At 39.6% G+C, this 144,179-nt stretch overlaps 1 protein-coding gene and 1 long non-coding RNA gene across 4 annotated transcripts; both read left to right on the top strand.

Annotated features, from left to right (window-relative positions):
• The first annotated feature begins 27,746 nt into the window (after nucleotides 1-27,746).
• RNF38 (ring finger protein 38) lies at nucleotides 27,747-133,017 on the top strand. 3 transcript variants are annotated; one of them, XM_079330832.1, is made up of 13 exons: nucleotides 28,185-28,290; nucleotides 41,723-41,807; nucleotides 82,355-82,425; nucleotides 107,284-107,477; nucleotides 112,398-112,611; nucleotides 115,382-115,549; nucleotides 119,262-119,432; nucleotides 121,052-121,213; nucleotides 124,006-124,112; nucleotides 125,626-125,710; nucleotides 127,160-127,281; nucleotides 127,604-127,703; nucleotides 132,706-133,017. In XM_079330832.1, the coding sequence occupies exons 2-13, from the start codon at nucleotides 41,759-41,761 to the stop codon at nucleotides 132,766-132,768; spliced, it is 1,506 nt and encodes a 501-aa protein (XP_079186958.1). In that variant the 5' UTR covers nucleotides 28,185-28,290; nucleotides 41,723-41,758; the 3' UTR covers nucleotides 132,769-133,017. The 3 variants fall into 3 exon arrangements, with proteins under 3 accessions (XP_079186957.1, XP_079186958.1, XP_079186959.1); XM_079330831.1 differs by lacking the exon at nucleotides 41,723-41,807 and having other exon boundaries at nucleotides 27,747-28,290; XM_079330833.1 differs by lacking the exons at nucleotides 28,185-28,290; nucleotides 41,723-41,807; nucleotides 82,355-82,425 and adding an exon at nucleotides 87,650-87,793.
• LOC306814632 lies at nucleotides 127,724-129,104 on the top strand. The gene is made up of 2 exons (XR_013777217.1): nucleotides 127,724-128,187; nucleotides 128,222-129,104. It is a non-coding gene; the product is annotated as an uncharacterized lncRNA (long non-coding RNA).
• Nucleotides 133,018-144,179: the final 11,162 nt, after the last annotated feature.

Raw genomic sequence — 144,179 nt, 5'->3', positions numbered from 1 at the left:
GGTGCATGTGCTGCTGCATATTGGACAAATGCAATATGATCTGTCATGCAGTTAACAATAATGCAAGAGAAAAGCATGACAGTTCAGATAGCTTGAGTATGGTATAAATCAGATCAGTGGAGGTAATGCATTATTCTACAGAACTAAAAATACTTTCTCCTGGAAGTGATGCCTGCCCTATTAAAAGCCTTGCAAATCTGAAAAACTCCTAAAATACTCTGCGTCCCAATACACATGGAAACACCTTGCCAAATTTACATTATTGCAATTTCATCAAACCCCATTGCACTGCTGGAACTGCAGAGGCAGCTGAAGAGAAAGCTGCTGAAGAAGGTGAGTATATAGCTTCTATCCATCCAGTCCTTTCATGCCCTGTTGTGAGGGAGAAAGGGTATGTGGATCTGCCTAATTACTGCATGATTTTACAGGGAAAGTCCACTTCATCTAGGCTTTTCTGCAAGTGTTATGGATATCACTCAACTCTTTTAGCAGGAGAAGACAGCACACGCATAATTACCCCTTCCAGAGAGCAATCACAGTGCAGGGGACGCCGCTCCCAATTTGTTACAGTTTTGCAGTAGAACCGCCATTGACAGCAAAATGCATTCATGCTGTCATCAAGAGGGGGCAGCCGTTGTTAACTGCATCTCTGCTCCGGGCAGCACAGTCTGGGTCTGCCTTTTTGGGGTGTGTTTTCATGCTCAGCTCTGGCCACATGGCCTTCTGGCCTGTTTGCCAAGCCGTTGGTTTTTGTCAAAGCCGTCCAGGACAGAGCATATTCTGAGCTGAGCTGGACCAGCACTGCCCATGTGAGCACCCCAAGTAACAGTGATGGGCTTGGTGGCAATTGAGAGTTACCTAACTAGTAGAGTTTGTAATCAGGCCTGCTTCGATCACATGGAAACCAGGACACTGATACCAGTAAAAACCAGATCTCCAATAGGAGTTGTCATAAACTTTGGTTTTCTTCAGTTAGATTAAATTAATTCCAACTAGGTAAAAATCTTCCATCTGATGGTCTCACAGAAATGTTTCAGATCACACTGACAGGTCTAGATAAGCAGTAAAAACTGGACTGTTATAAGGCCAGATATCACCTTTAACCATTCAAGATTGTTTTGCTTCAATTGTACATAATAGTTATCTCCTTTTTTTTTCATATTAGAATACAGATCTTGTATTTTTAAGGCTTGAATTTCAGATTTCAGTGAGAATCCAGATGCAAAGGGCACAAATAAAAACTTCATCCAAGAATTTACAAAATATGTTTAAAAGTTTTATTGCCTTTCCAAGGGTCTGGATCACGATCAAATAGATACAAGATAAAGCTCATCTCCATGAAGTGCAAAGATTATCTCGAGCTTATTAGTGATCAGTGTGGGTTCACCAACATTTCCACAGAGCTCACATTCTCAAGTAAGAATGGGTGAGAAAAGAATCAAGGAACTTTTGATGAAAACAAATGGGGAAGTATCTTGGCACTAAATTTAACCAGAAATCTGTGTCTCTTTGGGATTTTCAACTCAAGAAGAGCAAAGAATGAGGAAAAATGTATCATCAGATGCAATGGATCTTTAGGCAACTATTCTAAGAAATTATACACAACTGCCACCCTTAGAGCTCTGCAAAGAATGATAAAATTTTTTACCCCTATAAAGGATTATACAGATACCCTGAAATTAGAAACCTAACATCTTAAGAAAACATAGAAATTGCATAGCCAGATGACAGTGAACAGATCCAAGTGTTTGCAACAATTATGATTGTACTCAGTCATAATCCACAATCTCAGGTTTGCAATTTAACACATTCTTTCTCCCAGTTCAGTGCTATTGTTGGAAAACATTTTCAGTGAATTATCCATACTAACTCTAACATGAAATAAGGCACACAGCAGTCATTTCAACATGCACTAACTAGTGCCTGACAAGCATGTTTGTTTGTTGTTGTCATTATTATTATTTTTAGTGACAAAAAATGCAATGCAACATCTTGGATAGGTGAAGGAAAGCTCCGAGATATTTTTAATTTCTTGACAATAGCTGAGTCTGGTCTGCTATGTCTCTTCAACGAAAAGCAACGTTGAAACTGTATTTCTGCATAAGTTGTCTTACTTAGATTATGTAATTTTCATCTTTTTTCATCATATCTGTCATATCATGCAGCCAGTCTAATTGGCTGTAAAACAAGCACTAGAGGAGCAAGTGCATGTGCCCATGTTTTTACTGAGGAAAGATATTTCTTCATCTGGATGAGATCCAGAATATTATTACAAAATTGAGAGTAATATTCCCAAAACCACTGGAGGTCAAATGGTCATATTCTCTGAAATGCATGAAAGCTGTGAAAGAAATTATCCACCAGGTAAAATTAGTCATACTATTATAATTGATTCAATACTTCTGTCAACTATTTCATATTCATGCCCCTCTGCTCCCCCCAGAGGCTAGCTGTGAGAGAAGGCTTCAGGAAGCACAAGCACACAATAGCAAGAATAGCATTTTCACGTCTTCTAGCAATAGCATGAAAGCCTTGGTCACAGAGTGTTTCCAAAAAGAGTTATCCTCTGAATCTCAGACTATGAACCACACACAGCATCATTAGGGCAGTAAGAGGCAGGAGAAACAAAGGGTGATAATAGAATCACCACCACTGACCCAGCACCTGCTTCTGCTCAGAACAGCTTCAGCGCCGCTTTTTGGTTTCTTTCCTAGGGTGGCTTTGGCACAGATTAAAGATGAGCCTTAGTATGTGGGTAGAATTTAAACAATGATTATTAATTTTGCAGAACTGGGACATGGAGATGAGATCCAAAGAAGAGTAAGTTATTAAATTAGCTTTTTTTTCTTTTTTCTTTTTTTTTTTTTTATCATTGGAAAAATTGTTGAGGAATTCCATGCAACTGCTCATGCCATATATCCTGTCACCCAGATACGAGTGGGGAGGAATTTATCCTCTACACTGGCTGAAAAGGATCTCATTTAGCATTAAAAGTTCTCTGGATGCTTTTGATTAAATATTTGAAATAATATGACATGTTCTAGAGATAAATGTTTATACTCCAGTAATGACTGAGTGGATACTTTTATATGCATTTTAATGGATTACTAGTACTAATTGTTACATTCTTGGATTATTTGCCTTTCTTCCCCCCAGATATTCCAGTTTCTTGTGTTTTGGGGCTTTTTTTCAGTATTTCTAGAAGTCAGAGTTTACACTGCAAATATTCTTACAAATTTTGAACAGATGAATGTGCTTATAATTTATCTAAACCTACTTACAGTATTTCAGAATACCTGTTTCATTTTGCCTTGTTACAGTCAAAGGAACCCCTTTTCCAAGTGCATTTTCTGCAAGCTTCTGGCTCTGTCTGCCTACAGTACTGTTGGTTCACTGATGAACCAACACCACATTCTGCAGTGTGCATGGGATATTTCTGTGATTAAATAATTTCAGTTAAGCAGGTGCATCCTATGTCAACTCATTGTAATAAGTTAACCCCAGATGGCAACTCAGTACCAAGCAGCTGTTTACTCACACCCCTCCCCATGGTGGGACGAGAATAAGAATTAATTGGAAGAAAGAGGCAAAATTTGTGGATTGAGATAAGAACAGTTTAATAACTGAAACAGAGTAAAGGTAACAACAACAATAGTAGTAGCAACAACATCAACAACAAAAACAACACAAGCAACAACAGTAAAAAACAGGAGAGAAAAAAGAACACCATTGAAGAAAAACAAGTCATGTGCAATGCAATTGATCACCACCTGCTGGTTGGTGCCCGGCATGCATGTCCCTGAGTAGTGACAGGAGACATCTGGCCAGCTCCCCTCTGTTTACACACTGAACATGACATTCTGTGATGGAAAATCCCTTTGTCCCGTTTGCATCAGCTGTCCTGTCTGTGTCCCTTCCCAGTTTCTTGTGCACCTGCTCATGTGGCAGAGCATGGGTAACTGAAAAGTCTGATTTAGAACTACTAAGAATTACTAAGCAAAAACTGAAATACCAGTGTGTTACCAACATTATTCTCTTATTCTTCTACTGAATCTAAAACATATTACCAACTACTAAGACAAAAATTAACTCCATCCCAGCAAAAACAGGCAAGGATCCATGTCATATCCCATACTCATGCCAGTTCCCATGCTCCCCAGCACCCCACCACCCTTCTTATCTTTTGATTGATATACCCACTGCTGTCATTCCCTAAGTCTGTGGAGCTTAAAGGAGTCTGTTGAATTCATTCAGTCCATGGCCCTGGACTGTCATGACAATCAGGCAGGAAAGTTGGTGTGAGGTGTGCGATCGTTGCATGTTGTAGACAATTCTGATTCCATCACTATTATGCTCATTGAGTTCCATCAAAGTCCATTCTTTATTAATGTGGTGATTAAGAGTCTGGAGTAGTGGAGATGGATACTGTGAAGTGTGATGAAGGGTGGACAGTAGTCATAGAAATTATAATATACAGTATGTATACATAAAGCAAATAACATACCATTTAATTCGCTGGCTATTCTCACCCAAAATGAAACCCCCTTGAGGGTTCTGCATTACCAACCATGTGCACCTAGTGTCTTAAGAAAAGCATCCCACAGATGGGTTTACCTGTGCCTAAGGCAGGGAAAACCTAAACTGTTACATTATCTCTTTTTAGGTCTGTATGTATGGCATGGCCCACAGATGTGTAAAATCCCTGGGCCACAGCATAAACTCAGCCAGTTCCATGTAATACTGGCCGGCTCATCCCACTTGGAAGTAGCAATTGCAACTCCTGTGTTTAAAGCAGAAAGATGCTTTCAAGTGAACTTCATTACAGTTTTGACTGTAGAAATAAATTATAATAGTGCTGTTCTTTGCTAGGCAAACATGTAATTGCTTGAAAGTCCAAAAAGGGATTGTGTCAGCAGTGGGCCATTGCTGCATGCCATGCTGCATGTTGGAGGCTGTTCTTGAGAGCAAGAGATTTGCAAAGTGAACAGCCACAAAACTGAAAGTTATCTCATAAGTCATGTGACCAATATCAATAAATAATTACCAAGTTACATGAAAATCAGAATAATTTATATTTTATTGAAACAAAGACTTCAGTGACATTTGGAGCTCAGTGAAGGATATTTTATCAGCTGGAGTCCCCAGAGATTAATTTATGCTCTCAGGTTATTTTCCATTTATATAACCTGTTCTGCACATTCACTTAAAGATTGCATGTTTTTCTCTTCAGGTGATTTCTTGAACACAAGAATCTTTGCTGTCTTCTAAGTTCAAAACTCTCAGCCAGACAAGAAGCATCATGGCCAGCATGGAACCAGGCCAACTTCAGAGAGGAAAGTGAAAACAGTGAAAACAGGATTTTCCGCTCACTAACCCTATCACATGATCAAGTTCTTACACTACTCAGTGCTTATGATTAGAATTTTGCTTTCAATAGAACTCAAATTATGTTTACCATGCCTACTTAACTTTTTTTCATCATATGAACACTCAGACCTTAGCACTGTAGATCTGGCCATGGAACTCTCTTTCATCATTCTGAGGAAGAAAAGAATGAAGGGAAGAGTCAGTTTGCAGTGTCTAATATAAGAAAAGTTCAAGTAGACATGATTTTTTTAAAATCAGCTTAGCAGGAGAATCTTATGCCTTGGGCTGTACCTTCACTACAGGCTGCCAAAATCAGTGAGGATGTAATGGATGTAGAGTTCTAGGCAGAAAAAGTTGAAGTGCAGAAGTCAAACCAATTAAGGGCTAAAGGCCAAGACATCTACTCTGCACTGGGCAGCATAGCACTGTCCAGGATCTGCTCAGGGTAGTTGTTTAGTGGATCATTAGCTCTGAACAATAATCTTCTGTTCCAAGTCACTACTGAATATTTCGTATTTCCATAATCCTGAATATGTCTTGAGTTTATCTAAGCACACAGCTGTAGAATAGGGTCTGAGCTTTAGGGTAGAATCAGGAATGTGAACACAGTAATTAGACATCATTGATATTTACTCATTTACCCCTTTAGTTTTTAATCTAAATTTCTACCTGCTGTTATCACTTGTTTCTTGGATGCCTAGTCAAACTCCAGAATGTTGCTGTGCTTTATAAAACAAACAAACAAAAATATAAATATACATACATATATATATAATTCTTACTTTTGTAGTCTAATGAAACAGGACTGGACAACATAGTGAAAAACCTATCTATGGAACAAAAAAATACAGAAGGTAAAAGTTAGTATGGCAACATAACCTTGTGAATATCTGACAAAGCCCAGTAACTGTTGTTCATCCTGAAGCAACATAAAAAAAACCAGGAAACAAGTCAAAGAGAATGAGTTTCACCAGAGCAAATTCCATGTGAAAACTCTTAGTTCAGCTCCTGCATTTCTATTCTCAAGTTTCCACTAATTTAATGGCATTTTATGTTCCAGTTTTCCTAGGAAAGCAAAAAACCTGGCACAACCTTAACAAAAGCACCAGAGCCAATCAACACTTGTGCGAGCTATTTACTGTCTTCATGCCATGGAGAAGCAGGAGAACCAGCTGGACAGGTTGAAGCACTGCCTGTTGTGGTGGTGGTCCTCCCTACCAACCTTTGCCTTTGCTACAAACATGAACCTGACTTTGCATAATGCAATCAGAAGACTTAAGTAGGAGCTATGTTACAGAAAAGTTCAAGTGAAACTCCACTCCATGACAGTATCAAAAGAGCAAGTTCCCTTCATGGTACACCTCATTTGTGGTGAAATTTTCTTATTGCCTCCTGGCCCCTTTATAGCAGTCTGAATGACCAGCTCAGTGGGCAAACTTTCCAGCAGAGGCATGCACTATAGCATTTCCTGGATCACAAAAGTTTTGGGATAATTTAGTGGATATATTTGCAGGGCCAGGGAATCAGCGCCGAGGGATTCTCAAAGAGTTCTCAGTTTTACAGAGCTGAACTCAGACCATAGTTTTTAACTCAGAACCTAGCGGTTCCCACTCAAATCAATGGAGATTATTTCTTCCTCCCCTGTTCTCAGGAGAAAATGTGATACTATAATAGCCAGGACTTTTAAAATCTGGCTGTCAATGTATCTCTGGGTTATTGTTTATATTGCAATTGCATGAGTAAGTGTTTCACAAAACAAGATGTACTGAGGAATGGAAGATCTGTAATACCAGGGAATTAATACTACAGTGATAAATTGTTTTATTAGGTTTTGTCTTATTTTCATTCTGTTTATTCCCTGTCCAGACTGCACAAAGGATACAACCAGAGATTATTCATATGAATAAAGTTATTGGCCAATATATCAGGCTATTAGTACAAAATACCTGTCCAGGTATGAAGCAGTGTAATTTAGTTTTTCTGTCTACTTTCAGATCAGCTAATCTGTAGGTCATTGAAATTCACCATATAAAAAAAAACTTCTAGCACATATGGTGGTACGTTCCTGCTGTCTCCTAAACTGCTCTCGGACCTCAGGAATTCTTGTTAGGCTTTGTCCTTGATAAATTGCTCTTGGGTGATGAATCTCCCCTTGAACTTCTCAAAATCATCTTATCCTGGTCCATAGCAGGAAATTCTGTTGCCTAACCAGGGAAAGGGACAAGAGATAATCCTAAAAGCCTTGGAACTTAACTTGCCTGAATCATAGCCTAAATGGAATAATATTATTGTTACTGAAATTTTAAGGAAAATTACTGGTCTGGATTGAGGCCAGGGTGGAGACTGACTGATGGCTAAAGCCAAGCAACTTTCAACCCTATGAACAGCAGTCCCAAGTGAGGCCCTTTGAGCTCCCCTGGGCTGCAGTGGCTGGCACCAGTGTCTTGCACAAGGTCTCTCAGAGCTCACCAATTTACAGAATTCTGAGAACACAGAACAGAAATTGAAAGCTGAAAACAGGGCCTGTGCTGGTACCCACCTTGTTGAGGCTCAACCCTTCACCCTCAGAGATGCAAAAGCATTTGGTGTCAATCCTAACAAGAACCTCTTACATATATATCCATATACACATCTGTTTTGGTGTGTGTCTGAATTCATTCAAATACCCTCTATGAAGTATAGTATGAGTTTGCCATCTTGAGTTATCAAGTCACATCAATTCTGCTGCTTCTCTTTCTAAATGTTAAATTTGTCAGTGATCATGCACTGCCAAATCTTTTAGACATAAACCATTGACCAAGGGGCTGGGACTAAAACTGTGCTCAGCTGCACTAGGCTTTATCATGCGTTCAGAAAGCAAGGGGGTCCTCTTTGAATTCCATGGGTCAGTGGGGAGGTCTCCCCTTCCCTTTTGCATCCTTATCATTTTGCATCCTCAGACTACATTCTAATCATTCTAAACCAATTCTAGCCCAATTGTTTTAAGAATGCTTCATAGTGCAATTTTAATGTTTGCTTTATCTATACACTAGGTCATAGAGTGAAGCTTGCCACCAAACATTGTTGTCACACTTTCGCCTATTTGTATTCAACATCCTTTTACCAATACCCTCAATGGTGATTCTTTAAATTACCTAAATGACTTATTTGTGACATTGAAAGAAGCCAGCTTGAGATATAACTGCTTCTTCATGCCACTCACAGACCCAGAGTATCCTGGATACTGAAATATGAGATTAGAGACAAAAATTCAGTGGAGGAAGAAGCAGTTACAAAATTGAAAGAAAGCGTGAGACTCAGAAACCTCTACTTTCAGGCTGAAGATAACCTGGTCTCAAACAATTCCTAATACCTCCTGTACTGCACAGTGCTACTGTCAGGGTTCTGGGCAGACTTACAGATTTTCTGAAAGAAGACAAAGTCAGCATGGTTGTTTCTCCCAGTTAAGAGAAAGCTTGAAGGCATTTGATTACTTTCTGAAAAATATCAAATTACTAAATGCTGTGTTGGGTAAGGAGATTTTTGAGTTAAAACCTCATGTTTGCCTAAGAACAAATAAGTACAGACCTGCTATCAATAAGTTTAGAACAGACTTTTGGGAAGGTCACTGGAGCAGGGAGATTCCAGCAATGCCCCCAGGACTGATGGAGAGAGGCTGCCAGTCTAGCTTTTGACAGAAGCATAGCTGTATTTTTCAGAGGGCAGTTTGATGAGGTGCCAGAAGGAATGAGGCCTCCTAAACCAGGAACCAGTGCCAGTCTGGGCTGTTTACCTCAAAGCTTATCAGCAAAGGCATCTCTGGACTATAAATCATTTGCTTGGCACTCCAATATATGGCAATTCCTATATCCAGAACACATCACTTAAACTGGAGATGAGGCACTATTTCCTTGTCATAGTTTGAGCATTTGAAGTAACAGGTTTATTTTCCAGGAATTATTAACTGGAAAAGACACATACAAGAGATTTTCACACATGGTTTATCCTAGGTTGTATTGTTAATAGCAGCCTGAAATGCAGACCTCTGATCACATTTACTGCCTGTAGTCTGTCCAGCTACTGTGATCAGCCATGAGGCAATGATGGCAGCCTACACTAGTAAAGGTCAAGCAGTGAATATATTTTCTGACACAGACATGTGCTTATTCTTGTGTCTTCACAGTTATTTTGCAAATCCTCTGTCAGAGTAGCTACAGAATTAACACTACCAATCTGTAAGGGAAAACAAACAGAAGAAGCGTAACAGGATTTCCCTGATGTAAGCTTTGAAATCTCTCTGGGTAAAAGACCTACATTTCTTTCAACACTGTGAGTGGAGAAGTGTTTGTTATGCCTCTGTGAGCATGGCACAAGTCAGTATTTTTGGTATTAAAAAAGAAAATGACACTGATTACTGTGTAGCCAAAGTCTGCCTCTCTTTTCTGCAGCAATGTGAGCACAACAAGGTACAGCTCATCTCACACTCCCTTTCATGGTGCAGGTTTCTCATCACATTTTAAAAGAGAGTTTTCCACAAAAAACTTTGCCTTTAAAAACTTTTTCTCACAGGTGATGTGCAAGGTCTGCAGGTCCTCAGGATGAATCTTAGAGGAAAACTGTGTCCTTAGAGTAGGTGGGCTAGGCGGCCCCACTCAGGAATTTTGCTTACCTCAGGGAGGCACCAGATGCTGGGTCCTTAGGGTGTGCTAGCTGAAGGTTTGGTCTTGGAGAAACAGCAGTTTAGAAACTGCTTGGAGAAGCTCCAAGTTTCTTTTCTTGGTCGGACTGCTTGTGGCCTCAACACTTTTCACTTCCTCAGGCATTGTGCTCTTTCTGCCAGCCCTGGCTGAGTAATCATAGTTATTTTCTCTTCTCGAAAAATAAAAGGGGAAATGTTCATTTTCTACTTACAAACTAGCTCTCCTTAACTTGCTCTTCCTAGCAGACCTGTAATGTGTAATAAGAAATTTACTGGCTAAGAAGACTCACATTGGAAAATTCCTTCCTCATATTCACTCATGAGTGTGTCTGCATGAACCAGGCTAGCAGGACAGATGAAGGAAGACTTTTATGCAAGAAGTTTCTAATTTAATCTCACACTTAGAACCAAAATCTCCAGATTTCCAGATCAAAGTGACCACTACCAGACATTTCCATCCCCAGCAGAAGTAATGCCACTAGAATGTGCAGGGCAAAGGCTGACACCAAGGAATTGCTCACATTTTTTCCTCTTTAATTTTTGGCAGCCCTGAAGCAATCAAGTTTCTCCCACCGTCTGAAATGAAGGAAAAAAAAAATTAAACTATTTCCAAAATCAAATAACAGCAATAGTCCTTAGGTGGTCCTTTCAGATTTATGCTGATTTCCATGGCAGTAATTGGTAAATATCCTCTTGACTAGATCAGCAAGCACACATATAATTTCTCAATTGTAAAATTATTCTGTTTGAATATTTCAAGACAGAACCAGCAGATTATAATTAAGAGGAAGAAAAAAAATAGTGAAGTTACAATTTTCCTTTTCCAGGGAAAGGACGCAAGAAGTACTGAAATAGGAAATTTTCACCACTTACCTGAGACTAGGATGCTACCTTACCAAGGACTTTCCAAATGTGAAAGTGAGGGATTTGATACATGAAAACAGTGGTATTTTCATTCAGAAGATGAAGTACAAAAGTTGTAACTTCTTACTGCTCCATGTTATCTACAACAGCAGTATTTGACTGGTCATGTTGACTGTAACAAAAGGTTTTTACAAAAGTAGTAGGAAAAAAATATATTGTTCATATCGATAAAGAAAAAGAAATCCCACTTGGAACGTATGTAGCATTTAATAGCCAATGGTCTAGAAGGAGGAACAAAATTTTAATATTCTTGGGAGAACATTCTATTTTTCTAGATGAAATGTGTAAGAGGTTCTATGTAAAATGACAATCATCTGAGGAAGGCTGGAATACTGCTGTGGAATCAGAGGTTTTGTTTTACACTTAGCATGGCTGTGTTAAAACAGAGCAATATTGCAAAATTGACTCGGCTTATAATTTTCAATGGCATTCACATTAAAAAAGGAACTGTAATGCAGGTTTTTGCCAGACTATGGGTGGTTTAAACAACATGTATTTCTCATTCCTAAGTGACTCATACTTTTTCCTATTTTCTCTAAAAGACTATGCAGCTTGCAGGTCTATCCTAAGTATCAATATGGAAAACCACAGATATTGTGCCATTTTCTGTCCAGCATTTTTTCTTTAACTAGAGAGAGAATCTAAATTTTTATTCAAAGTTGGAACATGAGCGCCTGAGCATAAAAGGAGATCCAGTACCACAGGCAAGCAAACAGCTACCAAACCTCACTCAACTTACTACTTCTTTTGTTGCCCATTGCCAGAAAGTGGTATCTGTATGCAAAGAGATGTTTCTAATCTGCCTCAGTCTGTCTCATTTGCTACCTGTAATTTTCAGTCTCTAATACCACACTCATTTCTATGCAAGTGTAACTGGAAGAACAAGATTCATGAATGACTGCCAGGGTATCTTTTCCTCCTTTTGTATTTTGGACAAAAGTACTGATAGTCCTCAATCAGGCTATAAAGCCACTTCTTCTGCAAGTAGTGAGCAGACCAATCAGATTTATTCAGAGCAAGAGAAAACACTAACTCCTGGTGTAGGCAAGTTGACTAACAGTGCTGTGTTTTGCTGCAATTGGATAATTACGTAAATTCATGCAAAAATGAGAAGGAGCTATTTTGGCCAAACTCTGAATTTTGGGGAATATTTCTGTGTTGCTCTTCACACACATAGATCTAGTACAAGAGTTTCTTCAAGACTGAACAGGTAAAGCTACTTACGTGCACTATACGTTTCACTATACATTTCAGGTTTTTCTTTAGCTGCTATGATATGGCAGAAGGGTCTCTGACTGACTTGTACTCAAGGAGGAAAAGCCCAGGTATAAAAATAATCTGAAGGGGTAAACAGAATGACATAACAAAATGAAAATGACAAATCAATTTTTTTTTTTGTTGACATACTGAAATAATGTCCTAATGAAAATTATGCCAGCTGAAAGACATATCCTGGAGAAAAAACAGCCTGAAGCATCCATAAAAAAGGACTCTGCCTTGTTGATACAAATTGAGATATAGATGGTCACTAACTCAGGAAAGACCAAATTTAAAAACAAATACCAACGTGACTCTTGATCATCATTACTCTCTGAAGACAGCCTGCTCCTGCATGCCAAAAATTCCCACAAGAATGCCAACACACAAAATTCTCCAATTTCTTGAAATCCAGTCTAACACCTAACACTTCTTGGGTATCTAAACCGTACTCTTCCAAAAACTGTAATGTCCAAGGAAAAGTTCAAACCAGCACTACAATCATAAAGGATTATCTTGCAGTTTTTTTCAGGCTTTCTTCCTCTGAAAGAGAGGCATTCAAATAGGTGATGACATTTGTGTTTTTAAGAGGCAGATAAGGAAGCAGTTTGCAAAGAGTACCATCTCTTCTATGAAGCACAGGCTTTATACAAGTAGTGAGTGAAAATATCTGCAAATTACTCAGTTTCCTAAAAACTCAGGTCTTTAACAATGAATCCTTGGTCTGAAACTATGTGTTGTCTAAGAACTTGTTATTTGCAAAGTCTAAAATATACCTGATCTCCTTAACTTTTCTTGCTGGATGAATAATCATCTTAGTGATGTGGCCTACAGAAATACAGTGGTGCAAATAATGAATCCATGACTGAAAGATAAGCCCTGGAGCTGTTTCCCAGCTGATTTCCTACAAGATCTGACTGTGGAGTCAAATTTATGGTTCTGAGCTATTGAGCAGAAGAACACAGGTCAGTTCAGCCAGCAGCAAACTGCCAGACAGCTATTAGACTCATGCAACACAACACCCCCAACACAAGAAAGAATCAGGCCTGTTGCAATGAGACCAGCAGAGGCTCAAAGATTATCAGAAGGACAGGGCACTTTCTCTATGAAAACAGGCTGAGAGGGTTGCATTTCTTAGGCCTGGAGAAGTCTCCATGGAGATCTTACAGAATTTTCCAGTACCTAAAAGGGCCCAATAGGAAAGCTGGAGAGGGACTTTTTACAACAGCATGCAGTGGCAGGACAAAGGAGAATGGCTTCAAATTTAGGGACAGCAAGTTCAGATTAGATAGGAGGAAGAAATTCTTTACCATGAGGGTGGTGAGGGACTGGAACAGGTTGCCCAAAGATGATGTGGATGCTCCATTTCAAGGCAAAATTGGATGAAGCTTTGAGACACCTGGGAGGTATTCCTGTACATGCCAGGGTGTTGGAACTAGGCAATCTTTAAGGTATTTCCAACTCAAATTATTCTATGATTTTTTTTTTTTAATCCTGAGAGTCCAGGGCCCCATGAAAAAGAAATTAGGTCCACTTTGAAAAATCAGGCACAGTTTTGAGAAACACGACATTCAGATCCCAAGAAGTCCAAGAACTGATAGGGAAGCTGGAAGCCTCTGCACTGTGTGGAGTCAGTTACCAGTCCAGTGCTCAGGGCAGTCTGCATCACTTCTTGCCAAGTCTCCACTGCCAGTACTTGACAGTACCTGCTCCAAGGGGAGCAGATACCAGTCCTGATGCACTGTCCTGTGGTACTGGACCTACCCAGAGGTATTTGTAACACACATTTTGTCTATGCCTGGTTTTAAACTCATGGTTTCCAGGCTTTAGTTGTCTCCCATTTATGGAGCACAGCACAGCTGCTGCCTGAAGAAGGTGTTTTGCATCTCCTCTTCTGTACAGCAAGTTAGGAATGTGGTCTAGCAAGGTGCTAAGCCCCCAGGTTGGGAGCAAAAAATATCAAACCATTATTATTCTGTCAAGGCAAATACCAGTCATGAGAGTGAAAACTGATAACTTTCAAATTAGTAGAGTTGGCAGATGCCTTACCAAGATCTATTATACTGTAGATTTTTTATCTTTTTAAAAAGGGACCAGACTTTCAGTCACATCCACCTGACTGCTGTGTTCACATCTAATGTTAAACTGCATATTGGTAGTGGGAATACAAGAACAGTGGCAATTAGTTCATATTAACAGCTACTCTTTTTCACACTTTCTTCGCTTTAAGAATCTCAGGATGCAGAGAATCATACTATGTTGAACCTGCATTTTCAATGATTTAGGAGTGCTGCATGCCTGGTTTGTGCAAGAATTTGTTGCAGTTTTCTCTTATGCTGAGACATTTCTGTGAAAATACTGCCACACAGCTACTGACAGAGAAATACTCTAATATACTAACAAAATTACCAGCTTTTAAAAATTTGAGCCAAATATCCCATTTCCCCCCTGAATGCTGTTAGTAGAATAAATGTAGATATTATTAGAATGAAGAATCTATCTTGTAGTCAGTGTTGGGCACAGGTAAAATACTGGTCCACCAGTAAGCTCCTGTCCTCTCTTTGCAACTTACTGTTATATTCTGTGGTACTACATCCAACACACAGACCAGTTTTGGAAATATATCTCCTAAGAACTGATCTCTTGTCTAACACTGCGGCTCACAACTATTTGTTGCTTGAAGCAAATTTTCAGCTTACCAAACACAGCTTGTAAAAAAATTTGTGGTTTATTCTAGTCTTTGATTTGCTGATTGGTTGTGTTTATCATAAACCACAAGGGGTTGTGAACTGCCATGCACTGAAGACCTTCATTTCTATTACTACAGCATCCAAACAACGGGGTAGCTTCAAAAGCATCTTGTAAGGTGTAATCCACAGTCTAAGGTATTTCTACTCTATTGCTGAAGAAAATGCAGCCATAAAAGTTTAATGGGTTTAGAAAAGTCTGACTGCTGCAAAGGACAGTATACAATAGCTTTATATATTTCTATATGTAGGTGTGTTCATGCTCCATAACATTTCTGGTGCAGCCTCCCATTCAGTATTGCTGCATTAATTGATTTCTGTACTCCCATGTAAGGTAAAGTACAGCTCCACCAAAGGCACTCAAAAGAGTTTTCTTTATGCTGAAGGCCCACACAATGTTGTTCTGTGATCAACACCAGGTATTAAAAAAAAAAAAAATCAGAATCCAGAAACAGAGAGAAACCAGGAAAAGGCGGTAACTAGTACCAAGGGAAATCGGATCTGCATAATCAACACTCATCTTTAGAAAGGAGTGTGTAGGTGATGGAGAAGAAATGCAAAATGTTTTGCACAGCTTCCAGTGCCAGCTGAGCAGCTACATATAAATGTCACTACATTTTTTTACCTCAAATATACTCTCTGTTCAGTGAAAATGCAAAAGTATCTCTGCCGATCAGGACAATGCAGAACTGTGTAATTAATATTTTTAACCGGATAATTGAGGCTTGTATAACAATGGTAAAAACTGACAAACATGCTGTCATAAGCTTTTTTTTCAAAGGGTAGGGGGGTGGGGAAACCACTATTCACATCCAGAGCAGGTCCATCATATAAGATGAAGAAGGTTAATGGTCTGTGAGGAAAAACCTCATCTCCTATGACAGACAGGGATGCAATGTACTTCTGTAGAGGGCCAAAGGAAAGGTCAGGGGTGGGCAGACCACACTTCCAATGGCAACTTACACAGGCAGTGATAGGACAAGGGGAAATGGCTTGAAACTCTAAAGATATTTAAAAAGAAAAAAAAAATCTTGTGTGTGTGTAAGTTTAGATTAGGTGGAAGGAAGGAATTATTTATTCAGAGGGTAGTGTACTGGAACAGATTGCCCAGAAAAGTTGTGGATGCCCCACGCCAAGGCCAGGTTGGATGTGGCCCTGAGCACCACAATCTAGTGGATGGCATGGCTGCCCATAGTGGACAGGTTTGGAACTAGATGATCTTTAAGGCTCCTTCCAATGCATGCCACTCTACGATTCCATGATAATGCGTAAAATTCCCAAATTTTAGCACTTCTAATTTTTGCAGGATTTTGTCATTAAGAGTTTAAACATGTCTTGAATTTCCAACCTGTTTAAAGACATTAAATGTTTCATTAACATTAATAATTCCATTTATTACAGCTCCTTAAAGCATGATTTCTGAAGATGGTAAACATTTAAGTGTGTTTTGCTGAATGGATATTCTATATAGATTTAAAAAATACTTATAATAGATAACCGTGAAAGCAAGCAGTAGAAAATTATTTATTTTTTATTTTGAAAATGCCAGTTTCACAAAGTTATGTGAGATTTCTCAAGTGCATAATTTTAATGCTGTGCATTCATCTAGCCAATGTGATGAACTCCTGCTAGACACAATCACTGCTCAAATCTCAGCTTGGCACATGACAGCCACTGAAGATCTGGACCTTAACGTCTCTGAACAGGACTTCGATGCCTGAGTCATGCAGGCATTTAAGCACTTCCAGCTAAATCTTTTACTTTTTATAAAGGCAGGCAGGCCTATAAAGTTCCCTCTTGGTCAATCCTGAGTAAGTAATCTCACAAGGTATATGAGATTTCCTGTGGAATTATTTCATTAACACTCACACTGAGTCTCAATGCTCAACAGATCATTGTGCCACAAGTGCTAGATTTCAGGTTGCTCTGCACATGTGAAGGAATTGAACTAATAATACTGATGAAAAAGATATGAGAGTATGTGCCATTGTTCTCCAGGAGAAGAAAGAGAAGATGCTACTTTGTGGTCTGGACCTGTGTATTTACCCAGGAAAACACCTTTGAAGTTGCTTGAAGAATCTGGAACCAGTGATTTGCCAGAATGTCACCACAACTCCACAAGTGTCAGCAGACAACAGCCACAGTTTCTGCTCAGAAATTACAGGGCTGTATTAAAAGTTTAAATTAGCAACATCTGGAAAAAAGAGCACATATCCATGTCTTATGGCTCTTCTGATTTGTTTGAAACTTCCCCACCTCAGAAACCACGACAGGAGCTTACTTTTGGCAGATTATGATGGACTAACCCCAGCAGGCAGCTAAACCACACATGACCACTCCCATCCAGTGGGATGGGGAAGACACAGAAGGCTTAAAGGCAGAAAAATCATGTAATGAAAACAGTTTAATTGGTAAAGCAAACTCTGCACAGGCAAGCAAAGAAAATTGAAGTATTCATTCATCACTTCACTTTAGCAGAGTCCAGGAAAACAGGGCTCCATCATGCATCTTTCACCTATAATCATCACCAAGACACAAAACATAAATTAAAATTTCCTTCATAAATCTTTTCCAGTTGTCTGGACTTCTTTACTCCTGTAATGTTTAATCTGCTAAAATGCAATCCTGCTTCTGATGTTTGGAAGACTAATAAATAAACTTGTCATGTGAGGAGGGTTGTCCAACAACTTCCAGTTTCTCATCAGTAAATCAGAATTTGATCTTGCTTGGCCTGTATGGAGGACAGCAGAAGGAGGGGGAGTATGCAGCTTCCACTGCAATAATCAGCCCACATCTGCAAAATGAAGACTGTAACATAGTCACTTACATGGTGGATGCTCTTGTATGTGCTGAAAGCATGACAAACATTAGAATTCCTAGCATTAAGCTATAGCCAGCAGTTTAGGTTTGGAATTTGCATTTTGCAGAGAGCAGCACTCATCTGTTTGGGCCATTCTTAGTGATGAGCTAAGAAGCAGCAATAAGCAGAGTGGGATCTTATATCCCAGTCAGCAGTGATCATGACTACTTATTGGCAAAAGCACTCTTGGATTTTTTTAACAAAAAAGGGCTGACATCCTATTTACAGAGGTTTCAGAGATTGTGAAGTTCCTAAAAAATCCTTTGTTTCATCCTCTTATGCTTCTGGGTGTATTTATGTACACATGTACGTGTAAATGCCTATATATATATTTCTATATCTGTGTGTACACACAACAGGAATATATCCTGTTATTGCTGGGATTGCTGGAATTGCTGTGCAGTTCTTTCAAGAAAAGGGCCAGGAGTTCCTGTGGTCATATGCATAACTCTAGAAAGCTCTGCAGGTTTGATGAGAGAAGCAAATACAGAGGAGCAAATGCCTACAACAGTCCCCCAGCTACTGCTTGTCAACACTATATATTAACCTCCATTACAACACAATAAATTAACCTCCATTAGTTAGTGAACACACTGCAAATTTCCAGACTAGAGGTGGTCACTTTATACCTCAGTTCTGCCTTCATCTTTGGATTCCAAATACGTCAATATTGGACCTTTAGTGCTTGTATTACAATTTTCTCAGGAAAACAATCTCATCTGATTTTGGAGTCTTCAAAAGAAACCATTAGATCTTTTTGAAGCTAGTTCAAAAACTGAGTATCACCTGTTAAAAGTGTGATAGTTCATTCTTTGTGCCATCTAGCACTGACATTTCTTGCCTCTTTTTCAGTTTTTCTGCTGCAAATCAAATAATTCACCAGTACTTCCCGCAACCCAGAGGAAATCCCTATAGATTTTTAAGTTGCTTCAGAGACCTCCACTTGGTAAACCTGCATGGGTCCCTTTGTTTTTGTTTGGTTTGTGCAGGAATGTTGTACCACAATACCTCAGGGCTTCATAGTCCTCCATGACACAAATCTTCCTGAACTAGGAGGGAAGAACAGGGCTGGAGAGTGGATACACACAGCTGGTACACAACACGAAGTCTCATAGTTTCATCACCTGCAGAAGACATGGCCAACACAGCAGCAGTTCCAGAGTACAGCTTGTTTAATTCAGCTGAAGAGGATTTCCCAAAATTTTTCTTCCTCCAGCACTGTTGGATTCTGGATCTTGTTCCAATATCAAGCGCCTGACATTTGCATCTTGTCCACAGGCAGTGAAGTACAGTGAAGCTTGTAGAATGGAAGATGTTACCACGTATATGTTATGTTGGATTTGGATCTTAGCTCTGCCTCATAGCTGGGCTAAAGGATTCTTATGCCATCTTGGGCACCATCATCCTGACCTTCCAGCCAGAATCCTTGCACATATCTATGATCAGAGGGAGTTTTAGGACCTTGTTCTTCCCAGACTCAGTCAAGATTTTTCAGCTGTTATGTCAGACACAGCGAATTAAATACTGGTGCTCCTGACCCCATTTAATGTGGTGCTAGATTTTCACCTAAGTTTCAAACACGGCAATCATAGTGGTGATCCCGAGCCTGGCAAGACTGTGGCTCAGACACTCACCAGTCCTTGCTCTGCCTTCTTGCTTGCCCATGTTTCAGCTCAGTGGAAAACCCCCATGAGGGTTTGTGCACCTCATGGGTCCCGTGGTGCTCCTATGAAATGCCCATTACAAATGACTACGGTTCTCTGGTTACAGTTAGGTAAGGACTGATTTAAAAGACAGGCCTATCTTCAGGAATCTTTTGGCTATATGTTACAATCAAATCAAATGGCCAGAATCATATCTATGGCTGACCTCATCCTTTCTTCCACCTCCTCTCACTGCACACTGGGATGATCTGTCTCTCTGTCCTCTCTATTGCTCTACACATCCCCATGACCCTTCTCTCTGTAGACAGCTGCTCTAAGACCTACTTGGAGCCCAAAGTGAGGTAATCTGCACTAATGCATTGGGATGACTTGGCCAGGCAGGTGTTATAGGATGAGCACTTTTCTGCAGGAATTCTAATTGATTCAAGCACCAACACTTTCCCAACCCAGTTAATTCAGAACCACAACAGTTGAATTTTCTGTCTCCTGGACATGATGATGTGAGAGACAGACACTATAGCAAACACCAAGTAAGTCTGACACTGTTCTTGGCAGGACAAATGTTGAGTACCAGCTGAACTCTCCTCCCCACATCAATCCTCACAGACACCTCTCAATGCCTCTGATTTCAGCAAGGTTCTTTAATCTCTGTGAAAAATATGCTTGATGCAGTGATTCTGGTCTCTTCTGTGATATCCTACTGACCACTGAAACAGGAAATTGATCTTTGGAGACCCTTGAAGATTTGTATTCTGAATTGATGCACAAGTGAAATCTTGGGAGTATTTGCTGCTCTCTGGATATACTGTGTGTTCTGTCACAATACCCTCTCAGAAACTTGCATGCTCCCACTTCTGCTGCATGCAGACTCGATCTGTCTGTTATCTGCTATCTGTTACAGCAGTACCTTGCCCTGCACTATCAGTCACTCCGGGCTGCTGCAAATCAAACACCAGCAAACATCTTCTAACAAACACTGGAGGGGTGTGAGCTGTTCAATCTGCTTCAGCACCAGCCACTATCATATTGTGTTACTCGTAAGACATGCTGATAAAGACACAAACGACATTTTGTTTTAGGTACTAATCAAGGAGTTGTGGTCCTCCAGAGTGTCTCTTTCCTCTGGTTAGCAGAGTGGCTTTGAAAGGACTCAGTAGAAGAGCAGACCAGTAGCATGCTGACAGTAATTTCAGCTGCCTCAGGCAAAAAGGCATTTGTTTGGTCAAACTCATCCAGAAAACCTACTATTGTGAAATATGACAGGGTTGTACTGATCAGGAGGAAAAGGCATCTTAGTCAAAGCAAAATTAAAATAATCATTATATCTCAAGCATGCTATCCAGTGAAGGAGTCTCCTTTTAGAGCCTTGTCCTTAATCAAGCTATAGGTAGCACCTTGCTCTGGAGATGATTTTACAGAAGAAACAGAGCTGTCCACAGAGAGAACCATTAAAAAGTTGGGTAAGACACAGCACATTTAAGCTGTTGTACACTTCACTTCTTAAGTCTCTCCACATGCACCTGAGGGGTCTTTCTGTCTCATCCCTCCAAAAGACAAAGACTAAACAAGCAACATCAATCTTTGCCACCTCCTCCTAGATTTGCTTCTCAGTATGCATGGACATTCACATGGAAATGCTAATTCACTTGTTGGAGTCTAACTGCAGAAAAGAAGGAAACTCAGTACTGATTCTCCATTAACAAAGATGTTCTGCTCTGTTGGCAGAATTCTTTCTTTTCACTGATGTGATGCGGCATGTCAAAGAAAAAAAAAAAACAAACCATGTGCATCAATGAAATATATAGCTCTGTCAAGTAAGGAGATAAATATCACAGTGTAATCAGTGCCTCTGTAGGTGTGTTCTCTGGTTTTGGTGGATTTCTCTACTACTTGCTAAATATGCCTAAGAGTGAAATGCAGCCTCCAGAGGCACTGAGCGCCAGAGCCTGTCAATTCCAAATGTAGACATCTTGTAAATTCTCTTGTGCCTCAGAGACACACAGTCACTAATGATGGTTTCTGTCATTCAAACCTATTTTTTAAATTTCTGGTTTTATTTCTCCAGAAAACTTCAGCCTGGGATAGGAGAAATTACATCAGAGTGTGTATGATGGAAGGTGCACACAAAGCCTGTGAAACATTAAACAAGGCAGACAATAAATTCTGTTACCTAAACAAAAGCACCAGTTCTAATGTTCTGTCAATGTTCTAGCTGAAGGTGTATTACTCTAGCCTGCCCTCTTCTCACTCTGTAACTAAACTCCAGCCACTATAATTGATTACATCTTTGCTCTGAATCAAATGGCTATTTGTTCCTTTCTCCTTTCTTGTACCTTTTAACTTCTTAGGAAAGGTACAATGATATTTAAAGGCATTTTGTGGGGAAAAAAAAATCTGAAATCTGGCCACAGTTCAAGACTGCATACTGGTTATTTCTTTTAACTAGGCTCTGAAGCTCTGTTAGTAAATAAGCAAATGTAAACCTAGCTTTCAGAGTAGTCCTTGCAGGTCTGCTGTTGATTGTACAAACATTTTTTATACATTACAATGCAACATCTAGAAGGAGATAGTATTATCACTGGTAGGTGATCATTTAACAATTGATGTGTTAAATGTGATATATTTTTGACACGGAGAGAAAAGCAATATGCAAATATACCAGCATAAGAATTTAAAAAAAAAAAAGCTAATAGAACACAGTAATACAGTGATCATAGCACATAAGATGGTGTGAATCCCGTAAAAACATCACATGAATTATGTCCAGCACTTTGTTCAATTTCTGTTGTGATTCAAAAAATTCCAGCAGGCATCATGGTTGATTGCAGTTGTCACTTGTTTTTGTTATATAATAGCCTTTTCATATCTGATTTTGCAGGTTTCCTTCAATTTGAGAGTATGTTGTGCTCCATACTGGTTCTAAGTTTACATGACAAGTTGAAGTCCAGAATTCTGCCAGCATTGCTATGAGATTTTTGATATTTGGACCTCATTGTCCAAGTTACTGCAGAGTTTGTCAAGTTTTGTGGATTTACAATATAGAATGTCAAATTTCTCAACGCAAGGGTTAGCATTTTCTGACACATGAGCTTCCTATCTTTTCATATGTTGCCAACATTGTCTCCAGTTGTAACACCTCATCATCATTGCATTAATAAAGTTCCAAGGAATACTCAGTATACTTTCTGTAGAATGCAGGTTGAAAGACAGCTTTCACTTACTCATTTACCAGCTCCTAGTGGAGGAGAAAGAAGACTTAAATATCCAAGCCTCAGTAATGGCTAGTTTCATTCTCACAGTTTCCCTTGTTCCTTTCCCTTGAAAGTCCAGCAAAGTGACTCTGTTTTTTGAGTGATAGGTGTTGAATCCTCTCCTGATTTCCTGAATACCACACCAAGATAAAGTATACTGCTGATGTTGCTCAGTACATGCTTCTTATTCATTAAGAATATTAACTATATCACTTTTCTTGGGAACAGCTGCAGTGAGTGGTTCAGGAACACTGTTCAAGGCTCTGTGATTTACTGGCAGTTACCACATGCTATGAGATTTTTTTTATTGGCAGGGAGAATGAGAACAATTCTCCACTCCTCTATTTTTTTTGTCCATTATCATAATATTAATATATCAGTTCTTATACCAATATAAATTCAAAATCATATCAATTCAATTATCTAATTCTTTCATCAATCTACAGGATGAATAGCATTAGAAGTTAACTTGAAATGTGAAATGTCAACTAGATTGCTATGGGATAAAGCAGCAGCTGTTCACAATAGATTGACAGACAGGGATGCACTTCCATGAGGCAAACTGTGAGCTAAAGGGTGTGGTGCACCCTTTCCCACTTTCCCTATTGAGACCACCCATGACTGTCCCTTGAATACATGCTAGCTAAAAGCTAATCAGAAGATGAGTGAATGCAGTACAGGTTAGCTTTTAAATCTGCAATAGCAGGTCTACTTTACTTCAGTTTGATGTCCCGCTCAGTCTGGCTACACTCTTCTACTCTCATTTGGGATCTATAACAATAATGCAACTTTATATATGGTTTAAGTGTTAGCCATATGTCTAATAGCCATTTGAAAAAGCTGGTCCATGTTTCTGCTACTGCTTGTTCAGAAACAGAGGGATGCATGCATGAGAATTAGGGATGCATGCATGAGAAACAGAGATGCATGCTTGAGAAACAGAGCGATGTATGCATGATATTTTACAGCGAGGGATAAAGCTGCATTATCTAGTACAATGTCATATTCTCCACTGTAACATGGAAGAGCTTCACAACATCCCACTTTGATGGGCTTGTATTTTAATATATCTGAAGACTACAGTTTAAGAAATCTAAAATGACCAAAACTGTTTTACCTGGATTTCTTGTGGAAAATCTGTGCCACCACAGGGCAAAAATCTAGTAAACTACATAAAGCCTGACTATCAGGCTTAATCCAGAGCAGCTACTGAAAGGATGAGAAACATCCTGCTGCTGATAAAGTAAAATGCATAATGAAACCACCTATTCTTTTGCCTGCACTGTTCCTTCCACATTGTATTTCTCATACTCATCTGAACTGCATATTTTTTCTGTATAAATAAAAGCTTATTGGATAAGGGTTCCTCTAAACTGAAGAAGCATTAATTTAGATTAGGTACAAGGGGCTTGAGAAATGTGGGTAGAGTTTTCAGTGGTAAACTGAGGTAAAAAAAAAAATTATTGAGTGCCTCAGTCTTTTCTGTATTAGACCAGTTATCCTGTCTTATTTAGTAGGGACTTACATCTTCTTTGGTCTTCTTTTCTGACCACATACTTGCAGAAGTCCTTCTCATTATTCTCATTATTGTGGTAAAGTTTCTCCTCTGGTTGGATTGTCTATCACCTGGATTAAGATCTCAATGCACCAGGAGTCTCCTGGCTGCTTACAGCTCTCTGTGCTGCTTTCCCAGCAGATGCCAGAGTGGTTGAAGCCCCCCATCCAGATCAGAGCCTGGAGTGTGAATCTTCCTGTAGCTGAAGTAAAAACATGTGATTAACACCCTCCCCCCTAGACCTGGTGGCCTGTAGTGAACATGAACCATGAGGTTTCCCTCGTTGGCCTGACCCCAATTTTACCTGTATTTTTTTACCCATTTTTCCTGTTCATTGCTGGTTTTCCATGGCAGCTCTCTGCAGTTCATCCACTTTTCACACAGAGGGTAACATCACCCCCACTGCTGCCCGCTCCTCCTTCCTTCCTGTCCCTTCTGAGCAGTTTACAGCCACTGGTGCTGTGCTCCAGCCATGCAACTTGTCCCTCCACATCTCAGTGGCAGTATTAGACCAAGGGCTCCAGCTGCACAGTGGTTTCCAGCTGCTGTTACCCATGTGTGGGCACTGCTGCATGGGCACCTTCCTGGGTTACAGATTGTCTCACCTCTTTAGAGGAATACTCCCCACTGCCTTTGAGGCATTCCACAGGTAAATTATCATATCAATTTTCCAGGTCCATGATAAGTTTTTTCCATCTTGCCAGCCTTAATTTGTGTTAATTTTTTTCCTAATCATCAGGGACTTCAGCAGCACCAATAGAAACAAAACAGAGATAATGAAAGATTAATGGTAGAAATCATCCCATTGCAAAGTCTAGCTTATGTGAAGCCTTAAACACTTCAGAGGCTAGCAGCTTTGAAGACTGGCTCCAGCACAGTGGATGTTTAACTTTTCAATTTTTTTGTGAAACAATATCTAATCCCATAGTTTTCAACATTGTATCACAGTAAGAACCCTGAAAATCACACAAGTAACTGATCTTTCCAGACCACTGGGAGAGGTATGGAAACCTCAACTCCAATTTTGTACTGTTTTTCAGGCAGTATTACAAATTTGTAAACTTTAAAGCAAAAATCACAACAAAGGAGGAATAAAAAGCTTTTTATAACTTTCCTCTGGATCTGTTTGATACAAACTACCAAGGAATGTAATTCTGGACAGCCATCAGTATGTTTCTGTTCAGAAAAATGAGTTAATAGCTGTTTTAAACCTTAGACAAAACCTTGCCTTTAAGTACCTGAAGACCTTAAGCAGATCTGAAGGCTTTTTGTACACTGCTAAAAGCTTGCCCCTTTTCCAAATATGGCACTTACCCTAACAGTGTATTAGACTAGAGGTAGTATATCTTACCGTACTTTTCACTTGAGTAAAATGACCCCAGGAAAAAATAAAATCTGGATCTAGCTTTCGCAATGATGTTATTTTGCAAAGGCTTTATTTAAACTCAGAACTAACAGGAAAATGGAAACCAAAGCTCTACAAGCAAATGAAGTGCAGTGCACCACAACTGTCAGGTTATGTCTGCAAGACCTCTGCCTTAAATTGCACAGAAACAGCCTTCCCAAACTTCCAGCCAGCCTGTAGTCTGGAATGTGTGTTAGACTAACAGTTGAAGTAACTCCATAATACAAAAGTATATTTTCGTTGCTTATTTCTGAAAGACAATCTATATACAGAAAGATTAGGAAGATTGTCTTAGCTGAACGACTGGTACTATTTTCACACCTTTTCCTGCAGTGTATAATTAGTATTCAAATTTGCCATTTTTGGAGGGCTTACAAAAAAGGAAGTCTGCCCCACAACACACTTTTAGGTATTACCTTCAGCATGGGAGTAGTTTAAAAGCAACTTCTCCCAAGGAAGTGAGTGAAAAATGAATCATCACAAAAGCAATAGTTGCACTGATCATCACTTTCTGCCAGCTGTGAACTGGCAAGGGCTTCATGCTGTACGTGCATGCCAGAGAGCAGATATCAGAAAAAAAGTGCAGACACCTCAGAAAGGTGAAATGGAAGATGTGACAGGAAAGTACTTCAGACCCTCATGTTTCACAGCATCAAGAGACAGGAGCTGTTGAGAGTGTTTCTGATTTCAGGGCTGGAGACCTGAAACACTCCATGAAGCTTAAGCAAACAAATCAAGAAAGGCTTTGAATGACCTTACAAAATTGTTGGGGCACAAGAATCACACCAGTAGTCTGCTACAAACCCCAGAGTTGTTAATCCTGCTCACCTGCTCCCACACTGGATGAAAACATCAACCAAATTACATGGAGTCAGGGTAAAGACTGGCACAGTGAGGGAATGCTGGCTGATGCAGGATTTGTGGAAACATTTCCCACTCACAGCATTGCACAGGAGAAGGCAGCTCCTGTGATGTGCAAAATGAAACAAAGTCTCTGTTTGCACATTTAGAGCTCAGAGAATTACTGTTGTTCCACGGAGGACAGCAAGTGCACCCCTCTAGATAGTAAATTTCGCTGTGAATTTTCTTAGTAAATGCATATGTCATTTTTCCCACTATTCCACTCTTCCCGAGAACCAAACCCGCTGGCTCGCTCCGCACACGCGGCTGTTTCTCCTCATCGCAGAGATGCATGGACACAGGCACAGAGGCATTTTCCTCACTTTCACAGAAACTCTTAGCTACATTCCTGGTGTCTTCTCACGCCAACGGATGTTATTCACCTGACAATGAAACCGGCGTCACCGTGACAGCTTTAGGATATCCCTGCCCTTAACCTATCCCTTTACCGCCATCCTTGACTTTTTTGCATGCACCGGGAGGCGCGGCGTGTCCCTGTGAGTGACCGGCACTCGCCGCCCCCGCTGACGCCTGGATGGGGCGGTCCCCGCTCCCTACACGTGCCTGTGGGGGCCGGCTCGCCCGTCGATGGCGACCTTTGCCCCCCGCCTCCGGGCCGTCGCCCCCATCCCCGGAGCGCCGTGCCGACTCGGGGGCGCGCAGCCGGACCGCGAGGGCGAAGGGCCCGCGGCGGTGCCCTTGCCCGGGGGGAGGAACGCGGGACAGGACGAAGATGGTTCCGGGGCCGCTCGGCGAGGGCTGCGGCCCGCCGGGGGTGCCGGCACGGACCCCGCTCCCGCTGTCCCGAGGGGGCATCGCCGCAGTGCGGGGCGGCACGCCCTGCGGCAGCGCTGCTGCGGGCGGCGAGAGCCCTTAGGGAGGCGCCGGACTGCCGGCGGGCCGCTGGGGCTAGAGGCAGGGAGGGAAGGAGGGAGGCAGGGAGGGAGGAAGCAGGCGGGGAGACTTCCTCCTCCTCCTCGGCGGCCGCAGTAAGCGGCGGCACGGCTGGGCACCGGCCCCCCCGCCCGGCGGCGGGCTGCGCCCCGGCCGGAGGCTCCCCACGCCGCCCATGCCGCCCACGCGTCCCCGCTGGCGCTGACCGCTCCGCCGTCCCCGCGCTGGGGCTGCTCCCGCCGGCCGGCCGGAGCGGGCAGCGATGCCGGCGACGGCCTGCTCGGCGGCCCCCGGGGCGCAGCCCGACGCCGGGTTCCTTGGCCCTGCCCGCCAGCGGGACCGCAGCGCCGCTCCGCACGGCGAGGAGAGCGGCGGCGAGCGGCACCTCCGCCAGGCCGGCGAGGCGGGCCGGCGCGGCAGATGGGTGGCTTCTTCCGCCGCCCCCTTCCTGCCTGCCTTCTCCTCCTCCCCTCCGCCGCCCCCCGCCTCCTCCGTTGCCTCCTCCCCCGCTGGTGGGGCCGCCGTCGCCGCCTCCACCTCCCCCTCGCCTGCCTCCCTTCTCCCGGCACTCCCCCAGACCCGCGCCCGTGTCCGCTCGTTCTCCGGCTTCCCGGGACTCGCCATGAGCGGCGGTTCCGGTCGCTTACCGCCGTCCGCCGCCCTCTGCCCGCCGCCGCCCCTCCACGGGCCGAGCTTGCCGGAGGCGGGAGCGCGGAGCCAGGGCCGGGGCAGCCCCGCTGGGCACGGCGCACCCCGCGGCGCCCCGGGCGCCAGAGCCCCGCCACCAGGTGAGCGGGAGAGGGGCCCCGGGGGACTGGGAGCGGGTCCGGGCGTCCCACCCCCGGCTGGCAGCGCAGCCGGCCCGCAGGGCCGCGGAGTTGCCCCCCGCAGCGCCCGGGGACCGTCCCCGGGTGAGGGCCACGGGCGGGACGGGACGGGAGGGAGGGCAAACTCTCGCTGTTCTGAGCGCGGCGAGGCGAGTCGCGGCGGCGGCTGGCGGCAGGCCATGTGTCCCCCGGGCGGCAGCGGAGTGCTCGGGGCCGCCTTTGAGCCGGTGCCCGGCGCGGCGGCGGCTCTTTCCCCGACGGTCGGTCGGGATGCGGCGGGCGAAGCGCGGGCGGCCCGCAGCGCTGGCGCTCGGCGGGCGCCTCCGGCTGTGGCGCCGCTGCCGCCGGGGCAGCCGCAGGGGCTGCGCTGTGCGGCGCTCTGTGCGCTCGCCCTCTCGCCTGCGTCTCGTCACACTTCGATGTGCCCCGGGCAGCGCCGGGGCCTGGCCGATCTGCCGCCCTAACTCCCTCCTTGCGCAGCGGCCGCCGGCCTTCTGCAGCTGCCGGCTGCGCCCCGCTCCTGGAAGGATTTTTGTGTGTGTGTGAGTGTGTGTGAGAGAGAGAGAGGGGGCGATGTGTCCGTATCCGTGCCCGGAGCCAGGCTCCGCCCCTCGCAGCACGCTGCCGGTAACTGCGGGAATTCACGGGGCGCAGTGACCGGTCGTACCAAGTTCCTGCGTGGTGCTCCGACATGCTGATTGCAGTTCAGGGTTTTGCCTTGTGAGACCCCCGGTGAGTGCCTTCGGGGCTCTCATAGCCAGTTCTACAGACGTGTTTTTGGATTTCCTCTTAGAAACCGCCCCATAGCAGGGTGTCTCTGAGGAGCTGGTTTTGGACATGTGGTTAGTTCATCCTGAAGCTTCGATGTTTTCAGGACTGTGGTCCCAACATATGGGTTGATGTGCTTGTTTACAGTCAAACACAAGAGCCGCTTCCAAGGCTGTGCTGGAGTTTCCCACATGCTTATATTTAAACGCGTGTCTATGTGGTTTTGGGATCAGGGCCTTAAATGTTTTCCTAAGCTGTTCTTTGTGAATAGCAGCCAGAATAAAGTTGTTTATGCGTATATGCAGTTACTAATTAGGAAGTGGTATGGGAGAAGGTCAGAAAACAAGACATCATTCTTTGGGCCTGGAGGGTGAAGAAACGAGGTGTTTAATTAAGTCTTTTCTTGGAGTGTATTTCTAGTGGTGCTTATGTTTTGGGCATTTAGTTGGGTGATTTACCAGAGTATGTGGTATGGGTGTTTATTACTGATAAAAATCTTGCTCTGAAATGAAGTAGGTTTTACAGCTGCTCTTGAAATTCGTGATTGACAACATAGTAAAGAATTACAATGCAGAAAGTTGAGGGAGAACTTGAATTTTTACCTTTGCGTTGTATTGTATTGTTCATAAGCAGCTTTTGCTATGTCCTGAGATCACAGAGTACATGGAGCAGATTAGTCTCTCCCAGGCCTTCCAAATAAAATATATAGGAGAAAAATATTTTTTCAGTATAGTTTATTTGGAAATTGAGGTTTTATCTGATGAAGCTCAGTTTCAACTTTTGGTTTTAAAATTGCATGGACATTCCTGGTGTAGATGATAACCTTATCTTAAAGCCTGATCTCAAAACCTCTCCTAATCTTCTTAAGCTCTTAGCAATCCTGTAGACAAATTGACCTAGTATGCTGCTGTTGGGAGATAAAAGCTTTTGTATTTTCCATCGTTTGGAAAATCATGATGAAGAAAAGAATTATAACCTCTACCATATAATAAATTCATGACAGGCTTAGTGTTTGAAGACCTTAGTGCAGGATTTGGGAGTACTGAACTTTTTATTCTCCAGAAATGGACTTTTTTAGGGTTTTTTTCTGAAGTTTTGGTATTTGCTAGCACAGATTCTGTGTTTAAAAGCCCTTTAGAGTCCTGTGTTTTAATGATAATTGCAATAGTCAGAATTGTTTTGCTCAAAAGAGCTCATGCAGACACCCAGATTGGAAGGTTGTTTTACAGTATACTTATGTCACGGTAGCAGATGAATGCTTGTTGCTAGTCATTGTCTAAAAAATGCATAAAACATTTTCAGATAATATGATATGTGATTCATCTTCTAATTTAGAAATAGTGTCATAATTTACTGACAAATTCAGGAGATTTCTAGATAGGGCATGAGGACTGTTTGTTTCTTTGCTTGCTCTTACCCAAAGGGAGAGACTCTTCATGAAGGTCTGTCTTTTTCAGTCAAATATTTGTCACCAGAGGGAAGAATTATGAATTAAACTCAGGCATCAGGGCTGAACTGGGATTGTTTTGCTGAACATCCTCTTAGTTATACTTTTGATCCTAATGCATTAACTTTTGGTAAAAACCTGTATTGTGATCTAATCTTCAAATGTTGAGGGGCATTGAAATTGCTGTACTTTACTTGCAAGGTTAAGAGAATGTTTGATATGTCTTTTCTTCCAGCAGAAAAATGTTCAGTGATAGTTGGTTCTCTTTTGGTGCTGTTTCTTTTGTTTTTCTTCCAGCATGTGTCAACAGAATGCAAAGTCTCCATTCATGGCTGTCAAATGTGGAAGGATACTGGACTAGAAATGCTGCTGGTACTTTACTTCATTTAGAAAATTGATCCAGATCTTAGAGGGCATTTCCCTGTCCATAAAATATTTTGCCTCCACTGGTGTACCTGCATCTCCTGGTGAAAAAGAGTAACTCACCTAGAGGAAGTGTTGTCAGCTAGGAAAAGTGTGTCTGTACTGGAAATTCTTAGAGTGGTGGTTTTTTGGTTTGGTTTTGTTTTGGTTTGTTTGTTTGTTTGTTTGTTTCTAAGTCTGTATTGACATTCTCAGGTATTGCAATATCTGGAAAGATTACTTTTGAAAGTTGTTCTGTATTTAAGACGTGGTGTTATGTCCATAACTGGGGAAAACAGCTTTTCTCTTAAACATCTTCGTTACTCATATCAGCTCTTTGGATGTCATCTGATGAGCTTTGCTGAATCTACTTAATATCACTTTTTCTCATTCTGTTGCTAAGTCTTTAGTTAGTTTAGTTGTTTTTTAAGGTGCATACAAGGTCAAGTCCTATATTAAGAGGGGTAATGGAAGATGCTTGTTTTGGCAGCTAACTGCATTTGCCAAGCCTTTCAGCATGGGGAGGCTGAAATTTCTGCTGAAAGGATTAGTGCCAATTTTCAAGCCTAGTTGATTGTAGAAAGTGAGGAGTTTGACTTCTTGTGAAGATAATATGAGGCATCAAGGTGTCCATTAAGTGCAGTAGAAAGCTGAATTTTTAGTAGTTCTGCTTAAATCTGTAAATGCTGAGCAGTTGTAGTAGAATTCTATGCTCATATTAACACATATAAACTTTTGTGCTTTTAGCAGTTGTGCATAGTTATACCATCTCTGTGTGGTATTTGTGGTTTTGTTCTCAAACTGGAGAGCAGTTAATGTGGCTTTACAGTGAGAGTCATATTTAATTCTGGCATGCCTGGTGAAATGCACTAATTTTTTTATTTATGATGTGATGCCTTCACAGCTTTATAACCATGTAATATAAAGTGAGATAGAAAGATAGCTCCTTGGTAGGAACAAGTGAAGCATGTTCAGTATGTGGAGACTTTTCAAGAGTTACAATTGATTTGTTAGATTAAAGAAAAAAATAAACAAACAGAAAAAGCCCACCTAAACCAGAAACTATAATTGGAGCATCTCAATTTTAATTTGGTCTAAGTGCAGTGTAAAGAAATGGCTTGATGGTACTTCTTGGTTAGAATTACCACAATACTGTAAATCTGTTACTTTGCATGTTTGAACATAATCTGTTTTGGACATAAGATTGCAATTACCTTTAGAATATCAGAATTATTTATTATAATTTTGGTATGTTAGTTTTGCTGCTTTTGAATTATAAAGGAAGATAGGCTTTGTTTTTTGCATAAATTAGTTGCACTTTGAATATATTATAGTAATTACAGATTTAATGTAAACAGACATATAATTAACATTTGTTTCGAGAAGTTGGTTATGAGAGGTACGAGTTGTATATTTATTTGATTTAATTGGGAAATAAATGCAAATGTAGTTTCTTAGCAATTATTTTCAGGTAAGTTGCATTCATATTAAGTCATGCTCTGTGACTCTCACTTTTATATTTTTATTTCACTTCTATGTTGTAATACTTAAAGGAAGTGGAAATTATGATTTTGTGGCCTGATACTGTTCTTTGGAGGTGTGCCTTTTAGGTGCCAGCATCAAGGCAGCTCATCTGGATGCTAACAAGTGGTAATATACTACCACCCTCACCCCCAGCATAAGTATTTAAAGATAATGTGAGACTGAAATAAATCTATTTTAAAAAAAATATATAATATAGAATTATTATACATTTATTTTAATTGTAGTTCATAGAGCATGAACAACTTTATCCTTGTCTAATCTGGCATATTTTAGATGTAAAATATGCAAAAGCATATTTTTCTCTTAAGTATTATTTTTCTCTTAAGTATTATTCTCTTAAGGACAAATTTCAGTTTGATAATAGCAAGAAGACAAGAGATATGTCTTCAATTTGGAAATGCATGCTCTGCTTTGCAACATCTGTTTATGGAATAATATAAATTATCCTTTTGGTCTAAGTCATCAAAATATTGAGCTTGAAAAATATATTTGCCTTGTCACAGAAAGGTTAAAATGAGAAACTGCTTTAAAGAATATTAATAAGCATGATTGAGAGCATTGTAAATTCTTGGAAAGGCTGTGTTTAATTAAAAAATAATGGTGGGGTTCGGAGTTTTTTTCTTTGCCTTTTTATGTTTAGTTTTGTTGCTTGTACAGCCCTTTTTCACCCACAAATTATCTTGGCAAAATGAAATCCATATGCAGACAGAATACTTTGATCATTTTTTTCTTTTTCTTTTATTTTTTTTTCCCTTAGAAAGATAGGCTTTAAATGTTTTTCAACCAATGGCTTTGCAACTTTTTTGTTAGTTTTTGCACCTTGCGTATTTTAAATGGTCTTCTATGGCATCTGCTTCATATTAGAAGTTCAAATGGAGATGTGTCATCTAAACATAAGGTTGTCACTGTTAATGTGATGCAAGATGTGCATGGGTTAACAGGAAGGCAGGGTACCAGAATATGAGATAACATTATAAATTTTTCAGCACCCTGGTTTTTGGTGGAATAGAGTTAATTTTCTTCCTGGTGGTTACTCTGGGCATCAGTCAGTGTGTGGTGATTGTTGATATTGTGCATTACTTGTTTCTCTTGGGTTTTATTCCTGGGTCACCCCTTTCCCCCCACCCCCTCATGTCCCTATTCATTATAATTATAATACTATGTCATTAACGTTGTTTTGGTATTTTACTTTACTTCAATTACTAAACTGTTCTTATCTCGGTGCACAAGTTTTGCCTTTCCTGATTCTTGCTCACATTCCACTGGCAAAGAGGGAGAGTGATGGAAAGCTGCTGCTGGTAGTTTGGGTTAAATCATGGCACACTGAGAGCTCCCTTTACACTAATATTTTAATAAGACAGTGCTGCTTTCCCCACCTTTGTTTTACTGGCTTTTGTTTGGTTTTTTGCTTGTTTTTTGGTGCCTTTTTTTCTTATCACGTTCTGATTGCATTCTTCTGTGCTTGTTCTAAACCATTGTTTTCTTGTTTTTGTATGTGAAGTACAGTAAATGCTTGGTTGTTAGAATTCCTTGCATAAACAAAAGAACCTCCATTCTTAATAGGAAAAATACTTTTATTCTTGTGCTTTGATGACTTCAAATAAAGGTTCCTTCAGGAAGTTGCTTGATGTAATATAGGGCAAAGAATGCATACTTCACTTGAGGAAAGATGCAGGAAGTTTTTAAAATACTAAGTCATAGGTATTTTCACAATGTTTAAAGCAAGCACTATATGCAGTGTTTTCTGAGCTTCTGAAATGCACACACATGCTCCAAATGTTCATTCTTAAAACACTCTTCTTTAGATTTTCTCAATGAAGAGCCTGGCATCCCAGCTTTAAGCTCCTGAGCTGCTGTTCCCATTATCCCTGCACTGTGTTTAGGTTGAGTCTCTGCATCATCCCTCTCATGCAAGCCCTTTGCCACCACCTTGTATGAAAAAGTAACATCTGCTCTCAGTCTCAGGATGTTTCTCTAATGCCTTCTGTAATGCCTGGGGTTCTGCATCCAGACAAATATCTGTGTTGCTTGCTGCATTGTCTGGCAGCTGATGTGGTTTTCTTGAACGTAATAACCATAATAACCAGCCTTCAATGCAACATTGTAGTATTTCAGAGCTCACATCTCTAAGAATTTGGTTTTGGTCACCAGCTTCTAGGACAATCTCAAATGGGATATTAAAATATTAAAGGAAACGTAGTCTAGCATTTCAATTACAAAAACAAACCAAACCCCCCACCAAGCAACAAGAAAAAAGTTATAGCAAAATAACCCCCTGAAAACCTTACTTAAGTCTTTACCTGAATTTCTGTTCTTCTGTGTAAGGCACACCACTGTAGCACAAGGATGTGCAGCCAGTATCAGTAAAGAATATTGCTTAAGCTGTTTCTGGTATCCTTTATGGATGGTGGAATTGCATTTCTTTTTGTAATACTACCAGTCTCTACTTCCAAAAAAATGTATCTGTGCTTCTGCACATTTTTCTAGAAGAAGGTTATGAGGAACATAGTGAGGGTATAAATTTTCTGCCAACCTGTGAAGGAGTAAAGTATGAATTCTGTGAGTCTTATTAAAATACTTCATAGTCCGCATGCCTGGAAAACTCCCTGTTGGGAATACTACCCTTAAATAGTCTAAAAATTGCTAAAAGCCCTGCACTGTCTTTGTTTGCATGACTTCTAGTGGTGTAAGGGCCTGAGGGATGGCTGTTAAGCCACGAAGTATGGCTAGAGACATTGGCTGTGGATACAGAACAGTTGGGTCTGTTGGAGAATACTTGGAACAGCTCCTGTGCTGTGTGACTGAACCTGCACCACGGAACAGCAACAGTTTGAAAACATTCGCAGCCTGATTTTTCAGCACAGCTGAGAGTTATCTCCTCTTTGTCTTTTGCTGCTTGGCACCTAAAGTATATCAGGTTCCAGAGTGGAAATATCAAAGATTTGTGTTAACTCTCTGTTTGGCTTCTTGCTCTGTGAAGTTTTGACTTTTAGGTACGTGGATTCTTCTGCTTTCATTAAAAGTGCAAATGTTTGTGGGATCCCTACCTACAAGTCAACATTTTAAAGTGATTTTTTGAATTTCCATTAAAAATCAGGTTTTTTTAAAAATCTGGGTTTTTTTAATGTGTGCAGGCTGTCTGTATATATCTTTTCCGTGGCATCACTTTTTTCCTGTTTATAAGTTGAAATGGCCCAAAGCCAAGCAGAGTAAGCAGTAGTTTTTGGAAAGAATTATCATGCAGATTTAGTAGTAGGATATTGAGCCTTCTGGCACAGAAACCCTGTGAGTCTGTAATCGTGGTTTGTGTGTGGTTTTGAGCAAGTTTACATAAAGTGTTTATGATATGATCTGAAAATTGCTTTTTCAGCTTATTTTGGAGGTTGAGTACAGGTTAGACTTTTGAGCTGTTTCAGAAATACATTTGATTTTTGGAGGCTTGGAAGTGAAAGCTTTTAGCCAGCAGTGTGACAAGCGTCTTCAAACTTAAGAAGTATGTGATTATGCTTCTGAAGATCAGTAAACTGAGGTACATGCTGCAGGGACACATTTCAAGAAAGTGAAAGTCAAGATGTATTTGATGTTGTTCATTGTAAGGGACTGTTGAGTTGGGCTGAAAAAGGGAATGAGATAAAAAAATATTTATTTATTTTCAGTCTCTTGTGCTCTTAGTCTCTTCTGCTTTTATGCAACGAGATACCAAAAAATACCACTAATGAAGAATTTGGACACTGAGGAAAAGTTACTGAAAGGATATGTTGCATTTTGGCAGCTTTTTATTTGATGAGGTATTCTGACCATGAAGGATTAGGAAAAAGCAATTAAAGTGGTAAATATGGTAAAAAATTATTCAGTAGTGACTAGGATAGTGTCACCTTACAGATCTGGAAAAAATACAATTGTGGAACAACTTATCTCTGGTGGAATAGTGATCCTCAGCTATCTCACTGATTCCGTTTCATGGTGAGGACCAGTCAGTATGTTGGGGTGCAGATGTGTTATTCCAAGGGACCTTGGCAGCCTGGAGAATTTGGGACCTTGTGGCATCCAGTGGAGACTGAGGCGCTGGGGCAGAAGAGCTGTTTGAAGGGTGGGTCGCAGCTCCTGACCCAGTGGAGCTGGCTTGCTCAAGGGGCTGGAGCACGGGACCTGTGGGGGACACAGAGGACAGTAGGATTGCCCAAGAGATGGCCCAGGGAAGATCCCAGCCAAGAGACCTCAATGCCCTCTGTCCTCCTCTTATGGCAGATGAGGAAAAAGATAGTGCCAGGCTTTTGCATGCTGGTGAGGCGAGTCACTGGGGTAGGGCTCAGGCTGAAACACCTAAATAAATATGTGGCAGATATTTTTAGGAAGAATCTTTCCTCACTCTGAAGCAGAGATCTGCAGACATTATGGACTTTACAACTTTGGGAAGATTCAGAACTTCCCCAGACAAGGCACTGCTCTAAATTGGCCTGGGCTGAGCAGGGGGATTGAATTATCAGATATCCACCAGACTCTTGCAGGCTGAAAAACTTTCTATTACTGTTTAGTGTACAGTTTAGCCTGGGGAGGCCTGCTTCAGGCATTGCAAATAGAGAAGGGACAGCAATTTAGTTGCACTTTAAGTCAGAAGTGATGATGAGAACTCAGTCTGCTTTGGCATACGAGTATCACCTCAGTCCTATGAGTGCATTTTTTTAGCCTTGGTTTTTTTCACATGCTTCCTCCCCACACATCCAAAAATACCTTTTGTGATCGGTATTTAATGTATAAATGCTTCTGGGTAAAGCACCAATAGGTCTTTATATTTAAAGCAGAGCTACACTTCTGCCTCTCAGCCTGTCTTCCTAACTTACTTGCTGGTTTATGTACAGTCTGTTTTCATCTGACAGACAAAAGTATGCACTTCCGTTTTTATTTTTCAGTCCTAGAGGTACAGAGGATGCTGGATCCTCTCTTTCCTATCATACTCGGAAAGTGCCAGATAAATTAATTGAGAGATGTGTTCAGCAGTTAGAGGGATTTTTTTTCCAAGCTTTGAAAGTATGTTAAAAAATATAAAAAATATATTCACTAATGCATTCTTATCCTTTTTTGTTAGTCTTTACCAAACCAGTGTTTCTAATATGATGACTCTCCTAGTGTATGCATTTTCTATAGTATTTTTAAGGGAGAATGATACAAACAAGAATTCAGTCAATACCATAAAATATGAACAAAGCAGAAAGTAGGAAAAGAGTGAAAAACTGGTATATAAGCTCCTTAGGCTGCCTTCCCATGTAAAAGTGAAATTGGCATTTTTAAATAAAGCTTTCATACTTGTTTGCTTAGTTCTGTTTCTCTGTAAATAGCTTTGAACTTGAGGGAGGCTTTTTAGTTTTTTAAGAAGACTTCTTTAAAATCACTGGTTAAGTATCAGATAAATTAGTCTGCTCTCTCAAGCAAACATCTTGAAGGGACCTGAAACTGTTTTGTCTGACTTGATCTGTGGACACAGGTAGTTATTGGGCAGCTAGACAGTGTTTTGCTTCCAAACAGCTGCAGTGTAAAGTCTCTCTGAAGAGGACACAGGAAATAAAAGTGGATCCTGAGGGCTAGGAAAACCAAAGGAATTGCAGGGAATGGGAATTGTAAGCATTTGGAGGCAAACAGTGTTACTGTGGGAGAAAACATAAAAATACATAAAAAATTTCCGCGAACATAGATTTTCATTATTTCTGATGTTCATGTAACAACCGTTTTCTTTTGAGGATCACTTTTAAAACATCTGTGCCATAAAAAAGAATTTTCAAAGCAAATGAGTTGCCCATATTGTTATGGAGTTGTTTACTGTGAATTTACTGGAGCATCATCTGTATCTCTTGTTTACAGGCTGTGTGAAGGCTGTGTGGCAGGTTGGGTAGTGAAGCTGAACGAGGACGACAGTGTTCTGGAGTTGCTCAGTCTTCAGCTAGATTGGGGCAAAAGTGGTTTTAAAGCATTTTAAACCATTTGTTTCATTCATTATTCTGTAGTGTTACATTTCTGCATTATGTCAAGTTTTTGTTTCCTATCATGTATTTTTTGGATGCTGCATTTTCTGTTTGTGACTGATGTCACAGAGAAATAACTCCTTCTAGTAACTCAGTTCTTCTGCACCTTTGTGTTCTGGTTATCCCCCTTTTTTTTTTTTTTTTTTTTTTTTTTTTTTTTTTTTTTTTTTTTGCCTCAAGTAACAAGAGAGGTAAAGAAGTAGTCTAATAGTTAGGATTAGAAAGTGAGACATATGAGATCATTCTGTACAACCACTGTGCAAAGCTGTAAGAGAGCTTCGTTTTATGTCTCTATGGATTTTTTAAAACATGGTTGATTGTCCAGAAAATAGATACCTGAATGATTGCCACCTTGAGTGGTTTTAATTTTGGTCTTCTAAAGATCTTAAATTTACAGAATTTGAAGAAGAAATATTTTCTAAGGTTTACTGCATCTCTTTCAGAGGAATGTCTAGCATAACTATGAAATATTTTATGATCTCTGTAGAGAGCAGTATGTGAGAATACTTTAATACTGCTTAGTACAGTTGGTATGGATATTGTTGAGTATCTGTATACTGACATGCTTTGATATTTATTAGGAAGTATCTTTGGAGTTACTGCTTAGGGATTGCCTGTGCCAGAAGGTTATGCTATGTTTGAATAACAATCAGTTTATCCAAAGGTGCAAGGATGGTCTTCTCAGACATAAAAGTGACTTTGAAATGCTCATTCTGGGAGAGTTTGTCCTATTTTGAGAAACAGGGTAACGCATCAATACGACCATTTTGCTCTGATAACCCCACTGTTCTTGGATTGTAGATACAGTACTTCTAGAGAATTGTGACTTACCAATACATTTGTGTGTTCTCTTATGTAGACCACCAGCTTATAGATGCTTCAAATTTCAAGTTCCTGCCACCTATGTGTGGTACTGAAGAGAAATTTTTTGGCTTTCTAAAAAGAAAGCTATGTTGGGGCCCATGTGGTGCCTTTTTGGTGTGTGGGTGTTAGCTGCTTCTTCCTTGCAGTCAGTCTATGTGATGAATTTAAGTGGTGATTTCCTGTAAAACATTTGTGTTTTAAGCCTTTATCTTGCTTTTCCTAACTCTTGCTGTCTTGGGTTTGCTGCTCCTTGTGTTTAAAAATTTTGTGCTCCCCTCATTTGAGGAGTCATGCTGGAACCTCCTGGGTTGTTCTTATGGTTGTCCAGGCATTTTCCTTGCTTTTGCTACTTCCCAGACCAATTATGCTTGTCCTTTTCAAGGCTATTGCTGGAGGAACAAATTTCAAAATGCAGTAAAAAACCTTTGGTGGGCTGAATTGCACCTCTTGCAGATTATTATGTTCAGCATTCTTGTGACCACTGAAGCTTTTTATGTTTCCATCAGAGCATTGACATCAAAAGGGGAGAGCTATCACAAAGTCTTAAGAGAGGGGAAGCCAGGACATGTGGTTACCTGTTCTCCAGGGCTGCCCAGAGTGCTCAATAGAAAATACAGCTAGCAGGCTGAGGGTGAAGAATCACATCCTGGGACGTTTCTGGGACATGAAAGTCATTCTCAGTGCTGGTAAACAAAATGCTGTCTTGCTCCAACTGCTTGGATTCCTTGTGAGGATTCTGTATGAATTGCAAAACTGGGCTCAGAACTTTCTTTTTATGGTGTTACCAAGAAAGACCTCTGCACATGAAGCAAGCTGCTATTGTTATGAATGTGTTACTTGTGAAAGAAGAGGAAGTGGATTTTGGTTGTTGTGCATATTGAAAAGAAATGTGACAGTCTGATCTCTGGTTAAGTCTGAACTTGTTGAGTTTTGTGTCAGCTGTAGCATATTTTGTTTTGGAAAAACTTGGGCAGTGAGAGCTTAAATTCTAAATTTACTCACCCAAGCACTGCAGATGTTACTTTCCAGAAAGTACTGTGAAACAGAGCAGATGGAGGCAGGTTCTGAGGAGCAGATTTGCTCTATTGCCTTCGGAAATGTAGACATAATTTTCACCATCAACCACAAATAGTCATGCTTCAACTTTGCAAATCAAGTGTGGTGAAGACAGAATTAATATCTGATCTACTGGTCTGTGTTGATTTCACTCTTTATGCCTGTGTTTAACAAGTCATGTGCTATAGTACTCTGAAATCTGTATTTGCAAAGAGAAGGGCAATGGCTGATCATCAATACTATTAGAGGCTATTAGAAATCTTGGTTTAGCTTTAAAGATATCACAGAAACTGTTGAAATTGAAAAGGGTATTGTGCTGCAACAAAAAATTGATATATCTCAAGTCACAAGGTTGTTTTTTATTCATTCTAAGTCTCCTTTACATATACATTTCTGTTGACTATTCTCTATTTTTCCACTGGCTATTACTCTTATTAACTTCCTGATGATCTTAAAGAAGGCTTGAGAGTTCACAACTGGTGACGAGCTGACTCATGTTAAATCCAATCTGTTAAGTTCTAGCCTTTTTTCTTTTGACATGCATACTTTGAGTTTGTTTGCTTCTAGAGACAAACAGCACATGCATGTGGGAATGCTCACAGACAGAAACACAAACTTAGATACCTCATATATATAAACATCTCTGTATCTCTTAAAAAGATATGCTATTTGGCAGTGGCCACAGTCCTCTACTTCTCATTGCCTCGGTGCATTATGTAAGATATTAAAAAAAAAGGTTTGCTGAAACTGACTCTGTGGTTTCCTAGATTATGGGTGTTGAATGCACAGTGGACTTACAAGGGTCTTTTTGTGAAGATTGTCTACAGCATGCAGTGGTATAGCTAGTGATTTGCTATTGGGACTGAATGACCAATTTAGTTTGAAACTTCTGTTTCAGTTCTGTATGCTTCTTACTGAGATCTTGTCTTCAGCTGAAATATGCTTAAAAGAAAACTGGACTGTATATGTGTCTAAGTCTGTGTATGTCCTTTTTGTGTAAATATGGGAGTTCTATGTTCTGGACTGCATGGACATATGCCTTCATTATGAGCAAAAGTGGTAGTTTGTTTGGTTGTATAAAAAATATGGTGATAACAATCCCCATCAAAAGAAGTTAGTCTCATATAATGACCGTATAGCCTGGCTGTAACTGCAGTAACTTGTCCTCTTTCTTAAAATTTTCATGTCATAGGGGTATTTTGGCTGCTAGACAAACAACTGAAAACTGCTGAGCTGTGTAGATATGTCACAGGTATTGGCTGACATGCATCTGTGTTGCTGCTTTTGCTTTCAGATGTTACCATGAGTATCAGTTGGAGCACAAGGAGCTATGGTAGTAGGAGTGTTTGGGAGAGCTGGGTCTTGTTTACTTGAGAAAGGTAAGAGTGTGATGGGGCTGTGGGAATTCCTGATGGAACAGAGTGAGAATGGGTATTAACTAGCCAGGCAAGATCACCAATGAGATACTTTACCTTACTGAGTCAAAGAGGATATCATAAGCTGGGAACTGGCAACTACAGAGAAGGAAATACTAAATCTGTGTATTGGTCCTGTAGCATGTTACCGAATTAGGAGACATGAAGCAAATTCCAGAGTATAGTTCATTTGTGCAGAACATATATGATGAGACAATATAAAACTGAAGTAAAATTCAATGGAGAAAGGAGGTTATGTTGTGATGAGATAACTTTGGCTGAATGTAAGGTGCCCACCAAAGCCACTCTAAATCACTCACCTTCCTCATCTGGACGGTGAAGAAAAAGTATGACAGAAGGTTCAGCAAGTATGGTCACAGGCCAACCAGATTTGGAGAAAATACTTGCCAATGAAAAATCAGAGAAGGATAATGAGAAATAAAAACAAACTTTAAAACATCCTTCCCTCACCCCTCCCTTCTTCCCAAGTTCGCTTCAGATCCAGACTTCTCTTCCTCTTCTGTCAGAGTGGCTCAGGGAAATGGGGATTGTGATCAGTTTATTACACTTGTCTCTGCAGCTGCTCCTTCCTCACATTCTTTCCCTGCTGCAGTTCTTCATAAACTGGCCTAGTATGTCTTCCGGCATAGTTGTGGCCTCCTTCAGGCACCTGCTCAGATGTGGAGTCATCTATGGGCTGCAGGTGATCTCTGCTGCACCATGGACCTCAGTGGGATGCAGGGGGATGAACCTGCCTCATCATAGTCTTCAGCACAGGCTGCAGGAGAATTTATTCTCCAGTGCCTGGAGTGTCTCCTCTCCCACCTTTTTCACTGACCTTGAGATTTGTTTTTCTGCTGTTGTGCAGCAGCTTTTGCCCTTCTTAAATATGTTATCTTAGAGATGTAGTTGCTGTCATTGATGGGATTGGCCTTGGCCTGTGGTAGTTCTGTTTTGGAGCTGGCTGCATTGCCTCTTGCACATAGATGAAGCTTCTGGCATCATCTGACAGAGGTTATCCCTGTAGCCAGGGATCTTGCCACACAACATGGTGTGGAAAAAGTCTGTAATTGTCTGCATAGGTAACCAGTCCAGACAAACATTGCCTGTATGTAAGTGTTATCTGACCTTTGGCTACAGAAAGATTTTCATGTCTTGATTTTGTCACAGCTCCAAGACAGTTGCTCGAAGAAGGAAACAAAACTTCTTTCCATAGGGTGTCCTGGAGCAAGATGAGTTGTGTGACGAACTGGGTGAAAAATCTAATGCGGGGAAGTAGAGTGAATTCAGCCTGTTGTAGTTTTTGGTTTTTGATTGCTTATGGCTTAAACAGTATGCTGCCTAGAAAAGTTCTACAGCTGAAAAGGGTAATGTAGTTGACCCTAAAGGCAGGTTTTTCTGGGTTTCAAATCCTATAGCTTGCATATAAAATTGTAAATGGACTGCATTGCAGCTATTCCGTTGAAAAAGTAAGTATAAATATAGAGAAGGATCTAGATAAAGGCTATGAATCCTACTAGATTACTCACTTGTCAGAAATAAAGATGCTCTTTTACTTGTAAGTGTGCCACTGGGGAGAGGTCTGGAATTATTAAAAAATAAAATAATGAAATTCCAGTTGGAACACTATACCACAACTTTTTGACATAGATAGAGATTTTTGTATTAGGTCTTTTGCTTAGTTTTTCAGGGATTTCAGATACTCAACTTTACCTTGGAGGCCTTCAGAAAATTGTTGGGGTTTTGTGGTGGTGGGTTTTGTTTTTTTTTTTTTTGTTTTTTTATTTTTGTGTTGGTTGCCCCCACATCAGAGAGAAAGCAACTACAGAGCTAACAAAGATGCATAAATAATCCAGCTGCATAAATGGAATGGAAACAGTAATGTTCAGACTAATCTGTGGTTCTCTGTAAAATCTGCTTACGACTGACATGCTGCCTTGCCATTTGATGGAGATTTCTGCAATTTTTCTATTATCTTTGCTAATCTGGTACCTAGATTTTTGAATGTGTTTTTGCAACAATCTTTTAGGTGGATTATGTCTATCTAATACCCTTCTTCTGGTAAAAGATCAGTGGCTGTGATGTTCAGAGTAAACTTTAGAGAACAGTCACATCCATCACAAGAACAGAGGGGATAACTTGTTTTCATATTAGAACAGAGGTCAGCAAGGTTGCTGACAGGAATAGAGAGTAATAAACTTTACTCAGCAGTGAAACCATGTTTCTGGAAGAGTGCATGGATTTAAGAGTAAGAAGAAAAGGGAAATAATATAAGTCCTCGTGCTTCTAAGGAATTGCTCCTTTCCAAGTAGCACTTGGTTTGCATACCAAGGAAAAACTGGTATTTGTAAGCATCAGTTGGTGTTGCTCTAGGTGACCCATCTTGTATTTTGTACTGTGGTGGAAGTGTTCCCATTTCTAGCCTTTCCAAAGTGATCAAAGACATCTGCATTGATTGAAGAAAATTTTCTGATTTGTATTTGAAGGGATCTGTTTTTCACTGGAATGAGTGGGTGTGGGGTCTTTTCATGACCTCTTAGGTAGATTGTCCATCTGTGAAGCTTTCAGTGGTGATGCACAGTTTCTTTAAAGAGCACCATCTGAATCCATTGTTAGAAGTGTTTCAGTGTTTCTTTTTATTGAGTGAACAGAGGAATAAGGTGAAATCAACGCATGCTGCAAGAGCTGGTTTGGTTTGTGGTAGATTTTTGAGTGTTAGGCTGGCATTGCTTGCTTAAGGGAGATAAGGACAGCTTTGGTCTTTTCAGAATTCATGAAGCATTTGGCTTACGTTTTCTCTAAGTCACGTCATGAAACTCTGAATCAGGCATCCAGCCTTACATTAGCCATGTAGAAACAATATAAGGAATATCCCAAAGACTGTTTCTAGAGTAATAACTTCATGTATTCTTAAGCTGCAGCTGAGACTAGCAGAAGTAGCTTCACATTATCACCTGGCTTCTGACCACTGTACTCCTAAAATGGATGAATGCACTGCTGTACTGTAATTTAACACTAGCAGTAGGTATTATCTGAGATAAACCACTTGTCCAAGTTCACTGGATGTCCTTACAGATACATACCTACAGTATGCAGGAAATATGGAAGTGTTTCCCTTCTTGGTAGTGCTGCTCTAATGGGGGATCAAGAAATGAAAGCAAAGCTAAGACATTGCTAATACTTTTTTTCTGCCTGTGTAGCACCTTTCAGGTGGTATTTGTTTACTCCTTTTGTCATCCATTGTACCTATTGCAATCAATTTTGATAGTCTTTAGAAGGCTACTAGGATATGCAAACACAAGTAAGTGCTTTGTAAAAGTAAGTAAATAGTGATGGCATTTTAAAGTATTTTTGGCTCTTAAAAAATTCTTTATGTGGAAATAGGGATAGAGATAGCATCAGAGATGAACGTACATATACTTGGAACTTGGGAAGAAGAGAAAAAAGAAAGCAAATTTGTTTTTTCAGGAAGAAAAGTATTTTTTCTATTGAATACTGTTCTACAGTAGTGTAAAGTGAATGAAAAATTCCACATACAAAATGGCCTCAATGTGCAGATATTTCTTTGAACTTTACCTTCATTCATGTGATCCAGATTGTTCTTGAATCAAAGAGAATAGTTTATGCACTCTGTAACTGCAATTTTGAGTAATCCTCACAAATCAGGGGACTGAAGCTAGAGACTTCTCACTTTGAGGTACTGATCCTTCCTGCCTGACCCCAAATAATATTGCAAAGCATAAACTTGCAGGCTGGTAAATGCCCATCTCAGCTGCTGAATGTAATCTTTACCTGACTGCTGTATGGTTTGCTTATCTAGCCCCAGTGCTTTCCTCCTGTACAGTACTAGTACTGGGTTGGTGCTTTTTGTTTGGTACTTGACATGCACAAGCAAAGCAGGTACAAGGCATATAATGAATATTAGACAGCTTTTCTTTCATATCAAATGAAAAGAAGAAAACCTGAATTGCCCTTATCACCCAGAAGCAGGTTATCATTTTGCAGAAATATATTGACCCTCTCATACAGAACTCAGCGTTTGACTGCACTTCCTCCCCCAGATGAACTGTTCATTAAAAACATTTTAGCACCACAGTTATTTTCAACTTACTAATTCTTGTAAGTTTTTTAGTATGGTTGACATTTTTGGAGAGAATTTTTCCTGTAAAAAAATCAAAAAAACATCATGAGATGTTGCTTCTGTTATGAAAACAATGTAGACACATTGGCAGTTAGACAAGCAAGGATCTATGTCTAGAAGTCCAGAGCATGGCTTAGTCATTTGATTCTAGGAGAAATAACATCAAGTTAAATTGTTTATTGAGGCGAATGATACAATCTGAATTGTGCTTTTCTCTCTCATAGTAGCTCTTGAAAGAAGATCTGGACCTATGTCTATTAGGAGCACTAAGTAAGCCTTTCAATCTTTTTTATTAGAGATTGTATTGAGAGCACTTTAGTTGCTGCTCTGTGCTGGGCTCTCTTGAAAGGATAATTTGAAGAGTAGAAGAAGTGGAAATCTTCTAGCATTAGACAGGTTGAACTTGTGTCTGGCAGGAGTTCTCTCCAGTTTCATTTTTTCCCAACTGTTTAGTCTTGGCCACATATTCTTGTGTATTTCCCTGATATTTAGATCCTCGTTCCTAATTATATTTCCCTGTGTTCCAGCTTGTCTTGCCATCCATCACCTCTGAGTATCTTGAGGAAGAAGAAGAATAAGAAAGCCACTTTCTCTGGAATTTCTTTCTTCTCTTTTGACTTCTGTAGCCCTAATATTAACTGCTATTCTTCTATCTGATTTCAGTTTCCAGGTACCTGAGCCCAGAAGGGTCTCTCTTGTGCTAAGTGTTGAGCAATTTAAAGAAATTCAATCTTTCCTCAGTGCTTGTATACTGCTAGAAATTAGCAGCTGATTGACAACTGATGCTTGGTTATGTTCCAGGAAAATCATAGGCTTGGTTGGTATTGGGCTTCTGAACCAGGAAGCAACATGCTTTTTTCTTCATGGTGCAGAACCCCTTTGCTTACATTGCTGTTGTGCTTGGAGAGGCTGTATTTTGCAAATTGCTGCAAATTGATGGTGTGAAAAAGGAAAACAATAATTAAGCAGACTGCTTTCAGAGTGAGGAGAAAGTGTTATATAGACTTTATATGACCTGAGGTCAGGAATGTTGTTTTGTCCTGTTCAGGCACTTACCGGTCTCATAAAACTGAAAAACTGCTTGTCCCCAATAACCACACAATATCTATTAAGGGTTTCTTCTCCTGAAAAGGACTGCTGTCAGTCATACCCTGCTCTTGCAGCTTTACTGAAAGCACACCAAAGTACTGAAAAGTGTTCCAAAATCTGGAACCTATCTACACCTGGACTTAGAAGTCTGGAGGAATGTTTGTAGAAGGTGAACAGTGGTTTATTTAAAAACTGAAGAGTCCAGGTCTGTATGTTGTCTTCTTGCTTTTCCCCACACTATCTATTTTGTCAGTGTTCTCTGACTCATTACAGTTTCTTAAAAACACAGTTATCAAGGTACTGGAAAGCCCTGAGGTATTTTTCAGTCAGTAGCCTTTCTCTGATTATTCTCAATGCAGATCCTCTGATAAAATTAGAAGATGAACAAATAAAATGTTTCCACTTAAGGGGAGAAGGCAAAAGGAAGTTTTTGGTACACAAGTGTAGCTGGCATGATTTTTCTGCTTGTGTGGACTCTTTTGTAGTTACTGGCACTGAACTTCATCAGTGACTTTATTTGCTCCTCACTTGCTGTTGTTAAACACTGTCATAATTCTGTTGTGTATCTTTCTTCCATTTGACCCCAGGTCATGCTTGTTGCTTGATTTTTATAGACTAGAAAATGAGGATTGCTTTGAAACGGATTGCTTTGAAACTTTGAAGGCCTTGTCTATTAATTGCAGAACCATGTTAGACAGATGAGGATAAACACTCCTTAGCTGAACAATTCTGCCCACACTTAATCAAGCATATTTGCCTGTCTGTGGAACTGGCTGGGTCGTGTCTTCCACATTTTTTTTATGGCAGTGTGCTGCTCTGCTTACTCCTGAATAGAGCATGTCCTGAGGATATTCTGGAAATGTGGAGGCTGTGCCCTGGCAATGGGAACAAAGGTTGCACAGAGTAACTCCCTCTGATTTCAATAATGATTTTGTCTTCTTGCTCCTCTTTTCATCTCCTTGAAGGTATTTTTTGGCCCTCTCCCTGCTTGTACTTACAAAGTTACTCAAATTATTATTTTTCTTTAAATGATAAGTAACTAGGTCAACAGCCTTGATTTTTAATTGCTATGAATAATTAGGAAGCTTTTATAGTAACCCATCACTGCTTCTTCAAGATGACTTAGCGAATCTCCTGATCTCTCCTTTCCCTGCTTTCTGCAAACGTGTTCACTCCATATTCCACTGCTGGGATTGCCTTTTTTCCATGTCATTCCCAAGAGATATCTTAATAGAAAATCTTGCTGTTAAGCCAGAGTGTACAAAGCTGTAATTGCACTAAAGTGAGATGGAATTTGGAAGATCTTACAAAGCCCCCACAAATCTAGTGGTTTTCTTTGAGGAGTGCTTCCAGCTGTTTGCTGTATTCTGATTTGAGATTGTGTTTTTGCACCTGCTTCAGAAGTCTGGGTTCTGTCCACTAGCTAAATCAACTTGTTGCTTGAAATTAACTCTACCAAAAAGTATGTCTCATGTCTGCTTTGTTTGTGTTCTGATCACAGAACAAAAGGCAGGTGGTAATTACACTTCAGGGTAAATAACTGTAAGTTACTGTAAATTTCTTAAGTAAGATTTGAGCAATTGAGGAAAATGCAGTTGAGGAAAATTCTCCTGAATGTAACTGACAACTAGTAGTATTACTACTACTATTAGTTATTTACTAGTAGTACTACAAGTAGTTATTAATACTGTAACTGGTAGTAGTACACCTAGGACAATCTCCCTGTTCTAAGAACTTTGTTTTTCAAGAAGCAGAGTGTACTGTGTTCTGACAATGTTCTTGTAAATATATTGACTTCTCATTGAGGTAGTGTCACAAATGAAGGGTGGACTGAGCTCGTACGGGCTTTTGCAGAAGTGGAAGTGCTGGAGGCAGTATTCATATATTCATATCTCAACTGCATCTGCAGTTGAGTGGTGGGAAAAGGCAAAAGGATTCACCCTGGGGAGTTGCTGTACTTAATGTGTCAGCCATGTCCTTCATGTTTTCCAAATAAGCTTTGACTGAAGTTCTGAGCTTTCTGATACATAACATCCTGCTGTCCAACTTAAGAAATGAGTGAATGTTTGAGTATTCTGATGGATGAGGAAGCTGAAGCGTTCTCTTTGGATAGCATTAACACTTTCAATTAAAATTTCAATTAAAATGAAGTATTTGGTGAGTTGTGCATTATCATTAGCATGATAGTTGGTCTAGATTATTGGCTAACTGTTTAACTTCATGTTGTCAGTCTTGTATTCTTTGGCAATATGCCTCAGGTACAAAGGATGATGAGTGAAATAAATTTTTTTAAAACTGCTGCAGTGAGAGAATGGGTGTTTTGATGTTTCTGTGCAATGGTATAGCAGATCTAGTCATAGTAGTGAAGAGCTGTTGCACATTTGAGGTTGAGAAAGAAAAATGAACAGTTAAAGCAATTATGTGTGATGCTGAACCATACATGCTTAAAGGATGGGCTTCCAAGGATACTTAAAAAACTTGTGTCCTGTGGTTTAACTTCTTCAGTGGTCATGAAACCAACAGCTCACCTGTTTCTCCATTCTGAATTAGAAAAGACTGTTTAATCATTGCAGTTCAGCTCCTCAGTATTCAAACAGTTACCTGAAGTTTTTCCACTGTTGTTTTTCTCCTGAGAGCAACCTGTGCAGCTTATTGTCCCTGTAAAGTCTTAAGTTTTGAAACATCTTCTGTAGGCTAGGAAATGGCAGGATAATTATTCTGATGTGTGATCATCTCAAAAATTATTATGATATTTTTATGTAATATTATTAACCATATATTTCTATTATTTTGTTTCATGCAAGATACACCTAGTGCTATTTCCAGTTTCTCCTGTGTGAAAGCTCCTTCTGGGTAATTTCTTTTAGAAGTTTTGCAGAATTTCCTTTCTAATTTACATTATGCCACTTGACTTTTGCTTTCTCTTTCAGTGTGTCTTTCCTGTAGTCTTCAGAGATACTCCTTCCTGTCTGATTTCTGACTTTCATACTGTTATGTAAACCCATGGCTTCATATTTTTAGGCTTAAGTGTAGTGTTCTTTTGTTACCTCTTCTCTAAGTTAAAAGATACTGGCCTTTTTATGATCTCTTCATGTCCTGATCATTCTTGCTCCATGCCACTGTGCTCTTTGTCAGGTTTGAGTTTAACCTGGTGTGTGTGCCTTTGATTCTTACTGCTCTGCATAATTTACCTCCTTGACAAGTTCAGCTCTCTTGTAATCTTCACACCTCAGTCACTGAAAGCTGGTGTAGAAATGTATTTGTGTGGAACAGAAATATGCTGTAAGTGTGTTGCTGCTACCAGCTTACTCTCTCCTAACCTTTTAAGCCTTGCTCTGACATCCCCTTTGTAGCCTCTCAGTGAATGTGGTAAGCTGTTACTCTCAGCTAGCCTAGTTTTAGGTAGTAGACTTTGTCTGGCACAGATATGCTACACTGAACACTAAGCAAATAACCTGTTACAAAAACAAGTGCTCATCCCACTACTTTGATAATTAGCTTCATTAGCTGTACAGTTTTTCAAGTAGGGAATGATTCAGAAAGCAGAAGCTGGAAAAATTGTAGAGTTGGGTTCTCTGTGTTGCTAAATTTCTGTATCAAATATCATCATTTGGAGGGTATAAAGGCTGTTCTGACTGTAAGCAAAATTCACATTGTACTTAAAAGATCTTGGAATTCTTTCTCATTTTGCCTAGTAATAAATAGTGAAGGCCATGTCTCTGTCACTTTTATGTGACCTCCCAACAAAGTTTTGACAGTCTGAACCAGCCATCAGTATGTGCAATAAATAGCACTCAACTCCCTTCTTTGAGCACTGCTGAAACTTAATGTTTTGTCTTCTCTGAGCATGTGATATCTTCAGGTTTTTTTCTTTGAAGTTAATTAGACTTTCAAGTTCATGAGAAACAGAAACTTTGATGCAGGAGTCCACCAATATATATATAGTTGATTTTCTGGAAGAGAAGCATTTTTATTCAAAAAACTTAATTTGCTTATTTCTGGTAGTTAGTCCTTAGTTTTGATCACTGTGTTGTATTACAGCTTCTTCAGATGAGAGCACAGATAGTGAACAGTGTTGTAATCAATTTCCTTGATATGAATAAATTGTGCCATGGGCTTTATCACTCTGCTGGAACAGCATTTGGATAAGTATGTCAGTTCTGTGTTTACCATGATTACATCTTTGGCAGTACATTCAGTTTGTTCTGTAGTCAGTTATGTATGGTCCTCTACTTGGTAGCTGTGCTGCTCTTAAACTTCACAGAAAACAGCAAGCTGGAAAAAAGGTGCATTTCGTGGGAGGCTTTTAAAAGGTTTTCAGGTTCTAATGAGCAATTGTTGTTCAAAGGCTTGTAGCCCTTCCTATTTCTTGTCACATACATGCCAGAATTAATTGATTGGGCATTGTTAAAATTGTGGATTTAGAACTTTTACTCAGCAAGTTTTTCCAAAATTATACCTTTTTTTAGGAGGAAAAAAGTGTTAGGGCATAGTAATTTCTAGTTCTTTCATTGAACTTTTCTAAGTTAAGTTAGCTTTTAAATGGAGCATGTTTTCTAAATTCATGGCTTTTGATTGTGTGAATGTATGTAGTTGGGGAGCTAACTGTTCTTTTACTGTACATTTATTTTCCACTGGTATACTAACTCCTACTGAGGATAAAAATGCCTTTTTATATTTTCATGTTGCAACTGAGAAGGTTGCAAATGCGCATTTGAAAAAAAAGAAAAAAGACTTCATGGATTTTCTTCCTTGTTCTCCAAACACGCAGACAGCAATATGATTTTATAACTTCATTTTCTTTGGCCTCAATATACTCTCACCCTAAATCAAGTGGACAATATATTATGTTTTTGCATCCTCATTTGTGGGTTGCATGCTATTTGGGGAAGTGGCCAAAATACCTGAAATTTAAAAGAAAAAGTAGTAGTTGTATTTCCTTCTGGTGTGACAGCACTGGTTGAGGGATCGAGGATTAGAGACAGTGAGCACAAACTGAAGCATAGGACCTTCCTTCTGAGCATCAGGGAACAGACAGAGGGACTGCACTTTGGCACAAGTTGCCTGGGAAGATTTTGGAGTTTCCCATGTTGGAGACCCCTATCTGGCCATTGTGCTGAGCAAACTGCTCTGGGCAGTCCAGCTTGAGCGAGGAGGTTGGACAGGATGGCCTCCTCTAGTGGCCCCTTCTATTTTCACCATCAGCTATTCTGTGTTCTGTGATTCTTTGTCTTTGTCACAGCAGACTCGTTTCCATAGTAATCAGCAATGATGGAAAATTATTTCTTCCACATTAAAAAAGCTGTTAACATTTTTCTCTGAAGCATGGAATGGGAGGTTCCTACCTCCAAAAAATATTATCTTTCTTCCAGAAATGCTTTCTTTTCTAATTCTTGGAAGTGACTTTTAAGGCATTTCAAGTAAAAACATTTTACCAAAGATTGATGTATACTGACTTCAGAAGGTAAAAATCAAATATTTGTTAAATTTCAGTTGTGGGCTTTAGATGAAAGTCAGTTTAGCAGAACATCCCAACTTCTGTTTTGGAAAAAGCATGTTCCCATAGTAAGCTCTTTGGAGGGGAGGGACACCTGAAGCAAGTATTTGTGCTAAAGCACTTCTATCTTAGTAATACATTTGGCAAATTTAAACTTCTTTTTTTTTTTTTTTTTTTTCAAACTGTTATTTTAATTTCAAATTTAAATAAGAATGACAGCTTTTCAGAGACTGGAAATATCATTTTCTAGTTGTCTTTTGTTAGATATGAGAGGAATTTTATGAAGGAAGGTGAGAGGTATTCTTTGACTAAATGGCTTTGATTTGAATTTATCATGCTTTTCATAACTTTGCATGTTGCTGAGAAGCATAAGCCCTTGAAAGCTGTGTCATTAACATTAAGCAAGTGTAGTCTAACTTGCAACACACCAGGAAAATGTCCACTTCAAGAAGAGAAAAGAAGTGACACAAAGTTTCCTATAGTGAGAGTGAGAGCAGCTTCTCTGGGACAACAGCAGCCCTCCAAGATTTAGCTGGCTCAAAAAAAAACCCCAAAAAGCCCAGACAAACAAACCAAAACCATCCAAACCAACCAAACAGCAAAACAAACAAAAAAAATTCCAAAATAAACCAGCTAGATCTATTGTAGAAACATCTTGTTTTGTTGTGAGAGTCTTTTTGAAGGTGAGGCCATATGCTTATTTTCCCATTGAGAGAACAAGGTCTTAAAGTTCTTTAAATTTATGTGTGGATGAAAGCAGATTTTAGGGAAGAAAGGAAGAAAGAAAGAAGGAAAGAAGTTATTTGAAAAATTAGATATTTCTGATGAATCTATGAAGTGAAAATCCATATTCTTCCTCTGGAGTGCCAAATAGATGAGGTGTTCCAACCAAGGCACACTTCCAGATGTGTCAGCAGTAAAAATTGCTGATAAATTGAAAATCTGTTCATACATTCTTTAATTAAGTGCTGAGGTAGTACTTTACCTTGCAAGAACTTTCCCTCTTGAATATGAAAGAAGAGCTGCCAGGAAATAAGCTCGTGTCATTCCAGAGTAATGTACAAGACAAAAAGATCTGTTGGGTGACTTTTACCAACTGCCAGTTCTCCAGATAGCTTTTGTAAGTACCATATATGAATTTTAGATTTTAGCAGCAAAAGTGATTGTGGGGAGGGGGGTGGTCTGGCAGTCTGTGAGGCACTTTGCCATCTGGAGGTGGTATGAGCAGTCTGTTCACCAGGGCTTTCACACAGAAATGAACTCTGCACATTTTTTCAGAGGGCACTGGCAAAAGAACAGCTAGACAAAAGGGAAGCTCTTCAGAAAAATTACCCACATCACACCTTGCAACACCTACATGGTTTCCAGCCATAGAGATCATAACAAATTCATCCAGGGCTAGCAAAGATGGTGCTACTGAATAAAAGGAGCACTTTTTGTGTGCTGTGGAAATCCAGTGGTTGCTTCTGACCTCATTGTTTTGTGGATTGTTGTCAAAAAAATCAGCTGGATGCCCTGTGTTTGGTAACTGGCCATTGCAGGTACTGTGACTCTGAAAGTTGTTAAGAAAACACGAGAGAGCAGGGCATTTTTCTCTGTGTGTGATTATTGAACTTCTGCTTCTTTGCTCCAACTTTCTGATGTTGTCTAACCTATGTAATCAAACATTGGTGAGGGTAGAATTTATCTTAGAAGTAATCTAAAGCACTTTATTCTTCTTAGAATCCAAATGTTCGTATTTTGCAACAGCTTTTTGAAGGTTTGTATCAAACTGCTCACATCCTACAGCAGAAATTGAGCAGACTGAAGTGGTTTGTAGTTCTGTTGTACTGGTATTTTCTTTGAGCTCTTAAACAACAAGCCACTGGAATTCTGCATCAACAGTTAAGGAATATTAGTTGTTTTTTGGATAAACTGGAGCTCCAGCTAAGTGACAAAGGCTTGACTAAGCTTGCTTTAGATTGCTCTCTGCAATCTTTTTCCTGATGACAGGCATGTCACATACATGGTTCTTTGATTTCCCAGTAGCAGTTTATATTTCTAATGGCCAGTGTCCTCCTTTGCAGTCCTGTCAGATTCACTGACAGATTTATCAACCTGTGGAATTGCCAGCAGCCCTGTAGGTTTGTACACCACAGCTGCTGAGCAGTGACTGACTACTGCCATAGAATAGCAGCTTTTAATGCTGTGTGTGTCTCTTTATATTTAAAAGGATTTGAAGTTATTTGTAGAGCATTTTATTGCTCTTTAGCTACACAGACTCCACTTCTTCCAGTGCAACAGTCTGTGCATTTTATTAGAAAATGTTAGTTTAATATCTGAGACACTTATGAGGCATTAGTGAATGTGAAAAACACCAGTATAGGTTGCATTACTGTAGAGGTGCTTCTGATACTGGTCTGTGTTAGAAAAAAGCCTTTTTTAGTGCTCTAAATTTTTGTCAAAGTGAAAGAGACTCTCCAAACAGCCTAGGGGCTGCCAGTTTAGCATTAAGATACAAGCACAGAAAATCTTGGTGTTTCCCCAAAGGTCAAATGAAACTCACTTGAAACATCATTGAAACCAAATGATCCAAATGATTTTGACTAACTGGCAGATTCCAATTTAAATAATGCTGAATTTTTCCTAGGCTGCTGTACTTGTAACCCTCAAATTATGCTTCATTTCTTGTCTTTAATGCTTTTCTGCTTTTCATCAGTCCAAACAGCTGACTTCAGTAACTGACTTCCATTGTCCTTCATATAATATGTGGGGCTTTCTTTCTATGTCAGGTACACCATTTTGCAACTCTTAAATCCTTTGGATTTTTTATTGAAGTCCTTCTCTCCCTGTCTCTCTCTCTCCCCCTCCACCGCTCTTTTCTTCAGATTACTGTTTTCTACTTGGCAGAAAACGGAAAAAATGTTTTTAATTGTCAATCGAGTCTTAGCTAAGTGAACTGTCCTGAAGCTGGTAGCTATCCCATGGGTTTATATTTAATTTTGAGTACTGGAATGGTGTAAGTTTGTGTATTACTCTTATTGATTAGAAGTCTTGTTTTTTATTATCAGTTTTCCGTGCAAGGAAAAAACACATTTAAAAGAAAGATCCATGGAAGCTTGAAGAAGCTGAGCTCAATCACGTCTTTTTCAGAATTGTTTAAATGTTAAGTATGCTTGACAGCAATAGCTATGAAAATCAAGACCACTGATTTTTCTTTGGAGGCCATGCAAACGAAAAACTAGAAAAGGTCAAGCATGTGTTTATTGTACCAGTCTTGGCTTGTACAGGGAGTTCTCACTCATTACAGGGCAGTTAAGTAAGCAGCCTACCTGGGATTGTAGACCTGTTGGTAAACTCGGGTGCTTCATTAAACAATTTAAAATATTCCCAAAGTGCTCCATAACGCAACCTGTGTTACTTGAAGCCTACATTGTAGATGTGTGCAGTGCAACACACTGGACTAAATAACTGAAGGGGATTAAATAGCTGAACCCTGCTGTCCAGTGCTGTGAGTGAATTCCTTCACTTGCAATGTCTGCTGTCCAAAGGCAAGCATTCACTCTTCTAAATGCAGATGGTAAAATTAAAGCAGAGCAAGATCATATTAAAGTCCGCATGACATTCCAAGAGAAGATACCCTGCAATACCAACAAATATGGGTTCTGTGAAATTGTCAGAGTAGCATACTTAGAAGGTATAAGGCAGTGTTGGCAAGTCTCCTTAGTAAAAATTTTTTTACTATTATTTACATATTACAAGTTTACTTATATATCAGACAAGTCTCATAAAACATTTACAGCCTTCCTTTCACCTTGACTGGAGAATGAGTACATTCTCTCCCTGTGATATAGATCTTTAATTAGTTAAGAAAAGAAACTGAACAGGACAGTAGTCCCTGCTTTGAAAGAAGTAGACTACATTGTTCTAAGTGGGATAAAGTCATTTCTGGGTACATTATGTAGGAGGTTTCACCAACCTGATTGTCTTCTGGGATGAAATGACAAGATCTATATGAATGATGGGAGAGTAGAGGCTGTCATCTGCCTTGATTCTTAGCAAGGCTTTTTCTGTGGTCACCCATGGCATCCTTGCATCCAAGTTGGGATGGTAAAGTGTGGATGGATGAAAAAGTACCAGGTGAGGGTGACAAAGATGGTGAAGGTGCTTCAAGGAAGCTGAATGAAGAATGGCTGAGGTTGCTTGGTTCAGACTGAAGGGAGGCCTCATTGCAGTTGCAACTTCCTCATGAGGGGAAGAGGAGGGGCAGACACTGATAATCTCTCCTTAGTGACTTGTGACAGAACCCAAGGAAATGGTCTGAAGATGTGTCAGGGGAGGTTTAGGTTGGATATTAGGAGAAATTTCTTCACCCAAAGGGTGGTTAGGCACTGGAACAGGCTCTCCCAGCACCAGCCCTGAGAGAGTTGAGGAATCATTTGGACAATACTCTTGGGGATGTCCTGTGCAGGGTCAGGAGTTGGACTCCATGATCCTGATTCATTTCCTCCCAAATCAGCATATTCTGTGATTCCTTGGTCTGTGACTCTATGTGTGACAAACTGGTTGGATGTTTGAGATTGGAAAGTAGTAGTTAGTGGGTAATACTACTGGCTTCCAGATGATAATATCATGGGTGTCTGTCCTGAAATCTATTCAATGTATTCACATCTCCTTGTTCAGCTGTTGATCATGCACATCATTAAAATCTGTGAATGACTCCAGTCTGGGTTTGCAGTTTATACTCTTGAAGTAAGGGCTGCCATCCAGAACAATCTAGAGGCTAGAAGAGTGGACCAGCAGGCATGCTGTGTCATTGAAGAGACACTAGGCAGCAGGACATGCTGTTTCCCTCAGACAGAAGCTGACTGGCTGGGAAATTGCTCTGCTGAAAAGCTCTTAGAGATCCTGGGTGACAGTGGCCAGGCATGACCAAAGTGTGCTCTGCCATTGATGAAAGCCAGCAGCATCCTGGGCTGTATTAACAGGAGCACAACAAAGAAATCAGACCAAGTGATTCCTCCTTACTTGGCACTTGTTAAATTGCATCTGGAATACTGCATCCACTTTTGATGCCCCAGTATGAGAAAAAATTATGCAGAAATGGACTGAGCTCAGTAGAGAACTAGGAAGCACCACTGAATTTGGGATGATGGCACTCCAAGGAGAGGCTGAGAGACTGGGGCTTATTTGGCATGGAGGAAAGACAACTGTAGAGCAGGGATATGTAGTAATAGTCTGCCTACATCTATGAAGAAGTTGCCTAAAATACAGATACAGACTCTGTACTTGGATATAGAGCAGGAGAATGAGAGAGTCATCGTGAATTCAATCAGTATGTTGAATACTATAAAATATTTTTAATAATAGCTTTTTAGGCTCTTTTTGAAAAAAAAAATATTATTTTTAATAATGGCATTTCATACAGTGTTGTACTTAAAGGGGTTTGGCAAGCTTTAAAATACCACATTTGCTTGGGATAGTGTAGCTTTGGGATAGTGTAACTTTTTCTGGAGTAGATGGCTTCCTGAGTCAGCCAAAAGTAAGCTCTGTCATTGTACACTGATGAGAAAAGCATTGATGTTTGAAGGCATGTTTTGAGATTGTCTAGTCTGACCTCTCTGCTGAAGCAGGGTCATTTGGAACAGGTTGGCCAGGACAGTGTCCATGTGGATTTTTTTAATATTTTCAGATTCTGAAAATTATTTTAAGATAGTTTGCTACTGTGAATTTTGATGTGGAAACAGGGCCTCTCAGTGGCAGTGACACTCATGTAGAAAAAACCTACTTAAGAGTCAAGTAGTCCAAATAAGTTCACTCAGTGTTATGAAAAAACATAAAAAAACCCAAACAAAAGCCCAACAAAACCCCAATAAGCAAAGCCTCTAAAAAAGAAACTATGCCCCGAAAGCAAACAACCAAATATACCCCAGAACAAAACACAAACAAAAACCACCCAAATCAACTAAATAACACTCCTTCCTGAATACATCCGTCACTTCTTCATCAGAAAAAGCCTGAGAAAGGGTAGCTTTTTTCCCCAAATTGCACTACTGTTAAGACTTTATTATTTTACTCTTTCCAATTTGTTTTTAAGCATACCTTTTGTTGTGCCATATAGACAGAATGCAGATGTTGCTTCTGTGACCTTTGTATTTATTTGAACTATTTCTATGAACTGTAATCATGAACTGTTATGTGTAACATTTGAAATGGACACATTTAGAAAGCAGTTGGGAGAGTCTGGAGTGTTTTTCCTAATTTGTTAACCTGATTTGTTAACTTTAAGTATGTGATGACAATTGATTTATGGGGTCTATTTTTTAATACTTTCATTTGCTTCCTCAGATCTTTTGTGGTGATATCTTTGTGTGTTTCTTTCTTGTATCATTTGAGCAAGGAGAATAATGCTTATATGTACAGCTACAAACCCACTCAGCAGCTGGAGTAGATACCCATATGAAATCAAATAGTGGTTTTCACTAATTTTTCTCTAATTCCATAGCAAAAATTGCCTAGTTTTAAAAAATTGCTTGATTGTTCTGTCTTGAGGTATGATGAGTGAATTTTAAGAGCTGAAATGCATTTAACTGTTGAAAAGACAGGGAGTCAAACTTCCTTGCTGTTTCTCTACCTACAGAGTTAGTGAAATGTGTAGCTTTGTGCTTAACCCAGACAAAAGGCATCCTGACCCTAGTGTACAGATCTCACTGACATTTTATAGGTTTGAAAAAGGAATTATAAAGAACTACAGTGTGCTTGAGTGCTGCCTGAATTGTGTGTCAAGTGTGGGTGTCACTGTGGGCCCATTTACTGATGTTATCTGCCTACAACAGGTGCCTGCTAGCAGAGAGGCTGCAGCTTGTGTACACAGCAGGGAGCATTGTGAGGGCTATGAGCCCTGAGACCCTTCAATGGCAATTGCAGGAGGGCATTTTTCACACAAGGAGACTAAATAAATGTGGCATAAAACTCTAAATGGAGGCTATGTATGTACTTACTTGAAGACTGCTGGGATGACAAAAGAGAGTTTGAATTAGGTTATTCCTGATGCAGCATGAGAGAACTATAGAATGGCTTGGGTTGGAAGGGATCTTAAGATCATGTAGTTCCAACCCTACTGTGAGCAGAGACAACTTTCCCTAGACCAGGTTACTCAGAGCATCATTCAGCTTGGCCTTGAGTAAGAGATGTGGCATCCACAACTTCTCTGGGCTAACTGTGCCTTGTCATCCTCACAGTAAAGAATTCTTCCTGATATCTCATCTGAACCTGCTGCCTTTTAATTTCACAGTGTTGGCCCTTGTTCTGTCATTACATGCTTCTGTAAATCGTCTCTTTCCATCTGTCTTGAAGACTTCTTTTAGGTGCTGGAAGACTGTGAACAGGTCTCTTTTCTTTCAGCTTTCTCTTTTCCTGAACAGTCCCAATTCTCTCAGCCTTTCATAAAGAAATGAGATTGTTTTATTCTGATTGTAGAAGGTAGAAGGGATTAGGGTGTCGTTTAGTAATGGAGCTGCATTCACTTACTTTGTTTTATCTGTTTCATGTATTAACATGGGAAGGAATTTTCAGAACTGAATCCTCGAGAGAGTATCTTAGAAATAAAACCTAATAACAAAATTATTGTTACAGATGTTTCTTCAGGCTCCTATTACATGCTAGATGGTCTTTTAGAGTAGCACTGAGAGACTAAACTACTGCAAGGTGCCAGTGTAGTTTTTTCAGTGGGCTTCTACATCTATACATAATCTGTCTGACATGTACATATATATATATATCTATATATATCTATATATCTGTCTATACATAATCTCTTTGTTTGTCTGTATACTGCATTCAGTTGTGTTTCTGTCCTGGTTTTTTAGCTATGTCCTCATGATTCCTTGCTTACTTAGGAGCTGGACTGTACTCTTTGTATATGTGTCTGTGTGTATCTTTCAGTCTTGCTGTTCCTGCTGAGTAGAATACTGGCAAGCTATATAGTGAAGATGTCTTTGGATTGCCTTTGCTAAGGGAAACTTGGAAGAAGTGAAAACCTTGAGAAATAATTCTGAGTGCTAGTGGCATTCAGATTGTGAAATTACCAAATAGCTAATCTAAAAACAGCCAAGCATCATCCACAGTGTTGTCCTTGAATGTTGTAGATACTGGTTTCAGTCACAATAGTATCTAATTTTGCAAGTGATTCTCTGCCTTTCCAAATAATTTGGAATCATTTGGAAATATAGTTCAGCTTCCTTTTAGAGTGATTTTTACTGGCTAGAAGTTGGGTTGTTAGATTTCCCGTCTTTATAAATCCCAGTGTGCATCAAACATTAGATTAGAAATCATATTAAGTGTCAGCATGTCCTGAATGCAAGAATATTTGTGTGTGTGTCTGTGTGTGCGTGAGATTTCCATTTACAGTTAATCACTGAAAAATGTAGTAGTCAAGGCCTAACAGAAATTCCATACACTGCTGGGAAAGACCTTTCTATTTTTATGGGTATATAATTCTGTCATTTCTTTTCTATTTGGTTTAACATGTGGGGTGTGTGGGAGTGTTGTCATTTTAGGGTTTGAATGTTAGCTGAGTTTCATTCAGTTTTTCTGAGTAAGACACGATGCTAAGAATGGTTCATTGTGCCTAGTCTGCTGAAGCTGTGATACCCCAAGGTTTAGTTTTGTGTTTGGACATCCAGTTTATTGGTTTGATTAGTACATCTATGTTGGATCTGCTGTACTTCTAGTTTTTTCCTTTGGTGCTATGTATGATTACATGAGGACCTTCATCTTGGGCCTCCTTTCTTCCCTTTGTAATAATGAAAGGATTATTTGCACTCTGTTTAGAAGGATAAGGCATAAGAACTAAGAAGGTTTATCAGCCTGATGAATATACTTACTTTTGAAATTTTGCGTATGTAAAGCAGGTGTGGATGTGGTTTTTTTGCATACCAATTATTTCTTAAAGCAAAAAACAAAACTGCATAATAGACTGAATCTCGTTTGGTTTGCCTGCTACAAAATAACATCAACTATAAAATCATATTATATTTCAGAGACCTATTTTCTAGCCATTTTTCACTAGCATCTACTTCTAGTTAAGGCCACCATTGATTACAGTATCTTTTCAATTTCTCCTGAGTCATGGGCTCACCCTGAAATTTACTCCTATTCTTTAGGATCCATCGGGGCAGAGCAAATTAGAGAAATTTATTTTTCTTAGAAGCAGAGGATCCCATTTCAATACTGAAATTGCCAATGTTTCATAAACTGTGCAAATGCACACACCTTAAAATAAGTTTTCACACTGCCAACAAGTGTGCAAAAAACCAAAAAATTCAAGATGCATGTCAGCAAAGTGCAGAAATAAAATATTTGCTCCAGCAGCTTGTGCAGAGCTCCAGCCAAAAATCCTCCTGCCTCTTTATCAGTTCCCAAGCACCCTCTTTTATTGATGAAAACCTCTCTACAGTGTTGTGCTGGTTGTCCTGGCTTTGGGGTTGGCTTCCTGAAGTCAGAAGGTTGGTGTGCACTGGAATTTGTCTGACTGAGCCTGTTAGCTCCAAGTGGCCAATCAGCCTGGGCAAGGCACTCCATCTGTCCCACTTGGATTACCAAAAACTTGTCCAGCTGCAGGCTGCTTCCCTGTTGCACAGTGCCAACTCACACAGCCAGGTGAGGTATTTCTACCTCTTATTCTGGTTTGTGCAAGGAGGGAGCAGGGTGGTAGCTGGCAGAAGGCTGGCTCCCCAGTCATCAAAACTTTGCACCATTTGTGCATTTTAACAAACAAAGCAGCAGCTTCCATTGTTTGACTTGACAGATCACGTGACTTTCATTAATTAGTACTCAACCCCTTATTTGCCGCATTAATTAGTCTGCAGGTGCAGTTCTTCTCTCTGTCTGACTCTGGGTCTGTTTGGAGTCAGTGGTCACTGGGTTGGTGGACCACTGCTGGAATTTCCTCCAGCTCAGTCCTGACCTTACTCCTGGTGGCTCTCATCCAGACAGCCCATTCATCTTGGGATTGTCTTCCCTTTTCCTTGAAACAAACACTAGCCAAGCATATAATGTTCACAGTGCAGTTGTTTAATCATAACTGTCTAGCAACATCCTCTGACTGACATCAAGAAAATATTGTGAAGGTGGCTTTAGATCTTGAGGGGCTTGATGCAAGATGTGCATATGCTTTTGTCTGGATTCTGGGATGTGCAGCTGGCCTCCATCGTGTGAAGCAGTGCAAGGGTATGTGCAGCTGGGGTGGGTGAACTATAGTGGATTACTGTGAGAAAATAAAACATGCTTGAGGCTCTGTATGCTCAGTCTGGGAATGCTGGGAAGCAAACTGTCCCAGCTTACTGTAACAACAATGTAAGATTTGATCAGAGCAGGTGAGCTACCCTGGGTTACCACAGCATAGTTTTCTCATGCCCTACACAGGGTTACAGGGCTTTCCTGCTAGTTCTTGAGTATACCAGATCTCTTTACATGTCACTTTTACTAGAAAAATCATCTTTGTGTCCTTAATTGTCCTATGAAGTCTGTGTGAGCGACACAAAATACCAAAATTTACTTTTACTGCGTAGCTTCAAAGAGGCCTTGGTAGGAACAGAGAAGAGACTTTAGAAAGGATATTGTACCGTAGATTCTGTTACATGAGCATGGGTTTTCAGAAAGTAATTTTAAGCCAGTATGGTACACAAGCAGAACAATGTAGAGGTAGAATGAGAGAGGATCTGTTTGAAGCTGCAAATTGCTCAAAAGCTTTTAGTGAATATTTCTGGACAATAATACTGTAATGATGGAGAAGCTAGCATTTGTAGAATGCAATCCTCTTCTGTGTGAAGGGTAGTTTGTGTCAGAACACAAGGAGTGCTGTCATGTCATGCTCTGAGGCTTGGGAGGATGCTGATGCTGAGGGCATCTCAGTTCCAGCTGAGTTCTTCAGAGCTACTTACAGCTGCCAGAGATAGTAATTTTCAGGAACACCTGCAAATATTCCTCTTTTTGAAAATGAAACCCCATTCTTTCTGTTTAAGAAGATGTGTTGGTGTTTGTATATCAGTGGATTTCAGTGGCAAAGATTGGCTTGCAATAATGCTGACAGTTTGGCAATTAAAAGAACACTTTCCTAAAAACTTGAGACTTTCATGAGCTTCCAATGGAGGTTTTTCTGTTGTTTTTACTGTAAAAATTGTGATAAACATGTTTCTCTAAAACTAGTTTTTCTGGAAATTTGTCTCATTTATTTCAGTGTTGCTTTATCTGTTTGCTTAAAAAAGGTGTTCAGAGTGAAGAATGTAAGCTTTAGGATCTGGATTAATACTTCCATAGCCAGCTCTTAAGTGTAGGTTTCGAGTTAGAGGTGTGTGCTTTTGACTCCGGTTCATCCTCCTCTCTCATCCCCCTGTATGCTGGTTACTTAATTGCTTGAGATTCCATATTAACATCAGCCTGTTGACTAGTGGTAAGAGTGAGGGCTACAGGAGAAAATGCTGACTGTTCATGGTCATCTTTCGTATTTTCAGAAAAATGCTCAGAGAATTCACTGGTTTTATTATTTCCTCAAGGTGAATTTGACTATTCTGCAGTTCCCCAATGACCTTTTAACCTTCTCCCCGAGGCTGGAGCAACATTTGCTTTTTCCCAGTCATTAGGGGCCTTCCCCAATCTCAATGCTTTTTGCATGACTTTAGCTGTGAGAGAGAGAGGGGCTTGACATGGCATTGCCCATCTCTCAGTACCATTGGATTCAACAGGTCTCATCCCATGGAATTGTATGGATCAAGTTCTGTTAAACAATTTCTGACTAAATCCTCAGCAACTGATGGCCATTCTTTGAACCTCCTTGGAGCCTGTCTATAAGAACCAGGAGTATATTGCAGGTAAAAAACAAAGGCAAAGAAGACAGTGTGTACCTCTCACTTACCTGTTCCTGAGTACACTAAATCACTTACTCCATTCAGTATGTATTCCACATTTCCAGGGGTCAGACTTCTACTGCTCATGGAGCAGTAGAAACTCTTTGTGTTATCCTTCTGATGATTGCAGATCTTACTTTCAGCTGAGCGTTGCCTTTCCTAATGCCATTCCTGCATGCCCAGGCAATGTATCTAAATTCTTCCTTTGTAGCCCAACCTTGCTTTCACCTCTTGTATGTTGCCTTTTAGCAAAGGAGTTCTACCACGAGTTCTTTGTCTGGGCTGGTCTTCTAATATGTGTACTTGAATTTCCTGAGTATTGGGCTGGACTGTTCCTGGGCTTGGAGAATGTCATTTGACCTCTTTGCTTTCTTGTGATCCTTTACCCATCATTACAACTTTCATTTGGATTATACCTACCAATCCCCAGATTTGCTTTCCAAAAGTCCATGATCTGTACTCTACTGCTCACCTTCCTCTCTGTCCCCAGGGTTTAGAATTCCCCCATGTCATGGTCATTGCCACTGAGGCTGCAGTGATTTTTGTATCCTTAATTGGTGCTTCTCAGCTAGCAAATTGCAGATTGCTTAGCTGTACACCAGTCCAGGTTAGCCTGTCCAGTGCCTATATTGAGGACATGCTCTTTAGAGAAATTCTATTCTATTCTATTCTATTCTATTCTATTCTATTCTATTCTATTCTATTCTATTCTATTCTATTCTATTCTATTCTATTCTATCTATTCTATTCTATTCTATTCTATTCTATTCTATTCTATTCTATTCTATTCTATTCTATTCTATTCTATTCTATTCTATATTTTTAGTGTGTATCCCCACCTGCTCTGTTGTTTTGTCAAGGAGATTAAAATCATTCACAAGAACCAAGGTTGTGATCAAAAGCAACCCTCAAGTTGTTTAGGGTGCTCTGTCTATGTGGGAGGTCTGTAAAAAGTCTTTTGTCATGATGCCACATTACCTGACATCTTTTCTGATGTGGATCCACGAACCCTCACCCACCTGTTGTCCCCCAAAAGAGCTCCAAAAGACCAAACTGGTCTTTTGCATAAAGACCTTTACTTTGATCTTCCCTGTCTGCATTTCCTGAAGAGCACCTGTTTATCCACCACAGCTCTGTCATTCCTGCCAGATCTCAGTTATTCCAGTCACGTTGTGTGGTGACTGGATGCAGAGCTCTAGTTCCTCCTCCTGTGTGTTTTCAAGCTGCATGTGTTGCATGTACACTTTACACCGGGGGCCCCTTCAGTCTGCAGTGTTGCTGCCTAAGTGCCTCTTGTTCTTGTCACTCAGGGTCCTCTATTCTTTCAGCTCCTATATCCCAGTTCTTCCCTTACCTGTGAGTCTCTCTTTCTAGTTGGAGATTATGTGAGTTTGAAAGTAACTTAGCCGGTAAAAATTGATGTATTGCCTTGACGGATGCTGCTGTGCCAGGAAGTAAGTGGACAGCATAATATGCATTCACAGTGACTATCTTCTGCCTGTTGCAAACCTCTCTTGTAAAAATCTTGTGTGTTGGCTTGTGGGTTTTTGGGATGGTTTGTTTTTTTTGGTTGGTGCGTGGTTTGTTGGTTTTTTTGGGTTTTTTTGGAGATTGAGATTGTTCAAGAAAAGGAAGATAGTTTGGGGACCAACTTCAAATCTTAAAATAAAATTAACAGTTTCATGAAATGTGTTAAAGGCTGTTCCTATTATTAGGGTTGTATTAGAGATTGCTGCTCATATTATAACCTCTTCCGTTTTCAATGAAAACATACTGCAGGCAATAGAATTTGGCATTCCTGGCCAGAGCCCAAGTAAATGTTACTGTTTGGTACCTTTGTTCCTTTTAAAATTTAAAAACATAATTTCATTTTTATTTGAAAGACCCTGAGTAGCAGAGGTTTGTGTATTTGGCTGGTGTTTATAGTTCCTGCAGCTATATTCTGCTTGTATACAAATTGCTGGATAATTAATAATGTGATCTAATTTGTTTCCATTATATGTATACAGTGTTAAAATTGTACTTGAATGTTTACTGTTAACTAACAGTAAAGCTTATATCGAGAATGTATTAGGGTTTTTTTTTATACCAATTTGAATACATTTTAATGCTTCCCTCTAAAACACGCAAACACAGAAACACACCATACACACACATTGTAGCTGGAGAAACAGAGCTGTGACTTTGGCAACTTCAGTTTGCCTGCGAGTGCTCTTGACTGATTCCAGTGAGACTGACAACATAGCTCAGCCTTCCTGGGCTGCATCTCCTGCCATCTCAGTGTGTGCAATTTGTGATTGTTCTTCACTCTTTTCAGTTCTTCTTGCTGCACACATTGTGCAGTGACCCAGTGATTTGAGCAGGTGATTGAAAGTCTCTATTTGTGACTTACTTTGAAAGAGGGTGTTTTTGAGAGAAGCCTATTCAGCAGATGTTTACTGTATAATGGTAGGTAGTTCTGCATCAAGTTCTAGTTTTGTTTGCTAGCTTCTACCATTTTAGAGAAGTGCAGGTGAACCTTTTGTACTCATAAGTGGCCTTCAGAGTGCAGGTTGTGGAGAGAAAGCTAGAGTAGGACTATAAACAATACTTTGTTTTGTTGTGGGGGTGTTCTGTGATAGTGCAGCTAGAATTAATTTCCTGGTGTGATTAGGAAAGCAAGCTTGCAGCTCTGAGGCAGTTTATATTGGTGTCCTGGTTTGAAAGGACAGGTGTCTGCCAGTAAGGGCAGAAGTTTCCCTTTGAAATAGAGACTTTGGTTCCACTCCCCCCAAGTATTATAATTGTTTGAATCAAGGACTCTGAGGCAGAGATAAGGGGGTGGGAAGAACAGCTCTTTTACTAATATATCTAACTGTACAAGCAGAAGAGGCCCCTCCGGGAGCCGCTGCCACCCACCCCTTTTGTCTGGAGTCATCAGAGACCCTGGGTGTAACCCGGCCAGCTCCATTGGCATGATAATGGGAAAAATTCTTTCAATTGACACAGTAATAGAAAAACACTCAACCCCCAACAATTGGCAAAAGCATATTCTGCTGGGAAAATCTGCCTCAGTCTCATATATAAAAATTATCCTTAACCTAGGTTTGCTTTTGAAACAAAATTATTTCTTTCAAAAATTATGTTAATATTTATGTGTTGCCTTGGTCTTTTAAAGCTGATGCTAAAATAATAAAGTTAAGATCTGTGTCCCACTGTGCATTGTGTGGAGGCAACTCACAGATTTTATAAACTATCAGGCAGGTGTAGTTACACATACACTTTGAAAGAAAGAAAGAAAAACATGTGCTCCCTCTAGTTCATTTAGGATTTTAGTTCACTTTTTTTGGTAGCTGAAGGCACTTTGCTCTCAGCCTAATGTCGATAAGCCTGTCCAGTACATACCATACTACTTCTAGTTTTACTGGGTTTTAGTTACCTTGTAATGCCACGTGGAACAGCATTGGGAAGGATTCATAAGCAAACTGTACATTGCATGTTTCTGTGAATAAAGCATTTGTGGCTTCTTGATTTTTCTGTTCCTTTATTTTTCCCAGGTATGCTTAAGTATGTTTATTATTCCTAAGATATTTTAATTACATCAAAGGACTGCTTTGGGAAACTTTTGTCAGTCAATTTCTCTAGGTTATAGACTTAAAGTAGATGCAGTCCTTAGGATAGAGAGAAACAAAATTGTTATATCCATCATGCTTTTGATGCTTACAAAATGAGCAGTTTAAGTTGCACTGTAGCAGCCTTGGCCAAAGTCACTCCAGATGAGACAATCCCACTTACAATTGAGCTTAGTAGTGTAATGCCAGCTTTTCAGGTGATGCCCTGCTTGGTCATTTGGTGACTTCTGAGCACCTGAGTTGAAGGATGCTGAGAAGACTGTGAATACGTGGAGAGGAATATTTCTACTGTAGTGTCAGGAGCCACTAAGCAGGTCTGTTGGAGACTGGTCAGGGAAGCTGCATGATCCTGGACTTTCTTTGCACATTCTTGGTCCTGGATCTCTCTCGTCACTGTGTAAGGACCCATGCTGCTTTTGCTGATGGGTGTAGGAGTTATGAATTAGCAAAAAAAGGCTCAGTACATGTGTGGTGCCTGTCCATGAAGGTATGTACTGTTGGACAGACAGGCTGTATGAGAGGAGGCTGGTAATTGGAAGGCATATCAAATGTCAGGCATCTATGGGTTAAATATTTGATACAGTTAACAGGTCAAACATTTTTACAAGACCATTTTAAATAATCATCCTGTAGTTATTTAAAAATAATTTATACAGTGGGTTCTTAATTGTTCCATTCAAAGGTCTTTTGTTTATTTGTAGTAGTGCTTCCAGCAACCACCCAGCCCCAGAAACAAATTAGCAAGTTGCTTTACATTTCAGAGAAACAGTCTACTTAGGCTTTGCCACTTCATACCTTGAAAACAAATGGTGCTGTAAGTCAAGTTATGATGTCTTTTACTTAGTTGTTGGTTTTACTTAGCATATGTTTACACTAGTGTCTTACATCGTGTTTCTTTTGAATTCATAAAAGTTGTTCATGCTTTCTGCTGATCTTTAACATGGGGGAGGGAAAAATCCTGAAGCAAAACCCATAGGCCAGAACAAAGTCTTCACAGGGAAACTGAGTTAGGTTGGTTTTGATTAATTTAAATTGCCAATTAGGATACTTCTTTGATTTATGGTTTTCAGTTTTAACTTTGGAGCAATCATCTAGAGAGAATTTGATTCTTAGTAGTCAATCCTATTGAATGTAACATTTGAAGTCTTATTTGCTAAATTTTGTGAAGAAATGAGGTAACTTACAGGCACATTTAAGGAATTTATATAGCTGCACATTTTATTGGCATCTTATATTCCATGTTTTAGTTTTTTGGAAAATGTTACGGTTTATTTTCCTTTATAAGTTGATTTTATTTCTTAATTGATGTTGGGCTTCTATTTAATAGAAACAAATTAAATTTAGACAACAAGCTTGTTAAAACAGTGTTGAAAGGCAGATGTGTTTTGTTAGTATGCTGAAAATAAAGAAGCGTTGAGAAATCAGGAAAATGGAAATAAAATTATTTGAGGGAGATGCAAGTTTAAGAATTTTTTCTTGATATGTAGCATTTGTAGAATTAATATTCACTTGCACTTTGCCTTCTTTTTCCAATACGTAAAAATTAGTCTGTTTTCTCCTACAATTTGTAATAAATTTTCTAACTTTGAATGAGCAAGCTCTTGAACTCCTTTCAATTGGAAGAGGAACAAAAGGCATTAACTTTTGAAAGAACACCCTAAACATCTCTGATTTCATTTGATTGGCCAAGAACTTCCTTCAGAAGCTTGACTGATCCTAAAAGTTCAGCACTACCGTTAACTCTCTGTTTTGATTTTTGTTCTAGACAACTTAAGGTTTTAATTTCAAGTACATTTGAAAATAGTTTTGATTAAGTTTAAATACAGTATCTTAATTTAAACTTACATATTTTTACCTGCTGGTTTCTAATGTTCAAAGACTCCTGATTGGATCACGGATTGTAATCAAGGTTGTGCATATAATTTTTATATTGGCCCATCATGATTTTTCCTGGAAAATGTATTACTATGGCATTTCATTGTTCTGCAATTTTGTCCTTTGTTATGAAAGGATTTGGAATAGAAATGCTCTTCTGAGAACTCAGTAATCTTATCTTTAAAAATACTGACAGATAGAATGTTCCATCCAAAAATGGGAAAGTGTGGCTATTTAAGTCTCAGTGGACCTCCAGATTGAAGAATCTTTCTATATGTGTATTCTGTATGCTGTGAATTAATGAGAAACTGCCTGCATGTTTTATAGAGCCAAAAGGAGCTAAACTTTCCTCTTGGTATTACCCATCCTGTTAGTTTTGATGTTAGTCATGTTAAGCCATTTGATTTCAAATATTTAACATAGACAGATGGGTGTTGCTTGAATAGATACTTGACAGAAAGGTAAATTACCTTTCTGATGGATATTACATGCAGAGATTTCAGAATAGCATGTTAGTTGGAGCTAATTTTGTTAATGTGCTCTTTCCAAGAGAAAAAGATTATTTTCTGTCGAGAACTTTAGATGGATTTTGGAAAATACAAGGATTATCAGAAGTGAAAAACTGAGTGGAGTTTAAATTAGTTGTGAAATTAGAGGACAGAGAACAGTTGGGCAAATTTATGGGGAATGGATCTGTCACTCTTTACTTGTCAACACCATCCATGTGCAACCTGCAGATCCAGGGTCCCAGGACTATTGTTTCTTGTGAGCTGTTGTGGCTGTGCCAAAAGAAGGAGAAATAAAGTGTTGTCTTCTGTGCTCTCTTTAGACAGATTTTTCTATTGACCAGTACTGCTACAAGATTATCCATTTGTTCTGAAGTATCAAAGCTTCCAGAGATTTTTTACTAGAGTTATTAATAATATCTAACAAACGTAAAATAAATGTAAACATTTGTCTCTATTTACAAGCTTAACTTATTCCATGGCTGACAGATTTCTAATCTGAGTGTTGAATATGTATCAGGAGAGTGCTTCTGTTAACATTTAATGATCTTGGTAAGTCCTGGTAGCCTGTGGAATATGAATTTACCAAATTTTCCATTTTTAAAAGAGAAAAGACAACATTGTGCAAAAATAATGACTGATGCAAGCATACTGAAAAGTTGCCCTATTTACAATACTCAAGAGGGAAGTGTGGGTGTTCTTCTTACACTGAAAATGTAGCATATTTAACCCTGGAAGGTTTTCACTTCTGTCCTAGGGTATATGGTTGTTTTCAGAAGTGTTTTTCTGTCTATGGGTATTGCTGGAGAAACTGAAGGATTTTTCCTGTGTTAAGTTTGGGAGGACTTTAGAAGATACATTCTGCAATCTCCAGGGTCCAGGACAGAGAGAAATACATTTTGGCTCAGGAAGTTTAACTGTATCCTGGAAGTGATTTTGCCCCTCTTCTCTTCTCTTACGAGACCCCAGTGGGAATACTGCACCAATTCTGGAGACCTCAGAACAAAAAGGCAGCCAGAGACCTTTTGAAACAGGTCCAGAGGAGGGCCACAGTGATGGTCAGAGTGCTGAAGCACCTCTCCTTTGAGGAGAGCCTGAGAGTTGGGGTTTTTCAGTCCAGAGGGAGAAGTCTCTGGAAAGACCTTACTGTGACCTTGCAAAAGGAAGTTGGAAAGATGAACAGAGATTTACAGCCAAGGCTTGTAGTGACAGGACAAGGAGCAAAGGTTTTAAATGTAAATTTTTCAGAGTATTTCTTCATTAAAAACTTTCTAGTTACCTAATATGCTCTTCAGATTTGAAACTTTGCACAGGCCTAGTCTCCTGTTGCCAGTGTTCTGATTTACTCTCCTTATGAATGTCATTTTAAATTAAAGAACCTTTAAAACTCAAAATGATCAAAAAAGAAACCAAATTTGTGAAGGGCTGGAAACTGAAAGCAAGGAACCTGATGCTTTCTGCATACCTGACTGCTGGCTGAATTATTTGTAATTTTAGCTGTGGGTTATGCCTGTAATAATTATCTAATATTTGCATCAGAACTAAAACTGGGGATCATATACCAATTGAAATCCTTCCTCAGGACAGGCAGTATAGAAGAAAAAGGTTTTGGAAATGAGCATAGAGGAGCATGGACAAGGGCCAGTGGGACATAGGTGATGACAAGGACTGGGAATTGTGGAGATGCCTAGGCATCTTGGGGAAGGAATACCAAAATCAGTCCAGAGTCAAAAGAGGAGTTGTAAAGAATTCCCCATGACAGAATTAGCAAAGAAAAAGCTTAATGTAATTTACTTACTGAATGTTACTCTGAAAACTGCTTTTCCAGAGAAACACTGAGCATTTGACAATATCTAGATGTCAAATTCTCATATTTTCTCAGAAGCTTTGTCTTGTTGATGACAGTGATACTGCTGCTTGTGATAAACCAAGCTGAGGTTCCTTGGGATGTTTCTCTCTTTGTAAAAGCCTTGTCAGCTTGAGACAGAATATATCCAGAAAGGGAGGAGAACTGTGATATTGTGGAACTGAAATCTCTATTATAATAATTTTCTACAAGCAGCACTGGGTTAAAAGAGGTGTTTTGTTGACCTTGTGTTCCCTTCCTCCCTTTCCTTCAAAGTGGCTTCTATGTTATCACAGCTTGGTTTTCAGGATACAGAAATATTAGTAAACATTTTCTATGCTTTTTTTGATAAGTTGGTGTGGTGTCTCTGACTACTGATGGCCCTATACTCTACATGGATGAGAAGAAGATATAAAATGTTGGTTGTTAACATAGTTTTCTTTGAAACAAGACTGGAACAAATGTTTGCTTATTGGAACAAAACCAAGAAAGACAGGAAGAAAGAAAAAAGTTATTTCATGGCCTGTCAAATATAAGTTAACTTTCCAATTTTGTTGAGGCAAGTCACTCCTTACTGATTATTAATTTAAGTTGCAGTTGTAAGCATTTAATAGGCTTCAGGGAGGTGAAGGATGTGGAGAACTCATATACAGTAACAGAGCACTACTTAACTCTCACTTCTCTGGATTCTCTCTTAGACCAGTTTTGATTGTGTTCAGGTTTTCACATTTTATCAAATAAGCTTGGGCTCTCTCTTGCACATTTAACTATGCTTTCAGAATTTGTTTTGTTTCAAACAGATATTTGCAAGGTCAGTTTCTAAGTTGGAAATGCCTCTTTATTACCCTTTGCTTTATGGTTAGATTGAATATGCAGTGAAGGCAAAAGAATAAATAATTGAGGTGCATTTACAACTTTGTTACTAGGATTTCACTGACATTGGACTTCATTGCTCTTTCCTGTATCTGTGAAAGACTACAGGCATTGGTGCCAACAATATTTTTAGCACTGAAGCATCATCTTCTCCAGGCTAGGTTGGGTGGGAACTTTAAGGCTTTCATTAGAAAATCCTCATCAAAACTGAAAATCCCAACCAAACGATAACCATGGCCTTTGTGCAAATTAATGCTAAATTTGATGAGTGATACCATAAAGAAACAGGCAGGGGGCAACAAGCTAAGGTTTAGAGTTAAAATTGTGCTTCTATGCCTGTTTGGGTTTTTTTGTGGTAATGATGGCTGATTTATGTTAGTAACAATAAATGTAAACCATAGAGAGCCCTTGTTGCATTCAGAAAGTTTGTATAAGCAGTCTTTGATTGTTTTTAGAGACTAAATGAGAGATTCTTAAGAGAAGATGAATTTCAAGAAAATCAGTTTAATAATGTAGTTGCAAATAGAAAAAAACAAACGGTTTGAAATTTCAGGTAGCTTTTAAAAAATAACTTATATTCAGGAGGCTCAGAAATTCAAGTCATCTGAATTATCACAACCAGTAATTCAAATTCCTATAAAGATGGAAATAGAACAGTGTAGAGGAGAGCTGTGTGATCTTTTATGCTCATACAGGGCCTTTAATGTAGTTGTGCTTGGTATTTGCATCTCTTGCTTTAGCTCCCACACAGTGCTGGATGAAAACTGAATTCCAGAACAAGATTAAAAGATTTTATCTTTTTTAAAATGCTTTGTGGCTTGCCAGTTTTATTCTTTGTTCTACAATTGGTTTACTTTCAGCAAAAGTCAGCCTTGAGTTATTGAAATACCTGTTTTCTGTCCTTTTCTAGCTGTTTGCATATGCTTTATAGTAGCTGTGTTTGGATGCCTTTTGGGCTTATGGTACTGCTGTTAACCTCCTTTTGAAAGATGACAAGAACAGGCAAAAAGTTTCCTTCTTTGTAAGTAGATACTGAACTTCCTGGAGGAGAGGCTCCTTATGAAAAGGCACTGCTATATTTTGGCCGTTAGATACTATTTTCTGTGGTGAGTTTCACCTCACTCTATGTATAAATGGATGTCATCATTCTCTCTGGAATGGCATTAAATGTGCATATAAACGGTGCAAGCATCCTTTACTGGACTGTGCTTGCACAGAAGCAATCCTGATGAAACAGCCTTCAGGGAACAGCAAGGAAACTGTGACTAACTACTAAGCAAAGCAGCCACAGGGACCAGACACCACAAACTGGAGATGCTGTTCAGAGTTCCTTAGCAATAGTGTCCTTCTCTTGCAGAATTTTAATGCAGAAAGGTAGTTTCTTCGTAGCTTGTTAATAAACTATGAATTATTTTTGTTATGCATCAGAGAGAATTCCAGTGTTGGAGCTGTGAATCTTACTGTACACGGGGAAACAGAATGGAAAATAGAACATTACTTATCTTTAATGTCTGTGTCTTAAAGTGTCGAGCTTTGTGTCTCAAGTACTCTTTGCTAGGTGGGTCTTATAAGAGTCCTGTAGTACAGCAGTTAAAAGGAAATCTGTTTTTGTGCTTTAGCTGCAGAGGTAATATGTTTCAAGATGCAACTTAAATTTATGTCAGTTCTTCAGAAAATCGCCTCATAATGATTTTTTCATAGGAGAAGATCTAAGCTTAGAGAGGGAGGAACTGGTGAGTGTGTTGTTCCCTTGGTTCAGGTACCTGACTGCCATGCCCATGGGAGTAATCTCTTCTGAATCTTTACATCTTGTCTGCATGGAATTATCTGCAGAGTATGCATGTAGATCACCTCTTAAGAAACATCTACTGGTTGTGGGACCAAGTCAGTTTTTGGAAAATTGTTCCTTTCCCCACACAAAGGCTGGTTTATATAATAGGTGTTATTTCTCTATGTCCTTAGAGCAGTTGAGATGGTTCAGATTAATGTATCTACAATCAATAATCCCACAGACACTTTTGGCTTTCTTTAGGACATATGCTTTTTAAAAGGATAAAAAAGAAGGGCCCTGGAAATTACTGATGAGTCAGCCTCACCTCTATGCCTAGCAAGATCATAGAACAGATCCCACTGGTAGGTATGTCAAATCATAAGGAAGACGTGGAGGAGCCTGGAGACAGCCAGCAGGGCTTCACCACGAGCAAATCACGCTGACTAATCTCACAGCCTTCTGTAATGGAGATCTGACTGCATCACTGGACAAGAGAACAGCTGGAGAAATCTCCCTGGACTTTTGCAAAGCTTTTGACATGGTCCCACACAGTGTTGTTGCTGAATTGGAGGGAGAAGATTCTGATGAATGTACTGTTTGATGGATGACTGGCTGGCTGGCCATGTCCAAAGAATTGCAGTCAACAGTTCAGTATCCATGGGAAAACCAGTAATGACTGCTGTTTCTTAGGGTCTTTACTGGGACAAATACATTTTGATGCCTTAATCAGTGGCATAAAATAATTGAGCAGAACCTCAGCAAGTTTGTGGAGGGCACCATGCTGAGTGGTGCAATTGATAGGCTTAATGAAAGGGATGCCATCCATCACTAGATGGTATTGAGTGGATCTTTGTGGACCTCATGGAGTTTAACAAGGCTTAGTCCAAGGTCCTGCCCCTGGGTTGGTGCAATCCTTCATTTCTATCACAGAAAGTATTAAAGGCAAGGTTAAACAGTGTTTTGAGCAACCTGGTCTAATGATAGATAGACTAGATGGTATTTAAAGGTTCCTTAAAATCCAGATGGTTCTATGATTCTTTGACATTAGCTTGTGCCCTATTGAATGAGCGGTGAATTTTCCCAGGGGACTTGAACTGTCATCTGATGCAAGTTTTTTTGGTTGCAAAGTTCTTAAATGACTTCCTGGTCCAAATCTGTTGGCAGTCCTCCATGTTTGACTCTTGTATGAGACAGCTGAAAACTGATTTTTATGAACTTGGTTCATAGAATACAAACATGAGGAGGATACAAAGATAATAGAGAGGGAATGGTCTAAATAGCTTATTTGACATAGACAGTGCTTTTACCTTACTTGTTTAAATAGTTCTTTTTCTCCAGTTGTGACTTATGACTGGAAACCAGACTTAGCACCCTGCTAACATTCTGTTAATGCTCAGCTGTGTAGTCTCCTCAGATAACAGTTTGTGTCTGACATTTTGAGTTTTAAGAGCACCAGTAAAATACTCGTACTGTGTTTATGGGTATAGTAGTATTTCTGCTTTAAGCTGATTTCCTGAAGATTTACTGACACTGTAAATTTTTTCACCAGATGATTTCTTGCTGAACAGCTCCTTGAATAAGCAGGAAAAAATGATTCCCCAAAGCAAATAGCTGTCAGTAAGCCTATGGAAAACATGCCTTGCTTTTGTATGCACACTGTAAAGATATGAAAGCACAAATTTTAGAATATTTCATGGTTATTGAATTTTTGGTTGTACAGTAGTGCTGCATTGTTAGTTGATGAAAAAAATGTTCTGGTGTTGCACTTGATACCTGACTTGAGGTGCAAAACTTATGGGTATGTGGGAAGCATGTTGCTGATGAGTTGAATCCTTCAGATACTTTATAGTGTGAAAGTGACTTACATTCTTTTGCAGGTATGTGCTTAGTTTAAAAATATGCAGATCTTTTCAGAATTTGGACCTTGCAAGGTGCAGTTGGATGGCTGCCAAAGCAGTGGCCTCTTTTCTTCTCCCAGACTTCTCTGGGTTGGATGAAACCATATGGTTGACTCTGTTGGGTTACCAGTCCATCTGAGGTTTAGCTGTTCTCACTCTTCACTAAAAAACGTGTAGCTGCTAAAGTTAGTGGAGAAGGAAGAGGGCAACAGCTAGGTCATAGTAGTTCCTGGTATGAGGTGAAGGGGACATTATTATAAGTGTGTTTGCAAGCACAGTGTTAAAGAAATTTTTGACACTGTGTTCTCGTCTCCATTGGGTAGGTTTACTGGCCATCTCTCATGCGAGAGTCTGGACAAACAGCAGTGTTAGGGTCTGGGGTCTTGTGCTCTTCAGCAGTTCATCTTTTGTTACTAAGTAGTTGCCATGTGGTCATCTTCACGCTATCTTAGGTTGGTTTTGGTGGGAGTTTCTGCTGGTTTTATAGTCCATGTTGAATATGGCTGTTAAAGTTCATAAATCACAATCTAGCTGTTTATTTTTATATAATATTTTAGCTGCTGGGTTTGTCTGTACTATTATTAATGTTCAGATGTTTAGCTCCAGGTTTCACTATAATACCTCTTTGATTTACACAACATAGCCTTATAGTTCAAATAAAGTTCAGCTCACATCCTGACAATTCCAGGCACTGATACCTACTTTCAAATAATTTTTAAACACTAAGGTAAACAGTATGTTTATATTCAGGTGGCTGCTATGAGGGCCATTTTGTGAACAGTTTGTACCTGTAAATTTAAATTAGATGGTCCTTGAAGTAAAAGTGTTTATGCAGTCTAGTAGAGACACCTCAGGTTAAAAGTTCTTTCTTCAGTTCTGATTTATAGATGAGTTTTGCTTATGAAGCTGAGGCCTGTCTCATATTCAGGCTTTTTGCTGTACAAAAAGGAAGTTTGTCTCTTCTTTTTTTTTAAGCTCTGGTATTGTTAAAATACGTCAGACTTGAAGGTTTTAGAATAAAACTCTTCCCTTTAGGTTCCTCTTCTTTTCTCTGAAAATGTCAGAGAGGCATCACTCAATCAGAAGTTTGACTGGAAGATACACTTAACTTACATGCAATTAATGTAGTCCAGATTTCATTCTGCACTCTCAGTTGTGTCATTTTCATCCCATTTCTTGGTAGTTAGTAAGGATGCTGTGTGTTTCTCTGATAGCTGCAGAAAAAGGAAAACCTGGGGGAGCTTTTCTTGCGGAGTGTTACCATGCTTCCTGATGATTACTAGATATATAAATTCTCACTGGGTGTGTGGAATTGAGGACAGAATTCTTTGGCTAAGTGTTGTGGTGGGGAAAAGGGGCTGGCAGGTTTATCAGTAAGGCTGACTGGGCCACGGTGAGAAAGGGAACACCAGAACCCAGAAAACACCAGCAAACCTGTGCTGGGTGCAGCACAGTAGGACTACTTCTTAACAAGTAGAGGAAGCAAGAGGAAAGGAAGGAGAGAAGTTCAGGAGGCATTTTACCTTTTTTTTTTCTTCTCTGTTGACTTTAGGCTGCTTCCTGGCTGGAATGTGTTCCAGAGTTTTGTCACAGCATCTTAGATAGGTGTATTCCATGATGAGGAGTTGCTTTGAATTATCAGTGTTGTGTCCCATACCACGCAACTGAAAAATATTAGTTCTCCCTAGAGTGTAATAAATTCTTTCAACAGCCTGAGTTAAAGTGGTTATAAATCCATGGGAATTTCATTTTGTTGGGGTTCATAAAAAACGAAGTGGAGGAAAGAAGGGAGAAATGGCAATCCTAGCATGCATTGTATATGCAGCTAGCATACAGTGTAGCATGTTTCTTCTTTGTGGTCTGATTTGGAGAAAATTTGAAAGTATTATAATATACTTAATTTGTGGCCTTGCTCTTACTTGACCAGCATGAGTAGCTGTGTCTTTTATTGAACTTACCTCTAACTTTTCTGTTGTAACAGCAAAGCATGCTGTTTACTCATTAACTTGTTTGCAGTTTGAAAGGTTCTTGAATTTAGATGGAGCACCTAAAATCTAAATAATGTGTCACAGGTAGAGGAACATTGTTGACTAGCACATGATGGTAACCTGCAGGAGAGGTTTGCATTATTTTGTTGGAAGTTGAAGTTCCTAGATCAGATAATTTAACCTCTCTTCCTTTTATCTTTTCAAGTAGACTAGCCATCCATGGCTGTATCTCACTGTATATACATCTATATAAATATATATACATGTATATATGTACTCTATTCAACTCACAGGTTTTTTAATGGGACTCTTTTAATTAAGAGTCTCAATTTGATGCAATTCAGACTTTGCTTCCATGCATTTCCTACTTTCCAAATCTAGTCTGCAAATGAAATGCTTTGCCCAGGACTTGTCTGATTCATGCAAGTTAGCAAGACCTCAACAGCTTCACTCTGGATAAAGTAGGTTTAATAGTGCAGGTGTCATACCCAAATAATTTCCTAATGAGACTGGTGCTGGAGAGTCAGTGAATGTATTAATCAGTGTTATTCATTTAAGCAATGAGATACTTCCAGTGGCTCTGAAGTTACTGAACTAAAAAGTTGAATTTACACTTCTTTTTCCCTTAGACTAGCATTGTGTGTGTTTGGATGATTTAAATTGGCAAGCATGAAGCAGGCCTTTCAAACCTGATACTGACTATCTTTTTATTACAATGCAGAAGTTAGACAGAGCCCATAAAGTTCTGAAGATTCTTTCTGTTGTTCAGTTTAATATGAGGGTTTAGAAGAAAAGCACTCTCTTTCCTGTGGTAGCTGGGGAGCACAGCACACTCCTTCTTGCCTGTGCCAAAAGAGCTGATGTTTTTCCTGGAGTGCAAGTCATAATACTAGCCTGGGTATTTCACTTTATTTGAAGAAGAGTGTGAAAAAGAATTGAACAGTGGTAAAGAGGTTATATATATATACATATAGTCCATCAATTGCAGGGCATTACCATCTACCCTGCCTGATGCTGGTAATGGTGAAGGGATGCCTGATCTGATGTTTCGTGTACGCCTGCTGTGTTTTGGTCGTGTCTCAGCATGAAGCTACTCTTTTGTCACTCAGCTTTTAGAAGCTGTGAGTCTGAGAAAACCAACTAACTGTTACAGAGTGCCCTGTTACTTACACAGTGTGGAAATTGCCTTCAATTGTGGGAGAGAGGAAGTTCAAGCTGGGATTATGCTTGAGAAAATGATGGGCATTAGACCTCACAGTTGCATCTCCTGAGCACAGTAGCAAGGAAGTGCATTTGGGAAGGTCCTGTGGGCAGGGACACGTTCTGCCTCTTATGTAGAAGTCTCGATGGCATTTTTCCCACTCTGTCAGCTTTGCAGAAATAATTCTTCAGTCAGAATTAAAGCTTTGATTGTAGTAGCACTCAGATATGCTAGCCCTGGAGTGTAGCTAGTCTTGAGTTGGTCTGAAATTCCCTGTAAATTTGGGGATAAGAGAGTTTAACTGAGTTTGTATCTATTCCCTGCAGTCAGTGCAATGCAAATTGCCTTTTGTTCCTTTCAGTCCTCTGGCATCTTTATGGTTAAACAACAGTTGAAAAGTCTTTGACACAGACTAGAGAGCTGCTGAGGTCATCTTTTGAGATTCTGACTCTGATCTTCCTTGCAGGTGGGTGAAAGGTCTTCAGGTTTGTCTCAGTGCAATCTGTCAGAAAGAAAATGCTTTAAAAACATAATAACTCACTTATTAAAAACTGCTTTTATATTTTATGTGTGTGTGTGTATATATATATGTGTAATATTTTTAAGATCAGAAAAGTCCTACAGGATTTCCTGACCATGTAACCCAGCATTATAGATTGCACTGTCATGACTGCTGTGTCAGTATCTTCAGGTCTGTTACTTCTGTTGGCCCCATTCAAGGGACTAAATTATCAATGCTGTCTTTAGTGTAAACCCTTTCCTGAAGACAGCTTTTGGTGAGGCTGTTGATGAGGTCAGCCAGCTCACTGGTGCAAGGCAGCAGCAGTGTGTCATGCCTTCACTTTTTGCAGTTAGGAATTGTGTCATGTCTTGCTTTTGTACTGTAGGGTACAAAAATGAAACGAACATGTCATAAAGGTCATGAATAATCCTGTAAAGAGAAAAAAAACATTGCCATATTCTCTGCTAACTGCACTTAGTTGAGTTTCACTGAAACATGTAGATAAAACCCGAGCTAGATTGCTGTCTCATATTGCACTAACTGGAAGCTCTGCTATTGGAACTGTGTTGCTACTGCTGGTGTCCTTTATAGCTAAAAAAAAAAAGTTAGCTCGTAATTGTGATGGTTTGTGTGATCAAAGCCTTCTGTAAAGCATATAAAGTAGCCTGTAATGCATGGTCCACATTTATGAGTTTTAATTTGTTAGGGAGTAAGTTTTAGGAATTTCACCTCTGGAAATTCATTATCCACATGCATAGATACCTGAAAAAAAAGTTTATATTTTAAAAGTGGTATTTATTGTAATTTGGCTTAACTTAATTAGTTTTTGTTGCCTATTTCCTTATTTTAAACCAATTCAAGAGGTTATATTTTATATCAGTTCTTCCTCTGGGGTAATGGGCAGAAAGATATCAAACTTTCCCTTTAACAGTGTGTTCTTCTGGGTTGTGTAGGTTGCATTTGGGCTTCTACTGATTCCAATTAAAAAAAAATATGTGGAGTGTTTGTAGTGAAACACTTGTAGTTTACATTTTAAAACAAATTCTAAATCAAGTGGGAGGGGGGAGCACTGCATATTCCTAACAGTTTAAAACTGGATCTTTTTTCCCTTTTAACATTGAAACTTTAACTGCATAGTGATTTCTTCTTTGCCTTACCTTCCTACAAAAAATACATAGTAAGATCATGCTCTACTGCTGTTCAAGCCAGTACAATGACTCCTGTGGAAAAACAATCTTTTTTCTGAAGTAATAAGTCAGAAAGAAGCTTTCATATATTCCTTGGACTGAAATTTCAGGACTGGGGTAAACCTTTGTAGGGATGTACTGTTCCTTTTATTCCTAGGCATAAAGAAACTTGTATAGAAACATTAAGCAGGCAGAAATCTCATTATAAGAAATCTGGACTCAATTAAAACTTTGACCTTGGAATTTTCCTTTTTTATTCTTAATGTATTGGTGGAATGAGACAGCTGGTTTGTGGTTACCCAGGGTGCTGCAAATGTTCTGTAGTATAGTAAATAAACTTGAATTGTATAGCTTCTCCTTATTTGTATATTTGCATATGTACTTTTCTGCATTTGTTTGTTTTAGATTGAAGAACTAGCTATAATTTTATTCTGTTAAAACGTCTTAAAAAATATATGTGAAGACATTGGCACACTTGTAAAATGTCTCTCTGATGCTTATTCTGTTATCAAACCTAGCTGTTTGGCAACTAAATCTTGGAGAAAAGAAAGGTTGCTAAATTTATCTTTATTTTTTTGTGTTCACAGAAATTGGGTTATCATTTTAGTTATTTTTTTCTTCCTTCCCTCCTTGTTTTCCAGGTAGTATTGGTACATCGTTTCAATGCCACTCAATCCATCAAGATCACATTTGTACTGATGACAGTGACAAGGTGAGATTTATGTGAATGTTTCATTCACAAGATGCATATGCATTGCAGGGTTTTTATATATTGCTTTTACTACACAAAGATGTACTGTTTTGCAGATATAGCAGTCAATTTTAAGAGGTTTTTTTTTTTTTAACTGCTTCTAACATAATAAGATATATATTTTTCTTTAGACAATCTTTTAGGTAGTTAATGAAAAATTTGTCTTTAGTATTTTTATTTTTGTTTCTATTCCTTTGCTGTTCTAAATATTTGTGATATTCCATATTGACACCATCAGTTAATAAATAACAGCAATTGTTTTGCCAATTTCTAGATAAGGTAGGATGTCTCATTTCTTCTGACTTTAGATTCTGATTTAGCTAAATGCTCAAAGCTTTATTTTCTTTCTATTTTTCCCTTTTTTCTTTTTTTCCCCTTTGTTCACAGAAGCTGTATTTTACAGACTGGAATTTTTTGTTCAGTGGTGCACCTTCAGAATATTTGTGTGCATGCGTTTCCCTAACCATTTTTTTTGGCACATTTGCAGATGAGTTTGCTTGGGGTCAGTAGAGTACTGGGTACTCAATGTTCAGTGATACCTGGATCACTACTGTAATTGTGGCATACAGAAAGGAATAGTTTTGACATTGAACTGCTGGTGAGGCTGGCTGCTGATGGTTTTACGTTAAGTTTTATTATCTGTAAATGTTGATTAACTTTAGTTCAACATGTAATGTTTTCTTTACATTGTATGCAAATACAACACATCATAGTAAACTAACTTCTTGGCTTGACATGCCTGGAAATGGGCAAGTATTGGTAAAATTCTAAATAATTTTTCTTGGGAAGTGAAATGCAACCTGTATGACACTGCCTTAATAAGTGCACTAATCATTGTGCTTTGAAATTCTGGAGCAAGTTAATTTTATAGTTGTTCTAGCTTATCCTAGAGCTAGAGTTGTTTTCAGAAAGAGTTGCTTTTACTGATCTACTGCCTTATTATCTTGTTTTCCTTGTCTCACTCTCCTTCCTCCAGTTTTGTGGGGATTTTTTTGTTTCTTTATTTGTTTTGTTTTGTGAGAGTTTTAGGGTTTTTTGGGGGGGGCTTTTTGGGGTGGTTTTTTGTTTGGGGTTTTTTGTTTGATTTTTCTTTTTTTTTAGTGTTTATGTGTAGTTGTTTTATTGTTGGGTTTTTTTGGAGGGGGTTAAGTGTTTCTTTGATGTGGTTTAGTTTTTTAGTTTAATTTTTTTTTTTTTTGGTACCACCCTAGATTTGGTTACTGGTTCACCTTACTGATCTCACATGCTATCCAACATAGCCAACATTATTTTAAATTTCCACTTGATTATCTGCTTAGCTATATTCAACAGTATTCACTGCTTTTTTTTTTTCTTTTGGGGGCCTGGTGTACTCTTCAGTGGAAGATTGTTTAGTGAAGAAAGGGTGGGGGAAATTTCATTTCAGAGCTATCCTAGTTCACCAACTTAACCATTCCCCTTATATGAGTCATTACATGGAAGACCATTTCTTGTGTTACACTGATTGTCTTCCCTTAGTTTTATTTCAAAAATTTTATCACGATAATTAAAACTGGTTTAAATCTTGTTGGAAAATCTGTTTGCTAGGTGGTTTGGGGCAGGGTAATAGGTAGGAATGTGGCAGCTTATCTGGTATAAATTTCAGCAGAGTGATTGTTTGGCACCCAACCTCCATATTAATAGAGGAATTACGAGGAATGTTCTTTTTTGCATATTTAGAGGTGGTGAAAGAAAACAATCTTTCTTATTGGGGTTTATTCTGCACCAATTGAGGAAGAACTTCCAACTGTAAATTTTAGTAAAGTAGAACTACTAAGAAAAAAATAATTAATGTGGGTTTGGGTCTGTCTAAAAGACGTATTTTTCCCTTAGGTGTCAGGTTTATTTGGTAAGGATGTTGATTTTTCTGTAAGAATGTGTGAAGCTGTCTGACTTGGATTTTATAGGAAATTGCTGTTGATTCCTTGATTAAAATAACGAGTTGGAAAAACAATAAACAGTCCTCTTGTCCAGTCCTTCTGGATGGCATCCTGTCCTTCAGGAGTGTCAACCACATCACTCAGCTTGGTGTCATCGGGAAATTTGATGAGGGTGCACTCGATCCCTTCATCTGTTCAGTAATGAAGGTATTGGATAACATTGGTCCTGATCCAGATCCCTGTGGGACTCAGCTTGTCACTGATGTCCATTGGGACTCTGAGTTTTTGGTCATTATCCTCTGGATGCCCACTGATTTGGTTTGTTGGTTTTTTTCCAAAGGGTTTGTGTATATTGAGATACTTCTTTAAAATCGTAAGTAATGCTTCCTGAAAGTAATCTGTACTAGGGTACAATTGCAGTCCCCTATCACTCCGTGCTTGTATTCACATATGCCTACATTCTTGTGTCAGTTTGGTCACGGGTTCCACTGTGAATTACTTTGAAAATTGGGTTTTGATTTATTCTGCCATTACTGAGATATACCACCTGTTCATTTTGCTGTAAATGTAATTTAAATTACATTAAAAGCAGGATTAAATTGATTTATCTACAAATTTATTAATTGTTGGGCCTTTTTGTAATTTAGAAACTTTATTAAAGGGATGCATTTAAAATAGTTTGACATGTCTTTGAGTTAATCAACAGGCATATTACAGCAAAATAATTTACTACTTTTTGCCTGATTGCACATAACTGGTTTTTGCATTTTAGAGGAAATAAAAAGGTCCATATTTGACTTGCAATCTACATATATTTTACAGTAGTTTCTCCACAAGCCCAATTGTCATTTTATGGACCACAGCATGAGAAAAGCTCTACACCACACATGCTAAAGGAATGCTGCAATCTTAATGAAAACAATTCCCAGGCTTCCACCCCAATTACTTGATTTTGTTGACTTGGCACATGAGAATCTTGAATTCATGTTCAGTGACATCAGCAGGAAACCAAAGTCTAAGATTTTTCATGTGTGGGCTCACTGCATTAAGAGGGATGTGTCATTGTTGAGAACATTATTGGTAGAACTAAGAACTTGTCTTATTTTGTAGCACCAAAAGCAGTGCTTCTTGTCTTACAGAGAAATCTAAAACTGCACAGGTATAAAATACATTTCCCATTTTACCTGGCGTAGCAAAGTGATTAGAATTGAGATTTATTTAAAAATAATTGTTGTTTTGGTGGTGGGAGCTTTTAAACCATAGTGTGTGAGTCAGGGCACCATTTGTTTCATGTTTGTAATTTTTTTGATTTTTGCTTTAAAGTATTAAATAAAAGCTGAATGAGTTTCTTTAACTGAGCACAGCATTTAGGGAAAGGTACTTGTAAGAAGGAACTGGTATTTCTTGGTATATTACTAGCATTAGAGATAAATGCAAGTATATCATCCTGCAGAGCCTTTCAATTATACTAAGTTTACTTAGCTTTAAAAATACTTTTTTGTCCCTTGGGTGTCTATTTCACCAGTGATGTGCTTCCATTAAAAAATGCCAACTCATCTTGAAAAGAATGTCCAATGATGCAACCCTTTACTACTCTTGAGACATCTCTTTTCACAGATCTTACCAAGTTATCTCTTCCAAGCAGTTAAAAACCAAATTGACCACCTAGTAGCAATGACAAAAAAAAAAAATCACTATGGGGCAATCCAGTAGATTTTCTTCCACTGCTACTTAGGGGTTGGTAATTGTACTTTGCTTTTCTCCTTTTTAGCTTATTTTCATTTTCCTTTCACAGTATGTAAAGAAATTTTTTTTTTTTTTTTGCTTTTTGGTACTTACGACTGAAATACATAGCTACATAATTTTTTACTATTTCTAACCTTTAAATGTTCCAGCTTTAGTTACTACATCGTTCACACACGTTTTGTGTCACCTGCTTGAGGTGACCCTGCCTTGACAGGGGAATGATCTCCATAGGTCCAACCCTAACAGTTCTGTGCTTTATGAACTTAACTTTCATTTCCCTGTCTTAATGACATCATCATGGACATCGGGTGCTCAGCCTGGCAACTCATAAAAAAGGTGTTTTCACAAGGGAAGTATTTTTAAGTTCTAGTCCTAAAGAAAAAATTATCAGCTTTGTGTTTCACTTTGGATAGTGCAGTGTCTGTTAGTGTAAGCCTACAACATTCACACATAGCTGAACAAAAAATGATTCACAAATTCAGGTATTGGAAGGACCCATCACATTCATTTATATATTATGTATTAAATAGGACTGCATGCACCTCTTGTGGTGAATGTGTGAAGGGCAGTACACAGAAAAATAGGAGGAATTTATTTTGCCCCTCCAATTTAAAAGCTAGAAAATTTTCTCATCCAATTAGTAAGAGGTCAGATTCATTCCTCATGGTGTGTATTGTTGTCACATCCCCCCACCCACACACTCTCAGTTCGTTCTGTCTGTATTTACTGAGCAGCTTTATGTCTTTTTCATTTCTCCTCTGGCAGCTGAAAGGATGTAATTTACCAAATTTCAACCACTTTTATGCCTAGTGAGTCATCTCCTTTAGAACCTTACTTCTTTATATCTAAAACAAACCACAGCAAGTGGTTTGTTTTCCTGGCTCAGAGCTGGGAAAAAAATTACTTAGGCTGAGGTAGAGAGTGCAGGGAGGTTTGAAAGGTGATAAATAAGGCGATAATATCTTATTTGAGGGGAAGAGCTGGAGTTATTAATTTCTGCGTGGCTCCGTTTGGTCCCGTTGCTGATCGGGGCCGCATCCTGAGCTCGTGTCCGCGTGGCCCCGTCAGCAGAAGGCTGATCCTGTTACTCCAGTGACTCTGCAAGGGAGGGCAGGGCCAGCTGGGGGTCGGTCTCCTCAATGGACAGAACCAGAGGACGTGGCTGAAGGTGCGCCAGGGGAGGCTCGGCTGGGACACGAGGAAGGATTTCTTCGGCGGGTGTCGGCACTGGAACGGGCTGCCCAGGGAGGCGCTGCAGTCGCCGTCGCGGAAGGTTTTTAAGGCAAGACTGGACGTGACACCCGGTGCCGCGGTGTGGCTGAAGGAGATGAGCCCCAGTTGGCCCCCGCGATCTCGGCGCTCCTCCCGCCTCAGCCAGCGCCGTGATCTTGCGAAACCGAAACTAAAACGGGGCTGGCGAGGCCGCGCCCTCACCGCGGCGCGCAGGCGCGTTGGGCGCGCGGGCGCGGACAAAGGACGCGCCGCGCCTGCCGTGTGTGACGTCACCGGCCAGCGGGGAGTGACGTCACGGGGCGGGGGCCGCGCTCCCGGAAGCGCTGGCGGAAGGGTCGGGCCCGGCCCGGGGCGGCCGCGGCGGCCCCGAGGCGCAGGCGGGGCGGCGCAGGAGGGGCGGCGCAGGCGGGGCAGCACCCGCGGGAGCCGCGGCGGAGGCGGCGGGGCCACAGGTACCGGCGGGGGAGCGGCGGGAGCGCGGGGCGGGGCTCGCCGGCGCCGCCAGGTGCCCACGGCTCCTCAGCCGGGGAGGGGAAGGGGCGATCTGCCGGCGGCGCCGGGCCGCCCTCAGAACAGGTAGAGGGGAGGAGGCCGTGTGGCCCGGGCCGGCGGGGGGCCGAGCTTCTTCGCCCGCGAGGTGGGCGAGAGCTGGGGAAGGGTAATTGTCTGATCTTGTTAGAGTTGCTTTATCTGCTTTGGCAAAAGGTGGAACTGGAGCGTAAAAATTAACAGACTTTTCAGGACAGAAATGCTCTGTGCTATTCTCAGGACAGGCAGGTTAATGTGCAAGGCGGTAGCGAGTGTTTCTGAAGCACTGAACGTCCTCCTGTCCGTGTAGTGATATGACGTCTCCAGGTATCTGTAATGCCCTTAAATTAGTCAAAAGAAAAACTGTTCAAGGAAACACTGGTTTAGCGAGCATATATGGTTTGGGCATCCGGTATTTTACACTACGCGTGAGTTACCTATTCCTAAGAAACACAGAGGGGATTTTTTTTTTTATGCTTGAACAGTACAGTTGTATCTCTTTTTCATTAGAAGTTTTTTAAACTAACTGTGCATTGACATCTTCTTAACTGAGTACATCCATTTAAAATTGCAACTGTGTAAAGCAAGTAGCTTAGTTATTATTTACACAGAAGTTCATTGAACTGGAAGTCATTACAAGGTTTATGAATGTATAGCATTTGCATTTTGAGGTTTTCAAAGGTAGTGCTTGAAGCAGAACGTGCATTTTCTGGGAAGTTCTTTACATGTAGAGTGGGGCAACTATAATGTTAAGATGAACAGGATTGCTAGAAGTCTGCCTTATTCAAGTGTTGAATAGAACTACATTGCACAGTTTGATTTGGTGTTGCTGATGATGTGCTTGTTCTTAAATATCATTCACTGAAGCAACTGCGTTGGTTTCATTTGCCGAATTTTTGGTATTTATCCACATCCGGGAAATCTTGTTATCTGCTGACCCAACAGGCTCCTTAGAATGCTTCTCGCAGCATTATATTACATTACCTTTCTTGCCTTCACGTGGGTATTGTGGCTGTGATATTAGAAACTTACTGTTCTGAGAGAGGAAAAAAACTCCATTTGGATACTAATGTGTGCTGTAAGAAAAAGGAGGCTGCAGACATTAGACAATTAATTATGAGATGGAAGAGCAAATAGCTTCTGTGGCAGGTTTCTTGTCTAGTGATAGTTCACAATGTTTTTGGTCTTCCTTAATCACCAAATCTCTGGCAAAAATGAAATGTATGCATACATAGAATAACGAGAAGAAAGTTCTCAGTGCATTGTTACTAGGAGTTACACTACTTGTGGAAAGTGTTAATTGTGAAAAGTTGTATGTAAATAAAAGGGTCCTAAAAAGTAAAGATTTCATGATTTCCTTTATCAATCTTACTTTGTTATCTCATGGACTTAATGAGTAGGTTATACGTCATTTGATTCTCATCTGGTTCACTTTGTGGGTTTTTTAATTAATAAAAGTATAATAAACACTAAACTGAATTGCATGTTGATCAGTCCTTGCTTTGTACCCGCAGTGGTGTGGAAGTCACAGTATGTAATTGTCTTTTCTTTTTCTGAAGTACAAGGATATGACTCAGAAACTTATATTAGTTGAATCAGTTACTGTTGTGATTTGTCACAACAATTTGTGAGGTTTATGTGTCAGCTTATCTAAATATGTTTTTTTAACACGGCTTATTGACATTGTAATAAGAGATAACTTTTGTGATTTGAAGTGGACTGCTGATGAAGTCAAATTGCTTTTTAAACTCTTTACTAAGAAAGTCTTTAAGAGTTGTGATGGTTTTTATGCAAGGTCTTGCTAAAATATAAAAATTGTGTGGTAGGAGGGAAGTTGCTTCTTCAGACCTGTCTGCTATTGAATTGTAGTCTTTTACTATGAAACTGGAGTGTTGTCATAAGTCAAAGCTGTCACACATGCTTGTTTGTAAAGACTACACGGGCTGAATTGCTGGGGATCTAATGAGAGTTTGTACGGAGCAGGTCTTTGACTTAAAAAGTTCTCATGCAGTCTTTGTGTGTAGCTTTACTATTCCCACCTTCCCTTGACTCAGAAGGATTTGAAAGGCCGAAATAAGGGTCAAGGAAAGATACAGAAATTTTTTTTTCTTGTTTTCAGTCAGAAAGTTGTTTTGACTGTGGAAGAGTGCTTCTCATGGGAGCGGGTAGGTTCCTCTTTTACTAAGCTCTCAAAGATAAGGAAACTTGTTCTGCTTTTTGGTGCCCTCTACTGATGTCACTTTGTCAGAACATTGAAAGCTGGTGCTGGTTTTGGCATTTAATGGCACTGAATGCTAACAACAGCAGCTCTTTAAGAGCAGTGCAAAGGGAAAGAAGGGAAAGGAAGCCCTTTTACATCTTGAATATTTTGGTGTTTGCCTTCCAGCTAGTTTGTCTGGATTGCACTGCAACTGTACCTCACCTGGTAGAAAAGTAAGTAATGCAGCATATATCTGACTCAGTGTCTTTTGATGGCATTTGTAGCAGTAGAACAACTGATTCCTTTGCTTTTTTCCTCTCAGGAAAATGGGGACATTCTTTCTTTAATGTCTGCAATTCGTAGTTCTCAGTAAATGCATTCCAGGTTTGCTCTCTTAGAATTTTTTTTCCTTGTTTATTTTCAGTAACTGTGCTTTTTTTGTATTTCCCACTACTAACTCAGGTGCTACAAAAATGCCCAGTGCTTCATGTGAGCACCACTACATAGGCTGTGCTTTGCTTACTTTCTGTTTAAGAATCTCTTTTATCTTATCAGTCTTGCAGTTTTGTTCCTGTTGCAAAATTTGTGAATACCTCTGTCCTAGAAAAACTCAGAAATTGCATTAAGTCAGCTACATTGTCTATACAGAACCTCTCACCTTAGCCTTGTGATGTGACTTTGTCAGCTTTGTTAATTTCTTACAGAAGTGGCCAAATTTTTTTTGTCACATTGCAGTAACTAACAGTAAATTGTGTGAGAAGGGATGAGAACATTCATGGCACAATTTATGGTGCTGCTGAGCAGATGCTCTGTCTGGCAGTCTTCATGAAAGCTTCAGGAGATGGCTTTCTGCGCAAAAATTTAGGACTTCTTTATTTAGGTTGTTTAGGTTACCTGTGTTGGGACTATTCTTTAAAAAATTTGTGATGGGATGGATATTTTTGATGAGCTCCTTTTTCAGAATTTGATTCTTGGATGATAATCTCTTGCAAGGAGATTTAAGATTATTTTGTTAGCAAGTGCTGAGGGAGGGCATTTTTGGTCTGTCTTTGAGTTTTTGTCTTCAGAAAATTGAATATAAAGCAAGATGGGAAATGAAGAGATACAAAAGATTAGAAAATTCATTTAAAATAGTGTTCTGGAAGGAACTTGAGAAGACAGATAAGTTCCAAGTGGGTGAGTATGGCTTTGGGAAAAACATTCAGATGTGGGCATAAAGGACCTGGTAAAACTAACAAACTTTAGTAATTTTGTATGTGAAACTCTGCTGAGCATAGATTACAGATCATATGTGAAGTTTTCTTCTTCTATACTTAATTTTCTTACTGTATCAAAGAACAGCCAGAGCACTTTTTCTCAAATTCAAGTACAGAGACCTAGTATAGTGTTTGTATTCTTTGGCTGTGCTTCCTATAAGTGAATGTTTTTGTGTATCTGTTGTTTGTTCAACACTGGGCAGGATTAGAGAATGTTTTTAAAAAACCCACATCTCACCAAACTTCTTATATGATTTTAAGTTCTTAATGCTTTTGGTTTTTCTCCTTATAAAAGCTGTGAGATAAGGTTTAAGAAGCAAGTGAACAAACCGTGGTTATTTGAATGTGTTTGGGGGAGTGAGGCTTGTTTCTTTGCATATCATCTAATGTGTATCAAGTGGTTTGTTTTTTATTTACCCTCCTTTGACTTTTGTGGGAATAGTCTCATTTTCTAAAGCAAATAAAAAGACCTACACAAGTAGAAGCTGTTTTTTGAAGCTGAGAACCTGCAGTGTTTTGTTATATAATCCTTACTTTGTTTAACTTAGCAGAAAATGCCAATTCTTTCTTGGTTTTGTAATCTCAAATAATTTGTCACTTGCATTGATGAGTGAGTTCTTTACCCATGACATAGCCTGTTTGATGACAGCCTCCCAGCATGTGTGTTTTGTAGGGGAAGAGGAACCAACTACTACTGCAGTAGTTAATATGTTTACAGGGCCTGTACTGGGTCTGACACATGTAAAAAAAAAAAGTTCTGCAAGCTGCTCAGGGTAAAAGGCGTGTTCAAATCCCAGCTCTAGTGAAGAACATTTTTGCCCCCTAAGCTTTTTAAAGCAACTCATACTAATTTAGTGAACTTGTTAATAAAAACTAAATTGCATGTGTATATTTAAATCATTTAGTCTCTAATATATAGCGCATAGTCTAAATAGGATGAGCTTTGAGAAGAATAATACAATATTTAGGTTGAAAAAGACCCTTAGGATCATCAAGTCCAGCCATTAACCAACCTCATACTGTCAAGTCTAGCACTAAAGGACATCCCTATGTCTATGCATCTTCTTTATTATCTCCAGAGATGGTGACTCAGCTACTTCCCTTGGAAGACTGTTCCAATGCTTGATGATCATTCTGTTGAAGAAAATTTTCCTAATACCTTATTTAAACTATCTTCAGTGCAAACTGAGGTAATTTCTTCTTGTCCTATTACTTGGAAAACAGATCAACTCCCACCTTGCTGCAGCCTTTTTTCAGGTAGCTATGGAGAGGGACAAGGTATCCTCTGAGTCTCCCTCCAGGTTAAGCAACTCCAGCTCCTTCAGCTGCTCCTCACAAGACTTTGCTGCAGACCTACTATGTTCCAGCACCTCAATTGTTGTGAGGGGCTCAGAACTGGACACAGGACTCAAGGTGTGGTCTCGCCAGTGCCAACTATAGGGGGAAGATCTCTGCCCTGATCCTGCTGGCCACACTGTGCTGATGCAGGCCAGGATACCATTGGCCTTCTTGGCCGCCTGGGCACATTCCTGGCTCATGTTCAGGGGCTGTCAGTCAGCAGCCCCAGGTCATTTTTGCTGGGCACTTTCCAGACACTGCCCCAGCCTTAGCACTGGATGGAGTTGCTGTGACCCAATGGCAGGACATGGCACTGGGCTTTATGAACTTTGACCTCAGCACATTGGTACCTCCAGTTCAGGTACATCTGCAGAGCCTTCTTACCCTCCAGCAGGTCAGCTTCTGTCCAGCTTAGTGTCATCTGCAGAATTACTGAGGAGTCATTTGATCACCTTGTCTAGTTTGTTGATAGAGATGTTATCCTGGGCTGGCCCCAGTACTATATCCTGTGGAACACCACTTGTAAGTGCACACCAACTGGATATAACTCCATTCACTAGAATTCTCTAGGCTCGGACATTCAGCCAGTTCTTTACCAAGGAGATAGGACATCTAAGTCATGAGCAGCCATGATCAGGAGTCCTAGATTGTGCTGTTGTTAGGGATAGCTCTGCAGTGTACCAACATGTAGTATTCTGTAGTGTAGATAAATATGTTTTTTTTAAATGTAGTTTAACAGAATGCTAATCATAACATCATGCTTGGTGACCCACTATGTTCTGCCATAGGTGATAAAGAATTTACTTGTCCTGGACTGAATTCAGGTTATTTAGATGATTCAGAAATGAATTATCTGCCCAGTGCGCCTCTCAACTATGATTCATCTGTCAGATGGATCACCACCTCTTACATCAAAAAGTAAAGAAGGGTAGTTTTAGGGGTCACTCCCTTCTGAGGGGAACAGAGGCCCCATATGTCGACCAGACCCATCTCACAGGGAGGTGTGCTGCTTCTCTGGGGCTTGGGTATGGGATATCACAGAGATACTCCCTGGGCTGATCCAGCCCTCTAATTATTACCCACTGCTGATACTCCAGGCTGGCAGTGATGAGATTGAAAAGAGGAGTGTCAGGGCAATTAAAAGCGACTTTAGGGCACTAAGTCAAGCGGTTGATAGGACAGGGGCACAGGTAGTATTTTCCTCAGTCTCCTTGGTGGCTGAGATAAACAGTGAAAGGAATAGGAGGATTCACATCATTAACAAGTGGCTCAAAAGTTGGTGTCATCAGCAAAATTTTGGGTTTTTTGGTCATGGGGCAACTTTTATGGCACCTGCCCTGCTGGAACCAGATGGGATCCATCTCTCAGTTAAGGGCAAAAGGTTTTTAGCTCATGAACTGGCAGACCTTGTTGAGAGGACTTTAAACTAGGTTTGAAGGGGGAAGAGGATGCAGCTGGGCTGTCTAGAAGCAGGCCCAAGCAGGGTGGTAAGCCTGAGTTCAGGGTGAAATCAGGAGCCCAGCTGAGGTGCCTATACACCAATGCATGGGTAATAAATGAGAAGAGCTGTCGGCCATGGTGCACCAGTGGAGCTATGATGTAGTTGCCATTGCAGAAACGTGGGGTAATTCATAGAGCTGGAGCACTGCACTGGATGGCTACAGGCTCTTCAGAAGGGACAGGAATGGAAGAAGAGGTGGAGGGGTAGCCCTTTATATTAGGGAGGCTTTTGATGCCATAGATATTGAAACAGATGGCGATGAAGTTGAATGCCTGTGGGCAAGAATTAAGGACAAGGCTAGCAAGGCTAACTCCTACTGGGAGTCTGCTATTTTCCACTCAGCCAAGAAGAAGAGGTGGACAACTTATTCTATAAGCAGCTGGAGAATGTTTCAGGATCATCAGCCCTTGTTCTTGTAGGCAACTTCAAACTGTCGGACATCTGCTGGGCACTGAAAACAGACAGTCCTGAAAGTCCTTAGAGTATGTGGAGGACAACTTTTTGATGTAGCTGGTGGGTGAGCCCACCAGGAGAAGTGTCCTGGTTTGAAAGGACAGGTGTCTGCCAGTAAGGGCAGAAGTTTCCCTTTGGAATAGAGACTTTGGTTCCACTCCCCCCAAGTATTATAATTGTTTGAATCAAGGACTCTGAGGCAGAGATAAGGGGGTGGGAATAACAGCTCTTTTACTAATACATCTAACTGTACAAGCAGAAAACAACAGCAGTTGTTAAAATTGCTAACAGAACAGAATAGGTAACTCGGTGTCAGTCCCTTTAGATGCAAGCACGCTGTTTCTGTGCTTAGTCCCAGCCCGGAGCTGCCGAGGGCAGGCGGGAGTGCAGGCAGGAGCGGGCGGCAGCGGCCACGCCGGTCTCGGGTGGGAACGGGCTGGAGCGGTGGCTCCTCGCTCACCGTGTGTGTCCAGGTGATCAGTTGTGTCCGCAGAGGCAGGAGGCTGGAACGGGGCAGATGCAGGGCAGGTGATCGCAGAGGGTCTGGCTCTCCTGTGCTCGGCCGCGTGGGCTGAAGATCCGGGCGTCCTCCTCCGAGCTCCTCGGAAACCCGAGTGCCCTCCCGGAAGCCTCAGAGGCCCCTCCGGGAGCTGCTGCCACCCACCCCTTTTGTCTGGAGTCATCAGAGACCCTGGGTGTAACCCGGCCAGCTCCATTGGCATGATAATGGGAAAAATTCTTTCAATTGACACAGTAATAGTAAAACACTCAACCCCCAACAAGATGGACTATGTTAAATCTGTTGTTTGCAAATAGAGATGGGCTGGTGGGAGATGGGGTGGTTGGAGGTTGCTTGGGTCACAGTGATCATTAAATTACAGAGTTCTCAATATTTGGTGAAATTAGGAGGAACATCAATAAGATTTTACACTGGACTTCCGGAGGGCAGACTTTGGCCTATTTAGGAGATTTATTCAGAGGGTTCCTTGGGAAGCAGCCCTTAAAAACAAAGGAGTTCAGGAAAGGTGGGTGTGCTTCAAAACAGAGATCTTAAGGGCACAGGAACAAACTCTCCCTCTGTGCCAATAGGCAAACGTTCAGCCTGAATGGGCAAGGAGGTTTTGAAGGAATTTAGGAATTAAAAGAGGATATATCATCTTTGGAAGGAGGGTCAGGTCTCTAAGGAAGTATTTAAGGGAGCTGCTAGAGCATGTAGGAGAAAAATTAGGCCAAAGCTCTGTTTGAACTAAAATGGTGACTTCTGTAAAAGATAATAAAAAATGTTTTTACAAATATGTTAATGGTAAAAGGAAGGGTTAGTCCAGCCTTTGTTCTCTATTGGATGCGGGAGTGAACTTAGTAACTGCAGATGAAGAGAAGGCAGAAATGCTTAACTCCTTCTTTGTCTCAGCCTTTAGTGGGAAGATGCTTGTCCTCAGGACAGCTGTTCTGGGCTGGTACATGGTTCCAGGGAGCAGAATGGTCTCCCTGTTATCCAGGAGGAGGCAGTCAGAGACCTGCTGAGCTGCCTAAATGTTCATAAATCCCTGGGACCAGATGGGATCCATCCCAGGGTGATGAGGGAGCTGCAGATGAGCTTGCAAAGCAGCTTTTCATCATTTATCAACAGTCCTGTCTCACTGGGGAGGTTCCAAGTGATTGGAAGCTGGCCAATGTGACACCCATTCATACAAAGGGTGGGAAGGAGGATCCTGGTAGCTATAGGCCAGTTAGCCTGACCTCAGTAGCTGGTAAGGTAATGGAACAGTTTATACTGAGTGCCAGCACACAGCACTTGGAGGATGGCCCTGTACAGGATATCAGACCCAGCCAGCAGGGGTTTGGGAAGGGTAGGTCATGTTTGACCAACCTGATCTCCTTTTATGACCAGGTGACCCACCTGGTAGATGCAGGAAAGTCTATGGATGTTGTACCTGGACTTCAGCAAGGCCTTTGGCACTGTTTCCCACAGCACACTCCTGGAAAAGCTGCAGCCCATGGCTTGGACAGGAGCACTCTGTGCTGGGTTAGGAACTGTCTGGATGGCTGGGCCCAGAGAGTGCTGAGAGTGCTGCATCCAGATGGGATCAGTCACCAGTGGTGTCCCTCAGGGGTCTGTGCTGGGGCCAGTCCTGTTCAATATTTTTCTTGATGACATGGATGAGGGTACTGAGTCTTCCATCAGTAAATTTGCAGGTGACACTAAGCTAGAAGCATGTGACAATCTGTTGGAAGGTAGGAGGGCTCTGCAGAGAGACCTGGAATGATTGGATGGATGGGCAGAGTCCAGTAGGATGAAGTTGAAGTCCAAGTGCCAATTCCTGCATTTTGGCCACAATAACCCCCTGCAGTGTTACAGACTGGGGACAGAGTGGTGAACAGGTCCCAGGCAGAAATGGACCTGGGGGTGCTGGTTGACAGCCACTGAACCTGAGCCAGCAGTGTGCCCTGGTGGCCAGGAAGCCCAATGGCCCCTGGCCTGGATCAGGAATGGTGTGGCCAGCAGGAGCAGGGAGCTCATTCTTCCCCTGCACTCAGCACTGGTGAGGCCACACCTCGAGTGCTGTGTCCAGTTCTGTTCCCTCAGTTTAGGAAGGACCTTGAGACACCTGGGCACATCCAGAGGAGGAAACAAGGCTGGAGAGGGGCTTGGAACTGAAACCCTGTGAGGAATGGCTGAGGGAGCTGGGGCTGTTCAGCCTGGAGAAAAGGAGACTCAGGGGTGACCTCATCACTCTCTACAGCTCCCTGAAAGGTGTCTGTAGGCAGGTGGGGTTGGTCTCTTTCACCAGGCAGCAGCTGACAGAACCAGAGGATACAGTCTCAAGCTGTGTCAAGGGTAACAGGTTGGATATTAGGAAAAAGATTTTCACAGAAGGAGTGATCAAGTGCTGGAATGGTCTGCCCAGGGAGGTGGTAGAGTCACCATCCCTGGATGTGTTTAAAAACTGGATGTGGCAGTTGGTGCCATGGTCTAGTTGAGGTGCTGGGGCATGGGCTGGACTCGATCTTGAAGGTCTCTTCCAGCCCAGTGATTCTGTGAACTGTGTGAAGGGGAGAATAAAGCCTTGGTATTAATTTCACCTGTGAAAATTTGCATTCACGTAGAAAATTCTGTAGAATCTGGAAAGAATAAATTAAGCATCATAAATAGAAGGACAGAACTGATACACAGGGTGACAGGAGCCCTGTTTGGTGTTGGAGGCTGCTATGACAGCTGAAGGACAAGGGTTGCAGTTGTACTGTGTGCCATGAGGGATGTGTTTTCTTCCTCATTCAGTAGCATCTCCTCAGAGAAAAAGGAAATTGGAAAAGGTAGAACTTAGAGTGCTTTACTTGTAGAATGAAGTATCTTGACCTCTGAGTTTTCAAGCCTGTGTTTTAAAACAACTCTTTTAAGCTATATCCTTTAAGACTGTTATTTTCTGGGGGTTTTTTGTTGGTGGTTTTTTTTTTTTTTTTTCACCAATAGCAGTGTGGGTATATTGAAGACCATTCTGTTGGTAACATGACAGTTAGGTTGTACTGATCAGATAAGTAGGTAGGTGGGCTTTTGTGGATTCATTGTGTAATTTCTAAATTGGGTGAAAGGTATTTGTTGGGGCTTCAAATTTTCAGCAATACAGAGAATGCTAAGCAATGTAGAGAGAAAATTGTAGTATGAACTGAGAATGCATAAAACTACATTACATACAGAAATTTTTAACGGTATGATGTGCTGATCAGATACTTCCATTTTTTGGTAATGCAGTTCAGCATTGTGATGACAAGTAACAACAGTGAAGACAGCCAAGTATGACTATGTGTTACCACAATAGAGATCGAGTTACTATTACTGCGAGAAGCCAGTAGTAATCTCACTAGGAACAGATGTCAAGTGCTGATTTGTCCTTGAGCCTATTGTGGACATCAGTTATAGTAGTGTGAGTAATGTTTTTATTGGTATAAGTACTTGGATGTTCTTTTGATGATTTGTCAACAAATACCACCAGTGTAACATCCATTCACACAAATAAAAGATTTCAGTCTTCACTGCTCAAGTGATAGCTCATCCATTTACATATGCTGTGTTTCATATGTGTGTGTGTGCATACTGTGTGCTTCTATGTGTGTAGTTTAATACAGGGAAAAAAAACTTGAGGTGGAAAGAGTGTGATGTTGGTTTTTTACTTGTAATGAATAAGCAATAGATTAAATATTCATCTTATTTATGGTGTTTTGACCACAAGTAAAGCAAGTCTTTGTGGGACTGTCCAGTATGTCAGTGTTTCTTTTGCAGCAGGAGCCCAGAACTGCACACAGTACTCCAGATGCCATCTCCTAGAACTTTTGCAAGAATTCTCTCAGTTTGGCCTTTCTTTCAGTCACCTGCTTTTTTTGAAACATTTCTGTAGTACTGCTGTGTGATTTACTATTGCATGCCTCAGGTCTTTACAATTAAACTTTGCATGGAGAATTCATTGTCAGTTCTGATTGCTGAAGAACAAATTGGCTTTTGTGCCCACTATCAGTAAATTATTACTTCATCCTGTTAGCCAGGAGTGAATTATGCATTGCCAGAAAGATTACTGAGGCATGTTCTTGGTACAGTTGTTAGCTATAGTTACAGCTGTAATTGATATATACCATCATTGCATTGAAAGACAAAAAAAAAGGAATGAGCTTGCGTCTTCTTTTTACCATGTCTGGTAATGTTGCTTTTGTTTTACAAATTGTGTTCTTTTACTAAATATGTGGAAAGTTCTGCTGTTCCACTGTCAGAAGGGCTCTTTAATTCACATTAATTACTATGAAACCAAATATATATATATAAAGCTGCTACAGAAAATTGTGCACTAGCAACCTGACATGGCTATTGAACACTGGATTCCATTTTAAGATGTAGTAGATGTAGTGGCCAGTTTTCTTCTCACCGCATGACCATATATCAAAAGCAAGTTAAAAAAAATATTGTAGGCTTGTCTTCAAAATGATGTGCCTTGATAAGCATTATTCTCTGAAATGAAATAACTTTATTCAGAAGTCAACAGACATGTCACCAGGAGGGTGGGTTTTTTAACTGCCCTTTTTTAGATTTTTCTGTGGCTGTAAGAAGCAGTGTCATGCTTAGTTGTTTTTTTTTTTCCTCTGTTTGTGGAATTTTCATCCCAAGTACTAGTTACTGATGAATTTTCTTAATTCTTGACAGTGTGAGAATTAAGGAAAAAAAAACCAGAAAAATGTTCTGAAGTGTGGAAAGAACTGATTTTCTTTTTTGAATGTATCTGATGTATCTGATGTTCAGTTCGAAACTGTAGAATACTTTGTGTGTCCAGGATACATCTTGAAATACCCGAAGTCCTGTGTGAGTTGCACTTTGCTTCTTTCACAGGAAAAAGGCTTCAAAAAGCCTTGTGTTTAAACCTTACTTGAAAATCAACTGCAGAATCACAGTGGCTGAAGTTGGAAAGGACTTCTGGAGGTCATCTGGTCCAGCTCTCCTGCTGAAACAGGGCTAGATAGAGCTAAATGCTGAGGATCTTGGCTTTTGAGATAATCCAAGGAGAGAGACTCCAGAGTCTCTGTGAAACCCGTGCCAGTGCTCAATCAAGCAGTGTTACTCATGTTCAAATGGGGCCTGCTGTGTCTCACTGAAGAGATAGTCCTGAGCTTTCCCTTTTCTAGGCTGATCAGTCAGTCCAAGGCTGTCTCAGCCTTTCTGTACACAAGAGGTGCTCTAGGTGATTCATCATCCCTGTGACCCTGTATTTGACTCTCTTGTATGTCAGTGTTTCTCTTGTGATGGGGACCAGAACTGCACACAGTACTCCAGGTGCTATCTCCTAGGACTTTTGCAAGAATTGGTTCATTTTCTCTTTCCTTTCAGTTATCTACTTTTATTGAAATAGTTTGCAGATTTGGAAAGGTCTGTGTTTCTTTGCCGATTTTTTTTTTTTTATTAGACCATAGTCAGATTTCCCTCACTGTTCCTTCATCAGAAAGTTTAGTATGTGCCCGGACAGCCACATATCCGAGTAGTGTCTTGGTCACAACTCTGAAGTCAAAGCTTGGGTAGAAAAAAATGGCTCTGTATATTATTGATAATGAGGTTTTTAGGTAAAATTTGATTTTTTTTTTTTTTCAACAGATGAAGCATTATTTACAGTCTAGGGTTTATATCTAGTGCCTGGGGGGGTGTAGAGTGTGGACATTAATATTAGAATTTTTATTTTCTTACTATGTACCCATTTACCTTGACTTTATGATTATATTATATCAAGATTGTTCTCATCAACAGCTGTAACAGTTTGCAGTTCTTACTAGAGAAGTCACTGTATCTTTTCCAGATGTTCTCTTATTCATGAAAAGAGGTATAATGATTATGTGAATGGTGATGAATTATAGCAAAGGTTCTGATTCCTGCTTACTCTGCAGAAATTGAACAAGCAGTGTTATGTGCTTTAGGGTGACTGGCCCACAGTTGGCAGGATGAAAAAATATCACTATGTTGGCCCATGCAGCTAAGCCAGCAAAATTCTTTGGGCAAATCCAATTATACTAGCAAAAGATTCTTATTTTTGGTGTTTATTTTGTCAGCTGAAGTTCTTCTAAAGAGCTTTTGCCAGTGAAAGATGTGTGTCATTACAGTATGATTCTGCTGGCAAATCTTTATGCATGGACAGGTCCTTTGTTATGCAGCTTTGAGTCCAACTAGATAATCCTTGTTTATTTTGTCTTGAGAAAAGCACGCCAATTAGGCTTGGAAGTAGGCCACTTGTTCATAAAATCTGTTACTTTTTGCTACTTGTGGCACAGGGCTTTTAATTTACTGCCCCTTAGTGGCTTCTTATGGTAGCTCTTTTCTGGTTTTATTTAAAGCTAGAATTTCAAGAGTATATAAAGGAAATTTGTAACTGCATGGTCCCTGAGAGCTTTTCATGTGTCAATTTACAAGTTAATATGATGCTACCTTTTTAATCCAGGTTTGTCTCTTTCCCCTGTTTTTCGCCTCTTTTCACTGTTACACAAAATGTAGATGTGGATCTCACAGGAATAGGGCAGGACAATGAGTATATGAAAGCTGAGAGTTACCATTGTGGGAGCCTTGGGACACCAGTGTTAATCAAATGGAGTGAAGCTCAAGGGAAAACGCAGGGAAGGATGATAAAACCTGGACTTATTAACATACAATGTATATGTAGTGTCCTGTTTGCTCATTAGGCTGATGTAGTGCAGGTGCTGCAGTCTGGATTCCAAGACCTGCAGCTTACCTCTGTCATGTGTACTTATGCTAAAGTACATACAGATGGGGGTGTGTGAACTACCCTGGGTTATCATGGAAAGGAGATAAAATGTCCTTTGGACTTTACATACCCAGATAGGAGAGACAGACTTTCCTGGTTTACCATAACAAATTCTTCTCATCCCTTACACCAGCCCTTTGCATGTTCATTAAATATTCTTGTTTAGGGCAAGGGTGAAGGGCTGTTTTTTATTCCCATATTCTTCTTAGTTTTTACTGTTTTCAGAAGTAATTTAATTTCTCTCTTCCTGGATTAACAGTGTGGTTGCAACTGTGCTCTGTATTGTTTGTGAAAAAGTTTTGTCATCTGTAAGGGAACGTGGAAGGAGACACCATCAGCTTGTGCAAATTGTCTGGTCAAGGCATGTGTGAGTGCCATAAGGGGATAAAAAAAGAAAAGGAGTAATAAATAGGAACATTTTGAGGCACAAATCTGTTGTACCAATTGAAGAGCATATGTGGAAGTGGGAATGTTTATTTCAATGAGATTATTTGATTGCATGCCTCATTAAATGGCATTATTAGAGAAAGGAAGAAGCCATGAACAAGATATGGAGAGAGATATAAACCTACCAAACAAACTTAATGGAGATGAAGACAAGTAACAAAACCCAGTCTGTCACACTAACTGATGAGCTGTCAGAAAGCTGCACACAAAGAAGGACTCTCTGGGTGATAATGATGCAAACCTGAGGGTCCAGGATGGTGGGACAGGACAGTGGGAGTATCTGAGAAGGTGGGGCCAGACAGAAAAAGTGCTCATACAGGTAAACTGTGGCCAGTCTTTATGCTTGCCTGGCTGAGCCCTGTGCCTGATCCCTGCAGTCTGTCCTGTTTGATTGAATCTTTTCTTAACTGCCTGTCTGTGTAATTTCACTTTCTGTGTGTGGGTGTTGCAGGTACTAGGTGAGACCATCTTGAGTAGTAACCAGGCCAGAAACTGGATTCTCCCTGGAGATGTTGGTACCAACGAGGTTTGTAGTGCCAATGGTGGAAGTGAGTGAGGTTCTTGGTGGCAGGAGCTGGAGGGGCTGTAGCTATGTCAATAATTTTTGTGGCTTCCTACAGACTTTGTATCTATAGTGCCAGCTACAGGGGGGTTGTATGAGCTTGTAAACTCTATCTTGTAATGCCACACCTAAGTTAAACTTCTGTCGCTGCTGCTTTCTGTGGGAGAGATGGAAGACAGTAATGCTTACAAAGCCATATGGCCTGCAGTCGCTCCATCCAGTCACATCCAGTCACATTTCCAGTGATTTCCCTTGTCTTGGTTTTGGGTTTGTGGGGTACAACTCTTCCAGAGCTCGCTCAACCTATGCCAAAAATGTACTTAAGGTTAGGTTGGTCTTGGATAATGAATAAGCCATTGCATTTGGATGTAACTGTTCAGCCCAAGAATTTACTGTTATTGTAGGCATGATCAGGCTAACAGAAATGTTGACATGTAATTCAAATTATAGTTGTTAGAATTGTTGGATCAACTAGGATATGCAGAGTTCTCAGTTTACTAGCTCATTAGATGCCTATAGTTAAATGTTGATGTTTACCAAGTGTATCGGGGGCAAAATAATTTCCTTTTCAGTATGCATGCATGAAGAGGAAACATGCAGCTGATGATTTCTGGTCAGCCTGGTAGGATTTTATAGGGTATACCCATCAGATTGTTCTTGTGTATGCCTTCCATGGACTATGCAGGAGCACACTCCTGAGATATTAGTTTACTTTTAAAATACAGATATTTTGTGGGATACAGGATAGATGTAGTTTATTTTCTGAATCTGAGATGGGAGTTATGGAGTAGTTTCTTGTGTTTGTGTCAGGACCGTTAAGTGGAAATATACAGGGAGTTGGAGAGGAAAGTGATTTTCAGATATTTGCAGGACTTGCTTTGGTAATAATTCCCTCCTGTAATGGTTAATAATCAATGTGTGGCTGCAGTATTTATAATTTTACAGGAAAAGAACAGTGAAGAAGGCACACCTCAAAGGGTGTTGTTTTGATGAAAACGCCTAGTTTTTCCCAAATAAGATGGAAAAGCTTTCAGATAAAACATTACTACAAGGAACATAGGCAGAACAAACACTTCTAAAGGGTATTTTACAAGCAGTCATACTCTTTATTCACCTCTATTACTATTACATTTATGGGATTCAATGAGTACACAGATGAGAATGAGACAAAACTCTATTAAGTATGTCAGTGAAATGATAACTTTTGGAAATTACAGTTAAATGCTGAATTTTATGGACGAGATTGTAGGTATTTATTAGTGGCCTGACATATGCTGCGTCTTTTACTAGTAATAATTTGATCACTTTGCCCTGATGCAGCTTCCTTTAAATACGAAGCAATCTGTATTTCTGTTCATCGTGCTCTTTTGGTTCATTGCTGTTTTAAGAAGGGCAGTGAGTTTATCTTGTTAGTTAAAAGCTAGGTAGAGTGTTGTTGATAACTGCCATCCAGTCTGCTCTTGTTGCGTGTTGGACATGAGAAAAATACATCGTGTATGGCTGGAAAAAGTACCAGTAGTCCCTGAAAATAAATTTTGAGTACTAACAAGAAACAGTAAGAGTGATTTGGAGTTTGGAGAGATCCTGTCATTGTGGAAAGTGTTGTATTCCACAAATAAATTACTGAACTTAATGACCAATAATAGTAGACTGAAAAAACATACTGTCAATATATAGTTTTCCACATGCTGATTGGAAATAATATGAAAACAGAATTATACAGGATATGTGTCTCTTATTAGCTCCTTGTACTTTCCTGCATGCTAGTATTATCTTGATGCAATTTCTACATGATTAATAAAAACTAAGACAAAACACCAAGTCTTAAGTGTTTAATTAGGTTTGTATTTGAATTTTTTATAACATCTGTTTGCAAATAAGTTGGACTTAGCTTTAGGTTACTTCTTTTTCAGTACAGAAAAAACACACAATTATATTTTAAATCTCTGTACATGTAGTTCCAAAAAATTATTTCATCTTTATTTTCTTTCTAATGGGAAACAATTTTGAGTAAAATTACTGTTGCTTACTGCAGAGGGAGTTTGAAATATTTGTGAGAGTTAGTAATCTGGAGTGATGATGAAGGCAGACTACTCAGCAGTTTGCATCTCTACAGTCTCTGAAGTGATGTATTCTTAATGCAAAAGGAAAACAACAATAATAATAGTAATAGGACTGTTTTTCCAAAGTAGACTGCTTTCTATGGGGCAAGATATAGCAGTGCTAATGCTTGGGAAGGGTGTCACATTTAAATTAGGGCAGTAGCAGTGGGAGATCCCCAGCCAAAGGCCATAGATTGTATTAGGACAGGAGTGGTTATTCTATTCTTTCAAGGTTTTGTTTTCTGCAAGCTCACTAAATCCACTTTTTTTCCTTCCTCCATTTGACATTTTCTTTTGCACTCACAAAATTGCAGCATACCTAATTTACCAGCATTTTTTTCATCTTTCTCTTTGCATAGGCTTAGTCATCATAATGTAAAAAACTGGGCCACAAATCAGCCTTTTCTGATTCTTACTGCACAGTTCCCTTAAGATTTGTCATTTGGCAGTGTTCTCTAAAATCTAATAAAATCCATTTTCACAGAGTCTCTTCCAGTTTTTTGGTGTTGAGTTTCTCAGGGCAAGCAGCCCTCTAAAGAGTCACCCTTTACCTGGACATCTACTGTCATGAGCCATCAGGTGCATACCTGCCTTTTGACCTCTTTTTCTCTAAAAAATTAAAGTGCAGTTTGTCAAGGAGTTAAAAAGAGATTGAGAACAAACAGATGCTTGCATTATCAGGCTAGTTCCCTAAGAAAGCTGACTGTTTTAGATAAGATGTAGTAGGGAACAACTACAACCTGTATATTAGAAATAATAAAGTATTTGAAAGCAAGAGACTGAAAAGCTCTAAATTTTTGTAAAAAATGGCCACAAGTCAAAGAGAGAAAAAATACCTTTTTTCCCTTGAACACTTGGACAAAATTTCTAGTTCTTAAAAGGAGTGTTCTTGCACTAGAAAGAATGCTGGAGTACAAACTATATATTGATGGAAACCTACCAAGAAGCTACTTAATATAAACATAAATGTAAAGCTAAGAGCTGGGAGAGGTCCATAGTCCAGTCTACAGTTGAGTCTGAAGTGAGACCAGTCTATGGGGAGAGGGCAGCTGTGGAACACAGAGCTGTTGTGGACAAGTTGTTTTCTGTGCTTCAGCTATCTGCAATTACATGCAGGTGTAGTTGAAATAGTGCTGTGGTGGACTGAAAAGGAGGTGGTGGAGTGACAGTACAAGCTGGAGGGCAACTAAATACTACAAGTTTGCTTGCAGTAGGGATTCTGTCAGAGAAGTTCACATGATGCTTGGACTCAAGGATGGTTCCAGTGGTCATTCATGTGTTTCTAGTTTTTTATTAGTTCTGTTGGTGATCTCTGAAGTAGGATGTGTACTTTTCTGTGTTTTCAGTTGCATGCCTATTTAGAGCATGATGTGTTTTAGTTTTGGCAGAATAGTGGGGTGGAGGGGAGGGATGTTTATTGCATTTGTTGCTGCCCTCATAGGCATTGGTGAGAACTTCTGAGAAGAATGACAGCTCTGTTAAATTTTTTGATAGCATGGACACACAGTGAAAGTTATTTGTGTTCATAACCAGTGGGAAAATACTGCTTGGAGCTGAATGACCTTCACATCACTAGCATTGGAAACTTCAGGTGTTATGTAAGCCTTGTGGAATTTTAAGTAGACAGACTTAACCAGAGATTGATTTTTTAATTTTTTTTTTATTTTTTTTTCCTTCAAGTTATGTGTATGAGTGGTTATGATAACATAGCATGAATAACTAGAAGGATGAAGAGTCTCTGTCCTGAGCTAGCAAAATTAAAGTAGGCTGCAGTACAGAGCAGATGTCTGATTAGCTAAGTACAGACTTGATAGGAAGGGGTTGCAATGCAGAGAGCAGACTCTGTGTGGCAGCTGCTTACTGACTAGCACAGATTCCATAACTGGGAAGACTGTATTTATGCATCTTCCCATGCTTCCGTAGCCTGTAAGTGCTAAGGCAAGAGGAATGTAAAATAGGTAATGCCTTATTTTCTTCATATTACTCTTTTCTAATATTGATTTTGCATGGATGTTGGAATTTTTGTATTTTAGTGCTGCTAAAGTATAATTTAAGTGGTAATTCTTCCAGGGGTTAGGGAACCATTAAAAATTTGTGTTCATAAACACAATATAAAGATGAATACTTGCAGGTGATAAATTTCATGGTGTTGTAAGATTTTGGTTTTTAGTGAGTCACTCCTAATGCTAGGTGCAAAGTATGGACTGTAATTCACTCATGTGGAGGTGGGTTTTGTTTCTGTTTTGTTTTGGTTCTCTTTGCACTGGCGCAGAGCGAAGACAGTCCCAGTCCCAAGCGGCAGCGCCTTTCCCATTCAGTCTTTGACTACACGGCAGCATCACCAGCCCCATCGCCACCAATGCGACCATGGGAGATGACTTCAAACAGGCAGCCTCCTCTGGCTCGACCCAGCCAACACCACTTCTCAGGGGAACGATGCAACACACCTGCACGGAACAGGAGGAGGTAAGCACGCTGTGCAGCTTGGGAAACAAGTTATTGTTCTTTCTGATTTTAGCTCAAGAAAGGTGTGTTTTGGGCAGCACTGGCTAGATTACACATGGTAAATATGTTAACGTTTCCTTTGAGCTGTAAGATAATGCAGTTGTGAGTAAAAAGCTACTGAAAGTAATTCAGGCTTGTGCATCATCTTGTAATTTATGTGAAGACTCAGCTTGAGGAAAAGAATGTTCCAAATGTGTTTCATTATGAACCTAATTCTCTATTACTCTGCACTCAGGCAAAAAGCATGTAGAAAAGTGCAACAAAAAATCTTTCTCATCAGGGTACTTTTAAAGGTGTTAAGAATTAGGCATGTAATACCATCATTTTCATTACAGTCACAATTGTTTTTGTACTTAAAACCAAACAAAATAAAGATGAGATATACCAGCTGGGGAGGTGAGGAGGTTAGCATAGTATCAAATGTTTTCTGAGCTGAGTAATTCACATGAAATAGTCATTAGATTTTCATTTTGGTTTTACCTTGCGGCTCATTAACTTCTCAAAGCAGAGATTTTGAAATAAGTTCCAGTGGTCGTGGAAGAGAGAGATTGGAACTGGGGCCTGGATAGATGATACTCTAGCAAAACATAAACTGACAGAATTTTTTGCTATTCTAGTTAAACAAATTATCCAAACCAGAAGCTTTCATTGCCTCACATTCTGCCTCAAAAATGCTGAGTCATCTTAGGCAAGTTAAAACACACTGTCTTTGTTTGCTTCTAAGAAATGTTTTAGCTTGGTTTGTGCCTTAAAAAAAAGGTGTCTGTCCTTTTCCATTAGTATGACATTTAGGCTTAAGATATATTTATTTAGCTAGTTTTCTGCAGATTCCACAAATCATATTTGTCAACAATGATCCATTTTGAAGCAAGAGAGTTTAGAGTATGCTGGTTTTGTATCTTTGCTTCAACTTGATGAATTTGAAAGCTTTCATTTATCTCTCAATGTAGCTTGTCAGAATTGAGAAAGAGGCTAAATTGTGAACTTGAAAGAGTTGTTGTAAAGATAGAAGATCAGACCTTTCACGTAGTTTGGTACAAAAACGCTTTGTTAAGGGCATTTGGCATACAAAATTATTTTGACCCCAGATTGTTTGAACTGAGATGCCTAAAATACATGCATTCAGTCATTTTTGTTTGGTGTCCAGTCAGCTTACACAAATTTCTTTGCAGTGTTCATTAACATCTGCAGAGTTAGCCGTGTGCTTAACAAGCTAAATGCTAGATAGCAGGACCTGGACAGCTTGGATACACTGTGGGATGGAGGAAAAGAATGGAAATGTGTAAGGGCTGAATGTGCATGGGATACGTGTCTTTACATTCAAATGCAATCAAGTGCTACCAAGGTAGTAGCCTGTGGCTTTTGCAAGTATGCTGTTTGCAAACAGGGAGACATCTCCTTGCAAAGCCATCTTCTGTCTGATGTGAGCTGTTAGGTTGGCCGCAGCTTCATGGGCAAAAGCCTTACTCTTTCCAGGGCCAGCTTGCCTGCTCCTGGGTAATAACACAAGTTTTTGCTCTCTTCAGAGACATTTGTGTGTCAGTACTTTGTCTCCCTGCACTTCAGTCAGGGCATTTTTTAGCTTGGGTGCAATGTTGCGTTTGAGCTAGCTCCAGGTCAGTTCCAGAATAGCATTGTTCCTAATTTCTTCTTCTAGAAGCAGGATTTTTAGGGAGAACAATTCATACATGTTTCTTGTCTTGCAACAGTCTTGCTGAGTCTATAGAGTGCTCTGGAATTATATCAGAGCTAATAGCCATTCTCACTGATCAAAATTTGATTCCTTAAGATCATTATGAATGCATCTGTTATTGATGCTTTAGGTGAGGTTATGCCTGTGCTTTTGAAGCAAAATCTTTGTTTTCCCTGCTTTGTTTTTCATTGCAGAATGGTTTCAGAATTCACCAGGTTTTCAGGTTAAGATAAGATGAAAGATGCACTCCAACTGCAAACTGTCATTGAGCTCAAGGAAACAAGCTAGGGCTAGTGCAGGCAAAACCTTTGAAATATGTCTGCTGTGGACATCAGTGCCCCAGTGTCATCAACACTAACTCTTTTGTCCTACCAGTTGATTCCTGTTGGTCAGGACAGTCTGTCTTGGGTTTTTTTTAATACCTGGTTTGTTTTTTTCATTACCTGCCTTACTATTTTGACCTTACCTCTTGGTATCAGGGATTTTGTGCTGTGCCTAACACAAGAGTGCCCTAATTTGTTGTGGTTTTTTATTCTGATTCATTGTAAGCAAGTAAATACTGCATTGATAAATATAGCCTTGTGGTGTGAATTTGCAGAAGGATTTTGTTTAGATACTTTATATAATGTACAGATAAATTATGAATGTAAAAAAGCATGATGCATGCCTATGTGAAATAGAAGGCCATTCCAATCTATCAGCCATTGTGAAGGGGGGGGATCTGTACCATTGCTGTGCCTTACCTTTCATCTATGCTTCCTTTCCTCGTCTTGAATGTAATTCTGAACTAAAGGGATTCAAGAATGTCTTACTGCAAAGAAATCACCCTTGTTAGAAATTCTAAGACCTGCACATACTAACTCTGCAGTTTTGGATACCTTTTGATGGCTGTTCTTACCTGAGGGTAGGAATTCCTGCAATTTTTTCACCACTTTCATCCTGTCGCTTTGTTTTAACCTGGCATTTACCATGTTTATACTGTGCATGTGGTAACAGAGGATTTTTTTGTGGCTGTTTTTAAAGACTTCAAGCACAAGTTCATTGCTGAAGTTTAATAATAGTTTAGACCCATGTTTTGACAATTATTTTGAAGTAATTTCCAATCATTCAGAAGCTGATAAAGCTCTGAATTTTGCTGACTGAAAGGATAGTACATTTATAATTCTTTACAGGAAAAAATCCAGCTTTGCTTTTTACCAGAGAATGGTATTTCTTCAGTCATTTATAAAGACACTCCAGAAGTTTTGCCAGCCTTTATTGGCTTTTTCATAATTCTGGGTTGATAGAAAAGTAAAACCAGGCCTTTTAACCAAGACAGAGGCAAGATTAGTTTTACAAGAACTACCTTGTCTAAGCCACCTTGTGTAAAGGCTGGTGGCAGTTAAGAGTATTTTTGTTCTTCTGAAGCCCTGGTGCTGTCTTTTGTAACTTTCCTCTATTTTTGGAACTTTTCCAAAGAAAAATCCTCACATAGGCATTTTTATGTTAAATTATTCAGACCATTTGTATTTCATAGCAGAAAATAGCAAATTTAAACAACCTGAGTACTCCAAACAGTAGAACATCTTCTGCATTACTAGTTCCATGATTAGAAGCTATATATGCCAGTTTTGCCTAAGAAGAATGTAGCAGTTGTATCATATTGGCAGTAAAGCAGCACAGGGTACAGCAAAAACTTCAGGAAAGAAAACTGGATTTAAGACAAAATACATTAGTAAGAGCTTAAATTTAGGTTCTCAGTGGTTAGAAGAAAACACAACCTGTATGTTCTGCCATGGTATTTTATAAAAATAAAGGCAGCTATGCATTTTTAAATTATTAGGGGTTTTCTTTGCTGTGTTACAACCTGGCCTTATGCCTTCTGACTGACCTGTTGAGAATTACTATTTGTTTCTGTTCTAAGAATGGCAGTAATGTCATAAAATCTCTGTGAGGTCAGGTAGAAAAATGGTGGCTTGAGACATTGTATCATATACTCACAGTAGCATCTGGGTCACTGGTAATGTGGTTTCAATTACCCCAAGGATGTCTGTTTTATGCAGCACAAAAGTTGGACTCAACCTGAGAAGTGTCTGGGGTTTGCCAACAGGTTGCAGGTTTATTTGATTGGTATTTGGTAATTGCAGAAGTTCTGTTTCATGCAGTGTTGGAGAGGACATGTTCTAATAATGATCACAGATCCTTTTTGTCTCTTCACTGCAGTTTGAGTCCTTTATCCTGTTTCATATATGGGAAACCATTTTACCCCACGTAGCTTTAATTTGCTGTTGTTTCTGGAACCTGCAACTTCTGTGTGTTGTGGAGACTGGAAGGCATGTGCTGAAAGTGCTGCAAGATAATTTTATGTTTTTCAATACTTTCCCCTTCCAAATAAATGAGAAGTGACTTGTTCAAAACCTCTCATAATGAGTTTTTTACATCTGTGTTCATCATTTTCTGAGTGCTGAACCTGAGCAAATGGTCTCTGATTTCTAAAAGTTTTGGCTCAAGGTAGTTGCAGCTCTGCTCAGAACATGCACACTATTATATAAGAATGCATAATCAAATCCTACACCTGTAGATCAGTTGATCAATATGCTCTGGTCTTAATCTATCTACAGAAGTTCTCCACTATTAAAAAGAAACAATACCGTAATCATAATTTCATGGGATCTTCTGGAGGGAATTTTAGAATGCACTCAGTTATGAACATGTGAGAGCTGAAAAATTAATTTATTTTTTCAGAGAAGTCTACTGCTTTGTCTGCTGTCACTAGGCAAACAATCATTCTCTGATGTGGTTGAAACAAAGACCCTGGGGAAATCTGTGATCATTTAATGAAGGATTTTTACCTAGACAGAGTAAAGGCATGGGAATGTCATGAAGATTGCTGTCTTGACTTTTGAGCACTACTATGGCAATCCAAATGTTATTTTTTTAACAAGGTAATATTTACATAGGAGTTCTTCTCTTGGTTTCCTTAGCAGAATTAAGCTATGCTCTGTTAAACATTCCCCCAATGAAAAAAAATGCCATTTGTAAGGATTCCGGCCATTCTGTCAGTGAAAATTTTTATTCCAAACTAATAAACTTGTTCTAGTAAAATTTTCCAGTTTAAAAAATTCATTGATATTTGATTCTCTTGAGGTTTTAGTTAAGAAGGATTTGTGTCATTTATGTAACCTCTAATTTTTTAAATACATTTCCAGTCCTCCTGTTCGACGTCAGAGAGCAAGGAGAGATCGTTTGTCTAGACATAATTCTATTAGCCAGGATGAAAACTATCACCATCTCTCCTACGGACAGCAGCAAGCAATAGAAGAGCCTCGAGCCTTTCGCCCACCGAATGTATCTCCTCGTATGTTGCACCCAGCTGCTCACCCACCACAGCAGAATGCAGTGATGGTTGACATTCATGACCAGGTAACATTTTTAGACCACAAACAGAAGGCTGTTCAAGATGTGGTGTTTGGTTTTGGGGGATTTTCAGGATCCCTCTCCTCTCCAAATAGTTCACCTCATCTCATAGTTGCCAATGAAAGTCACGACTAAAGTCTATTTGACTTCTTACTGGTGGTGCTGGTGGTGATGTTTTTCGTTGAGTATTACATGTGTGAAGCATTGCAGTAGGCAGTGAAAACTACCCAAGTTCAGATTTCTAATAAAGAAAATTGATACTTAAAAATTCATACTCAACTATTTGTCAATGCATGAATTGGCATGTTTCTCTGTGTCTTTGCCTCACACCTTTGAAATGCAATTATTTTGCTTTTGTAACTAGTTTCTTGCAATAAAGATGTGTTAGGATACTTACTAATTATGTATTCTATTTCACATGAAATACCTCAGCTTAGGAGTCATTAAATAGTTTAAATGCATTATTTAGAACTCACAATGCGTATAGTTGGTTGTTTACATAGCAACAGAACTCATGGTAGTTTTGTTGCATAACTAAATTAAGCTTCCAAGCCTAATCAACTCCTTCTTAAATTATATGAAAAAATTATATACGTAGTTGGTCCAGAAAGTAAATAATTCATCTCTGTGACAGCACATTGTATAGAATTCTGTAACTGAGCACCTGTAAAAGAAGTTTTGGGCTTCTCACTACAAGGAGGACATAGGGCTGATGGAGCATATCCTTGAAGAGCAATGGAACTGATGAAGGGCCAGGAGCACAAATTGTATGAGGAGTGGCTGAGAGAGCTGTGTGTGTTTAGCCTGGAGAAAAGGAGGCTCTGGGAGGACTTTACCAATCTCTAAAACTACGTGAAAGGAGGTTGTAACCTGGTGGGCATTGGTTTCCCAAGTAACAAGTGACAGGATGAGAATAAATGGCATCAAATTGCACAAGGGTAGTTTAGATTGGCTATTAGGAATATCTACTGGAAGGATCACCAGGCATTGGAACTGGCTTCCCAAGGAAGTAGTGGAATCAGGAGGTATTTTGAAGACACATAGGTTGACAATTATAGACGTGATGTAGGGGTGGCAGTGCTGCGTTAATGTTTGGACTTGATGAACTTGGGGGTCTTTTCCTGCCTAAATGATTCTGTGATCCTGTTGAGGTAACCTTTGTTGTCGTCTACTAAACTAACAGGCTACAGCACAAGTACACTTGCTACATAGTCGTGAATAGACCTGGCACGAATTCCAATGTCCACATTGGAAGCTGCATGTGCACAGAATGCAGCTGTAAGATCTGTGCTTAAAAGCTGGATTGCACTCAGTGCAGTAACATAGCCCTGGTGTGTCATACTAAGTGTGCAGAGCAGTTCTCAGCAGAGAAGTATTTGTATTTGGGACCAAGTGAAAGGATATAAGCCAATGCCATTCTAGCAGTCTCATGAACTCCCATTTTTAACAGTTCTGCTGGAGATCAGGTAATCTCTTGCTTTATGCTGTAAGTTTATGACAAGTCTGACTGAACAGTTTTCCATCCCACTGGCAAACACCATCTGTGATCGGATGTCAGTGTTTCAAGGCTGACTGAGGTCGTCTATGGTTCTACTTTACAATTCATGGACATTTTGAGAAGTCTTTTTTTTTTATTATTGTGACCAATAAACATTCGAGCATCACACACAGCATTGCACTTATGCCCAGCTTTTGTAGCAGAGGCAGAACTGGTTCAAGTTCAGTGTCTTTCCTGAGACTGGTTTCTCTCTGTTATTAATATTTGAGATTTTAATCTGTGTTCAGTGATCTGTGTATCTATTTTGGTCTCTTTTTCTGGCTGTACACTACCACTTCGGTAGTTTAGCTCTCTTTACTCATTCTCACCTTCCTGAAGAGCTTTTTTTTTTTCCATTTTAAATAAGAAGGTTCTATTTTGGCTGATCATGATGGAGGAGAGAGCTTTGAAATAATTAGTTTCATTTAATCTGTGCTGCCTGACTCTTAAGCTTATTCAGTTTTATTAGAGCATGAAGATGTTAAAAGATTGTTCAGTGTTAAAAAATCCAACAAAACCAACAATAAAATTTTAAACAAACATCTCATGTAGTTTCTAGGTCCAGAATACCTTTGGATCTTGGTTTGATGATTAAATTTTAGGGATTGCCACTAGTTAGAAAATTGTGTTACATGGTTTCCTATTATAAATCTGGATAGTTAGCATCTGCTGCCTCTTAGACATGTTAACTTTTCCTTTTCAGCTTTCTAGCTAGCTGTTCTGTTACTTAAATTAGGAATGTAGCTTAAATTCTGGCTTGAAAGTGAATCGAGAGCGGTCTCTTTGGAAAAAATCTGGAATATAGTTTTGTTATTAAAAGAGACAAGTCTCTTGGGTTAATATTCAGAACAGAGAAAATTCCTGAGCTTCTTGTAGATTGCCTTTTATGTTGGAGTTACTGGCTTCTTATTTGATAAAATTAACCTGTGGGAAAGAAGAGAGGGTAGGCAGGCTTAGTAGTCTGATGTGCTTCTGAGTGACTAAGGTGCCACTGAAGTTTTAACATGTTAAGCTGAGAGATTTCTCTTGCCCAGAAATTCTGATCAATAAATAATATTCCATTGGTAAAAACATTTTAATGAATGGAAATTACAACCCTGTGCCTCCTTTTGCAGTTTCTTTGTGAATATATTATTTTTCTGATCTGTAAGTAGAGGCTTGTTAGCTTACTGTGCTGTACAACAATGTTAAGACTTTGCAGTAAGTTATTAAATCCATTTTCTTTTTCTTTTGCTGCAGATCCATCAGGGCACAGTTCCTGTTTCATACACAGTGACAACTGTGGCTCCACATGGGATACCACTTTGCACAGGCCAGCACATTCCAGCCTGCAACACGCAGCAGGTCCCAGGGTGCTCAGTGGTTTTCAGTGGCCAGCACCTTCCAGTTTGCAGTGTGCCTCCCCCAGTAAGTGGATCTCTCTAACTACACCAGCTTTGAACTGTTTCTCTAGTAAAAATCTATAATGTCATACACAGTACTATGTACAGTATCTAGTGAACACTTTTGATGTTACCATAATGTTGGTCTCTGCCAGCAGTATGTAACTTTGCTTTTCCTGTGGTGCATTGTGTGACATGAATAACCCTTTATGGCACTGAAATAAAACCTTTGATATGACCCGTCTATTTGTGTAGGTTACTTACTGAAGATTAAGGGTAATCTGCATTTATTGTGCCCGGGTACTGTTTATCCCCACAGGAGCAACAAGTCTGCAGCATGCTGCTGGCTAGTCTGGAGTATTTGTGAGAATCAGTTCCCCTTGCCTGTCAATTGGTGAAAGTCTGTTACCTAAGCTGGTGTGTATCCCTGAGGCAGCAGGAGAGACAGCCGTTTTCTTCTGTTTAGTGGTGGTGTCATGGAGCAAACAATATCTAGACCAGAACAATACTTACAAAGTATATTCAGCAAGGAAAAAAGCAACATGTCCTAAGGAACAACAGAAAAAAATCTGAAACTGTATTGGGGCTTAGGAAAATCCCTCCTATGGTTACTAATAATCTTACCCTATGCTTTGAAAAGGTGTATTATCTGTGCAATTCATAAAATATTTTGTAATTCGACAATGCAGTTGTCGTTTTAATACATATAGGAGTACAGGAGTAAATCTCTGTTTTTTGTTTTGAATGTGCAACAGTTAATTAGGTGTGTTGAGAGAATAGATCCAGTACAAGTCATTATAAACAGTTAAGTTTCTGTAGCATCAGCAGGCAGACTTTATGCTTTCTTCTGTTAAAGCATAAGATTGAGAAATAGTTTTAAGTTAGGAGGGGGCTCTAGAGGTTGTCTGGTGGTCACCTGCTGAGATACCAACTTCCAAGTATGGAGATTTCACAATGCCTCTAAGTTTCTGCTTCAGTGTTTGGCTGTCTTTGTGATGAAGAATTTCCTCTGTATGTCTGCTTGAGTTTTCTTTGTTGCATCTTGGTCCCCTTGGTCCTTGAGCTCTTTTACTTGGCTTCTTGAGGAGAACTTGGACTCTTCCTGTCATCTCTCAGGAAGTAGTTAGACACAGGGGCAAGGTTTTTGCTTAGTTTTCTCTTTTTAAAAAAGAGCAAGTTTAGTGATACCATGTCTTTTGTGCAGTTTTCTTGAAGTCAGTGTTCATCAAGAGCACTTTCACCAAAACCTGGTCATCGTCTTGTCATTGTCTCTGACGCTGGAACCCCCAAAATTGGGGCCAAGACTTGAGATTAATGTCACAGTTTCTGAATGGAGAGGCAGAATCACTTCACTGGTTTCACCAGTTGCTTTTTAGCTATGCAGCCCAGCATGCCATGTGCCTTTGTGGCTAAGTACACTATGAATATTGTATACATGTCCATCACAAGCCCACTTTTCTTTTTCCCAAATCTGACTGCAGACAGTTAGTTTCAGAGTGTCCAGATCCATGGAGCGGATCCACTCTTTTCCAGTGCCAGACTTAACATTTGTCTTTGAATTTTAAATAGTTGGCCAGTTTCTCCAGCCTGTAAAAGTACATCTCAAAGCTAGCCCATGTCCTCCCTTGAACATATCGTCTTGCTCACCAGCTTCTTCTGTGAACTCCCCAGTTTCCTTTTGTTATTTTAACAATATTTGTCTCTCTCACTGCATGCGTAACTATGAAGTGAACAAATGTCAAAAGCAGCGTGGGCAGCAGGGAAGGGAGGGGATTCTGTCCCTCTGCCCTGCTCTGGTGAAACCCCAGCTGGAACCCTGCACCCAGCTCTGGAGTCCCAGCACAGGAAGGGCACGGAACTGCTGGAGGGAGTCCAGAGAAGGGACACCAAGATAATCAGAGGGATGGAGCACCTCTTCTATGATGAAAGGCTGAGAAAACTAGGTTTGTTAGCCTGGTAAAGAAAAGGCTTTGGGGAAACCTAATTCCAGTACTTGGAGGGAGCCTACAAGAATAATGAACAGAGACTTTCACAAGGGCATGTAGTGACAGAACAAGATGGGACTTCAAACTGAAAAAGAGTAGGGTTAAATTGGATAATAGGAAGGAAAAAAATCTTTACTGTGAGGATGATGAGGCACTGGAACAAGTTGCCCAGGAAAATGATGTTTTCCATATTCCTGAAAGTATTCAAGGTTGGATGAAGGTCTGAGCAGCCTGGTCTAGTGAAAGGTGTCCCTAATCATGGCAGGAGTGTTGGAACAAAATGATCTTTTAAGGTGCCTTCCAACCTAGGTAATTTCTATGATATGTGCAAACTGAAGAACTTTTTAAAAAACTTGAATGAATAAACAGGTAATTTACATTTCTTTCTGCTTAGAAGTTAGTGTGGCTTCATTTGCTCTAACTTTAAAAAGTAGCATGGGCATAGCACAAATCAAACATTTCCAAACATATATAGGAGCTATGGTAATCTTTACCACGTAGAATCCTATTTCAGTGTTTCCCAAAGAATGTCATGTTTTAAAGGAGATTGTGAGATGTTCTACCTGTGGATTTATCTTCAGCTCTTTCAGAGGACAGCTTAAATTTAGTAAAGTACAAGTGTATTATAACCATAGAAACACTTGTTTATGTTATTTGTTTTAGAAAACTTATGTAGTAACTGAAGGAAAAGAATAGTCAGCAAAATTTAAATTAAAAATAGTAGTTGGATCAAATTATTTTACTAAGGTTTTTGAGCATTTGGAGGTTTATGTTTAGTCATGATCACAGCAAATTGAGATGGTAGTTTTACCTCCACTACTGAAATCTAATTTGAAGTTAATTCCCTTTACCATTTCATGCTATTATAGGCAATATGTAAATGTATGCTAATAAAAACTAATAAGAAAAAAAAGGTGAGAGATCAAAACTGGGTAATTGTTCTTTTCAAGGTTTGATAATGAATATCTTAATTGAATGCTCTTGTAACTGTTATAATTGTAAAAGAAATGTGTGACAGTCTCATATTGGATCAAGGCACAACAAAAAAGAGAAACAGGTTCCTTTCTCCTCCATCTGTAAAGGTGGAAGTAGAACTGAACAATGCCACAAAGCACATTCCTGTTGCCCTGCAGTGCCTTCATGATTTTTCAAACATTAGTGTCCGAAGTTGCTTATGTGTCAGGAATTGAAGGGAGGAGAGAAAGAGAGCTATATCCTGTAATATCTGTCTCTAGGGACCTGCTTTTAGAGCACAGACTCACCCAAAAGTGCAAAATGGAGCAGACTGTATGAATTATTCCTGGTATATGAGGCAACAAAGGTCTTTGGGCACAGTCTGACAGCTGAGTCCCTCAGCTGCATCTAAAACTTAAAGTGGTTGCAAGACCATTCCTTTGCATGTTGTTTAGATGGTGATATATGGGGAAAATAAAATTAACTAGGATAACAGTATCTGCTCTTCACTTAGGAGCCTGTCTAATCCTGGAGTATTGAAAATCCAGACTCCTAGTGACCTCATGCGCACCTAGCAGATGTCACACTATGTTGTTTCCTAGGGCCTCTTCTATAGTAATCACTGTTCCTTGGGTTTTTGAATGAGTTACTATTTATGTGTATTTTCGAGGCTTTTTCAACAAGGCTAAAGAACTGTTCTGTTACAATTATATCTTTCCATAAGGAATGCATAGAATATGGAACATTGTGTAGGGAATATTTGTGCTACAAAAATGTATTGTTTTCATTTTATTTCAGATGCTTCAGGCGTGCTCAGTCCAGCACCTACCTGTACCATATGCAGCATTTCCACCCCTCATTTCTAGTGACCCATTCCTTTTGCATCCTCCTCATATCTCTACACACCACCCTCCTCACTTACCTCCTCCAGGACAATTTGTTCCTTTCCAAGCACAGCAGTCACGGTCGGTAAGTAATGCTTCTTACCCCACTCTCAGTAGAACTGGTGGGCTGGATGGGCACCTGATTCAGGAAACAAGGGTTTTCTTTCAAATTGTAACTGCTTGGTATGAAGATAAAAAAATACTTCTGTAGTTCAGTGTTTCACATCAGATTTCATCATTGGCTGGGCTGTTTCTTCATAGGCTTTTACTTCTGTCAGAAAGATGGGTATTTCCTTCACCATCAGGTATTTCTTTCCCAGGAAGCAGAATAGAATCCAAAGGAGGTTGTGTAAGCATTGTAGGCATCTCAGAGAAAAGCTTAGAAGATAAAAGAGCACAGTGTCGCTTTTATTACATGTTTCTTTTTTTACATAATAATACAAGAAGTATTACTTCTTGATTAATTTTTAAATGACCAGTCCTTTCCCTAGGACATTTCCTTTACACTTTTGAAAGTTACTGATGTTGCCCCTGAAGCAGATTTGGCTTAGTGAAACGGACTGTGGCAACATGGGAAGATGTGACTGTTTTGGATTTAGGGGGAAATCAGGTTTATAGTTCTGGCCTACCACTCTTTATATGTGGTTATCTGAGTACTTGTCCATTAGTTTGCCCAGGTGAGTAGAAGACATAGATCTTTCTGTAACAGAGGATACAGCTCTATTGTTGCAAACACTGCTGAGACTCCTTATGCCATGTCTCCGGTGTGGGTAGGATTGTAATCACATCATTACAGTAATGGGTGAACAGTTTCCATTATCCTAACAAAGTGGGGTTTTTGTGGTAGAAATCTTTACAATACTTAGCTTTAGAAAATGTATGGACTCAGGTTTTAGCTTGAGTTGCTTACTTAGGTTTTTAACAAGGTTTGCCTCTAAGCTATCAGATCTGCCAAAAAGCTTGTATTGTAGTGGTTTAAGAATATCTTGTTCATTCTGTAAGAAAAAGACGGAATATTACTTTGGTTCTTCAAGGTGGCTTTCCAGCTGAATTTCTTGAAATGGTGGAATTCAGTGTCAATAACAGAAAGGTGTATTTATGAAACAGTAAGAATTCCTGGTTGTTTCTTGGACACTTTTGGACTCATGTTATAGATTTGACTAGGAACAAAACTGATGTTGGAATCTCATGCTTCTGAAACCTCAGGACTGCTTATAAGGACTGCTTTGATGACCCTCCTAGGAAAGCATCTGCTTTCTGGATATCATTGTCAGTTTCGTCTGTGGAATCACCATGATTCCTCTCCTCTTTTCAGTTTTTCTGGCACAATTTCAGTTCTTGTCTATGGTTGTTTATTTTTTTCTATTGCATAGTTATACAATGAGAGCAGGCTGGCAAGAGGGAAGAGCAAATATTTGTCCTGAAAAATGCAAGATACAGAAAATTGCAGCCACTCCTATATTTGTTAGATCACATAAATTCCTGGTCTATAAGCACGGCTAACTGGAAAAGGTGAACTTATATCAAATGTGTAGTGTTGTCTTTGCTTTTTTGGGTAGTGTTAATGGCCTAGAAATTGTTCACAGAGTTACTATAGAATTGATCACAGCAGCATAGAGTATACAGCTGAGACTGCAGTTCTTTATTGGGGAAAAATTTAATCTCTATTATTGCGACAAAGGCTGTCTCTGTTTTTTTTTGTAGCCACTTCAAAGGATAGAAAATGACGTAGAATTGCTTGGAGAACATCTTCCTGTAGGAGGTTTTACATACCCTCCCTCAGCCCATCCACCAACGTTGCCTCCCTCAGCTCCTCTTCAATTCTTAGCCCATGATCCATTACACCAGGAGGTGTCATTTGGGGTAGTAAGTATTGTTTCCTATGTTACATTCTCTTTCATACTGCATTAACATTCTTGATCTTTATTCTGTAGTACATTTTGTTGAAAAGTCACATTTTTGCATATTCCAGTGTTGTAATAGCTGCATTGTGTGGTGTTTTCTTTAAACTTTTGTTAATTAAGGGTAATTTAATGACGTCAGCGAATTATTTCCAGTAGCATTATGTGCAGAGTGCAGCAGCATTTACTTAGAATACTTTCCATGTTGTCATATAGTCTGTTGCAGGAATTGGTCAGTACAGTTTAGAAAAACTGTTGTCACTTTTAATTGAATTCTTCATCATATACTGAGTTTCTACAACTCGGGAAAGCTAGAATACTTAGAAAACTTTAAACACCTGTTAGAGTGCTTCCATGGCGTATACCATGCCATATATTATAGAGAAAACCATGTTATAAAGCATGATTTATGTCAGCTTTCAGGGGATCATCGGGCAGTTCAGCTGCAGCAGCACAAAATAAAATTAAAAGTGGTGCAGAATAGTCTGTGTTGGATTTAGTTGAATCATGTGCTTCTGTGATGTGTCCAGTGGTGGTACTTCTGGGATCTTTGTCTTGTACTTCAATTTGCAATTATACTAGTCCTGAAATGGGTCAGGATTTTGTTGTTGTTGCTGTTGTTATTGTTTTGTGCGGGTCACTTCTTTAAAAAAAAACAACAAAATACCCCCTGTCCTGCCTGTGTGATTCTGGGAGAAATAGCTAGATCCCTAGTATAGGTGCTGAAATTTTTTATTGTTTGACATGTGCATCAAGTTGTCACTGGTTTTAGGGGTGTGTTGTTATTTAAATTTTAAATAATAATTAAATTTTAGGCCCTGTGGCTGCGGGATATACAGATAGCTTGTCTTTAATTATACTTCTTGGAATCACAGAACTTAGTCAAATGCTTGCTGTAGTTTTTATAAAGTTCAAGTAAACACCAACCATTTCAAAGGGTGACCAACTTACTGCTATCTAAAGGTGTATAAATTTTCAATGAAGTTTTCAGGCACTATTAGACACTTTCTTCCATAAACTGCTTGTATTTTATTCAGTAGGCTTGTTAGATTAAGTAGTCTAATCATACATGTTTTGCTTGGAGTCAGACTTCCTTCATTTTTAAGTCTGGTTGTTAAAGTAGATGGGGAACATAGTACCATTTTCTGCAGATTGCAGCATTTGTCCTCTCCGATGCTTCAGCTTGTGTTGTTTATTGCTAAGGAGTAGAATACAGACATTACAAGTAACCATGTGGCCTTTTATAAAGTAGTACTAAATCTTTATAAAGCTTTATTTGCACTAACATTAGAATGGAATAGCTGCATTTCTGATTCTTTTTCATTCAGTGAACACAACAGTTTCTAATTATGTTTTTGGAATCGTAGAATTCACAAAGCAGTAAAATTAATATTTGATATGTCTAGTTTGAGACTTCAACTGAAAGGAGCCTGGCTCTTTTGCATTGTGCTTATATTCATATCTTAATTTTATGTGTGACCATGGCTACCTAATTGTAATGTTTCCATTGTAAAATTAGGGGATTTTTTGTTAGTTATTGGGAGTGTTGGGCTCTTCTGCTTTCAAATTTCAAACATGTTAGTAAAGACTTAGAGCATATTTTTTAAAAAATAAAAAAGTCTTAAGGCCCTCAAATATGAATTCAATAGGCATACATGAATTTCACTTGTAGAAAATACAAAGACATTTCAGTAAAAGATGAAAAAAAAGCACCCTGATTTATCCATGGAATGAATGCATTGAAACTTTGGGCTTGAGTTTCTCTCAGTGGTCCAGCTGCAGAAATTGTACTGATTAAACCATCGACATACACCTGAAAGCCTTAAAGCCTTTAAGCCTAAATGTAAATACATACCACTGCTTAAAAGTTATCAAGTTTTTTAAAAGAGATTTTTTTAAACGTTCTCATTTTTAGAGGATTTTTAAGGGCTTCTTTACTCAACTGCTTATGCACAGGCCTGCATAATAGTACCTGTACCTTTTATATTTACAAGAGGGTCAGCAATTCATGTCCTGTTTCCCAAACTATACTGACTGTAGACTAAACATACAAGAACTTGTAAGGATTTCTGTTGTATATTACCTCTTTTTCACATGAATCGATACAATTGTATATTGTAGATGGGAATAGTAATTTCAAATTGATGCTGAGATTCTTTTGGATTTTAGTAGAGGCTGGATTTTTTTAAAATAATGCTTTATTCAAAGTGGATTTCATTATTGGGCAGAGAGATAAAGAACAGAACATCTTGAATCATGGGCTCACAGACCAGCTAAGGTTGGAGGGGAAGTCATCTGGTCAAGCAGGGTCGTCTAAAACTGGGTGTCCAGCCAACTTTGGAGTATCTCCAGGAAGGGAGAGCATCTCCCTAGGCAACCTGTGCCAGTGCTCAGTCACCTTCAGAGTAAAGAAGTGTTTCCTGATGTTCAGATGGAGCCTCCTGTGTTTCAGTATGTGCTCAATGTCTCTGGTCCTGCCACTGGGCACCACTGAAAAGAGCCTGGCTCTGTCTTCTTTGCACCCTCCCTTCAGGTATTTATATTGACAGGATCCCCAAATCTTCTCTTCTCCAGGCTGAGCAGGCTCAGCTGTCTCAGCATTTTTGCACATGTGAGATGCTCCAGTTCCATCTTAGTGACCCTTTGTTGGACTCTCTCCAGTATGTCCATGTCTATCTTGTGCTGGGTAGTCAAGAACTGGACACAAGTTCCAGTTCCACAAGTTTCAGTTGAAGCTTATTTTCTTCTTTCTTGCAGCCTTACCCACCTTTTATGCCTCGAAGACTCACAGGGCGCAGCAGATACCGATCACAGCAGCCAATACCACCACACCCTTACCATCCCAGCCTATTACCTTATGTGCTGTAAGTGAAAAGTACATTTGCTTCCATGTAGGCTATTAAGAAATCAGCAAACATCTTGGCACTTTTTATGGTTGGTCTCTACCAGAAACCAGGCATATTTCACCTGTCTCAGAGGAAAACTTATCATTTCTGTATAAATTTTCCAGCCTTTTTTGGATAGCCTTACACAACTGAGCAAGGAAAAATACAAGTGAACAATTTTTGTCCAGTGTAGTTTTGTAGATATTTTGAGGTGTAGTAGCCTCTTGTTTCTGAGCTCTTGATAAAATCTTCAACAGATTTTAAACCATAGTTCTATGATACTCTTACAGAGGCATAATTACCTGTAGGATCAAGTCATAGGAGTCTTCACTTAGGGAATACATTTGATTTGGGTTCTTAATTATAGAACACAAGACTGGGGACTTGTGTGCTGTGTTACTCTTTACTGGCTGAAGTGCTGCTCTGTCACAGCTGTCACATTTCTGTTCTGCCTCTGATTAGCAGTTTCTGGAAAAGATGTGGGACAATTAAAATTTAGGAATTACCTGTAGTGTGTTATGGTAGACTCTCTGGAAGAAGGTTTGGGTCTATGACATGAGATGTGCTAGTCTTCTGTGTTCTGTATTGGAAGTAAGAATTAAACATTTGGAAAACAAAGTTTCTGGTGGCAAAGGTGACATTGACAAGGAAATAATCAAGCACTGACACCAGATCTGTAGATTCTGTGCACAATGTCAGATGTGGCATGAAAATGGCACCAGAAATCTAATTCAGCGAAGTTGTTCAACTTTTCATCTTGCAGTCGGAGAGTAATGTTACAGCTTCTTGCCTTTTCATTGAGGACATAATGTGGCACAGAAATTCCTGATTCTACTGTATTAGTGCTTTGAATTTGTGATTTCCATGTCTGTGGATGAAGTTTTGACCCATTGTACTACCTTGGGGGGTAAAAAGACTTACTGAATATACAATCAAAAATATCTCTCTGATCTCTTAGTCTAAGAGGAATCTGCTTTTATGAACATCACAGTACATGAGAAAGTGAATTTGTGCTTGCCTTCAGGATGGAAGTTTGTCCAGTAGTAAATTCTGTTTATCTTCACTGTGCATTTAGGCTTGCAGAAGTTGCAAGACTTTGATGTTGGAGATCTAAATGAACTTAGAATTCCTCTTTGATGGTCTTTTATTCTCTTAAAAAAATAAAGTTATTATAAACCAGAATGTCAATTTTTGTCAGTTTTAGGTCCCCATAGCCTGTGATAATTAAAAAATTAGTTTTTGTAGTAAAACTGAACTTGGTTAAAAGTACCAAGTGAAATGCACATGCTGTTAAAAAGTCAGCACTCCCAATATCAGAAAGTAGCAGAAAAAGCTTTTTCCTGTAACTCTTTCACTTCAAATGCCTGTTTATGACTTCAAACATAACAGTTCAGAGAACATGTTGATTTGAGTGTCATCAGAAAGGTTACTTTACCTCTGTGCTTTCCTTCAGCAAGATGCTGAACCTTATCCTTGTTTGCTCTCATGGTAGATCAATGCTCCCAGTGCCACCAGCAGTTGGACCAGCTTTCAGCTTTGAGTTGGATGTGGAAGATGGAGAGGTAGAAAACTACGAGGTTGGTGTGTGAACTACAACTACCTTTAAAGAACAGATTTTAGCCTAAGCACTAGATAAAATTTTATTATATTTTGCTTTTAATCCTGGTTTTGCCTTCCAGATAAATGTTGTGACTGTGAAGACAGAATCCAAAAATTGCCCTTTCAGATTTTGTTTGTAGTACTGGATATTAGAAAGTGTTTAGCTTTCTTTTTTGTCTATTGCTCTTTCCCAGAATTCACCTTTGCAGGCTAGTAATCATTAAATTGTTCAACTTTTATGTTCTCCATGCTAGTCTTCTTCTTTCAAAATTTAATTAATTTTAAATGCCAAACAGAAGTGAAGCACTTTCAAAAGAAAAGGGTAAGTTACTGGTTTTATGAGTGTAACTTTCAGAATAGTTTTAATGTCATAGAATTAATTAATCTAAATGTAATGTTTATAAAATTGCCCTACTGACTTTTCTTCTTGCCCTCTGGAGGGGATGGTAATTCACATCTAAAGACCCAGAACCCTCTTAAGTATTCCAACTGTTGCTTCTTTGCTGATTCTGAAGTGAATGGATCCCTTTTGATTTCTCTTGAGTTTTCATCATTAACCTTGACTTTTTCATCCCTTTGTCTGTACTCCCGTTAGGATGTCTGTGTAGTTGCATGTCCTCAGTTTAACAATGAGCACTTCTGTAAAAACTTCTGTGGTGGTTCAGAAGCAATGTCTTCTGAAAATTTGGGCCCTAGGTTGAATAGTGTAAGAAATTAATACCATTTGCAGCTTTCATAGGATCTTTTCTGTACATTGATTCTCTATCACACTGATGTTGTTTCCTAGGCCCCCCATGAAGGAGTGTGAGTTAAATACACAACAGATTGCAAATTATATACATTAAAGGATTTTAATTGCAATCGTTGGCTTACAGGAAAATGACATAAAAATAAGCAGCCAAAAGAGCACCTAAAGTTTGATGATATATATTTGTTTTCCAGATTGTGCATAAAATCTCCATATTTTAATTCAATTAGCCCAAGACATGGAGTGGGAATCATAAACTGTCCCATTAAATTTATGATTTCTCTCATAAGATCAAGTTCACATATTCTTATGAAATAAATTAGTTGACAGTTTTTTTCTGGTTGTCAGCAGTTAATTAAGGGTGAGGCAATCCCTCAGAAGGGAATTACTTACTGAGGTGTGCATGCAGTCACAGGACTAATTGGAAATTGGGTCCTTGGGAAGTGGGTTTTGAAATCCCAGAGATATCTTACATAATTATAAAGATGGTTAAGTTCTGAAAGACTTTCCAAGGAGCTTGTATTGTATGGGAGAACTAAAGTTTTAAACATTTCTTTGTAGAAGGGTGTTTTGTGCTAGGAGCTGGGGTAGTGAGATGTGATGGTAGTCCCCAACGCTAATGGAACCAAAGCCTGTTTGATCAGTGAATTTTTAAATGTCTAGTTTCCACGTCTTGCAGGCACTGCTGAATTTGGCAGAACGTCTGGGAGAAGCCAAACCACGGGGATTAACAAAAGCAGACATTGAGCAGCTTCCATCCTACAGGTTCAATCCAAACAATCACCAGTCAGAGCAGACGTTGTAAGTATATTGGTCTCTTTCAAAAATCCATAGTTTAGGTGGCTTGATTTTAATTTCTTTAACTTGCAGTCACAGCTAGGTCAGAAGAGCAAGAATATTTGCTGTATAAAGTGAAAGCATAGTAAATTTAAAAAAAGCACTAAATACCCATAAAACCCCACAGAGTCTATTCTCAATTTCCATTGTTAGATATAGATCACTGTAGCTACTGAAGGGGAAAAATAGCTACTCTGTTGCAATCATAACTGTAAGGTTTTGTATGGAATTGCATATTTATTATACTTACATAGCAAATACATTTGAACTTCATTGTCTTTTTTAGATGTGTGGTATGCATGTGTGATTTTGAGTCAAGGCAGCTACTTAGAGTCTTACCCTGTAACCACGAGTTCCATGCCAAGTGTGTTGATAAATGGCTGAAGGTAAGCAAAGTATTCCTATCTTAGATTAAATTGGTTATGTAGTTTTGTAGGAGAGGGTGGGGATATTTTGCTGTTCCACTTCATTTCATCTTGTTTCATGTTTCTGGTATTCAGAAATGCCAGCAGAATGGAAGCACTGCCTAGATATTATATTATTCTAATAGCTGATGAAGATTGTTTCTTCATAATATTTGGCACAAGGAAAAACTAATATGCATACAGTTGTTTTCATTGACAGCTCTTTCTGTGTTTTCCATTTGCTTAAAACAATAACTGTGCATTTGAGTAATACATGACATGAAAGAATACTTGAAAAAAGTAAATAATATAGGAGTTATGATACAGAGGTTGATAATGATGGTGGCTTCAACTGTTTTACCTAGCTTGCCTAGGAAGAATGAGTACCAGCACGTTTTCTTACCCACGTTTTGTTTAATTTTCGTTTCTGGGGCAAATAAAGAGGGTTACCTGTGTACATTTATGGGTAAAAATTATTTATCCATCCAAGAGAATTTGAGCAAAAAAGAAAGGCTCAAGAATCAGGACCGCCCAGTAAGAGCACTGATTAAATAGCAGCAGAAGGTGAGAAGAACAAGAAATACAAGTAGAAAATAGCAGACACTTCTGCAGGCTGCATTTTGCCATATCTGCTGCTGGCAAGGTATTGATTCCCATCTTGCCTCAGTTTTTTGAGTATTTTATTCTAGTCTGCTTTAATCTGTTTAGTCTTTTGTCTTTTGTGGAGCATTGGGATCTGCAGTGATCCTATGTTGATGTGGTCCCTAGAAAATTACAGATGGTGTTTGTTGTCTTGGAAAATGAGATAAAAGTCCCTTGCCTTTTTGGCATCATAAATATGACATTGTATCTTATGCAAGTCCTAAAATACTGCGTGCTGAAAATGAAAAAGTCAAATTAATATTGATAGTATTTTTTTTTTTCTGAGAAGATACCTAGAATAATGAGAAATACTTGAAAAAATGAGATGTGAAATTGCCCTTTGGCTACAGTACCCATGGTAGTCTTAAGTCTAAAGCTTCTACAAAATCTAGGGCCAGTGTAACTATTTGTAATGCTCATAATTTTTGGTAGAAATGGTCCAAAACTATCTGAATTCATGTACATGCTCAAGAATCAGCAAGAGGATGATTGTTTTATTGCCATACTGAAAAGCCACGCTCCACGTAATATTACTAGTTTTTCTCTGCTAGACATAGGCAGTTTTATTCACTTACTACAAATAAAGAGTAGAGTTGATATGTATCAAAGTGGTGTTCTTCAGTGTCTCCCTCCTCTTCTTGAGCAGCACCCACACTACATGTGTCAATTTTCTGTTGCGTGAGTCTTTCTAAGTCACTTGTGGTGTGGACAGTGAGTATCCAGGAATAGTATTCTTTCTACTTTACAGGAAAAAAGAAAAAAACAAGAAAATGTCACTTGACATGGCCTGTGAGATAGTGGATGCTGTAGGTTTATTATGTGGACTTTTTTAAAGACATTTCTTGCAGGCTGTTAATGCAAAAAAATACACCTCTGATCCATAGAACCCCTGATCTGCAGATTTCTGAAGTTAGAGGAACATGTCAAGAAAGTGTCTTGTGTGTTTGTCTTAATGCTTTTTTCTTACCTGTCTTTGTACTCAGGAGTCAGACAAGTGTGTTGAGTTAATCTTTTTTGGGACTGAATGTGTTTCTTTTAAAGTTAAGAGTTAGTCCTTTCAATTGCTAATGAACTGACAATAGAATTTGGAACTGCAAAGTGAAAAACATAGATTTAGTTTGTCCCATTTTCATAATCATGGTGTGCTATTCTTGTGGTAAAATAGTTTTACTAATGTTTCTGTCCCATCTTAGAAACTGTATTTTCTATCAGATCTTCACATGTAGTATTTTCTACAGGTTATCTTTAGAATGAGATGCAAGATATGCAATCAAAATGTAGAGGGGTGCAGTTAAACTTAGTAAAACTTGCATTGCCATTGTTATTCCAGAACTGAGTGCAAAACAAGATAGACAAGGTTAAACCATCTTAGTTTAGAATCACTAAGACATTACTTCTACACCTTGTGGTTTCAGTTACAGTGGTACAAAGATGGTATATGGAAATAAAAATTATTTTGTTTTGGAAGCTGTAACGAATTACCTGTAACACCAGTCTATTTTGGTTACGGCCTCTGTCTAAACTTGGTTACAGTTAAGAAGCTAACATCTGGAAGTGATGATAACTGGAAAATATTTTGTGCTTTAGTTTTGCTTCTGTCCTTTCCTTTATGAATTTGAGAGCTTTTTGTAATATATCTTGATTGTAGTATTATATCCACATCCACCTAATTCACATCATCCAGCCAACATCAGTTCATAAATTCTACAAGGGAAGATTAAAATTGTAGCTTTCAGTATCTGTAATGTTATTCCACAAGGTAGAAAAAATGAAAAAAAAAAATTAATCAGTTAGTTGCTATTTTTTACTGATTTAATCTCATTTCTTTGAAGAGTGTATTTGTTATATAGGACTATTTCTAGAACTGTGGAGTCTAATTATTTTTTAAGTTCCATCATATGTCACTTTAGTGACAGATGTAAGTAAAAGGTTAGTAATTGAATCTGAGTTCTTTAAAAATATTCTTCTTGGGTTACCTGTTGGTGATGATGGAGAAGTAAAAAAACTGTCTAAAACACTTTTGTGGCCTGCATGGAATATTTGGCAGTACTATCCTTTTAGGTGGTGAGCAAGTAAGAGGAAATGTTCTATAATAGTGCGTAAGGTTGCCCGCTTCAGCTAAAATACATTCCTATTTAAGCAAACTTAAAGACTCAAGGAGAAAGGGTGTAATACAGTGGAGGAAACAACAGAATTAAAAAGGGAGAGGTTATCCTTTTATTTTTTGTAGTATTCCCAATTCTCATGTTTCACAGTATTTGGCTCCTTCTTACACTATATCCTCTAGTCAAATATGAACATGTGAGAAATGTGTTCTTCATTAAAATAAAAATCATTATTCCAAAGAAGAGCTTGACACCATGACCTGTCTTCACCCTCAGCGTTTAGAGCAACCTTAAAAGGACAACCTGTGTTTATGTTTAATTTACTAGGAAATGCTAGGTAGGAAACACTGTATTATATGTAAGAAAAGGCAAACTCTAACTATATTTCAACTTATTTCTAATGGACTAACACCTAAGTAGTGCAATAGTTTTTAAGACTCTGGTAGCCCTATAGTTTCATTTTCCTAAATGCAGTTAAATTTAACCATAAATTTCTATAAAATACAAAAAAAGTTTCATTGTGCAGCACTCTGTAGTTACAGCACAAAATTAAGTCTGCCTGGAAGGGTGGCAAGTTACAATTACTATATTATGTGCCCCACACTCCTGTTCTGGCATCCAAGAATCATATTAAAGGCCAAGAGGGGGAATTCATTTCATGAAAGACACAAGAATTCAACTCAATTTAAAACATGTTCATGTAGTGTCTTGAAGAATTACTTTAAAAGCAGTGGTATGGTGTCCATGAGTATTCATTTTATCCTGGCGCAGTTGATCTATTTCTGCAATTCCCCTCAGGAGATTATTCCTACTGAATGCTGTTCTGTGGTGCAAGTGGTTGTTACTTCACTACCCATCTAAGCAAATAGCTCTTGATTCATTAATTCAATGAATGTTTAAGAACATGCCTTTTTATTTTAAATGTTATATTAACCAGGCTATATTTAGAATCAGGCATATGGAATGAACTGACTAAATGAGGACAGTTTGAAGTGCATTTTGAAACTATAAGTGAAAGAGAAAGAAAATTTTAATTGATGTACTCCAATCCACGATTTACAAAAATTACAAAGCATTAAAAGTTATGGACACTGCTAACAGCTTACAGCAGGAAAATTGGCAGGAAAAATACACTGTCAGTTTAACTTGCATTGCTGAATAATGTTTCTCAGTAATAAACAACATATTTGCTTTCATTGGATTAGTTACTATTTGGATTTTAAAAATTGGACAAAGAATTCTGAATTCTGGCCAGCAGACTCATATTTATTGATGCTCTTCACTTGTACTTTCATTGAAAAATCTGATTGCCTTAGAAGACTTGGAATACAGTGGTTGGTCCTGCAATTTTGGTAACTAGGAAATTGAGAATTTGGGACAAGGAAGAACTCTCTTCACTCTTCCCTTTGAAAGGGAAGTATTGACTCATAAATGTTACACATTTTTCAGGGGCTTTCTCTCATTATTTGCTAATATTAAATTAGCAGTTATTTGAAAAGGGGAATGAGAAGGCAGAAGTACTTTCCAGTTCCTTAAGGAATATTACTTCTTATCTGTCTTACTTTTTAAGGAAGCTAGGACACATTTTCGGTGTGTGCTTTGCTGAAGAGCAGAATCTAGGCCTGCTGGTGTGTGTTACTTGAATACCTGCTTGGGTCATCTTTTCTTTCTTTTTTTTATTTTTTTTTTTATTTTATTCCCCTTCTGCTTTACTAAAAGCCCCTCCCTTTTCCCCTGGTTTGCTTTCAGTTTTGACCAAATCTGTATGATGGTTTCTGTGATGATAACTGAATAAATGAAGTATGATGTCATTCCTGATCAATACAGTTTGTGGCAATATGACATGCTCACACAAAGTGAGCAGCCCAAGGTGTCTCAATTTGTTTTGATGGGTTTCTCTGCAGCATACAGTACAGGTTGTTAGTTGCATCCATCTGACTCCAATATACTATAAATGTGAATCTGTATTAATGAAACCACCATCACTTAGCTAGAGTCTTATTTACTGTCTCCCTTTGTCTTTAAAGATAAAAGGTACAATTATTTTTTTGTAATTTTCAATTGGCAAACTCACGACACCATTCAAACATAACAAAACAAAATAAGGAAAGGCATAAGCACATTCTGCCTTCTCTTGAATTGCTCTTCAGCAGTCACAGCTGTCAGTATCACATACACATTACTTTAACAATGTATTTGCCTGTCTGGTTGACCTTCTTGTTTCTCTGGTTTTACAGGCAAATCGTACCTGCCCGATTTGTAGAGCTGATGCTTCAGAAGTGCATCGTGATTCAGAATGACCAATCTAAGAGCACAAATCTGGTTTGGCTGTTTCTGGTCACATGTATATATGAACTCTCTATTGAACTTACCTACCCATGTGGCTTCCAGCCTACCCTTTACACAAAAGGGTCAATGGACCTTACTTTGCACTGTGTGACTTAATCAATTATAAAGCTTATAACTAGTCTTCACAGTTACAGGATTGTTATACTAACAAGTGTGATTGGAACTCCAAAGATTTTTTTTTTAGCTTAATTTTGTGTGTGCACTAACATTCCCTGGGTTTTGTGTGATCATTCCGAGTATTGCTGCGAGATTACTGTGGATGTGATCTTTTAGCATGTGCTTTTATATAAAAGAAAAAGGAAAAAAAAGTGGTAGCTCCAAACAATATAGCAATCTACCTTATATAGAGCCTTCAGATACTGTGAGTGGGGATGAACAGTGTGAGTGTGTGTTTGCCTGTGGGAAGGTGAGTGCAGTGTGCTTGTGACTGGGTGTGCCTGGGTGTTTGAGAACCTATATACCAGCATGTACTGAGAACGTATGTGTGTAGTAATAATTATGCTGCAATGTATAATCTTGTGTGTTATTTAAACAGTACTAGTACTGTACACTGGTTCCTTTCCTTGTGTTTGCAGTTGCACACTGAATGCAATGGGTGCAGCAATTACAGACTTTTAGTATTTTGTCCCCAACGTACTTACAGGTGTAAAGACCTTTCTACCTACTACTATTCAAACAAACAGCTGTTATGCTTCCCCTTCACTGGAGGCTTTAAGTGTGTACCACTAAAGAATGCATTGATTGTTCATACCTGAGTGACTTTGGGGGTTTTATCATATGTTACAAAGGCCAGATTTTTTAATGGCTGATTTACAAGTTATTTTATCAACGTAGATTTGCAATATCACATTTAGCAATATTGATGTTTTCAATTGCTAATATGAATATCAATGCTTTTCTGTTTCCCTTCTAAATTTTTCTAGCTGGGTTTGCCAGTTATGTGTTTCTTCCATGAAAGGAAGCAGAAAGTTCACTGAGGGTGTCCTGGTCTTGTGGAACAGCTCTTAGCTTTTACCCATTGTACTTGCTAAGGACATCATCTTTTAGCTTATAAACATTGGCTTTAATCACGTACAGTCTTTGTCATCTACAAGGAAGCTGGTATGTAACTAAAATAACTTGTAAAAAGTTACAATTTTGTTCCTGCAACTTCATTAATAAAATACATTTTTAGCGTTTTCTCAGAGAAGTAGAATTTCATAGTTTTTTCATCCTATAACAAGAGGAGGTAGGTTTTGGTCATTACCTGCAAAAGTCAGTTGCCCTGATGCTGCTTCTTTCCCTTCCTTCTTCCATGATGAGTGTAATAGGAAGAAGGAACTCCCTAAGTTTTTGCAATCAAGTTTCCAGAGTGCTCCACTAGAGGAGAAATTTGGAATACTTTCCTGAACAGTGCTGTGAAATGAGGGGATAATGTCTATTCAAGTGCTCTGAATAATATTTTATTTGGGCCATTAAAAAAATGAGTTTTCTTTGTAACATTCACACTGTTAATGTGTCCAATGTGTTCTAGCATGTTTAGGTCTGCATATTCCAGTTATTAAAAGTATGCACTTTTTGCAATGAAACTCTTGTCATAAGTTTAGTGTCATTACTTTGGTTGCAGCAGCACAAGTGGCATAATTACCTGTATTGCTACAACTTGCTGTCAGTTTCAGCTTTAAGTTTATTCTTTATCATTTCTGATGCTTTTGTATGCTGCTATGCTTTAGTATCAGTTAAAATTTTAAACAGTGTTAGATGTTCTCCATGCTCGTTTTCTTCTTTGAAGATTTTACAAACTAGTTACAGCTCTTGGTGCAGCTAAATAAAAGCACAAATTTTCCCTGTTTCAGATGTTTTTTCCTATGTTTAGTTATGCAGATAGTTCTCAAAAACAGTGAAGATTTCCATACCTTACTTAGGAACACTAAAATAAATAAAAATGCTGTTACTTCCACTTCAAAATATTAGAATTTTTTTTTCCTCTCTTCCAGTGGAGTTAAAGAATAGACTTTTCACAATAGCACCTAGCAGGTGAAATTACATGTAATAAAATTTATTTTTTTAACAAATAAAATCATGTTTAAAAAGCATATGCCACGTATGTCTTACAAAACTTAGCCTCTTTTATATAACTACAAAAGAAAAAAAATCCATGTACAGATTTAAACATGACTAATGTTTCTGTGTTTAGTATTCAGTTCAAAGCATGGAAAGAGGGTACTTTTTCTAAACTTGATACAAGTGAACAAGACACATACTGCTGAAGCCAAGGGAAAGTAGTTGTCTTTCTGGAACTGGAGAAATGTCCCTTTTCCCCCTGCTAAAATTCAGTGAGACCATGGGAGATCTTGGAGATGGAGGGTCTAGGCTGGTAAAATCCTGCAATTAATTGTTGCACTCTTATGGCTCATCTCTTCTGGAATGGTTCTTTGGTTTGCATGGATGAATGTGGACTTGCTTCCCGTAGTTAGTGTGTACAACAAGCACACATGCTTATGTTTTGAATCAGCTCAGACAGGCTACAACCACATCCTTTGTGGTGACTGTCAAGGGCAGGGGATTTATTTTCAGCTCTTAACTGCCATGTATTATGCACAGCTGCCGTGGTGCCTGACAGCACCTCAATTCAGCAACACTTCTTTTATGTTCCTTGCCTTTCTGCCATCCAATGATTCTTTTTGTCAAAAAAAAAACAAAAAAGAAAAAAAAAAACTTTCCAACCTCCAATATGTTTGCTTTATCATATTGGCACTGCTGTGTTTTTTTGCATAAACTGTCAATTTAATTTGACATTTTGGTGGATATCAAGGCCTACAGATAATTCTAGTATCTCATTTTTCGGCTTTCTTTAGAAGAAGAAGTGATGCCATGTGTTGTACATCATTTTTATAGGCTCTTGAATGTGACTTCAGAGCTGTTAATACAATGCATGATACTTGGGATGAGACTTACCAACTGTTTTTATTTTAATTGTAGAAAACAGTTTCAACTGAGTTATCTCTGGGCCTTTGTAAAAACTGTGTTTTTTTCCTTTGGTACATTGTTACCTCATTTTGCTACTTGTGTTTCAGACTTGCTAATTATTATGAAAGCTTATGGTTTTTGTTGGAATCATATTTTGTTAAGTGTTTTCTTTAAATCATATGCTATTGTATCATTTAACATGTAGTTTTAAATGTATTATAAATATCTGTAACCAAATCATTTGAAGGCTTGATAAATTTTTAACAAAATTTGTACATTTTTTATGAGAGTTACTAGTAATGCTTTACTAGGTAGTGCAATGAATTTTTATTTTTAATCCCTGTGCCCAATTTTGGAGTTGAGAGAGTTGTTCGGTAATAAATGTATGATGTACACTTACACAAATTTGTCCTGTTCTTTCCCTGAGGAGTGTATTGTTTTCTTTTATTACTGGGCGTATTTCTGTGTGATCATGCAAATTGCAATTGTGCTGGCAACAGCCACTTGTATTGTAGGGGGTGTTTTGCCTCCTTAACTGTAGCAACTTTTTCTTTATTGTTATGTTGAGAGAGCCTAAGAAACAGATCTGAAATGCTGTACCATATTTTTGAGAGTGTGAGAATTCAGTGTACTCAAAGGCTTGCCTAAAGGTCAGTGTTCTAATGATCTTATTTACTTAACTGGAAGAAAATTTGCAGGGGTGAAGGTGCTGCTTAGGCATACTATTTGTACTGTGTATCAGCTGAATATATGTTACACTTTTGCAGTGCCCTAACAGTAGTAAATGATGCATCCTGAATTATAATGGTTTCATTAGCCAGGGTCACACAAGAAACTGGTAATGAAACAAAACAAAACAAAAAAAAAAGAGTTGTGTTACTTTGGTTTTAAGATAATGTAAACTGAGTAAACAGATGTAGTTACTTAAGAGGTTTTCATTTACATAGGACATTTAATAGGTGCATCAGTAGCAGGTGTTCTCGGTACTCAGACATATTTGAAGATTCATTTGTGCTTTTGAGAATGCTTATACAGGTTCACAGGCATACTTTTTGGATTTGGGAGACATTGGGAAAGGGAAAGGTATCAATCTGTGAGCTCGGATACTTGCAAAGCCACATTCTTTGCATGCGAGTATATTGCAGAGCAGCTTCCTGGATCATCAGTAGTTTGGCCATGACCAGTCCTAGCCTGAAGAGCAGAACTGCCCTTCTCCTCTTTCCTGATCTGCTCCCTGCCTTTGTGTCACAGCATCTCACTCACTTCCTCAGCATGTGCAGTGTCTATCTTTGCTCACAAGCCTTTGTTATCACTGCTTGTGAGTCTCCTGGTGTTCTCAATAATTAGCTGACAATTTCTGTTGCTAGCCTCTAGTAAATCATATCACTGCCACCAGACACTGCATCCTGTGTACTCTCTTGTGATTCTGTTTTCCTGTCTTGCTTTCAACTACTGCCTACAACTCTAGTTTCTCTATCTTGCTGTAACCCTGCTTCTCCCACAGCTCACACTGTGGTGCACACGACCATCTGACTTTCAGATGTGGTATTTTCCTTGCAACTCTTTTGTGATTTGCATGCCCGCAGTGCTTATCAACTGATTTAGGAATGACAGCATGCTTAAGAACAGATGGAGTTCCTAATTTTTTATTTAGCCTTACATGTGCAATAGACGATGGGCTTGGCTTTTCAGGAGCCGTGGCGCTGCTGCAGGTTTTGTCCAATTCTAGCCTTTGCTAACCTTGGTAGGTGTAGAGTTTTTATTTAACATTGATACGGATCTTCCCTTATCAATGATTCTTAGAGGAACTAGGGGACACTTATATCAACTGCCCTTATCCTTATAGGGGACTTCAACTTACTAGAAATCAACTGGAAGCCATCATACAGGTGGTAAAATACAGGCTGTAACATGCTTAAAAACCTTGGAGACAGCTTTACAGAAGTGAAGAGACCCAGCTGGGAAACATTCCCTCCTTGACCTGCCAACAGAGAGGATCTTGTGAGTGGAAATGGGTGTCCCTCTTGGCCACAGTGGCCACGTAGTGGTTTAATTTAAAATCTTTGATGGAAGGGAAAACCCCAGCAAAACCTCAGCTCTGGACATGAGGGACTGCTCACAGACCTACTAAGTAAAATCCTCTGGGAAAATGTTTGGGCAGATGCTGGGGTCTATCAGTGATGGTCACTTTTTAAACATCACCTCCTAGGGTCACAGTAACAGGCAATTCCTAAATGTTGGAAGTCAGACACATGAGGCAGGAGGCCAGATTGGCTGAGCAGGAATCTTCTCTTGGAAATAGAGGCAAAAAGTAAAGTATATGCCCAGTGGAAGTAAGGTCAGGTAACAGGGGGAGAATGCAGAGATGCTGCTTCCCACTGTAGTGAGAAAATTTATGTAGCCAAAACTCAGCTGGAGTGGAAGCTGTCCAGAAAAGGGAGCAATAAACAGTCTTTTCAAATATATTAGTGGCAAAAGACAGTGTAGAAATAACATCAGCATGTTACAGGATGAGGGTGCAAACAGGGATGGGGAAGGCAGAGGTGTTTAATGCATTCTTTGCCTCTGTCTTCAGCATGGATCCAGGGGGTGTCAGTGACCTGACCTGGAGGACCATGGCTTCGAGAAAGAATGATTTCCTTTTGACCCTAAATTTGTACAGCATCATCTACTCCAGCTGGGTGGCTGCAAATCTATGGGGTCTGTTGGGAGTCATCGAGGAATCCTCAAAGATTGGCTGAAGTCATCAGAAATCCTTTCTCAATGGTTTTTGAGCAGTCTTGGGAATCTGGAGAGGTTCCAGCTGGCTGGAAGCTGGTGAACATTATCCCACTTTTCAAGAAGGAAAAGAAGACTCTTAAAAGCTACAGTGACGTCTCACTTCACTGCCCAGTAAAATTGTGGAAAAGATGATTCTGCGAGTACTGAAAAACACCTGGAGAGCAACCCAGTCATTTGTCACAGCCAGCAGGTCTTCGTGAGAGGAAAGTCCTGCTTGTCCAACTTGATTTCCTTCTACAGCAACATAACCCACCAAGCTGAACAAGGGAAGCCAGGTGATAAAATCTTTTCGGGTTTCAGTAAAGTTTTCCATACTATCTCTGTCAGTAACTTCATGCACTAAACATCCAGCACACACCTGGGTAAACACATCATGGGCTGGGTGAGCAACTGGCTCACAGATCAGGCACAAAGGTCACAGTGAATAGGTGACATCAGACTGGTGCCCTGTCACTGGTGGGTTTCCAGAGGGCTCCAGCCTCAGCCCTGTGCTCTTCAACATCTTCATAAATTACTTGGACACAAGACTGGAAGGGATGCTAAGTTTACCAACCACACTAAATTGGGAGAAGCTGTCTAGTCCCTCAGAGGCTTGTAGAGAATCCTGGATGAATGAGGGGGCTGGACAGGCATCAATTGTATGAAGTTCAGTGAGGGAAAGTGCCAGATTCTGTGCCTGGGCCATGGCAACCCTGGGTGTGTGTATAGAATGAGAGGAATGAGTGGAATGAGAGACTGGAGAGCATCTCCATGGAAAATGACCAGGGGGTTTGGTCATTGGCAAGTTGAACTTGAGCCTGCAGTGCCCTGGCAGCCAGTAGGGCCAACCCTGTCCTGCATCAGGCACAGCATCACAGCTGGGCAAGGGAGGGGATTGTCCTGCTCTGCTCTGAGCTGGGGCAGCCTCACTTCAAGTGCTGGAGGCAGTTTTGGGCACTGCCACAATATTAAAAAAAAAAATCAAGCTTTTGGAGAATGCTCAAAGGAGGCCAGTGAAGATGGTGAAGGGTCAGGAGGGGAAGCTGTACGAGGAGCAGCAGATCACTTGCTCTGTTCAGCCTGCACGAGGCTGAGGGGAGACCTCATTGCAGTTTTCAACATCCTCACAAGTGAAGGGGCGGGCACTGATCTCTTGACTTGTGACCAGTGACAGGACTTGAGAAAATGGCATGAAACTGAGTCAGGGGAGGTTTAGGTTGAATTAGCAGAAAAGGCTCTTCACCCAGAAGGTGTTTGGGCACTGGAGCAGGCTCCTCAGGGAAGTGGTCACAGCACAAAGCATGACAAGAGTTCAGAAAAGGTTTGGACAATGCTCTCAGGCACATGGTGTGATTCTCCAGAATGGTGCAGGGCCAGGAGTTGGACAGAACGATCCTGATGGGTCCCTTCCAACTCAGGATATTCTGAGTCTCTGAATTGTGGCATCCACAATTGCTGTGCTTTTCAAAACATTCAAATAGAATGTGAGCCATCAGTTCTGAAATGCATGTTCTGCCTAGCACAGTTTCACATGCTGGCTTTTGCAGTAGATTGCACTGTACCACTTAACACATCACTGTGTCTTAAAGTGCAGTTTCCAATTGTGAAAGAACTCGGGTACCATCACACTTCTGGTACCTAGAACAAAATTTAGCAAATGATTTTGAAATGGACATGTTGGAGAGGCTCATCCTGGCACCACTAGGAGAGTCTAAAGTTAGCAGTTGTGCAGATGCCCAGGCCAGCAGAGTCCTCCATGATAAATGTCCTGGGAGATACCCCACCAAGTTCCTCTGTTTCACTGTTTCTTCCCATAGATTTGTGCATGCAGGAGAATAATTTTCACAAAATCGCATTTGCTAGAGTTTGGAGAATGTCTGATTTTTTTTTTGAGAGGCAGTAAAGGGAAGAATATGGAGAGAGGAGTTAAGAAGCAGTTCATGGCTCATTTGAGTACTAGAAGCTTGGGTCATCATATAGACTTACTAAAAAAACTATAAATAAGTCTGTGAGTTTGACAAGAGAAGAAAGAACTTTATGCTAAACAAGGAATAGAAATCTTTTTTTCAGGTGTAACAGGCTAGTAATGAAATTAAGTACATAGACCATAATGTTTATAGGGTCTGCCATCTTATGAAACAACATCTTTAGCGAGTGGCTAAAGTGATAGTTTTTCACAGTAATTAGAAAAAAAATGATAAAACAGTTGTGCTAATTGAAAGAAGTAATAATGCATACTAATGCTGCTAAAACATATTTTTGTAATATCTGAAGTATTGGCTCTCTTACAGCTTGCTCTTGCTGTGTGATTTCCTGACCTACTGTTGATCATAGACCATATCCCTTCTGTGTACAGAGGTTATCACTACCCTATTGCAACATACACTTCCTTTCTACACAAATCTAGTCCAATGTGCAGAGCTAGGAGCACTTTGGGCCTGTGTGATTTAATTTTGCTTGGCCTTATGACATTTTGCTGTCTTTTTCTTCTGAAGAGTAAGGCCAAATTAAAAAAATAGCTACTGTAAACTGCTTTTCATCTTCCTGCCTCTTGGGCCAGCATGAACAGTTTTAAGGAAATAGAGCAGGGAAAGGAGGCTGCAGAGCATGAAAAGAAGTGATTGAACTTCATCTTTAAGATTTCAGATGGAGAATGATCAGTTAGCCATAAAAGGAATAAATGCAGTGGAATACTACAAATGACACAGCATCAAAAAAATAAAGTTGTCCGTTTTTACCTTGGATGATTTCTTACATACTAAAATGAATTCTATCACCAGACCATCTGTCTGTTATTAATGGGATGTCCCATTCAAAAAATGAATGTGTTCTACAATGCACAATGCATTAACTTTACACAGAAGGACAGGAAACTATACTACTACTGTAGGATTTGACATTTACTGATGAATATCAATACCAGATGCTGAAGAAGTCACAGAGAAGACAATCACAATAGTAAATTTGTATGGTCATACAATTCTGCATGCCCTCATTTTTGTGTAATGTCCTCAACAAGTCAAGTTACATCAATTTACTAATAGAAAAAGAGTGATGCAGATAAAGAATTGTTGAGTGGCTTCAGTTTTTGCAGGGGAGGGACTAGGGATGAGGGCCAGAAAGACAAGCCTTCAGGTTAACTAGAGGTCATGTGGAATGGTTAGCTGCTAAATCCGTCCTGAGGTAGCAGGTAGGAGTGCTATTTTGACAGACTCCACACCTGAAGTGAAAGGTACAATCTGTCTGAACTCATTAAGAAAAGAAACGATCTTTGGTAAATCTTTCTCAGGGGATGAGAAATTCAGAGCACAGGCAAGATCTGCTGAGTTAAGGAAACTATTTGCTAATTAAGGAGACTATTCCTTGGGAATCCACTTTCACCAAATACACTGGGCTCTGATCTTCCTGGAAATTGTCTTAGTGAGTCCATAATTCTGCTTATGATGGAATTTTGTGAGATCTGATGCCAGGAGGAATCTCAGCATTGAGTGTCTTACACATCACAGCATCCCTGAGCTTCAGAAACACTGCTGAGTCTGTTAGCTGGAATTTCTGCCCTCATTTCATGGACTGTTAGGTAGGTGGCTCTGTAGGAGAGTAGAAGTGGAATGATATGCTTCCATTTAGTTCTTTTCTTGGGACCTGGAAGAAAAAATGAGTCAAAGGGAGTTGAGAAGACTGTACCCAAGCACAAGGAGCCCCTGCTGTGCCCACTGGATGGAGCAAAATGCATTGACCACCAGAATACTTCAGTCTCCCGAGGAAATGCAGATGGCAGCAATTCAACAAGTAATTTGTTTCTGCATGGGGCATTGCCTCCACTGCCCTGTGAATCTGGCTGTGCCTCAGAGCTGCAGTTTCAGAACACAAAATGTTAAAACACAATGCAAGTGCTGCAGACTCCCAGTCCTCCTCCCCTCTTTTGTCTTCCCCCACCTCTCCACATGGTGTGTTTCACCTTCAGTAGTGGGAGGGATCATGGTTTATTGCCAAGCTGAACCAATTTCCTGCCCTTTGTGACAATGAGAGCACAGAGCAGACACAGCTAAGGACAATATTGCTGCCAATATGACAAAGCTCCTTGTGAGCTGTGCAGGCAGCTCAGCCTTGCTGCCACATGGTACTGCTGGGGGAAACTGGTCTCTGAGCTCTTTCTTAGATGCTATTGAGTGTGAATGTTGCAGAAAGTGTTGAATCCTTTACAGTCCTGCTGTAGCTCTGGGGCACAGCCATGACATTAGGTAATACCTTTCCACCTCGGAGTGGAAATAGCTGTCTTTGCTGCTAGGTGAATGAGACTGGGAGTGCTTTTCTCCTCAGTGGGCTATGCAGAGGGGCAGGGTCACTGTGACAAACACGGGCTGCAAATTGACAGCAAGCAATGTAAGGCACAGTCCTCAAACAGGGAGTGTTCTGCTTGGCATCTTTTCTGCCCTGTGGGAGCCAACATTTTCTATGAAAGCCAAACTCCATGAAAAGGAAAGTGTTGTGTAGGAGGATATTTCATTTTGAAAGGGTGGATTTTATGTGAGTTGTTCATGGACAGCATCATTTCATTGACAGGGCATGTAAATAATGGCAGATTGGCATGTAGATGTATTGGTTCAGTTCTAATACAGCTAAGGCAGGGTTGACCTAAGTATGTATATGCACTTGTGGCTACCATTATTGCACAGTAATAATTACATTATAATTCTACAATAATTACATAATTACATAGAAATCACCTCTTATACCTCATATTGTAGGTAAATGCTGATACTCCTGGACTCTTTTTCCAAAAATCTTCAGATTGTAATCTGCCACAACTTGGTGGGGCAGTTTCTATTTCCCTGGAAATTTTCTGGGGAGATGTGTTATCTGCCTTTTAGGTAGGAACTTCACCTGCTGTACTTTGGTCCCTGAAAGGCAACCATCTGTTACACAGGCAAGAACCACCTGCTCTGCAATCAGCAGTGTTGAGCAAGTATTACAAAAAACTGATAACCAGGATAATGTGGGTAAGCAAAGGGCAGAGGACGTAGAGAAGACCTATTTTAATAAAATTTCAATTCCCAACGAATGCAAATGGATTTCAGCCTTTGATGGGCTAGGAGAGTATTTTTGATCCTACAGTTCGTCAATAACAAGCAAAATAGAAAAATAGAAAGTGAAATCAGAATGTTGTCATAAATAGAGAAAAGATATGGAGAAATGGGGAAAGATAATGGGGAAAAAAAGATCTTTGCCTTACTGCCAGTTAGAGCAAACAATGAAAGAAAGAATCCATGACTGAAGTACAATAGTAGCAAGAGAAAAGAAGAAAACAAAACCAAGTCACTACGAAATAGGGTAAGTGGGCATGTGGAATGCAGAGATAAGAATGCCAAGAGAAATTCTACATTTCCTATCCATAAGTGTCAATCCCATTCCCAGCTGCGTATCCCAATTGTGTCGTTACATTGAAACTTGTTGTCTCTTCCCAGATGTCATCTTCCAACCAAAGCACATGAAACCAGTTTTCCCAGACCTGAGCATCTCCATGCATATGGACCATGGATAGTAAGCCTCAATCCTGTCTGGACTTAGAACACCAGGTGCCAGAGAATCCCTCCCCTGCCTGTGAAAGCAGGAGCATCACCAGGGCTTTGCTGAGAGTTGTTTGCCTTGAACC

Source organism: Erithacus rubecula, assembly GCF_903797595.1.
Source record: "Erithacus rubecula genome assembly, contig: SUPER_Z_unloc_1, whole genome shotgun sequence".
In the NCBI taxonomy this organism is placed as follows: Eukaryota; Metazoa; Chordata; class Aves; order Passeriformes; family Muscicapidae; genus Erithacus; species Erithacus rubecula.
This window is presented reverse-complemented; position numbering and strand designations above follow the sequence as displayed.

What these genes read in the sequence shown, in the direction of transcription:
- RNF38 (XM_079330831.1), top strand. Translation starts at nt 27,765, where the DNA reads ATGCCGGCGACGGCCTGCTCGGCGGCCCCCGGGGCGCAGCCCGACGCC. An exon ending in AAGCACAGCAGTCACGGTCG is followed by an intron (nt 119,433 to 121,051) that starts GTAAGTAATGCT and finishes TTTTTTTTGTAG; the next exon opens with CCACTTCAAAGGATAGAAAA. An exon ending in CACCAGTCAGAGCAGACGTT is followed by an intron (nt 127,282 to 127,603) that starts GTAAGTATATTG and finishes TGTCTTTTTTAG; the next exon opens with ATGTGTGGTATGCATGTGTG.